General features: G+C 48.5%; 4 protein-coding genes and 2 long non-coding RNA genes across 10 annotated transcripts; 3 read left to right on the top strand and 3 right to left on the bottom strand.

The window, feature by feature from the left end:
• Window positions 1–11,211: 11,211 nt before the first annotated feature.
• On the bottom strand, window positions 11,212–21,078 carry LOC122164480 (ovoinhibitor). Of its 2 annotated transcripts, XM_042826555.1 has the most exons (17): window positions 20,874–21,078; window positions 20,091–20,110; window positions 19,146–19,282; window positions 18,916–18,976; window positions 18,512–18,645; window positions 18,022–18,082; window positions 17,022–17,158; window positions 16,508–16,568; window positions 15,735–15,871; window positions 15,439–15,499; window positions 14,288–14,421; window positions 14,146–14,206; window positions 13,954–14,028; window positions 12,777–12,913; window positions 12,324–12,384; window positions 11,887–12,002; window positions 11,212–11,404 (listed from the first exon to the last, which is right to left on the bottom strand). In XM_042826555.1, the coding sequence occupies exons 1-17, from the start codon at window positions 21,061–21,063 to the stop codon at window positions 11,359–11,361; spliced, it is 1,629 nt and encodes a 542-aa protein (XP_042682489.1). In that variant the 5' UTR covers window positions 21,064–21,078; the 3' UTR covers window positions 11,212–11,358. The 2 variants fall into 2 exon arrangements, with proteins under 2 accessions (XP_042682489.1, XP_042682490.1); XM_042826556.1 differs by lacking the exon at window positions 13,954–14,028.
• A 4,443-nt stretch (window positions 21,079–25,521) lies between these two features.
• LOC122164445 lies at window positions 25,522–28,542 on the top strand. Its single transcript, XR_006170220.1, has 3 exons — window positions 25,522–25,595; window positions 28,119–28,268; window positions 28,388–28,542. It is a non-coding gene; the product is annotated as an uncharacterized LOC122164445 (long non-coding RNA).
• LOC122164444 (serine protease inhibitor Kazal-type 5-like) lies at window positions 25,973–38,020 on the bottom strand. Its single transcript, XM_042826481.1, has 12 exons — window positions 37,851–38,020; window positions 37,453–37,516; window positions 35,815–35,942; window positions 35,666–35,714; window positions 33,931–34,061; window positions 33,327–33,405; window positions 32,913–32,980; window positions 32,101–32,182; window positions 29,719–29,846; window positions 29,293–29,356; window positions 26,569–26,621; window positions 25,973–26,111 (listed from the first exon to the last, which is right to left on the bottom strand). Exons 1-11 carry the CDS (start codon window positions 37,967–37,969, stop codon window positions 26,616–26,618), a joined length of 918 nt encoding a protein of 305 aa, XP_042682415.1. The 5' UTR covers window positions 37,970–38,020; the 3' UTR covers window positions 25,973–26,111; window positions 26,569–26,615.
• Window positions 38,021–42,327: 4,307 nt separating this feature from the next.
• Window positions 42,328–108,852, bottom strand: LOC122164574. The gene is made up of 3 exons (XR_006170254.1): window positions 108,767–108,852; window positions 91,555–91,656; window positions 42,328–42,408 (listed from the first exon to the last, which is right to left on the bottom strand). It is a non-coding gene; the product is annotated as an uncharacterized LOC122164574 (long non-coding RNA).
• Window positions 75,370–79,628, top strand: LOC122164573 (pancreatic secretory trypsin inhibitor-like). 2 transcript variants are annotated; one of them, XM_042826685.1, is made up of 4 exons: window positions 75,370–75,507; window positions 76,958–76,998; window positions 77,605–77,717; window positions 79,471–79,628. In XM_042826685.1, the coding sequence occupies exons 1-4, from the start codon at window positions 75,453–75,455 to the stop codon at window positions 79,544–79,546; spliced, it is 285 nt and encodes a 94-aa protein (XP_042682619.1). In that variant the 5' UTR covers window positions 75,370–75,452; the 3' UTR covers window positions 79,547–79,628. The 2 variants fall into 2 exon arrangements, with proteins under 2 accessions (XP_042682619.1, XP_042682620.1); XM_042826686.1 differs by lacking the exons at window positions 75,370–75,507; window positions 76,958–76,998 and adding an exon at window positions 77,005–77,184.
• On the top strand, window positions 100,277–109,008 carry HRH2 (histamine receptor H2). 3 transcript variants are annotated; one of them, XR_006170252.1, is made up of 4 exons: window positions 100,277–100,343; window positions 103,581–105,085; window positions 107,013–107,156; window positions 108,689–109,008. XR_006170252.1 is itself a non-coding variant. In XM_042826684.1 (3 exons), exons 2-3 carry the CDS (start codon window positions 103,995–103,997, stop codon window positions 107,029–107,031), a joined length of 1,110 nt encoding a protein of 369 aa, XP_042682618.1. In that variant the 5' UTR covers window positions 100,277–100,343; window positions 103,581–103,994; the 3' UTR covers window positions 107,032–107,991. The 3 variants fall into 3 exon arrangements, 1 of the variants encoding a protein (XP_042682618.1); XR_006170253.1 differs by lacking the exon at window positions 108,689–109,008 and adding an exon at window positions 107,357–107,991; XM_042826684.1 differs by lacking the exon at window positions 108,689–109,008 and having other exon boundaries at window positions 107,013–107,991.
• Window positions 109,009–117,464: the final 8,456 nt, after the last annotated feature.

Here is a 117,464-nt window from a genome sequence, read left to right as displayed (position 1 = left end):
CTCTGGCAGGACCCTAAATAGCACAGAATGCTGAAGGCAGTAAGGGACATGTCCTTCGTTCGTTTCTGCATCCTCATCTCTCAGCAGGGAGCAGCTAAGGCTCAGGACCATTGTGCCTGCAGCTCTGCTTTCCATGCAGCTCTGCATTCTTGGATATTCACCTCTAGGTAAGAGCACAGGCTTTGCCACCAGCAGAACTGATTAACCACTGCCAGGTGAAGCTGGCAGCGCCGTATCTAACCTATGAAGTTAATGGTATTCAGCCCTAGTTTGATAAAAGAAAGGGTTTCTTGGTGCTTTCACTGCTTAAGTGTAGAAGAGCTTGGTAGAAGACTTGAAAGCAAGGTAAATTCTGTCAAATACCACTAAAAATGTCACTTGAACCTTATCAGCAGGGAGCACTTATTTACAGACCTAGTCACAGTTAAGCGAATTGACTCAAAGTGTTCTGCCAAAGCATCTCAAGAACAAAGCACACTGAAGTTCGGGGAACTTATTTACATTAGGGCACCAGCTTTGCCTGAAAGTACAGTTGTCCTTTCCTCCCGCAGACATTTCAGAAAATAGAGACAGGAAAACTGGGACAGGCTCTGTCTCTCACCTCCAGCCTTCACACCATCCCTCTCCAAGTGGCTCTTTCCTAGGATGAAGTCTGGAGCTCTGCTGTTTTGGTATGAGTAGTTTTGCAGCCATACCTTTAACCTAATTTTCTTACCATGAATCCTTTCACAGGTCCAACATGGTGAGAATACCTGTAATATTTGGCCATGGGAGATAAGCACTGACACGTTCTGAAGGATGCAGCATGGCTGTGCATATGTAGGTTACATTTCTACATGGAAATACAGGCACTGCTTGGGGAGCACTGATCTCCCTGTGGCTGATCAGCGCAAGCCACAGGACCAGCACCAAGAAATCCCTCCATTCTCTGCACAGGGAGCAGAGTCCCAGCCTCTTCCAGCTCCGGCTCCAGCTGGCCCTGCCTCTGTCAACAGCATGGGAAAACCCTCGGCTGGTTTGGCTCATGCTGTAGGACAGGTTGCTCAACCGTTAGCTACCCCTAGAAAGGATTTCACCTGCAACCCTGCCACTGATCTCCTGCTGCAATCCACTTAATTGCAAACTCTTAATCCTCGAAGTCAGGTGCAGCTTATGGCTAATCGCTGTTTGGCCACAGGGAAATGCTCTTGTGTGCAGAAGTCAGCATGAGGGCAGAGATGTGTGAGTAAGCAAAGGCAGGGTCACGTCTTACAGTGCCACGTTTCATGGTCCTGAACTGCAGAGGGTCAGCAGGCTGACAGCAGGGCAGGACTTGGCCTGGATACAACATCCTTTCTCTCTTACCTAAGGGATTTCTTGGTTTACATTTTCCGTTTTCTGGTAGTGGTGGTGGTGCTTTTTCCTAAACTACTATTGATGTCGTATTCTCTGCAAGACTCCATACTGAAGGTAGGACTTTCTTGGCTAGTAACATACTGACAAATGAATTACAAAACATTTGATTATGCTTTTCCCAAACATTCCTGGGCTTTGTCACATTATTTTGATTAAAACTTCTGTTGTAAAAGGAGAAAACAACAATAAGTAGTCGTAGCTGTTTCATGAAACTGCTTCAAATCACTCCAACATGCCTGCTTAATGTGACTCAAACTGCAATTTCCATCTATCTTTGTCCTTCTGGCCATAGAGGGACCACTATCTGACTTGAGCCACAAGCCCAGAGAAATCACTGCAGAGCCCACAGCAGCCCTGTCCCTCACCTCCTGCCCAAAGGCACTGTTTGAAGTAAGCAACAAAGCAAATAAAAATCACTGATACGATTAAAACGTATCTCTAGGAAAACATATCCATATGTTTATGAACTTATTAAATAAAGCTTGATTCAGGTAGAACTAGTAAATGCTTTTCTGAAACGAAAGGACCCCATGCAGAACTTTGTACCCTGCAGGGGAAGATGACACAGTTCCACATTACTCTGGTGGTGAATTAAATGTTCCAGGCCCCACTGCAAGGACAGGCATTGACACATGAGCACACGTCCTGCAGAGCCCAGCAGGCTGCTCAGGACACAGGGTGGGAAGAGGGGGTGGGGAACACAGCCTTCACCTTAGAGAAGGGGAGAGTATGGGGATCTGCAGCTGCTTTGTGGGGTTAGGGAAGGCTGAGCTAAAGGATGACGTTCTGTCTGAATATGAGAGAATACTCCTCTCCACGAGTGGCACAGGATGCAGAGTGGCCACATATCTCCTCCATTGGTGGTACAGGTGATCAGGAAGGCACACAACATCCTGAGCAATCTTTGAACCTGGCCCTGCTTTGAGCAGTAGTCAGGCTGGAAACCTCCAGAGAGCCTTTTCACCCTGAACTGTTTTATGTGCACAATGCTCGTACAGTGCTCTCTCTTAGGGATAATTTCTGTTAAAGAAGGAACATAGAATTTCTCCATGACCTGGGAAAGCAGCCCCAGAGCTTTCCCACAGCTTTTGCTGAAGGGCCACAGTAAGAGATACAGGCTTCCACAGCACATTTCTACAAGTAATGGCCAGAAACCATCTGCATACTTAAAAGAGCACAGTGCAAGCATTGCAACCCAGGTGTTTGGATGAGGCACTTTGTGCTCCCCGCCATCCAGCAGCATGCAAGTTCCCAGCACCAGCAACAGGGAGGCGGTGGCTGTGCCCCTCAGATTCCAGGCAGCCACTCAAGTCACCCAGAGCAGTTCTGCTGAGAGAAACTTACAGGCAAAATGAAGAAATGCCTATTGACAAACAAGCAGGGCTGGCAGAAACCCATTCAGTACAATTGGGATGAGTAATTGCTACAAACTACTATGCAGCAAAGATGAGTCCTAAAAGCTTTAGGAAAAATCTCTTCATTTCTGGGCAGCTGCATCCAACAGCTTATGGAGGGTGAGGTGTTCAGGGCAGCACTGCGGCGTGAAGGCAATGGGGAGACAGGTTACAGCCTCCCATGAAGCACAAGGATCATCTCTGCACAGCAAGCTGCCAAGTCTCATTAATTCAGCACAGGAACATGCCTTCAGTGCTCACTGCCCTCGGTTCTGTTTTGTAAGATTGACAGAAACATCTATGGACCACAAAGTGTTTTTGACAAGGAGGTAATTAACCTTCGCTGTTTACGTCTCCCTCCACTTGGTGAGGTGTGCATTTTGGGGAGAACTGGCTGCAAACAAGTGGTGCTCCAGATCTGAGGAAGAGAAGGGCTGGAATAACTATTTTTCTGAGTCCTATCTGGACTTTATGTAACAGAGAAAGAATTTCACTGGGTACAGATAAAGCCTTAGACTCCAGACTTCAGGATCAGCGCTGTTCTGTGAACATTTTGCTTCCCTTGCACAAAACACAGATGAGAGGAAGCAACCAGTGGTGCACAGTCATGGCTCTCAGAGGTGCCACAGTGACTCAGAGCCATCCTGCTGCCCAGCAGCCACCCCGAAAAAAGGGGCATTATCTCACCCCCCACGCAAAGTTTCCTCCCTCTGGGAAACCCCAGAAAGAGGTAATACAGAACAGGAGCAACGAGAGCAGAAAGCTGAAACGTGCTCCTGTATCTCAGCCAACACGCTGGCCAAAATTCACCTGGAAAACAGTGTTTAAAAAAAGACAAATGAAGCCAGCTGCTTGTGGAAAGAAAAACAGGAAGATCCGGATTTGCAGTGAATGATGGTTTGCTTTTTAAGAAGGATCTTGTAAATAAAGAAAGCAACAAGGGGATTTTCTTTCCGAGGGAGAAGGTGCGTAGCAGTTTCGTATTGTTCAGAGTGGCTGAGAGTGAAAACACACAGCTCTCCCTGGTGGGAAAGAGAAGAAGGATGGAGTGAGAGGTAGCATGCATCATGGTGCTATAGCCTGGACAGCTTGCCGGAACAGAAGGAACTGAATGGAGAGGGTTTCTGTAGCTGACAATTAGGACTATAACCACTGAACAATTGTTCCTTCGTTATTAACAACAAAAGAAAGTGGAACAATCTAATTTATCCTGCAGAGCTGAGTGCTAATGAGATCATGGGCTGATTCCTTGCAGCTGGGTACAGGCAAAGCACCATTGGTGCTGACAGAGAAAGGCTCATGGCGGAATGAGAAGGTTTTACTATTTATAAGTGACAGTTATAAGATAGAGGTATGCAGCAGGACTCATTTCTGAACCATTGCTTTGGCAAAGTAACACTGTTACTCACTTAATATATTAATACATGCGTGATGACTGCTGTGCTGTATATGATCATATGGTCCCTGCACCTCCTGGCACCATACACCATTTGCAACCTGACAAAAAATCTGCTATCAGGAGAGCTGAACGTGCTGGTATCCACAGAGGCTTTGTGAATTTCCTTTTCTGGTCTCGGAAAAGGTTATGCTGTGCTCTTCTGATGCTGCTGGGGAAGGTTGTTTGTGCATGCTTCCACAGAGAAGAAATACTTCTGCCGCACGTCTCGGATTTTGCATCTTTTTGCCTCCCTTCCCCTCATACATTTGAATGCAGCCTGTGGAGAATAGCAGTACTAGGAAGCTAGCGTTAAATCGCTGCCAAATAAAATGTCAACAGAAGGTGCACGCATCGCTTCTGTCCATCCGTCCGCTGCCTGCTCAGCATCCGCTGACATCATTTGGAATGCTGCCACCGATGGCATCCGCTCCTGCTCCCTGGGGGCAGTGCTGCTGCTCAGCCCCTCCGCATTTCTTGTCACTGCACGTCCCACATGCTCTAAAAGAGGGAAAGTCTTCCATTAGAGATCCAGTGTGCCCGTTTTCTCAGAGGGTGATGGATGCTGGGAATGTAAATAAGGCCCGCCAATGATGCGAGTGAAGGAGAGTTCACCCGTGTTAATCACCGACAGTGAAGTGGTGTTAGCATCTCTGATACACACCTATAGCAACGGCAAACCCATTACAGCTGAATGAGCTGCATCATCTGGGCTTCCACTCCAGCTGATTTGTTTTCTCTTCTAAATCTTCATGATTTCCACCCGAGCACCAACAGCATGGGGAGGAGGAGGAAAGGCTGATGAATTGGAGCAGCACAGGGAGGGGCTGGGGGCTGAGGGGCTGGGACTTGGAAGGCACATTCCTTCCATCAGAGTGACACGTTGCAGGCGTAGACCCCACATCCATTGATTAAGTGAAACCATCTGTGCCACAGGTCTGGTCCAGGGTCCTCAATGCCATCCTCTGCAATGGCCCCCGACTGAGCCTTAAAGGGAAGAAAGAAAAAGAGTTTAAAGCCACCCATTTCCAAAAATTCCTCATTCTTCAAGGGGGGTGAATGAAAGTAAAGTTTTGCTTCTATGAATGAAAACTAGGCAGCAAGAAATAAACCATGAGGACTCCCTTTGTTCACTGACTCACAGCACATGTGAGCTTGTAGGGCTGCACCTCAGCTGGTGGAAATGCAGAGTCCCCTCCTAGGCTGAGCAGCTGGGTGCCAGCTGGGGCAGCCCCTCTCACTGCTGCTTCACTCACATCTACTTTCCAATCAGTGCAGAGCATGCAGCCAGAGCCCAGAGTGTGGCAAAGAACCAAAGAAAACGGTATCAAATGATAACAACAAGAGAATGAATATCTCTGAGTGTGAACATAATGAGGGATGAAGTGGGTGGGTACCAGGATTATATTCCTTTAAATATAGATGTCTGAGGGAATGTTTTTGCCATCCCCAAACTATTTCCTTTGCTAGCAGTTAGAGACCTGTGCAACGGATGCAATGAGTTTGCATAATTATTTCTGGATTTAATTTATCCGAGGAATATATAGTTATAAAAACAATGCCACTAAAACCTTCCTGTGAAATGAAAACAATTTCAGCAATCAGTACATCATTCTTAAGCACCCATCAAGCTCAGCAACAGAGAGTTTAGGCCCATCCACGCACCTCTTACAAATGCAGCATATGGAAGTAGAGCTAAAACAAGGCAAATTATCAGCAGATGTAGTTTTGAAACCTATAGCTTTTTTGGTAAAGAGTCTGAGTGATGTTTAGGTACAGAGACTGTAGATGATAAGGATTTTCTTCACATCAGATGGAGAAGTGCTGATATGTACCATGCTGATAAATGATGAGAAACCTTACAGCTCAATACAAAAAGACAATATTACGTACTGCTTTCTGAATCCTACTATTCAATCAAGAAATCAAATGATTCCCTTCATTCTTCCTCCTCTTTTTGTTGTAAGAAAAATGACTGGAGACTCCAAAAGCATTGATAAGGCTATCAAGATAACTTTGACAAACAAGGAAGGGGAGAAAACATTTATAACTTTAAAATATTGCCTCTGCAATACACATTCACATTCTAGAATCGTAGAATGGCTTAGGTTGGAAGGGACCTTAAAGATCATCAGCTTCCAGTTCGTGCCATGGGCTGGTTAGTCACCACCACATCAGGCTGCTCAGAGCCCCAGCCAACCTGGCCTTGGGTACCTCCAAGGGTGGGGATCCATTCCAGAGATTGGACCATTATCAGTGTAAAAGATATGGAACTTCATGCATCCTAGCACTACTCAGTCCCTAGAGCCAAGGGCTGCACCAGCTGTGAGCACTGCACGGAGCTGGAGCTGCTGTGCTTCAGCAGTGGATGTTAGGTGCACAATGTTGAACATATATCAGAAATTCAGGGCTTTCTCCTTCACTGCATCCTTACCAGAATCTGCATCTGCAACTCTTTGTTCATGAGAGAAGTGTAAAAATAAGAGTTAAAAAAAAAAATAACAGTGCTGAATCCCTGCCTTTGCAACCCATCTTTTAGTGCTTTTTCCCAAGTTACAAAATAAAAAAAACCAAAAATCTTACTTTGACAATTGAACGATCTAGGAGAGCAACCTGTTCAATTTGAAACTGCTCAGGTTTTCGATCCAGGTGAGCAAGAAAATCACCACTGTGCACCCAGGGAGCAATGAGCAGCAGGCTGAACTGTACCAAAGCCCCCAGTGCCTTCCTGCTGGAGAAGGTTACTGGATAGATCTGCGGTCTGTCAAGCACTGAGCTGATGAGATGATCTCCTGCACAGAAATCTTGTCCATCCATCCATCCATCCATTTACAGCCAGCTTCCAGCCGAGTCAACTGTTCTGTAAAACCATCCTTCAGACCTCTCAGTGACACTATAGACCTTATATTGTTCTCTCTGTCTCCCAAGCCACCAAAATTCAATGTTTCCTCTTGAACATGCTCATCTTTCCCTGGCCATTGCTTCTTCACCAACGTGATACAAAGAGAAATCATTCAGCTCTCAGACCCACATTAAGCAACCCTGGATCAGCTGAAAAACAGCACTGCAGCACAGAAAAAAAAAGTTTTGTCTGTGAAAAATTGGCTGCCCTACTTTTATAGAATGATATTACTTCATGAAACACCCCTTAATCCTGGGTGAATATTTAAATTCCAGTATCAGGCTTTTCCCATTTGTAGTGGTTTATTCCATTTTGTAGATTTATATGAAACCTTCTGCCAAATACTGCATGGAAACTGTGTCTAATGGCCACTTTGGGTTTTCCCCTGAATTGCCCAGACAACTTCTTTACTTTCTGCCTCTTTGAGTTCATGTTTGCCTTCAGCATCATCAGACTACGTGTTTCACAGAGCAGCATTTGGCACGCCTGCCCCCAGCTAATGTCATTGAGTAGGATCTTAATAGCTTTACTGAAAAGGCTGCAAAAGCCGATGTGAGAGCTAAGCCCAAGCCAAAGCCTACCAAAGCCACAAAAAGTTTATTCAGATCTTATCCCTAAGAATAATCAAGCAACAGTTAAACTAGATTAAAGCAGCTTGTGTTCTACAAAAACATCTGAAGAGCAAACGTCAAGAAGGTTATATAAACCAAAGGAACGTTTACATTAGGACACAGACTCAAGAAAAGCACAATAAGCCATTGTTAGTTACAAATCATCTTGAAAAGTACATGCCAGCCAGAATCTAATAGCATGGAGGTGCTACGGCCCTGTTCTCTGATACAATACCAACAGTATCTCCAAGTTGGGAACGTTTGCCTTCAGCCTATTAATCTAGCCTCACAATTCAGCGAGTGACTTTCCAAACTGGTCCAAATAATTGTGTTTCTTTGGTAAACCACAATGGCACTGCTGTGGAGCTGGAGGTGGTGACTCTCCCTTTGCTGGCAGAAGGGTGGTCTCCAGGTCACCCTACCTCCCTGTCATCCATACACACACAGTGACAGCTATTGTATCACTGGGTACCCGGCTCTTTGGCTGCAAGAATTAGCTGAAACAACCAACTGTTGAGCAGAACTGCTTTCCTATGATTTGCCATTCAATTAAAGTCAATCACAGGCAATCCCCTGAATCCTTTTCTTTCCCAAATAGCTTCAGAACGTAGTGATTGCAGTGATTTAGCAGGCCTGTCCATGCCACATGGGCAATTCCAGCTCACAAGACACCAGGAATGAAGTTGTTCTGTTGCATTAATAGACTAAGACATAAACTCTATACACAGACACTTGGGCTCTGCAACCCTAAAGGGAGCCTGGCATTCCCCTCCTGTATTTTATATCCTATACAGCATGTGTCACTGAGGTCATTGTCCAGTGGAGACAGGTTGGGATCACCTTTGTGACAGCAGTTGCTGTCCCTTCCATGGGGCAGGCTGCATAGGCAGCGGTGGCAGCAGAACCAGGACAAGGGGAATTCACAAATAGGCAGTGAGTTTTCCTTTCTAGCCAAATGCAAGAAAACTCTCTTTGTGAGAGCAAACCATCCACCTCATCTTGGGAATTACCCTGTGGGTGGGATGGACCATGCTCTTGAGGCAAATGTCTCCCTGCACTGACTACAAAAAGGGAGCCCCTGCTCAGGTCATACCAAGGTTTAGGAGAAGCTAATCCTGCCAACGTGACTGTGAAGATTAAGGAAATGTCTGAGAGCTCTAAGGGGAGCCCAGGCCCCTTTTTGAAGTTAAAACAACAGGGACACATGGCAAGAACTTTACCCATATTGGCTGTCAGAGCCAACATCAACAGAATCACAGAATCACAGAATCACAGAATCACAGAATCACCCGGGTAGGAAGGGACCTCAAGGATCATGTAGTTCCAACCCCCCTGCCTAGCAGGGCCACCTAACATACACATTTAGATCAGGTTGCCCAGGACCCCGTCCAACCTGGCCTTGAACACGTCCAAGGACGGGGCATCCACAACCTCCCTGGGCGGCCCGTTCCAGGGCCTAACCACTCTCCTTGTAAAGAACTTCCCCCTAACATCCAACCTAAATCTTCCCTCCTTCAACTTGGATCCATTTCCCCTAGTCCTGCTGTTGTCAGCCCTTTTGAAGAGTTTACTCCCCTCGTGGGTGTAGGTTCCCTTCAGGTATTGATAGGCTGCAATGAGGTCACCCCGCAGCCTTCTCTTCTCCAGGCTGAACAAGCCCAACTCCCTCAGCCTGTCCTCATAGGGGAGGTGCTCCAGCCCCCTGATCATCTTAGTCGCCCTCCTCTGGACCCTTTCCAAAATCTCAATGTCTTTCTTGTACTGAGGGCCCCACACCTGGACACAGTACTCCAGATGGGGCCTCACAAGAGCCGAGTAGAGAGGGACAATCACCTCCCTGCCCCTGCTGACCACCCCTCTCCTGATGGAGCCCAGGATCCCATTTGCCTTTCGAGCTGCCAGAGCACACTGCTGGCTCATGTTCAGTCTCTCGTCCATCAGGACCCCCAGGTCCTTCTCTGCCGAGCTGCTCTCAAGGACCACCCCTCCCAGCCTGTACGGGTGCCTGGGGTTCTTCTGGCCCAAATGCAAAACCTTGCACTTTGCCGTGTTGAACCTCATTAGGTTCACCCGAGCCCAGCTTTCCATCCTGTCGAGGTCCCTCTGAATGGCATCCCTTCCTTCCACTGTATCAACCGCACCACTCAGCTTGGTGTCGTCAGCAAACTTGCTGAGGGTGCACTCAATTCCCTCATCGATGTCATTAATAAAGATGTTGAAGAGCACCGGTCCCAAGACAGACCCTTGGGGGACACCACTTGTTACCGGCCTCCACCTGGACACAGAGCCATTGACCACCACCCTCTGTCTGCGGCCTTTCAACCAATTGCTTATCCATCGGGTCGTCCACCCATCAAATCCACTTCCCTCCAATTTGGAGATGAGGATGTGGTGGGGGACCATGTCAAAGGCCTTGCTCAGGTCCAGGTAAATGACATTGGTCGCCTTCCCTTCGTCCACCAATGCCGTCACTCCATCATAGAAGGCCACAAGATTAGTTAGGCATGACCTTCCTTTGGTGAAGCCGTGCTGGCTGTCTCGGATCACATGCTCATTCTTTATGTGATTGAGAATGTTGTCCAGGAGGATCTGTTCCATGATCTTCCCAGGCACGGAGGTGAGACTCACCGGCCTGTAGTTCCCCGGGTCCTCCCTGCTCTCCTTCTTGTATATGGGAGTGACGTGACCCTTCCTCCAGTCATCCGGGACCTCACCTGACAGCCATGACTTCTCAAATATGATGGAGAGCGGCTCGGCAACCACCTCAGCCAGCTCCTTCAGGACCCTGGGATGCATGCCATCCGGCCCCATAGACTTGTATTCATTAAGTCTAAGGAGGCACTGTCGGACTTGCTCTGCCCTTACAATGGGAAGGGATTTACCTCCTTGGTCCCCACATAGAGGTTTGGGGATGCAGGGCTCAGGGACGTGAAAAAGACTAGAATCCTGGCCAGTAGTGAAGACCGAGGTGAAGAACTCATTCAGCACCTCAGCTTTCTCTTCATCTGTTGAAGCCAGTTCTCCTTTTAAATTTACTGAAGTAGGTACGCCCGTTTTGGCCTGTCTCTTCTGGCCAATGTACCTGTAGAAGGTTTTCTTATTGTTTTTCACGTCCCTTGCCAAGTTCAGTTCTGCCTGCGCCTTGGCTTCCCTGATCCCACGTCTGCGAGTCCGGATGGCATCCCTGTACTCTTCCCAGGTGACACAGCCTTGTTTCCAGAGCTTGTACACCCCTTTCTTCACCCTCAGTTCTCTCAGCAGGTCCTTGCTGAGCCATGCCTGTTTCCTACCTCGCCTGCCCACTTATTCAGAAGAATGGAGACCTCTTCTGCTTCCAGGAGGGCATCCTTGAAGAGCAGCCAGCTCTCCTCAACAAAGAAGAATCAAAGAAGAATCAGTGTGCACCACTGTGTACCATGTTGAGGAGGAGAAAGGGAAAAAGGCATGAAATGTGACACTAAGGTAAGACAGATAAATGTTGCCAAGTGAGTTTATTCACCAAAAAGGTGTTTGGAGAGCTTAGAACACAAAACAAGCTGAAGGAGAACTGTTGGGGAACATTGGTCCATGAAGACTCATGTGCAAGGCAGGTTGTTTCTCACGCTGGACTCCAGTGCAGAGTTAACATGCGCTCATACTCACGAGGTTGAGAGTCCTATTGCTCTCCCTAGTGAAAAGAGAAGAAAGAATTAGACACAGAATAGACTTTGTGCTGCGGCCTTGTTCCTCTCCTTACTAGCCCAAACGTTGATAACACTGACGGAAGATAAAGAACAGTCTCAAAAGGCCAACTACTTCCTTTCATTATGAACATCAAAGGAAAGATGACAGGTTTCACACATTTGAAACACTCCAGCTAGTTTGGTGAAGTACTCTCCCCATACCCTGATGAGCTTGTGGGACAAAACTGTATGCTGGTGAAAATTAGAAAAATGTCATTGAAGTTAAATAAAACAGGAAGCCACATACAGATTGGCAGAAATGGGTGCTTTGCATTTTCTCTCAAAAAGCAAAAAAAAAACACCTTGCACAAGTCATGGTGCATCAGAAATGTCTAGCACACACCCATAAAGAATTAGTGAAAAACACCTTACAAAATCAACCCTGCATTTGTAGCAGTTACAGGAAGGGTTTCACTCCTATACTTACAGGTACGCATTGCAGAAGGTACACCTGTTGCCATATGTGTTGCCATCAGAGCCACAGTGGGGTATGTATTCCATGGTGCAGATGGGAGAGACTTGCTGGATCCCATGGCAATGTTCCTGCACACACAAGGAAGACATGAGTCTCTGCCTGGGATCAAACAGAATTTCCCCAGCACAAAGAGTGAAACTGGAAAATCACGGCAATAACCAACTCAGTTCCTCCTGGTGAGGAATGAGACCTCACACTATTCCTGTGCACTGCCATGTCCATTCCCAAGGGATGGATGGCAGATATTCTACAACCAGCGTGACGTTCCCAAAGGACCTCCCCAGGGCTGCACACTGCTCCCCCCGTTTTTGACGTGGAACAGAGGACAGTCCCCTGTGATTCTAACAGTCATCCTATCCAGCTCTTTGTTCCCATCCTTTTCCACTCGCCTTTGTTATATCCTCTTCACATCTTCCATTCTTTCTCTTGCCAAGATTGGTCCGCTGCTCCCTGGAGGAAGGAGAGATGGACGTTAGCAGAAACCCTTCCCATTCACAACCATGGTATAAGAGCACAACCTTGTTCCCATGTGGTACATGGGACATTTTCAGATTAATTAGCTAAGCATTACATGAGCAGCATTAGCAAGAACATGCCCTCAAAGACTAGGGATGTGTCTTATGGAATAGTGCTTTCCCAGGCCGTGAACCCCTTTTCTGGGTCTCTGGGGGCAGTGGGCCTTGATAAACACCCATCTCAAACACCAATCATGGCAACAGGGATAAGCAGTCAGGACCCATGCAGCACGAGGTTTTAGACAGAGCCCTCACATGTTACTCAGCACTCAGAGATGTGTCCAATCACAGCCATAGTGGATCCCCTGCAGAAGAACGAGTACTCACAGGTTGTGAGCGCACAGCGTGCATTCGCTGGCATAGGTGACGCCATTGGTAGCACAGACTGGATCGTAGATCATGGTGCAGGCCATCAGCTCCCTGCCATCCTGCATTGTGGAGGTTCTGTACTTGCTGCAGTCAAGCTGGGAGACAAAGGCAGCAAATACTCTGTATAAGGGAACTCAGGCACAACCCCCCTGCTTACGCCTCTGCCTTTCAAGATCTGCCACAGGATGGGTTATGGTTATGTATTGACTCATTCTTCATTGAAAACTATCAATTTTCTGTCACAGCCTCATGCTGGAGAAGACTGAATCAAAGCTTGAAGGCGCGTATCACTCATTCAGCTCTGCATTTATCATGATGCCCTTAGAGCTTGCTGAACAACTGGGACACTGCAAAATGCAGCTCGTAAATAATCTGCAAAACAAACTGCTATGATTTATGCACTTCCTGCAAGAGAAGCTCAATGTGACCAAGGAGTATGTCATGGCCCACAGGAATTGAGGAGATGTGCTGACATGCCTTTTGTTGCAAGGGGCTGGTTCTGTGTGTTGCAACCAGCCAGAAGGACAGACAGCAGTTCAAAATGATTTATGCCATTTGAAGAACCGGCCTTGAGTTTTAGCTATCCCAGTTTCTCCAGTGTGAGCTCTTCCTCAATGATTTATGCATCTTGGTCTGAGCACAGAGCATATCCAGGAAACAAAGCAATGACATTTCATAGTCTGTTTGTATAGAAATGAAATATCTGACTCACAACGTTGACTCTTTCAAACACATGATAATGAGATGGCTTTGTTTTTCTATTCCCCAGTGAGCGTAAATAGTTTAGAGCAAGCCACATATAGCTTATCTGGTATTTTTTACAAGATTCATTGTTGGTATACATTACAGTATATCACATTTACAATAAAAAGTAAGAGGGGCTTGAATCCTCTGATACATTAGGTATAAGCATCCAAAATGCAGGTAGTTTTCTAATCTTTGTAGAACATCCCTTTGCACAGCACAGGTATCCAGAAGGCACCAAGTACCTGGAGGTGCTCTATGTCCCTTTCCATACTGCCAGAACAGATAGCTACACTCCCATGGCAGGTATGATAGGCTGCTGTGGGAAAGACATTTCTTCCTGTAATGCCTTAAATCATATAAGCTACCTGTCTCATAACTCATTCCTCACCTGTCTTCTTCTCTTTCTTTCCCTGACTGCATGCAGAAAATGCACAGCGTTCCTGCTGCCAGGGTTGATGTTAACCTGCAGGAAGGATGGCAGCAGGAGGGCACAACACAGCATCACCAAAACCAGCCAGCATTGTGCATGTTAGGCAATAAAGCATCACCTCAAGATCCTGTTTTCCTATCTATCACTTACCTCAGGAACTTCCTCTCTGCACCTCCCATCATGCTTTTTGGCAATGCTGGTTCCTAATTCACTGGAAGAGAGAGAAAACAGAGTTGGCAAAGCTCGACACGCAGCCATGGTGATACATGAGCGGATGACCTGCAGGGCTTACATGTTGTGGGCACACAGAGCACAGTCGTTGCTGTAGGTGACACCGTCAGTGCCACAGATCTCCTGCAGGATGAAGGGGCAGGCGGCAATGGCTTCACCATTCTTACTATTGCCCAGGTACTGGGTGCAGTCAAGCTGGGGAGAAAACAGTAATGATGCTGAGTCAGCTGCTGGGAGACAGACTGCTTCTCGAGCCACAGGAAAATCAGGGTTGATATCAGTTTAGTCTCCCATTATAAATGAATTAATTGTAGTTGGGTTTGGTACTGTTTGCTAACAAAGGGAATGCAAAGAAATAGCAGACCAGAAAGATAATCTTCCTTATGTAGTGTATGCCCCAAAACAAGCATTATTCGAAGGAATTTGATATGAGGAGTTCGGCATTACGTCTGGTTTGACATTAGGTCATGCCTGACTTAACTAAGCCTTAGATTTTGTTTCTGCATTTTCAAAACAGCAACAGGAAACTGTCCCACCAGCCTCTGCTGCAAAAATCTTCACAGTGTTTAAAAACAGTTCCAATACTTGAGGATAAATAAGCAAGTATCTACTGACAGCACTGGAAGTCAGTCTACACTAGAGAAACTTCTGACACTTCACAATTGTTTTGCATACCTTCCCCTGTGTAGTATCTCTTATTACCCACATTCCCCACACATCCAAGAGCAAATTATAGCAAAGACAGCATTATAACAGCGTGTCTTTACTATAGAAAAGGTACAGCATTCCCTTGAGATGCACGAAGTTATTTTCAGTGTTTTAGAGCTGCTCTGCATAAGCAGAATAAATGTGCTGAGATATTATCAGCACATATTGTTACCGTGCATGTTTATAGAGCTATTTCTGCATGCATTCTGTGAGCAGCCTTTTCTTGGCTGACCACAGTATGAAAATTTTTTAACCTGTCTGCTGCAATGGGAATCCCAGCACTGAATGAGTACACAGGCATCTAACACAGCTTCTGCTCTTCCTCTCCTACTGTGCTAAAATGGGCTCTGACATTTCCCTCCAGAGACCTGCAGTATTGGGACACTTCGTCACCCAAGTCCTGGCCCATTCCCCTTCTCTGTGGCCTGAATGGACAGACCCTGGTTAGCAACCTCTGCACCCACAAGGCAGGAATACAGGAGACAGCACTCATCTGACACTTACCGGGGTGCTACGCTCCTTGCATCTTCCATCATGGCTTTTCTTAACCTCAGTCCCATGTTGTCTGAAAGGGAGAGGCTGTCATTAAGGAGTGTGATTTCTAAGCAGGAACAGCCTTCTCAGGTCTACTTGTAGCAGACCCATTCTCTTTTTCCTCTGCACAAATGCCACAGCCCTCATAGGATGCTCAGCTGTTAGCTGGCTCTCCCACAGCTCCCTGAGGATCACATCAGGGGGAAGCCATCTGAAGTACTAACATGACTAGTTGTTCCAAAGTAAGTCTTGTATGCTGCACTTACACATTATGGGCACAAATGCCACACTCATTGTCATAAGTAAATCCGTCTGTGCCACAGACTGGGAGCAGAATCCTTGGGCAGCGCACCAGGAGTTTGTCACCACCGATTCTTCTTGTTGGGTATTGATCACAGTCAATCTGCAAGAAGTAGAAGTGTCAGCCCTGGAAAAGTCCTTTTTTCAAAGACAAAACTTAGCATTGCCTCCTGCTGCTCTCCGTGTCTTTTATGCTGGGATGCTGAAACAACACTTGTGCTACACTTCAGTTCTCTCAAAGTCAGTCTGAGTCAGCTCTGCAGAAACTCTCTTATGCCCAGGAGGAGGTATATGGCACTGTATAATCTGTCAGATGCCAAATCACCAGGGCAAACAGCTCAAGCAATCCCAAATGCCAGTGAGCTTCACTTCTGATCTAAAGGGGTCACAACCTACTGAAACAGTTTGCAAGATATGGCAAAAAAGAAAAAAAAGAAAAAAAAAAAAAGATATATCATCTCCTTTTCATTCTGCACTACAGAATCAAACAAAAGAAGGCAAGAAAATAGTAAAGGACTTTTCTGGCAACACATTTAGAGATGATCCTTAAAAGAAGACCTAAGTTCTTCCTGACCAACTTCCACATTGTTTGCATGTTGGATACATGTTGGCACATCCCAGAAGACACGTGCAGAGAGACAGGCTTCAAGCCAGCTCATTTGCAGAGTAGATGTGGCCTCAGAAAATAGTTCAGTGGGTTGAGGCAAGGGGAGAAATACACCTTATGTTGTATACTCACATCAGGAATCTCCTGCCTGCATTTTCCATTGTGCTTCTTGCTGACATGGGTCCTCTGCTCTCTGAAAGAGGGAGATAAAGTTAAGTAAGCAGACACTTTAGCTCTTGGTTTAAGCACTTGCATGCAGAATGAACCAGACATAGCCTAAAGCAGATACCTAACAGAGGGCTTCGGCCTCTCCGGGTGATTGTATTGATACAGCTACATTACTCTGCTCGTTAACAAGCTCATCACGTCTTCTCATGTTATTTAAAGCAACATTCTGAACTATTCCTTTCTCTGCTCAGTCACTGCCCAGCCCACAGACTAATCCAAGGAGCTGTGTTCTGAATCTTGCAGATTTCCCCTCACGATCACGAAGAAGGCATCAGAACAAAACGGTAAAAACAACAACAAAATCCAGTTCTTAAGAGACTTGAAGAAACAGGCATAAGCAGCAACGTAGAAGGAAGCCTACCAGCATGGCAAAGTATTGCTGGCTACTTTGGAGGTGTGGGATATGAGCAGCACTTACGCATTGTGGGCGCAGATCCCGCATTCATTGTCATAGGTGAAACCATCTGTGCCGCAAACCGGGCTCAGGATCCTTGGACAGGCTACCAATGTTCTGCCATCCTCAGAGACTGTGGATGGGTACTTACTGCAGTCAACCTGTTGAAATAAGGAGAATAAGCCCTCCCAGAGCCTGTGCTATGCGGGAAAAGTCAGTGTAACACTTTTCCGTTCTGTATTCCAGGCTTCCTAGTTTTTGTGACAGGGAAAGCCCTAATACATTAACTAAATTATCTATCAGAAATGGCTTTCGGAATGCTACCCTAATTCTCTGGGAGACAAGAAATAGCACCTCTCTTAGAGAACAAAGCCTTCAGGCAGAGGATCATTACAGACTTTTCAGTCCTTTTCTCATCAACACAACAGTCTTGAATTAGGTGGGAAATATTTTTCAACAGCTGGAAATCTGATTAATACTGTTTTGGTTTGTGTTGGTTTTTCTCCTTCCTTCTCCAGTGCTGTGATTACTTAATAATTCAGATTCCCTGCAGTTAAGCATGGCAGCTGAAGTGATAAAGGAGGAATCTGTTAGAAAACGGGCTCCCTGCATCCCAGAATTTTTGTGCTGCAATGTACAAGCTTTTCTTCCTGAGGCACTGGACTCTTACTCCAGTATAAATATACAATAAGCTATGCCCTATAAATATGTATGCTTGGCTCTCTTATGAATCTCACTTTATCTAACAAAGCTACCAGCACTGGAATTTTGAATGCTTGTTACAAAGGGTGGAAATGCTTGTCACCTCCAGAGAGAAACCTGCCAATCTGCACAGCACAACTCACAGAAAATCTGGGGCCTCTTCCTTTGCTGCTTTGTTTCAAAAGCCACCCTCACCAGGCAGGAAGCAAGAGCGTGTACCAGAACCCCTGGCCAGCCCTGTCATACATTTTCTTAGGTAAATCAATGGGATTCTCTCTGTTAACAGCCCTAGGAGATGGATTTGTATTTCTATTACACTTACTGAGCCAATCTCCAGCTTGCATTCTCCATCATGCAGTTTGGAAATGTTGGTGCGATGTTCTCTGAAAGAAAGAGCTGTTTTGGTTAGGAAGCCCTGAGAAAAAGCTAAGATACTCAGGCAAGAAAGCAAAGTTGCACCCATCATGTGAGGCATGGCTGAGAGGTCTGGATGCAGCCCACAGGTGGTAGCAACCACTCATGAGCAGAAAATGCATGGTATTTCCATATCATACAGCACTGAGCAACACTTTGATCTATTCATGCCTCTGCTGTGGGTTGTCCTCTGTCTTTTTCATGATTCCCTTCATGGGCACAGACTGAGAATGGGGAAGAAATTTGCAGCTGGCTGGAGAATTACAAGTAGCCAGCTTCAAAGAGTCTCACAGTAACGTCTACCCTAAAAAAGACTTAGAAAGTGTTTTACATAAGTGTTTCCAAGAGACTTAGCTATTTCTAATTACCCAGAAAGATGTTCTACAGAAAAGACTTACGCATTATAGGCGCAAATCCCACATTCATTGTCATAAGTGAAGCTATCTGAGCCACAGACTGGTTTCAGAATCCTTGGGCAGGCTACCATGACGTTGCCATCTCTTACAACTCGGTGGTACTGAGTGCAATCAACCTGTAAGAACAGCAGGAATGGAAATAAATAAGTAAACAAGTAACAGGCTGAGCAGAGAGCTGTGGGTGCCCCATCCCTGGACGTGCCCGATGCTGATTTGATTGGAGCCCAGGCAGCCTGATCTGGTGGGGCGCAGCCAGCCCAGGGCAGGGGGGTTAGAGCCCAATGATTTGTAAGGTCCCTTCCAACCCCATCTGTTCCTTGATTCTATGAAATAAAATTCTTTGCGGGCACCAACAGAGCAAGACCTTGTCTTCCCGTTGGACTTACTGTAATGTGCCTTGGCCTGCACTCTCCATCATATTCCTTCTCCACGTTTGCGCTGTGTTGCCTAGAAGGAAGCAGACCTGTGTCAGAGATTGCAGAGAACAGCCACCACCCCCGGCTGGAGGTCAGCACCCTGGTGCTAACTCGCATACTCCTCCACACAGCCCACATTTTGGGGACAGAGCCCTCAGTTCTCCTGCCCCGCAGCTCCCCTGGGCTTCCACAAAGCTCACCTGTTGTAGAGGCAGATCCCACACTCGTTGCTGTATGTGGAGCCATCTGTGCCACAGACAGGCTTCAAGTTCCTCGGGCAGGCTATCCAGCTCGTCCCATCCTTGCCAATGCCGCCGGCATACAGACTGCAATCAACCTGTGGAAGCAGCACAACGTCAGCCCTAGGGTCAGCGCCCACAATGAAAGGCAGCCTGGCAACCTCCTGCCACCCACAGCTCCAGCCAGGACAAACACCTGAGGCATCATTTGGAATCTGTTCAGGCAGTCAGGAGATAGGAATCTTCTGATCACGCTTTCCTGCAGAGGACTGGGGGAGGCATGACATGAAGGAAGGAGAGCTGTGGGTAAGACAGTGCCTAACGAAGGCAGCTGGTAATTGGGAGCCTGGCCATGCTCCGCAGCCGCTCAACTCAAAATCTGATCTTTTCCAATCACACTGCAGTCTCTGGTGATTTGCAGGAATCTCATAACTGCGTAGGAAGAACCTGCAGACAAATGCACCACACAGACCCTGCTGCTTTCCTCGCTTTGATATGGGTATAGGCAGGAACACTATACTGTATGTCTTACTGTATAGAAAAAGATACCAGCATCATGTCTTTGATGCTTTCAAGCTTATCATCTTAAGACAGCTTTCCTCTCAAGGAGGTAACTACTGCTCCTTGACTTGGACTAACTCAATTATATGCAAAAGTTAACATAATAGGATCACATAATTCTTTCTTTCTTCATTTTAGTTCATGAACAGAAAATAGTATAAATGGGTGTGTTTTACTTTTTCGTGACTTGGCAATATCATTCAATCATGCACTGGCAAGTATTATTTGAGCAACCAGGCTTTCGTTAGATTAATCCACTTGCGCATCAGGTAATTATATACTGTTCTTGTTTGACCAGAAGCCTGGAATAGAAAAGAATAAATGGAAAAAAAATCTGTAACTCACCTCAATTCCAAAGGTAATATCTAAAAGAAAAGCGGAGACAGAAAACAAACACATATTACTAATATGCAGAGATGTCATATGCAAATCTTTTCATGAAACAGTTACATGTAGAGACTGTCGTTGATTGGCTTATTGGGTTTAAGAAAATGCAATTTTGCATTATGCCAGTGGTGTACATTCATAACATGAATCAGAGGTTATTAAATGAAGTTCCATTGCACTTTCAGTAGGAGGCCACGTGTGTTAGCCAGTTCTTAAGATGCTTCAGGGAAGAAATGCAGGTATTTTCAAGCCTGCACTGAGTTTAAACTCTTCTGCAAGACTTTGTATTTGACTTCCAAGAGCTCAGACATGCACATTTCAGGTGACTGTTGACCACTAGCACTGTCCTTCCCACAACAAACTTCTCAGTTACAAGGAACAACACAGAAAATTTACAGATGATACAAAATGCAGTGTTTGTGTTGCTTACATGGACACAGATGCCATTTCACACAGCTTTGCTTCGCTGTTGTACTCAGTGCTTCCACGTGCAAACTCCTGCCCTGCACTTAGCACTGCTCCCTCAGCAATTTGCTCCTATAAGCCATGATGAAAACAGTCGCCTGTATAAGGTTTGCTGAAGCCTGGATCTTGAAGTCTAGTGTTTTGTTGTGCTCTCAGAAAGAACATTCCTTCATGGAACAAGTTCTCTAACACATTACTACACCCAAATACTCTCACAGATAGCCTAGTCTCTCATCTAGCTATAGTCACCTATGTGGTATAGTAGGAAACACTCACCTGCAAAGCAGCAGAGGGCCAGAGCCACTTGTACAAAATGCTTGGCAGTCCTCATGGCAGAGCGACTCGATGCCCACACAGCTTGCTTGCTCTCAAAGTGGGAGAGGAAGGGCAGAGGTAACAGCAGGAATATATAGCGTGTTGTCATATCAAATGGTCCCACCTTGTGATGTAACACCCAATCTGTCATCAAGACGGGAAGCCAAAAACGTATTTACCCAGCTCAGGGTTTCTAGCTAATGATTGACGTGGGCACAATTGCCAGGAAGGGGCCTTTTGTGTGTCTTAAGGGGAGCCAGGGAACAAGGAACATCCCATGGCCCCTCTGCTCCCGGATCTGCCCCGGTGTGCCGCAGCTCTCATTTGCCCTATGGCTGGCTACACACAGTCAAGTCTTCCTCTTCCTCTGCCATTTTAACTGAGCTCTGAACGGATAGCAGAAGCCCTCATTATTTAACCTCAGAGCGTGGTTTTGTGCTCCTCATCACTGCATTTCATCTCAGCTTGAGCCCAGGCAATCACAGCCTAGAAGGTCACCCCATTCTCTGTGGGAGAAATCCTGCTCTTCTGCTGTTTAAAAAAAAAACAAAAAAAAACAACAGCAGCAATCTGCTCTGTGTGTCTGCTTTTTATGCATTAATGCAAGGAACAAAAATGTGAAGTTTGGTCCTCAGATCCACTTTTCTGTCTGCTCACTGCTAACTCCTGTGGGTACCCCACCTGCTCCTCTGCGGTACACTTCCACATCCCCCATAACCTCACCCTGACCTCCTTCACCAAGCCTAGGTGACACCACCCCACAGGGCAACAGGTCAAATGTTTTTGCTGCCTGGGTAGACTAGATCTACTGTACTTCCTTTATCTAGGAAGTCTGCCAACTTTGTGAAGATTGATATTAGCCCATGCGTGATTACCTTCCAAGCAAGTTTACTGTGCACATTAATCATTCCTTTATACTTCACGTCTTCAGTTTTCTTCAAACATCTCCTGAAGGTTTGCCCAGTACTAAAGTAGCATAGCTTGGATGGGTTCTAAATGAGTTTTTCTCCTTAAGTAGATTTTTATAAACTGTAAAGGTTGAACACAAAAACAAAACAGTTTTCTCAACCAGAATCCTAGCTTTGCCAAGTTTTAATCTTTCATATTTTGTACTCACTAATCAAAATCTCTATTTGCAGATCTACTTTCAGTGTGATTTAAACAGAGCGGGCTCAGGTTGAATCATCAGGTTTATTTTCTAAGGGAAGTACATCTCCAACACCCCTCGCACTTGAAAAGCAAACCAACAATAACATGATTTTTGGGATTACTTAGTGGAAAACTCTATTTGCTCTCACATCCAGTAGCTCTGCTAATATTAGTACTTTGCAGTATGCATCCACAGAGTTAAAACCTCCCCAGATATCAACATTTCCAGCCAGAACATAACCATTTCCAGGTCTGTCTATTCTCATACCGTATCTGATATTCAGCTCTGATATCTCCTGCCTTGTTCCTTATCTCAGTATCACCAAATGTCAAGGACTCCAAACCTTTGGACCAATGTAGCTCTCAACTAGAAGGACCTCTATTCATTCTGATTACAATATCCATCTCTCTGTGCCTATTGCAGCCAAGACTATCATCAATTAGTGCTTCCTGGCAGAGGAAAATGTGTCTTGACAGCTTAATTGCCAAACTCTGTAAAGCCTGTCACGGTCAAGAAAATTCCTGCCAATGTCCACAAAGATGACACCTGAATCTTATCGGCAAGGAGACAGTATTTGCAAACTAAATTTGCAGTTAAAATAGATTGACTCAGCATGTTCTATCAAGATCACAGCAATTGTCTTCCAGCTAAGTTATTAAATTCAAGGAATGTTTGCTATAGGATACAGATTAAAGGGACAGAACAGCAAACACCTGTCAGTAATGTAGGGAAGGAACTGACATCTAGAAAATATCGCTGCAGCTGTAGCTATGCCTTTGCTAAGGCAAACAGCACCGGTCTTGGGGTCTCTGCATAATGCACAAGCAGCCCCATGCTGCAGCCCTGCAGGCAAGCTAGCTGCTCTGTGGAGCAATTAGGAAGAGCTTTTTCCATCAGCTATCCGTCCATCTCATCCTCTTTGCTCATTTTCACTTTGCCAGCAGCGTGCCTGTGCTAACAGCAAGGTGTTTCTTTTCAGCCCTTCAGCATCAAGGTAAACTGTGAATTTTCATGTGGTTTTGTATTTTGCAGTTGGTTGTATTGACATCTTACTGCCTTCAGTGACCTACTCAAAAAGAGCGCTCATACCTTCATGCTGGGGAAGTACTGTAGACCTCTTCCAGCTCTTTGTCATGTACTGCAGACCTGGTTGGAGGGCTGCTTAGCAAGAAGTCTCCTGCAGAAGGCTGAAGTAGGGCAGGTGCCAAATGTTGGACAAGAGCTCTGTGTAGAAGGGAGACTTGTAGTGCAGGGAAATGTACCAAAAGGGGCTAAATAGGAGCCCTAAAGACCTGAGAGAAAAGCCTGTTCATCAGACCCCAAGTATAAATCAGATGGACCACAGAGCTGAACCTGTGATAATCCAGGGAGACAAGGCTGAAACCCTCAGGAATCCGTATGCTGTGGTTGCTTGGAAGGGTTCAGCATCCTAGGGACGTACGGACAGCCACGAGACAGCTCTGCAGCAGACACACGGGGTCCTCCTACGCAAACAGTGTCAGGCTCCTGCAGAGGCCGTACCACAGCATCACACTTTCATGCAATCATCGCTTTCCACATCGCGCTGCAGCATGCACAGACTGCTGCTCTGTTGGCCATGGGAGTTGGTGGGCAGAGCTGCTAGACTGCAGGGATTGGGAAATAGCAAGGGAGTACAAGGTCTGCAAAGGGTTTTGCCAGAATCAACAGTCCTCAGAGCAGCATTTGCATGCCCTTAAGGATTGCATAAGTACCTGACACCTTTTATGCAAAAAAGCAGGAGGCTCAAGCCCCTGCAGGGAGCAGTTGAGCTCAAAACCCAGCTGTGCCTGGGAGAAGTTGAAACGCTGTGAGAAGCAGGAGATTCGTGAGAGGCCTGGAGGCTGCCAATTCATAACACCAGTCCTACAAAGCCTTAGAAAACACTGTGAGCCACATGGGGTCAGTGGGTCTTGGCAGAAGAAACATCTGTAATAAAGTGCAATTTACAGCAAACTGAAGACTTCCCAGAGTGCTGATACCTTTCCAGGTTCATAGAGGACTGCTACGGTCTCTTTACAGTGTTAAAGGGCGCCACAAAGAGTAACCAAGAGCAAAACAGAGGACAGGATAATATATTTGGAGCACCTCTTGATCTTTTTGCCTCCTCCTTCTTAGGAACCCTGTGGAAATGACACATTGCATCGCTCACCTGGAGCCCTTCCTGGAGGTCAGCTGCTTAGAGCACTGCTGGGGACAGACATCGCCTGCAAGCCACCGGATCAAAGTGCAAAAGCAGGCCCTACAAGAGGAAGGAATGATGGAAGAAGGAGCAGTGGGTAAACCTGCTAAAAGGAAGGAGTTAGCATTGCTACCTATGGTAGGCTCACTAACTACAGCACAGGCAGCTTTAGCACACACTGCTGTGTGCCTTCTTAGCAGTTTTGTAATCTGATTAATAAACCCTTATACCAGCTGTGATTTCTGTGCATAATTTCTGCTGGTAGCAGGAGAAATTCAGAAGGTGCTCAAATCCAGCAGAAGAGGCTACTAGGGCACCCTCCTCATCAGCTCATTGGTTTTGGAGGACAATTAATGCAGGTTTTATGGATGATTATTTCAAAATCTAAATGCTTGAAATCACTGCAAGTTATAATAGCGCTCTCAAGTGCGCCGATTTTCATTTGCAAGAACCTATTTTAAGCCTCAAATCGTGTACTGCTTTTACAAAAATCACATAGAGGTCCCTGCACACGATTTTAGCTGGAATCAGTGAGCAGACATCGTTAGTGCACATTTTTACCATCTCATATTCATTCTTCTCAGAAGGTATAAATAACATTCAAGGATTCACCCGCTCAAAGGCAGAGGAATCTTGCATCCCTAGAAACAGCTAAATTGGATCCAACTGGTGACTTCTGCCATGCATAACTGTGAGGTGGGATTTTCCCACGTAGAAATAAGTAGCAATAACATATTTCTAAACCACAGTGTTTGCATACATTAAAAAAAAAAATAAAAATTGGCACACAAAATATTAATCTTGTGTCAAAGCCTGCTGATAATCAAGCTATAGACAGATAAATGTGATACATGCGGAAGTACTTTATGAGAGTAAAAAAATCGATTTTCATTAGCTGCATTAAGAAAAAAGAGATTGTGATAACTTAATTGAAAAAAAAAAAAAAAAAAAAATCAATATCTGTGGAGGGAGCCAAATTAATTGGCATTGAGTGAAATTCTGCCAAAACCTCAAAGTCACTCCGGCCTTATCTACAACAGAGAGTATTTGCAGATCAGGTCACAGCTAAAGTGGACTCAAACACTGTACGTTCACTCAAGGTCTTCTGGAAATGTCCTGCAATAAAGTTTACACAAATAAGAACATATTTGCTTTAAGTAACAGCTATAAACGAAAGAACAGGAAATACACACGGCCCATCGGGTGTTGGCTGGAAGAGGCATGACTGCAACAGTTAAAGGTCCTGCACTCCAGGATTGGTGCGTAGGAATAGAGTTCCATCTGTGGAACTCTCTAATGCAAACCAATTAAAATCTCCAAACAACCCTCTGAGGTAGGTAAGCATCTTTTAATGTCCATTTTTACAGGCAAGAGAAAAGGGCTGAAGGGAGACAAAGAGATACACCCAAGGCCCTACAGCGAGCCAGAGAACCCAACTGCTGGTCCCTACTAACAGAACACAGACCACATTCTTCTTCTCTGTGTCTGACATCTTCACTTGGGTTTTGGTGCTTAGTGCTCAAGGGACACGTGGCGAGCAGCCGGACCGGGGACTCACGCGTCCCTCCTGTGAGGCTCAGTGAAGAAAAGCAACAGGACGCTGTGGAGTTATCTTTATTGTAGAAACATGCTAAGACACAGCGAGGCGGCAGAGCCCGAGCCGAGCAGCGACTACAACAACATGCGTGGGGCCAACGTGGGAAGCCACCACTGGGTCCCCACAGCCCTTCACCCTCCACCTGAGCAAGGACAGGCCTGTTGGCTGCAGAAGGGGATGAAGGTGGATCCAACAGCACTGGGAACTCAGCAGCTTCCCTGGTGCTTGACATCAGATCTTCCTTTACTTGTCCTAGAGAAACAGGGGGCAGATGGTTTATTACTATAGTTCCAAAAGGCAAGGGACATAGAAGAACCACAAGGAAAGCTCAAAGCTAGGTTGCTTTGGGCCACCTCCACCTCCTTGTGATAGGGAACTGCAGTACTCTGCTCTGCCAGCATCCTTTCCCTCTGCAGGGATACCTGAGGGGAAAAGGAACAGGCAAGGCCCAGCCCAGTAGAGATGAAGTCTTCATGATATTTGCATATCCCAATGGGTTCAGCCCCCTCAGCAGGGGCTTCCCTTCACCCTGCTACTTCTGCAGAAGACACACACCCCATCGTCGTGCTGTGGCAATAGGGAAGGGTGTGTTGCAGAGCCCTTTGCCCCAGACATACCCCACAGTCTGCCCAGGCAAGGTTTGACACCCAAACCCTTGTGAAATGTGGACAAGTTGTCCAAGAGGGAGCAAATCACCGCACCACTGTACCTTTGGTCACAGCTGATCCCTGGTATTTGCTGGCAGTCTGAACTTCATTATTTCTGGAAAGAAAGAGCAAAATAAGTCCATCCACAAGCACAACTACTGTTTTACGCTGGCAGAGCATTAGGACCAAGACGACAGCCCCTTCAGACAGCTCAGTGGCCACAGGAACCAGCTGGGATGCAGAGTGGCACTGGGGCAGTGGATGGGTCACTGCTAGCCTCAGAAAACAGACAAATTTCAGCCTGGATCTACGTGCTTTCCAAAACCAATATCTAGCTGGAAAAGGTCCTGGTTTGTTGTTTGTTTGGGTTTTTTTCTTTTCTTCTCCCCTTCTTCTACATTCTTAAGAAAGGCATGACAAAAAGAGCACTGTAAGAAAATGGCCTTGCCCATTAGAAATCTGGGAGTTCTCTATTCTTCAGAAAACAGATTAAAAAGGAGAAACTGGATATCCTTTTTTCTGCCTGATCTGTTAACTAACATGGACAGACTGGTGTCTATCGCATGGGAGATCTGTGAAAAAGCAGCTGAACAAAAAGAGAAACTGCAAGAAAAAAAAATACAGCACTGAAAGCTAAACATTCTGGAAAGACCCACCATTAATACAGATGTCACAGCATGGAGAACACAGTGGCCAGCTGCCTTGTTAAAAATAAAAATAAAAATCGAAACCCTGGACTCTGCTACATTCATCTGCAGTAAAGCAGAACAGGATCAGAGTTGGCTGCTGATGGCTCAGACCTCACACATGCAGCAGGGGCCCTGCTGCCAGCCAGCCCCAGGGCTCTCTCTGCAGGAAGGTTTTCCACCACATCAGTGCATGCTGTCCAGTCACACCCTTTAACGTCAGATCTCTGTCCAGCCAGACTTCTCCTGTCCCTTCCTACAGCCATCCCTCCCTGATGGCAATCCAGCCGCTGTTAGGGAAGGACTGCCACAAACCTGGAAATCCAGGAGGAGCTTTGCTAGAAGGAATGGCTGCAGGCTCTGAGCTTGGACACACGTTTTCTCAGGCAGCACAGCATTACCGTGGCTAATTTCAAAACACAACTCAAGGACAAACTACACTTTTGGGCAGCAACATTTTTCCAAGACTCAAGTCTTTGGGCCTTCACATCTTTATTCTGCACATTGCAACAGCCTAAAACCATTTCTGATGCCAAAGGCACTGTGATCTCCTCCACACACAGTGAGTGCCTGGGCCTTCAGAAGGATGCATTAAGCTGAATGTTAGCATGAATTTCAAGTGGCAGAAAATAACACTGATCAGTACATTGTCCATAAGCTTCCAACTGAGAAAAAAGGGAAGTCTTTGATGGACACAAGGGGTTTGCTAAGGAAATGGGCTTCCAGATATTTCCAATCTGACTCTTCAGGTGACACAATATACATAAAGAAAGAAATAATAAGTCTTTGTTTGGAGGGGTGTTTTTGTGGAAGATTTTCCCCAGTGGAAAAATCTTATCACTTCCACTTTAATTGCTTCCAGCTCTCCTTGGAATAGCTACAAATTGTCTGACTTCTGGCATTATGGCATATTCCTCTGATTGCAGAGACCCAAGAGCTGTAACATCTTGGTAAAACACAGAATGGCGAGGAATCGCAGCCCAGGCACAACTCTGAGGAAATCCTGTCTGGTTTTCAGTTGCCATGGTACACCCAATCTTGTCTGTCTCCAGCAGCAAAAGCACAGCCACCAACAGGTATGCGTAGTGTCTCCACTCCAAGCATACATGAACCAGCAATGGCTTCATCACACCAAAGAACAAGACAGACAGACATGATCACAAGCAAAACTGTTTTTCTCTCACTTTTTCTTCAGCTTTAAACAGTGTTGAGAGCACTCTGGTACCTCACAGAAGAGAGGAAGAGGAATGGGAATGCCTCATTTCTAAAGTTTTGGGTATGGCTGGATATCTTGGCAATGAGCAAAGTAAAAGCCTTATGACGGTAATTTTGTTCTAAAGCTTTTCAACAGGCAATGCTGTTCTACCTACAAACACTGTCAGCAAATTCATATTCAGACGCCATCTCTCTCATTGAAAAAAATATAAATAAATAAATAAGTAAGTAAGTAAATAAATAAGTCTTGCACAACTTCTCCATTTAGCTGATTTGATATTTTGATCCATTCCAGGTATGGAATTGGAGTAAACGTTAATGTTTCCCTGGGGATGAATATTCAGTTTCTCAGCAGTCCATGCCAACACTGAGGTCAGTCCCATACACCCAAAACACACAAATTAGGACAGGCTCCAAATCAAAGCTCTGGATGCTGCTGAGCTGCCATGTGTAGGAAGACAAAGCACCACTGACAAATCTTTGACTCATCTACTATAGGAGAATCACACAAGATTCAAGACCTTTCCCGAAAGAATACCACTTAGGGAATACATTTCCTTCCCAACCAAATCCCTGGATATCATTTGGGAAATTAGATCCTTATGATTTATACAATTGCAGTCTTTTTTGGCCTCACCAAAATCCCAGGAGAAAAGCCACATGTTTTCCCAGACATGTCACTTTCCTACCATACAGTCTGGATAAAACATGGAAATTATGCCTCAAAATGACTTAAATCTGAATCTGAAGTATGTTTACACATGTGGACTACATGCACCCTGCTAACAGGGCTCTGATGATCCCACCATAAATACAGGATCCAGGCTGGGACTCCAGCACACACCCAGAACAGAAAACAGGATGCCATAGCAGGGAGGCACTTACCATTTCAGGGACAGTCTTTCGGCATTCACCTCGATAGTTTACCGTGATGTAAACTGATGCTCTCCTGCAAAGGGAGGACAAGACATTGCTTATTCTCTTCCAGTGCCACAGCTCTCTGACATCGTCACAGCAGTCCTCTGTGGGCTCCTTAAAGCTTTGATGCTACTTCCAATTTGATGGCATTTATTACTCCCCAAACAATCCTATGATTGGGCAGAAAGGGAATAAGGGACTCTGGAAAGTTGTGTATCTTAATTAGCTGTCATCAGATTAATCTCAGACATTTGATCTATGTTTGCTTAACAGCGAGGCACCAAGGACACACTTGATAGTGAGTCATGATATATCAAAACAAACTGTGTGCTGCAAAAGACACTCGGGAACGGTGGATGGCCCTGTATTACTGAAGTCTCTCCGCCTACTCACATGGCAGCTGAACACAAGTCACATTCATTTTTGTATGTTTTCCCATCAGTGCCACAGACAGGTTGTGAGGATTCGCTGCAGAAAATCCTTCCACCCTTTACCCCGTGCAGAATTCGATCACAGTCCAGCTGAAGAGAGAAAGAAATCACATTTGGTGCTGGTTCTTTTGCAAGACCCTCCTAGGCACAACTTAAAGGGCTCACAAACCAGGCATTGCCCTGAGCCCCTCTGCCCTGCAGCATATCCATCACACCTTCAGCAAAGAAATAACAACTCCTGCTGGGCCAAGCAGCTACGATTTGGGGACAAAGCCACCCTGACCCCACTTCCAGGCACAGACCCACTCATCTGATCCACCCTGACATCTCAGTCCAGGGCACATTTATCTCTCCCTGCAAATCCACAAGAATACAAGAAACGTCTGCTACCTGTCCCTAGTCCTTTATCAGGGCTTTCACGCTTGTTGCTTCTGCAAGACACTTGGCAGAAACAAAGAGAAAACCTCGACAATCAAGTCCAGCCGCCCAAGGGCAGCCCGACACGCAGCACGACTTGACACCCACAGAACGAAGAGATGCAAACATGTATGAATAGCTCTGACTAATTAAGCGTGCCCTCTCGTTTCTTCTCGAGCATGACAGCAGGAGCATCTAGGCACTGATTTTCCTACAAAGCAGACGTGGCACAGCTAGAAGGAGCTCAGAGCAGGAGAAACAAGACTCCTCATGATTAGATTGTCACCCCACAAGCACACTGGCACACAGGTGCCTGTGGAGTCATGGCAAGTTTCAGACAGCAGAGGTTGGAGATCCTACAGCCCTCTCTCTTCCTCAGCCTCACTGCCCACCTCTGCTGAAGGTGGGCACCAGAGGCTAAAAAAAAAAAAAAAAAAAAAAAAAAAAAAAAAAAAGATGCAGGGGCAAAAGGAGTGAATTCTATGTTCCCATCCCCTTCTCCAGGTCCTATAAAAGGTGTTGCAATGACTGCAAATGGTGCAATCGGAGAAGAGCTGCAGGCAGGACATTTTGCCTCCTGTCCCACCTGGAGAAACACCATTTCGCACAGAGCAATGGCTCATTGCTTTGCTGGGGTCAGCAGCACTATGGGGTTGAAAGCACTGTGGAGAACAAAGGTTTCCCAGCTGGGCAACGCAGGGGGTTCGGTGGCACGGGGTGCTGCAGTAACACCCTCTGTTTAAACATCACTTGCTAATTTCATTAATGTGCTGCTTCCTCCCTCATCTGGGTAATTAATGATGACACGAAGACACACAGTGCTGACCTTTGCAGTTCCCTGCCAGATGCCTTCCCACACACCAGACACTGCTGCCCACAGTGTAACCCACACGTGTACAACCACGGCCACACCAGCAGTCCCCCACAGTGACTGCTGCCTCTCCTTCAGGACAGCATTGCCCTGGGACAAAGCTCACGGGTGGCCCTGGAGTGAGGAGAGGGGCAGGTTTGCTCTCTGAATCACTCCTTGTCAGTCAGGCTGATCAGCATCCACTCCTTCACCAGACCTATCAGGAAATACCACTAAGCCCTGAAGCAGACTGGCATTATTATGCCTAATGCTTCCTCTGGAATGCATTAAAACTGCCCTATCTGAACCGCCTCCCAGCTTTTTCTATTCTAATATCATTTTTCTAAGAGCAGTCAGTGACAGACACTTCAGAGAGAGTTAAGGCAGTCCGCAGTCAGTCCCTCCAGCCCCACAGAAAGGCATTTCCTATCCCTTCCAAAATGGTACTAAATTGCTGTATGGACTATAAGTGGCAAGTCATTTTTTTTAATCATTGTAGCTCTTGGCAACACCCTGTGACAGCAAGATCCACAGGTTAGTCATCCTTTTTATAGTAACTTATTTTCTCCTATTAGTTTCATAATTTCTAGTTTAGCTTCGTTAAAAATAACAAATTTTCTTCTTGTGGAGATGGAGAGAGCATACGCCCTCTTCTCCCTCCCACATGATTCCACATACAGTCTATTGCTCAGTGTGTCCTCCTCCACTACTCCCTCTCCCCTCCTCTTGTCAGCCCCCCAGTCAGCCTCAGCACCCTGCTCTGGCCATGGTCTTTAACCCAACATCTCAGCATTCAAGAAGGGCCACCACCATCACCTCCTGGAGGACGCTCTCCCATACCTGACTTACTTCTACAGCGAGCCAACTCCAGCAGCAGCACTGGCTTCAGAGACTCCCATTTGGACACATCCAGCCTCACTCCTTTTTGATGCCAGGGGACAGCATCAGGGTATAGACTCTACCACCCACTTAAACCCCTCCAAGGACACAAGTCTCAGTGTGAGGCTAGATATTGACAACAGAAACTGGGGCAGCTGCTGGGAAAGGCTGTGCCTGACCCGTGGGAGCTGGGCATACCGGCTGGTAGGTGTTGGTGCCTCCGCTCTGTCCCTGGCGGCCAGATGCCGGGCTGCAGTCCTGAGCCAAGTTTCCTTGTGGGCTGGCAGGGAGAGAAAGCGCAGAGCTCATGGCACAGCCACAGGTGTGCAGATGCACTCAGCCACATCATCACCCCAGGGAGGAATTAAACTGCACTAAGGTGCACTGCCATTATTTTGCACCTTGTTTTTCAACAGGGCATTTGGCTTGCCGTGGGATGGAGGGAATCCCTGCAACAGGACCTTTGAGTCCTTAGGGGTGGTCAGCAACAGATGCCCATCATAGCGATGATCCCAGAAACCTGGTCCCTGAATGTGCTACAGCCATTTCTGCTATGGAGATCTTTGCACTCTGTCTGCTGGCAGTGCTGGCTGGGGGCAGATGAATGGGCTGCACCAGCAAAAAGCAGGAAGATTAACAGAATTCCTCAAGGCTTAGACAACACAGCAACTGAGCCCTGCCAGAGTCTTGCAGGCCTAAAATCCCAGAAGGGTTGCTCAGTGCCCAGACAGCACATGGTGCACACAGCACTGCCTCAGGTCAGCAGATGGGGATGCACTGCGCCAGGCAACAAGACAGGAGTGTGCCTGCCAGGAGGCAGGATTCAGGGGGCAAGGCTAGGGAGGGATTTTGAGCACAGCAGTCACCACTGCTTTGTGTGCAGGGGAAGCAAGAATGCCTTTGAAAAGGAAAGAGGGTCGTGCATATGCTCTATTCTATATGTTTCCTCCCAGTGTCAAGACCCCAGGAGTTGCAGGGCCAGACCGGGATCCCAGTGCTGCTGTACTCACCCTCTGTTTGTGGAGAATGGCCGTCTCTCATTCATACCCTGCTGTAACCCTGAGCCACTGCAGCTCCTCTGGAAAATGGACAGGATCGTGTTTTAAAACCAAGCAGCAAAGCAGTGAGATTAAAGCAGCTCCTGTCCCCCCTTCTCATCCCCCTAGACCCTAGGAACCATGGGGCTCTGTATGAAGAAGCAGCTCTGATGCTTGCACTATAGAGGAGTCCAGAACTGCCCACTACATATGCTCATACACAATCCCACTAACTAGCAGGGTTTGTAATGCAACCTGCCTCTCTGCCTTCACCAGCAGGCTCCTGCACCTCAAGCACCAGGACCACAGGTAACCTTTGACCATCAGGGTCCCCAGACCCACTGACCCCTTTTCCCAAGCCTGGTGATGCCTTGAGCTCAGTCTCACCTGGTTTGCACACTCTGCAGCAGACTGTTTGTTGCGCTGGGCAGTTCCAGACTGACCTCCTCTTTGAGCTTCTTTTTTGCTGGAAAAAGAGGAGAGGAGAAAGAAAGGAGCACTGTGGTGGTGCAAATGCTGCCAGGACCTTGGGCTGCCCTGCAAGCCAGCATCATGTCATTAGGCACCAGCCTCCCCATCCCTGGTGGCCCTGCACCTAATTCCCACCCCTAAGCCTTTTCCCTTCTCCTCACCATTCCCACTGTACGCTACATCCCGGCTCCAGGTGGCTGCTTTCATATCAGGGCTGCTTCTGCATATGCCCTATGGGAGTAGAGAGAGAGCATCTGGAAGGCAAAGTACATGCGTGGGAAACCCCCTGGGAGCTGCCCCAAGGAAAGGGCTGCTCTCTTATCAACCCTGCTTCTCCTCTGCTCCCTGAGGGGTTAAGGGGGAGGGTGGGAAGAGGGGCAATAGCCACGGCCCTACTGCAGGAGCAGCTCCTGGGGGGCTGCTGGGATTCGGGACTTGCCCAGGTGCAGCCACACAGGCAGAAGCTGCAGTTTTGCAGCATGAGCTTTCCCTCTTTGCTGTTGCCAGGAACTGTACTCACAGCTTCTCGGCACACATGAGGCACTTGTTGGTGTGCTGCTTGCCAGAGGAATCCCGGACAGGGTCGTTCTCCCGTGTGCAGGACAGCCGCCCGCCAGCCTCAAACTGGGAACGGTACTCACTGCAGTCATCCTACGGAAGGAGCAGCAGTTAGGGCACCCTGTCACATCCCTCTCATCTTCAGAGACTTCCCAAACGCACCACAGGAGAGCCCGGGTGTGAGAGATAGAAGAGGGTGTGTGGCACAGCCACATGGCTGCAAACAGTGAGTCAGAAAAGCGACAGGTGCCTCTGTCTGCACGGCACGTGTTAGGAGCTCTCTGCCATGCTCTAATTGTCATGCTCCACGTGGGGCTATCCAGAGCATGCTAGTGATGTGGTAATGGGGTCCCTCCCACTTCTCCCACTGCCCTTAATACAGCTCTTTCTGAAGTTGAAAAATTCACATTGGAAGCAAGAAGTCCCCCCCACAACCAACAGCACTTTGAGGACCAAGCAGCAATATCTAAAGCATGACAGCACAATACAAACATGCTTTAAAGTCCCCATTTTTAAGCCAGCTACTTGAGGCCCTGCAAGTAAGCCAACTCCAAATAGCAGATACAGGAGGTGCATAACCAGATCTTAACCATAAGCATCATAACTTAACCATTACTTTTTACCCACACCTTCCCAGTGCGACACTGGCAGGGTGAAGGAGGGACGCAGTGAGGCAATGAGCCAAACCCCAGGTGAACCCCAGACCTACTGTGGCAGAATTGCTTCTCCCTAATAGTATCTCTCAAGCCCTCTCCCTTTAAAGCAGTATTTCTGGAGATTTGCTGTCAGCCCAACCTCTGCTGCACAAACCTTGCTGAGATGTGCATTTGCCTCCTTCGCAGGCCTGCCGCATCCGTGACCCACTAATAAATGCAGAGCTTTCTTATCCTTTGTCATTTCTAATTGATGAGCAGGAATTCTCGTTAATCACTGCCTGTGTGATCTTGCACTCTCTGTTATTACATTTTATCTTGTTTCTATTACTCCAGGCCTCAGTGCTATCCAATTAGTCCTGAGTGATCTGCTGATCCTCCCTCCCAGCTTTGCCATCAGCAAGTTTCATTAATACTTCCATTTTTTTTTTGTGCCACTGTTATTAGGAAAAGCACTGAAACAGGATTATCCCCAAGAATGAGGCTTAAGGGGACCGTACCAGTTCCTAGCAAGACAGAAATGGCAAGATTTACTTAGTGCTTTTTTTTTTTCCCACACTGCTGAATTGCTCTCACCAGAGAAGTATCAGTGCACAAGGTCACAGTGGCTGCGTCATGAGAGTGAGGTTTCCAATCAGGGAAAGCTGAAACCGAGCCACCCTAGGGACAGCACAGGACTGAACTCTCCTCCCACTACATAACGAACTTTTGAGCATCTCAGAGCTCACATTTAAAGCTTTCCACCCAGATTTTCTTTTCAACCTCATTAGTGCTCTCAGCAGCAGTGCCTGCTCTGCCCTCGTGCCAGATGTCAGGGCAGCTCTGCTCAGCTTCTTATTGTGATGGGGTTTGTCCCCATGTCACTGCAGTCAGTGGGATAGACCACAGCATTCAAACAAACTATTCACTCAGGGCATGAAAGGGCATCAGTGAGAAACAGGCAGGGAAAGCCACGTGGATCTCCAAAGTAACAAAGAAATTGAGTGTGGTAATACTGGGTGAGAATCCTTAGATTTGTATATTGACCCAATACTTTAATCTCACCTTTTGTTTCCCCCTGGTTGAAGTTGCCTTCTGCTCATTCTCCCTTTTGCTGAAAGCGAAGGATGAGAAAGTGAAGAGAACACTGCTGCAGGAGCCCAACCCGGCCCCATTACCACTCTCAATAACAAACAGTGGTTTCCTCTACTCACAACTTCTCTGCACACATGATGCACTTGTTGCTGTGCTGCTTCCCCGAGGAATCCCGGACAGGATCGTTCTCTCTTGTGCAGGAAAGCTTCCCATTCTTGAACAGATCCCGGAACTCCCGGCACTCATCCTGCAGCAGCACCAGAAATGTGGTTTCACACAGATATGCTGACCAAGATGCATCTCCCATGAATCCACACAGCGTCACCGCCCAATCAATTACATCTCTAGCAGTTGTGTTTCCTTCAGGCATAACTCAGTGGCAAACCATAAATTGTTTGCCTGGTGCGTTTTTCTTAAACTATAGCACGCAATGTAAAGCAAATAAATCTGTGTTCTTGGCTGAGCACATTTGTCTTCCTATCCAGGGGAGTTTTATTTCTAATAGAGGAGGCACACAAGAGCCTGCCTGAAGAACTTAGATTCTACTCTAAGTATAAAAGCAACACCTTCTTGTTTAATTTTGCATGAAGATGTTGGTTTCTCAAACTGCTGAGGGAGCACACTGCCCAGAATCTTAAAAAGCAGAGGGCAGCAAAGAGGCTGCAGACAACAAAAAACCCTTCCATAGCTCAGGCTTCCAAGTATGCAGGCATAGGAGGGGGCATTTGTACCTTCTGCCCAACGTGACATTGTGTTAACATCACAAGACTTTTGCAGTAAAACATTCTTAAGCATTTCTGTCTCTTCTGTGCAGTTTTCCTATGACCTTCTGGACCTACAAACAGGTCTGGGGCATCAGCATCACCCATGCTATACTGAGTCTTAAGGCTCCTTTATTCAGCACGTTTAAGGTTTCTTTTCCTCTCCCCTCACAGGAGATGGTTTGATAGCTTATCCCTGCTCTGCAGGTAGGGAAAAGTCAAGTCCAGAGCATTCATTGCCAAAAGCCACACTGAATGGGTGGCTGAACAATGAAGTCCAAAGTAGGTCTCTGCCTGACACTCTGGAACAGTCCTTCTGCCTTTAGGACCACACATAGGCAAGTCAGATGTTTAAAAAAGATTTCCCTAGAACAGCTATGCTTTATAAATCATTTAAATTGCCTGGACACAGCAGAGCCAGAAAGTTATCCTGCTTAGCCAGGAGGTGTAAAAGTATAAATCACAACAGCCGATGCTATCTAATGGAAAGCAGCTCACTCCAATTCTGAATGAAAACCCAAGACTGGAAAAGACAAGTCCCTCTCCATAAAGGTATGTTGTCTAGAGAGACAGCTGCGGGTGAAAGAAACCAGCCATGTGCATCAACAAGATAAACAGGGCACAATTAGATCCAGCCTGTCCCACACCCTGCCCTAGTCAGAGCTCTCATGCGCCATCGCTAATTACTTGCCAGATGCCAACCGTGTGCTTTATAAACAGGAGGAACCTTCCTTAGCCTATGCTCTGGCCAAACACTGACCATTGGTGCTGTAATTGCCCGAGACTGGGTGAACAGTTTAGGTTTCTATTACTCTGGCAGATAGCACAAAGCTTGCTACTGCTCCAGCTGCTCTGCCCTGAGCATCACCAGACCTATGCATATTGGCTAAGCTGGCGTTCCCCACACTGCGGGCAGGGAACAGGCCAGAAAGCTGAAGGGCCACCCCACAGCATCACCCTGCTGCTGGCCAGCTGAGTGGCGACGTTTCACCTCACCTCTCCAGAGTTCACGTTCCTGTTTGCTTCTTCACCACTCCCTTTGTTTCTGGAGTATCTTTCCCTACAAGAAAGGGAGGTGTGAGCAACAGAGTGGCGCGCAGTGCTCAGACGTAAAGCCAAAATAACCGGTGATTAAAAGCAGCCCTGCCAACCCCACCTCTTTGTTGTGCAATGCAGTGGGACAGAACAGGACTCCAGCCCCATGAGACATGCTCAGGGTATTCAGCATCTCCTCACTGGTGGCATTTTGCCATCATTTCTCACTGCCTAGCATCCAGTTGTTCCCATCCTATTCAACATCCTCTAGAGAAACAAAACACTGCTGGGTCCACTGGTTTGCTGGGCAACTGCAAACTGCACTAGCTGGCCCAGGGCTACGAGGGGCCGATACTCACAGCAGCCGCTGGCACATCAGGCACTTGTTGAGGTCCCTCCTGCCATCGGGTCCTCTGATGGGCTGCCTGTTAGTGTGACAGGAGAACTTCCCACTGCGAAGGAGGGACCAGATTTTCATGCACTCATTCTGAAATGCACGGAGGAGGACAGTCAACGGAGGGCTCTCTCGGAGGCCATCAAGGTCCTGCAAACAGTTCATTCACATTTGATTGTCTGGTAGCTGGGGCTCTCACACTCTCCCCCCCATCCCTTGCTGCACTCAGAGATCTGCTCATGGCTCCCAAGGCAAGAAGAAAGTTCAAAACTCACTGCAAAGGCCATTATTCATGAGAAAAGAAATACGCACTTAATTTGCATACAGCTGCAAATTGCAGCCCGCTGCAGGGGAAGACTCTATATTATGCTCTTGAATATAACATACAGCCCTAGAAGTGCCAGCAGGAGGTGAAAGCAATTGGCCAGAGTGGAGTAACTGAGGAGTGATTTGGGTGCAAGGGACGAACCACAAAAGCACACTCCTCAGGGATGGCAGCAATAATGTCTAACGCTGCATCGGCCAATCGCTTCTTCTGCGGGGAACTGGGAATGCGGGCTGTAGAGAATTAATGAAGCATTTAGTTATTTTTGGCTACTATGTTTTCCAAAAGGGTCTTTACTAAGGAGAGAGAAGCTTATTTGATTAAACATGAACGAAGCTGACTTCTCAGCCACTGAATCAAATCATTTTTCTGAGTCTCAAAGGACTTGGCTTGATTATTATAATTATCAAACTCAGAAGTTACCAGAAATGGGAGTTTCTTCTGGATCAGAAGCACATTTTTGAAATATCACTAGAAATACAGCTCACGCCATTTCTAACCTCATTCCAGAGCAGTTTGGATGTTTGTTCAGCATCACACACCAAGCACACAGCTAGAGCCATTGCTGGCTGTCTCTACACGCAGAAAATAACTCCTCTCTTTCAGCCACAGGAAAAGCACGATGATCTTTCAGTACGGTTTGTCTGTATGACTTTGCTTAGAGCATGCATTAAGCAGTGCAGTTGGCAATACAAAAGGAAAGACAGAATAGAAAAGGTTGGACTCGCCTTAATTGAAGCTTGGCTGGCAACATCTGCAGCAGAAAATAAACAACAATGAAACCATACAAAGTCTTTGAAAGGAAGTTTTAAATCAAAAGCATTTAATTAAAATATTTGATGCAGTTTCCTAATCCACCCAAATACCTCTAGATAAAAGCTAATCCAATACATTATTGTACATTGACAGAAAGGACTAAGCATTAGAGACTTTCTAGAACACTGCTGCTTTTTGTCATTCAAATGACAAAAATCACCGTTTTTTCTTGTTTGCATCTTCGTGCCCTCCTTTAATGTGTCACTTTCCTCAGTCTTAAAATCCCAATTTCAAGGTTGCGTTAATAACTGTTTATTTTTCTACTCCCACTGCAGCGGCAGTCGTATCAACCTCATCCAAATATTGGCTTTCATCTTCATCTTAAATGGGGATACCAAAGCCAGCCCATAATATCGTTGTTTGTCCAAAGCTTCAAATTCCTTTTCAAGACCCATTCCATTTGCAGTACTTCATACAAATTACAGAATTAATGACTCAGTAGATGAGTGGCTGATATCTGTTCCTTTCTACTAAGCCATTTAGAGCATGTATAATACATGTTTCATCCTTTTCTCTTGCATCATCTGTGGCATCACATGGAACTATCGAGAAATCTTTCATTACATCTTTTTCAGCATAAACAGTAAAGTGAAAGACCACTGCATCAAACCTGAGCTCCTGCTCAAGTTTCCCTATTGCAGCCATATGAAAATGCATTCACTAACGAGAAAATCGACTAGAAATTCCCATTTTTCTGAACACACCAGAAGGTGTAGTATATTTTTGTTCAAAATTAGACTTTTATGCAAAAATTCAGTCTGGCTGGAAATTTTTATTCTTCCACATAAGCAGTTGGGAGGTTTAGTTTCAGGATTTTTTTTTAACTGTTAACTCCACTAAATATAGATAGTTGCACTTGAATATGGAGGAAATTCACCATTGTCACATGCAAAACAAAAAAACATTATAAAATGTGTTAAAATCAGTCTCATGAGTAGTACAGTAAAAAAAAAGTGGTCTTCTGGTTACATCACTGCTGATTTTAAACAGCACTGCCTCTCTAATCCTCTATTTCACTGTCTTTAAGTGCTGTTCCACTGCCAGATTCCAGTACAGAGAGCAGAGGTTACTAACCTGAGAAGAAGCAGAAAAAAGCCAGAGCAAGGACCACCGAAGCACCTTCTATTTTCATGGTGAGGGTGGCAGCTGTTCACCTACGTTGCCTCTATTGGCGCATTGCTCAATGAGACCCAAAGAAAAGACTCAGGTCAGATCACATATATATAGATGACCAGGTTCTCCGCCTTCATTATGACATAATCTTCCCAAGAACCATCATTAGCCACAAAAACCAGTCTGATGACAGTAGCTTTAAATTCTAATCATCCCATTAACACAATTAATTTCCATAAGGATGGGACATATTTGAGTCACTCCCTGCATTCTGTCAAGGTAAGAAAATTACAAACGGATCGTTTCATTTTCCCTTACACATAGAGAGGGGAATTCTTCCCATATTTAGAATGGTTTGTAAGACAGAGGTATCACTCTGGCATACCATAAATACCATTTCCTATCTCAAAATAAGCTGGAAGGATTTTGTTTGAGCTATTTTGTCCCAGTAGACAATGGAAAGACTGGGTCAGTCAAGATCTCTGGAAGGTGGACAGTTCTTATTAAAGCAATCCTGTTTGAACCTAAATAGTAAGCATTCAGACAAGCTTGAAAAACTTGCTTGAGGTCCTGATGAAAGATTTCAAATTTGCTCTTACAGGTCACGTAGAAAAAGCTTACTGCAGAATCCTCATCCCTTCCCCATCTCTCCCAGTTATCTTCAGAACGAAGAGCAGTGTTATTGATGAAAAACCTTTTCTCAGCCCACCTGGCACTTGGGAGACCAATCAGCCCTGCTTAGGCCTCTCTCAAAGAAATGATGAAATATGAAGGTTACTGTTCCATAGGACAGAGATTCTCAGTAGATGCATGAAAAGAAAAAGATGACATCAAAGAATCAGAATGTGAATACATGGGAAGGAGCCAGGTGTATTGTTATCTAGAAAAAGCAAATAAAATGTGAGAGAAAAGTCATTTACAAGGTTTGAACGACGCAGATAAACGGCAGCCCAGCAGACCAAAGCCACAAGAGTCCTGAGCATGGGTAAGCAGGCAGAGGCTGCACAGGAGAGGCAGGTCAGCGCTATCTGAAGGAGGAAAAAAAGAAAAAAAAACATACTTTTGCATGATATATGCATTTGGCCAGAGGCACCAACACAGCTCAGCTCAAGTATAAATCCTCATAATAAATTGCTGCCACATTTCCCAAATCAGAATATTTGCTAGTGTTTAAAACTGAAGCCAATGCCAAGTGAGTAGAAAGACCTAATTTGGTGTGTGGTCATCCTTAACGTTTCTTTTCAAATAAAAAAATTAGATCACATGCAGATTCACAGCAGTGAATTCGAAAAAGAAAACTGCCTGAGGTCATACAGATGGTTAATGGAAGATCTAAAGAGCTGTGTGCTGACTTGAATCATGGTATGGTTTCTGTAAGCATATTCACGCATGGAATTAGAGGGGAGGACAAAGGGAAGAAAAGACAACTAGCCTGATATGGTACGTCTCAGTAAATTCTTGAGAGAAATTGAAAAAGAACGACAATGAAAAGAGCAAACAAGGCTATGGTTTAAAAGTGCATAGAATCCTATTTGGAGAACAAAAGCAAAGGGCATTCTTGGTTACTGAGGTGTCCTCCCATGAATCAGCCACAGAGTGGTAGAGAAGGCGCATCTTTAGACGGGTTTTGTTTTTAAGATCATCTTTCCACTAAAAGCTCTATTCTTCTAAAGAAGTAAAACAGCGTGTTGATTTAAGACAACTGGCTGACCACCCTGATCCAGAAGGAAGTACTCTGTGTACCAGCCACAGTTGGACTGACCAAGCAAGAGCAAATCCTGGCCCTGGCAGCAAAAGGAGGATGGAAGCAGTCAAGGAAGGCGGAAGAGATCCAGATCCTGACCCTGGAACAACCCCATGATCGCTGCCTCTCATTCCATCCTCCCACCCCTTGCACCCTGTCCACCATTCAAATCCACACCAACATCAGAAGTTCCAAAACCAGAATAAAATTTCCAAAAAAAGAGATGATCTTCTTCCCAATTACAACCACCTGAAAACAAATCAGTAGTACAAAACGTGATGTAAGGGGACAGGGAGAATTCCTCAAACCCATAGAGTTTAAACGATTTGTTCTGGTGTACTTGAATTGCAAGAAGCAGCCCAAGCAGAAGAAAGAGGCATGACAGCAAGAGTGCATTAAACAAACCTTGCATTATGTACTTGATTACCTTTATTGATGGATTTACCCAATACAGTCTCAGTCCTGCACTGAAATCCAGTCAGCCCATTCATTTCCTTGGGATTTTGCACTGCAGGATCAGATGTGCTGTAGGAGAGAAGATCCTGATGCTTTAGCAATAGATTTGCTATGGCATCTCAGTAATCTTGATTTAAAGCTGAAGAGTGCTGAGCCATCAAGGAAAGCAGCCTGGAGAAAGAGATGCTGCAAAAACACTTTTGTTTATTTCTCAGCTTCAATTCCAGAAGAAAAGTAAAGAGTTTATAAATGATGCCATCCCAGGTAGATCAGCTCTCATTAAGTCTGTTATCTTACATCCCCAGTTAGGAAAAAAAAAAAAAAAAGGGAAATGGTATAAAAATAATCATGGAGGAGCAACTGGGAAAACACAAGAGAGGAAAAAAGGCTGAGCAACATGAAATTTAGGCAAACTCTTGTGAGATGGAAACCCAGTAGGTTATGTATCACCTGGGGATGTTTTAGTTGAGGGAAAGCTTCCTGGCAGCATACCTACTTAAATTCTCTGCCTTGGTATTTGCTCACCAGAAGGGTGCCAGTGTCCATCCAAGCAGCTCTGAGGGTGCGCTCCATGCCCAAGAGTGGGAGCTGTGCAGCACCATTCTCACCCCAGAATAACATTGTGTTTTGGCTGAAATCTCCAAAATCACTACTGAGGGTGTAAACTGAGCCCTAATAAGAACAAAGCCATGTTTCACCTCCTAGTTTGGAATTTCTCCCATGTTCCTCTTGCAGTGCTAAAACTTACCTTTTTTTTTTTTTTCTTTTTTTTTTTTGCACTGCAAACCCCTCATCCCTACAAAAAGTGCTGTGGCTTCAGCACCACTATCATGGCTCTCAATGAGTAAAGGAGAATTCACCTAATGTCACTGCTGAGTCCTTAGATGAGACTAGAAATGCAACACATGCCTGCATGCTGCCAGCCCTGCTCACCTGCAGGGCCCAGAGCTCCTCCCCTCTCTTGCTGAGTCCCAGCCAAGCTCACCCCAGCACAGCCTCAATGGTCCCAGAGCTCTCTGTCAAGCAGCTCCTGCTCCATCACTGCTCCTCCATCACCACTCCCCACCAGTTCAGACACCCTGTGAGATCAGCTCCCACTGCTCTGCTTCTGTTCCAGGGAAATGAACTTCATGTCTAATGAGAAATAATGCGAGTAGGGAAACTGACATATTTAATACAACTACACGTTATTCCCATCAGAGCTGTGCTTTTCTGTCCTAATTTGCATGATTTTTACCTCCCTACCATCTCTTTTCCCCTCTCAGAGGGGTTGTATCCACACCAGCACTAGACACTTATTTCCCTAAAATATTGAAACTTCTCTTTCCCAGCCCAACACTACATCTCTTTCTCAAGCCAGAAGCCCTCAGGGCTAAAAGAGAAGAGACATAGCTCTTCGGCATATTTAACAAACCAAATGTAGAGCAGATTATATTTTGCTTTCCAGCCAAAGCAGAGTCCAGAGCTCTCAGCTCCAGCACTGCAGTATGAGCTGCACCTCCAGAGCAAGGTATTTCAAAGCCCAAGGACTCCAAAGACACTGTCCCATTTTTAATCAGCCTCTCAGCACTGTTAACACTTAAGATTGAGAACAAAAGGTTTCTTGTAGCTTCTTTGGGCTCATCAGAAGCTCTCAATTAGTGAACATCAAGGGTAGAGCATTGTGCTGTCACATGTAACACTGCAAGGCAGAACAGCATTTTGAGCTGCATCTCTGCATGTTGACTATCCCCATTCTGTGCTCCTAGGTGCCTCGCTTAGAGCCTCGGAGGACATACTTCTGCTGTCACCACATTAGGATGGCTTCCTCCCCTCCAGAGATACTCAGTTATGCACCCACCTCACGTTACAAGAGATGTGAGTCTCATCCATCTCTTCAGCACAATTTGGGATGCACCAGATCTGCACACATCCCATGCAAGAACAAAATTTAAGACACTGGACATTCTTTGGCTTGCACCCACTTCTACAGTCAAAACCCAGGAAGTGGTCAGCCAACAAGACAGTCAACCCCAAGCTAATGGAAACGTGTTTGAGTTTCCAGACTGCAACATAATGCCTCAGAGCTCCCCTGTTTGTACCTAATGCTACAACAGGTCTCATATAAGCTTTGCCCAGACCTCCAAAGCAGCAAGCCCTGAAATCCCACAAACACCACAATTACCCAGGGTCTACATCATGATCCTCTCCCTTCGCCAGCATGAACTATCTGAACAAAAATGAAGCTCCACCGCTCTGATCCAGTGAAGTGTCCTTCCCAAGTGGCTGCTCATTTCCAACCCTTGTGCTGGGTATGCAGCTCAACTCAGCATCCCAGCAGCTGACTCTGCACGCCACCTGGCTGCATTGCTGTAAATGCAACAGCTGTCGTGTTAACTCTCAGCATCGTGGGGCACTATTCCTTCTCTGCCAGTTCACAAAGGAGAGCTGGAAGCCAGAAAAATGGTGGGAGTTTCCTGACTTTGTCAGCCTCTGAGAACTTCAGTTGCATAGCAAGTCCTGCGCATTACAGTGCATAGAGAGGCAGCAAGAAGTTTCAGAAACATGCCCACAGTATGGCAGCAAGCTTCTCCAAGAAGAATCTGTCACGACTTGCTGCTTCAAAAGGACAGGATGTGGAAAAGTTTAATCTGAATATGTTTTATACACCCCAATGCATGGAAAGCATCTAACAGCTTTGCCTCAACCCAGCATGCACTGCATCCTCCTCCGGACCCAGCATCCCATGGATCATGACCTTCCCTGTCACCACATGCCCTTTCATGCCAAAGATCTCTTTACTGTGATTAGCTCTAAACCCATAAAAAACACTACAGATTATAGACTGTATTGTGTGTCAGCCGCACAAACTCCAGCGTGAAATGCTGGTGACACGCACAGCAGGTCTCCTTGCCACATCTGCAGTACAATCACAGCAAATCCAGGCTTGAACAAGAGCATAGGTTTGCCTTTGCACCTTCCCAGGTCGTGAGCCACCACAGCATGGTGCTGACTGTTCTGGACAGGCCTTTGCCACTGCTGACTTAGCTTGAAGATGCTGGGGAGGAGGGGGAAGTGAATCAGGAAGTGAGCAACCACGAGTGGTGCACATCCGAAAGGCAGGGACAAGGCTAACTTTGGAAGATCACAGGAATAGCACGTAACGCATGCCATCTTCAAAGCACTAATGAATCCCTACAGGGTTCCCCTGTTATTATTTGCATTTCACAGGTGGGTATATTAAGATGCAGAAGGCCACATTATCCTCTGGGTCACACCTATTTCAGTCTCTTCATCCTTGGTCTTCCACTGGCATTCATCCCAGTGGTGTGAGAGATCTTCCTGCAAGTCACAACAACAGTGTATCTCTCAGGCAGGCTTGGTACAGGAATCACAAGTATGATCTGTGGTCTGATTTGCACAGCACACTGGACTGACCAGGCTTATTGATCTCAGCTAGCTTCAAAAACCTACCAGCTAATCAATCCCTCCCTCCTGCTAGGCTGAAGGGTACAAGGAATTCTGGCTCAAATTGGATCTTTTCTTATGCTCTTTTTCCGGATATGAAATGTAGGACAGAAAATCAAAGGAAAGACACATCTGTGAGCATCCAGCACACCACCCGGTCTTGTTTCATGCAGCATTCCCAGCCTGGCCCAGGGAAGGGTCCCACCTTCCCGCCAGGAGCCTCCCTGCAGCTTGACAGTTTTTGTTCACAGAAGAATGGAGCTGCCCTGGGAAGTGTGCTCAATGGGAGAGCAAAACTGCTCCCCAAGCTATAACACATACCATATGGGGCTGGGGCAACAGGATGCTGGAACCAGTCTCTGCATCGAAGCAGCAAGCTCTTCCCACCAACCCAGAGGAAGCAGCCTGCCGATCCCAGTGTCAACACTTTCCAGGGCAGTATTTGCTCATTAAAAACTGCTGTGCTGGAGGTGGTTGGGTTTTGATCTACAGGGCCTCAGCAAATAACATCTGCATAGTGATGGGATTTCCCACGGCACAGCACCATGACATCCCATGGAGCTGCAAAGGACTTGCAGGCTCAGAAAGCCACCAAGATCTGTGCTTTGATGGGCCTTAACAGAGCTAGCTGATTTCATGGCCATTAACAGTATTTGTAGCTTAGATAAGGGTAATCAAAATCTCATCATTCAGGGTGTAAACTGATTGCCTGCAGGGGTTAGAAAGGAATTTTACTTCATGTGCAGAGTTGCATAACTGCCTAGATTCATTGTGGGTATTTTCTAGTGTCTACTGAGCACCAGTCATGGGCCATGGTTAGAAGCAGAGCATGGCACACCAGCTACAAGCCGGAATCGTCATGCAAAAATCACAGTCCCATTGTTCAGAAACAAAGTAGAATGTTTCTGGGTCTGGCTTCAACTCACACATGGAAACAGAAGACAATGACTGTCACTGGGCTGCTGAAGCAGCAGAATTTCAACAGAGGATGAAAAATCTGTCCTGAGATTAGTTTCCCGTGGACAGTGAGAAGAGCAGCGGCAAGCCCACAGGCACAGCGCACAAAGGATTACACAATGCAAAATGACCCATTTGAACAAGGCTGCCCCATCTCATGCCGCCAGCTGGACCCTGTAAGCGCTGCCACAATGGGGGTACCAACAACCTGCCTTCCAGCAAGGCCCGTCCGTGCCATCCACCAACCCTTATCACCAGCCTGAACAAGGAGGGACAAGAACACGCTGTTTTTATCTCCACAAAACTATTATTTATGTTTTATCAGTGGCAAAGGCATTATAATGTCAGAATTGGCCGCAGGGCGTGGTGGCCCAAGCACCAGTACCCATCAGTGCACTAAGAGCAGGTGGCCAAAACATGCCCTGCATGGGTGTTGGTTGCTCTTAGATTATAGTATCACCACACCCCACTCAGCTAATTGCACCATGAAACTCAGATCTCCACCATATCCCAATGCCAGCCTGATGGCAAGTACCTTTATCCGTGCACGTGATCCATCACAGCGTTAGCTGATCCTCTGGGGAAAGCTGTGGGAAAAACCCCCATTGCAGAGGGTATAGAGGGTAATTGAGAATAAAGCATTTCTGCGCATATATGTCACTATTGACTTTCCACCTGAGTCTTTCACATGACTCGTTATCTGATGCTGTGGTTTGTGACTGGAACTGCTGGAAAGTGCTCCACAGAAAACCAACAATTTTTCACTAAAAGCGTAGCCACAACTGAAAATGAAATATGTTTGCATGAGAATTTCCATAATCTCTTTCCATTCTATGCTTCCCAATTTTAGGTTAGAGCACACAACTTGCAAGTTTTTAGGATTTGCATTTGGTGGAAAACCGTACCTTAGAATGAGAAGCTGTGGAATATCTTCCCGGCACCCATAACTGTTAAATTTCAGATACTACAACATTTCCCCAACCTGCTGTGGCAACTCCTGGGTAAGATGAGATTTGTCCCTTTGCACAAAGGCTTAGACACATCTGGAAAGACAGGCACAGTGTTAAATACCATCATTAGGTTCAATCATATCTGGTTGCTAAAGAGTTCAGCCTTCTCAAAGCTATTGGCACAGTCCATGGTGCTTCAGAGAGGAGAGGAATCACAAACCGAACTAGGATTTTCAAGAATCACTTTAGATATAACACATAAAGAAACTGTCTATACTCAGTCCTCACTGCTCAGCTATCTACTCTCATGCCAAAATATGAGTTTCATATGTATACCCAAAGTGTAGTCCTGGAGTCTGCTCTCCACTCTGGACCACAGTGAGTTTGCAGCCCGTACTCCTTGCAGATATACACCTGTTTCCTAGTTAATTTTGCTTGCTATTAAATGAACAACCTCTATTTTCTGTTAGAGGTATATAACAGGTCCTTTCTGTCAACAATACCAGGGCTTATTACCAATTCCAGCTACACATACACAAAAAAAAACAATACTTCTGGCATCAGAATCCCACAGCAAAGCCTTCTTTCAGGTCTGCGCTTGTCTACGCAATACCTACTAGCTGGACATCAGCATTCTACTCATGCTGAGTCAAGTATTTGCTCTGGTCCTGTTCTGAGTCGCACAAAGACATCCCATCAAGCCCCCATTCAAGTGCCAGCAAGCAAGGGCACACCATGCCCAGGACACACACCAGATCCTGCCCACCCCACAGCTCCAGCACAGATTGCCTCTGGGCTTCCATGTGCACAGATCACACTTCCCAACATAAATGCTCAGCGCACCAATTGGTGATTTGCTGTGCTAAAGGGCACCTCTCAGCATCTCCAGGACACCTCCAGCAGAGATGGCAGATTGCCACGGTAGCCTTGTTCTTTTTTCAGCTTTTCTTCTGGAGGACAGAAAAGGGCTATGAGTCATCTTTCTTTCTCCACTACAACCTATGCTGTTGTCTTTTTTGTTTGTTTGGGGTTTTTTTGTTTTGTTTTGTTTTTAAACATCATGCTTCTCTGGCTTCCCATTTATTCCAAAGAGAGAGAGAGGAAAAAAAACTTTGCTAAAGAGTTTGCAGGCCATTCACTTTTGCTGTTGTTTTTTTTCCCTTCCATCTTATTTAGCAATCTGAAGCACTCTCCCAACACTGGAAAAAATATCCTTAGTGCCCTTTTGTCAACTTTCACCTTCATGGCAGCTCAGCACATATTTAACCCAAGCACTTTCCCTGAGTACTGTCATAAACCATTCTTTCCCATAGGCACTCATCTACATGCAGTTCTGTTATACCTGTAGCAGGAATGCAGTCACCACGGGAAGCCCTGAGGTTTACCTGATTACCTTTAACTACCTGTGGCTTTTTGCTTGTTTAATAACATTGTTCCACACGACACTCTAGCCTGTGTGCCCATATTCAGCTTAATAAGCATCCCAGTGCAACCAGGTCACCAGTCCGGTGGTGGAGCAGATAGGTTAACAAACACCTAATGATGGCATTGAAAAGTAGCATGTTCACCAGCACTGATTAACAAATTAGCTACAGGGAGCAGAAAGTAGCAAACTCTGACAGCGTCTCAGAGCTGAAACAATGCCATGGAAATACCCAAATCAATATTATTTCAACGTTTTCTAGGAACATCTGGAATACGACCTGCCCTTTTCTCCTCTTCTGCCAGTCTGTGCCTGGTGCTTCACATGGGCAGTATCTGACAAGGGAGCCAAGTTTCCATGGGTACTCACTTGTGTTCTAAAACATACGTCTCAGCTGACCATATTCCAAGTGTTTGATCATAATAACGTATGAGCAACAGCAACACTGTCTTTCTGGTGGATTGCTGGAATGTCTGAGCCTGTGATCCCTTCCAGGGTTGGCTTGCATTTGCCCTTTGTTTACAATTTGGAAAAAAAATTATAGAATCGTAGATCGGCTTAGATTGGAAAGGACCTTAAAGATCATCCACCTCCAACACCGTGCCACAGGCAGAGTTGCTCCCCACCAGATCAGGCTGGTATTTCACCACATAAAAAGTCATTCTCCCTTCTGCTTATCAACTTCCCTCGAGTACAAGAATGCCACTATGAGGACTCCCAGAGCCTTCTCTTCTCCAAGCTAAACAGGTCCAGCTCCTTCAACTTCCCTTCATAGCAGATGTGCTCCACATCTGCAAGCATCTTTGTAGCCTCCTCTGGACCCACTCCAACAGCTCTGCACCATCTTGTGCTGATGGCTCCAGGCCTAGAAACTCCAGATGGGGCCTCAAAGGGTAGAGCAGAGGGGGACAATCCCCTCCTCCCTTCCCACTGCCACCCCTCTGTTGATGCAGCCCAGACACTGTTGACCTACTGGGCTGCAAGCACGCACTCAAGTCCAAATTTTTTGTCCACCAAAAGCCCTCAAATCCTCTCCTCAGAATTCAGAGCTCTAAATGAGTTCTCTCCCAGCCTAAATATATATCTCGGATTGCTCTGACCCAGCTGCAACACCTTGCACTCTCCCTTGTTGGACCTCATTATCTTCACACGGTTCCACTTTTCAAGTCCCTAGGATGATGTCTCTTTCTTCTGTTTTGTCAACTGTTCCACTCAGTTTGGTGTCATCAGTAAACTGCAAGGTGTACTCAATCCTACCGCCTTTGTCATCAATAAAATTGAAGAACTCCAATCCCAAGACAGACCCCTAGGGGACACAATTCATGACCAGCCTCCACCTGGACATAGAGCTGTTGCCCACAGTCTTCCAGCTGTGACCATCCAACCAATTCCTTATCACTGAATAATCCAGCCATTAAATCCATCACCCTCCAATTTAGAGAGGTGCAGGACCATGTCAATGGCCTTGCACAAGTTCACACAAATATTGCATTCGCACCTTCTGTGGTAACAGGGCATGGAACAGAGTATGTCACATACCAGCTGCCACACGACTACATCCATATATACCTAACTATGCTTCACACACTGTGTGAGCCAAAAAGACGACATCCCCACTGAAGAACTGAAACAGGAATCAGAGACCGAGCTGCTTCTTCAGGGATTCTCCCTTCATTTTGATAAGTTTCTACTCATACAAGGTTAGTCTACTGTATTTGTAGTGCCCTTCTCCTTTCCTTTCCTCTGAACCTGTTATTTCTGCCCAGTTTCTGCTTCTTCTTGTCCTTCTACAGCCCTGGTACATCCAGCTGCTGCAGAGGTCCATTCTTGTGGAAATTACTCCCTCCCCACAAAGTCTGTCCATCCTTCATTGGTACAGATTGACTCAGTACCAGATGTAGCACACAGCTATCAGTGTCTAAGGCCTGTATTGTTGTACTCATTACCCTTCTTGTTTGGCCCCATGGGCTGTTTTGCCTGATGCACTGACTTAAGGGAACACACTGTGCCTTGTTAATCGCCATATTGGAGATGCCACAGAGCCCGCTTCCAAAGATGTAGGACAGATATACTATGATTCACTCCCACATTAACACTGCACTACCTGCATGGAGCACAGCAGTGCACAGAGCTCCTGGGTCATCAAGTTCATCTGCCTGTTGTCACTAGTAACCACATCACTAGATCAATTAGGGAGAGTCTGACTGGCCTGTCACAGCTAATGGGATCCTCAGCCTGACAGGAATAAAGGACCCAAAGACCAGAAGCTGCAACTAGGCAAAATCAGGCTGGAAACTAGGAGTTTCCATTCAGCAGCGCTGGGTTTGTGCAGCAGAGCAGGGCATTCCACATCACCAGTGATTTTTCAGTCTAGTTTAAGTATTTTGCCAATGCAATCTTATCCAGCAGCTTTCTGCCTAAAACCCATTAGCCAATACAATAGCAGTACAGAGTTTGTGAAAGCACAAGAGCAGTGGTTCCCATCAGCAGAACAGCAGTAAAACTCAAGGGGAACTTTCTGAAGGAATTTCACCTTCCCTGGAGAGGTCCATAGGAATCCATCAAGCTGAAAGAAATGGCTGGAAAAACACTGCCCTAGTTGAAACAAGAGGTAACTCACAGCAAATCTCTGGCTGGTTAACTGCTCTTCTGACTGATTAACTGGTTTAAATTCCACCCTAATCTAAGAGCTACATCCCATCCCCAGGCTCACAAAAGCAAGCAGTTAAATAGAATTTATTATTTGTTTTCAAGGTAAAGCGTGAAATGAAACAGAGGCACCACATCCACATGCCCCAGGCTTTTTTCCACATGCTTTTGAAGATGCTCTCCTAGAGATTAGACTGACATCTAAGATAATTAGCATATCTTCAGGCTGAAGATTTAATTAATAAACAAATAAGTCTCATTTAGTTAGAGAGCCGGGGAATTTATGTCATGATATTTTCTCCTAACTAAACAGGTGCACATTGCATCATGGCTATAATGATGTTTATAATGATGTTAGCACTCACTATTTCCCCCCCCTCCCCCCTCCCCATCACTGTCAGTTCTGAGGGAGGAGAAAAACTTGAGGGGGTAAAATAATTTCAGAGCAAATACAGTGTTTTTCTTCATGCTATACTCTACAGCACACACAAAATCATAACATCCCAGCTTGAAATGTAGCATAGACAGCAAATCACTAACATCCAAAGAGCATTCAGAACTAATGCTGGCATTGCATTGAGGTACTTCACAACCTTATGAGGGATGATGAGACTACGATACAGCACAACTGCCCAGAATTCATAGTGCGAATTCATCTTGCCTCTGAGCAACAGGACAAAGGGTGATTTTTTGTTTTGTTTTGTTTTTCCCAAGGATGAAGAATATTCCTATACCTTCATGTCAGGTATTTGCTAACTCCGAAGTGCAGCAATGTTGAGGAAAGTACCAAAACCTTACCAAAAGGAGAAAAAGAAGTCTAAGAATTCACATGGGATTATGAAACTACTCATGTAAATAATTTATTCCATCTTGCACAGTATAAAAGATTTCTGAAGCCCCTTTTCAGACATTCATTCCCTGCAGTCCCTCTTAAGGGTATCACAAGAGCTAAGCAGAGGATCCAGGCTGGGGAGCAGAGCTTCTGGACTTGATGCAGGTGTGCAAAGGCTGGCCACAGGCAGGACACACATCATTCTTGCTACGTTATGAAGGACCTCAAAGACAAATTTCCGTACCCTGTAGCAGGAGTGGCCCAACTGGAGGCTTGCTGGAACCAGAGATGCAGCAGTGATGCTTCCAAGGACACTATGGAGAGCTCAGTGTCCTTCCAAAACTGCTGGAGTAGGGAGAAGTATTCTGTCATGCTAAGAATATCCCTCTGAAGATGGGGAATTCAGTGAATAGCAGGAGGAAGGCTATTGCAATAGAAGCAGCTGAGCAGCAGAACGTTGCTCCCCTGCTAAACACTAAGAGGGTGGTCTCACATCTGGACTGCCCCCTGCCCAGTGAGCTGAGGACAAACTCATGGTGTGGTCCACATGGTCACCACCAACGCAGGATGGAGGAGGAGAACAAATTGAAGGCAAAATTTAGCTGGTGGCTGGCAGGCTAAAGACCAGGAACTACTCTCAGAAACATTCCCTTCAGTGCACTGTAGAAAAGTTGAGGCACTGCAGAGGTCAGAAAATTGTACCTTGAGAATAGGCTGAAACAGCTAGAGATCACACAGTAAAGGTCGAAATATAAATCCAAGTGAAAATGAATCAAAGCTTCTGGCACATAAAGGAGGTCTTTTAAACTAAGTACTGCAGGAAAGCCAAGAGTTTGACAAGACATGTGGTTTGGGGAAATGCAGTCTCCAGTGGAGAAGTCATGAAAATTTTCTATCCTTGAATAAAAGGATAGGAGAGTTGCCAAGAACAGTCAGGGAGGATACAGCAGACTGCAGCCCCAGCAGACAACATCTCTCTCAGGCATGCAGAGAGAGAACAGAATAAGACAACACCACGTACACAGTTCTATCCCAGCGCCAAGGGTCTGAAAGAGAGATGAGGGAACGGCAGTGCCCTGGTTTCAGATGGGGCTATTAACATAACCTACACCTTGGAAATCTGGTGGAAGGCAGATAAGCAGTGGGACGTGGTAATGAGTGGCAACAAATTATACAGGAATGGGAATAGGCTGGGCAGGTGGAGGAGTGGAGCTGTACATTAAAGAGTTGATCAAAGAGCACAACCAAGCTACCTGTATCAAGTGCCACAGAATCCCTAGGATTAAAGTCCTGTGCCCAGGCACTGTAATACTAGCTTTACTTCATCCATCCAGAACAGGGCAATGACCACAAACCTAAGGAAGGTAAATGAGGCTGTGATGGAAACATCAGGATGCAAGCACAAACAGAAGACGTCCATCTCCCCATATACGTGTAATAAATGACAGGATGGAAAGATGTCTAAATGTAAGATGAGAAGCTACTGCTTCTCCAGCAGCAATTAGTGACCTCTGAAGCAGAAAGCCATTCCTTCAGTACGGCCCAAGTAACACCTAGGAACAATGGTGGGTTGAATTTTAAGATGCAAAGAACCACTGGTAATAAACTTAAAACCAACAGCCCCAAAAAAGAAATTTTACAAACCTGCTACTCTAAGTTTAACTTGAAAAGAAGGAGCTGCTAAAAACACTTGATCACAGAGAGTTACAGGAAAAGCTGGTAGGGAAAAAGCACACCTAAGAGGCCAGAAGAACATTTGAAGAAACCATTGAACATGCATCTCCATAGGGAAAAAACTTCAGAAAAGTTGGTGTGCATTACATCAAATGGGTCAACCAGCAATAAGACAGGGCTAAGTCAAGGTACTGGACAAATTGCAAAAATATAGAAACACTCAAACACACAAAACCTTCAGCTCACCCCAAAAAATACACTGAAGATACTACGAGCAAACTTTTTTCAAGTCATAAAACAAGTTTGGATGTTCACCACAGGGCTAAGGGAGCCTCCAAGGACAATAACATTATTTAGCAGAAAAGCTAAAATAACTTTTTTCCCCCACAATAAATGGACAAATCCCAGTAACGCTGGGTCACAAACAGACTAAAACACCCAGCAGGGCTGAAGGAGCTCAAACACTGTCATCCAGCCCAAACTGCACCGCATTTTTGAGGCAAAGAGAGCAAAGCTCATCCAGAGTAATGATGCAAGGACAGAGAGAAGGGACAGACCAGGGAGGACTCATGCCAGGTTTGGGGAATAGAAGTACTTCCTTGCCACCCAACAGAGCTCCACCAGCAGTGGAAAAGCAGTGGCATTGCTTGACATCATAAGCTTTTACCTCCAATAGGACAATACTGAGATTCCCTCCTCTGAGCTTCTAAGCAAATTAAGGTAAGAACTAAAGGAAAATGTTGAGCTTTAAAAATGATTAAAAAAACAGCAGTAAGAGGTCAACTGTCACAGCAAAGGCGAGACCCAACAGAAATCTCTGCAGCTCAAGTTATTATAAATTACTCGTAAAAGGAGATTAGCAAAGGAACAAATTGAATGATTCAGAGGAGTTCAAAGCCTCAAACCATTTGAGAGAAAAACATAAGTCACTTGTGACACAGCTGCTGGACAAGAAAATGGCAGATTAATTTCAGTGTTAAAAATGTAGATGGAGAAAAATAGCTATTTATTGTCTACCTGCGCATTACAGCTCTATCTGTGCTCAGTCAATTAGTGCTGAGGGCTGTATCATGGGGACATCATAAGGTCACACATAAATGTCAGGCTGCAAAGAGGATATGGGTTTGACTGTCTAAAGTCAGGAGTGCCCAGAGAAAACCGATTTTTAAATGACAGCACTCAAATCAAAGGTTGCTACAGGAAATTATCATACAGTAAGCTTGAACAAAAGGAAGTTGGTTTTTTGTTATTGGTTTTTTTTCCTCCCTTTCCATAGGATCTAACTGCCTTGTGGAACTCATCGCCCCAGGTTGTTGTGGATGTCAAACACATCAAGGGAGTCTAAAGCCAATTAAACTCATGGACTGGTCCATCATTAAACGCGATGATGGAGGTGCAGCCTCTGGCTGGTGAATCCCCAAAGCCACAGGAAGCTTTATCACAGGAGGAACTGCTCTGTGCTTGTCCTGTTTATTCCCCTCAGCAGCCACAGCTGACCACGGTCAGAGCCAGCACCCAATGTGGGTGACGTTGTCTCAAGGAGTTGGCATTCCCCGGGTCAAAGCTGGCATGTACCAAGACCTGGGATCCGGACTGCTCCTTAGTTCCTGTCCTGAAGTGACACTAAACCTTCTGAAAACAGAAAAGATAGCCAACATTTCAGGCTGAAATTTTGGGCTTAAATCTCAGGAGATTCCCAGCACATGAAATCCAGAATCACGCCCAGATGTCAGCCCTTTGTTTGGATGTCGTGATTTACATGCTGAGTGACACTTCCTCTTCTGTCTCCCTAACAATGACAAAACAAAGAGGTATAAACAAAACTTGGCTCCAGATGTTCTGCCCTCATTAGCGACCAGCTTGGCTAATGCTATTTCATCAGTCCTTTGTTTCAGGGTGGTAAGCCAACATCAGCAAGTCAGGGACACTTTGATGGGCTCTCCCCCCCTCCTTGGGATGTGACAAATTCCCAGGACACTCCTGCCCAACACTCACTGCAATAACAAGCACGGAGCTGAATGACTGCCCTCGACAATGTTTGGTACGTGGAAAAACTTGTGCTCACTAATTACCATGATTGCTCCATTAAATGCCCCTCGGGCAGCCGCGTGAGCACAACACAGAGGTGCCCTGCCCCTCAGCAACCCACAGCTGCATCCAGGTGTGGACAGATGCCCCCACTCCCGGGGAACCTGCCCTGGCCAGCACTAGAGGTGTCCCTCCCACCTCCCAGCTCTATTCCTAGACATATCAGCTGCTATTTATTTTCCCCACTCTTTCACCGGTGAAAAAAGGCAAGGTTAAGAATCAGCAAGACTAGGCACAGGCTACAAAACAAAGATTTTCCTCCTCCTTTGAAGCCCACTCGCTATTATTTTTGACGAGAGATGCAGCAGATTAATTTCCCTGGTTTGAGCATTCCTAAGCCTCTTTACTAAGCCTGGCAGCAAGAGCCTCAAAGCAGATGCCAAACCCTGCAATCCTTTTATGCGCTGTAGAAGTAATCCCTTTGCCTGGTGCCTGGGAGAGCTGAGCCATGCAGGATGCTGCTGGACCGGTGCTGAGAGCCAGGGCAGAGCCCACAGCTGGGGCCCAGCACCTTCTCTCTGCCACCAGCCAGCACCACTGCTCTGCTTCCACTGGAGCTCCAGCCACTGCCTGGTGCCAAAGATTGGAAAGAGACACAGCGGTCCAGCCCCAGAACCTGTCCGATCTGCCATGGGAGCTGTCTGCTGGGAGATGCAGCATCCTCTGCTCAAGGACTCTTTGCTCTCCATTGTACCTGCTTTTCAGGTGGAAAGGAGAGCCCAAAAGCACCCTTCTCAGAGTGCAGCACAGCTCCAGAAACAGCCCCTTCCTCCTGACTCTGAGATAACGACGTCCCTTTCGCTAGCCAGCTGCCTTGAGCTGAATGCCCAAGGTTGAACCCTTTGAGTCACAGCTCCATTGCCAAGACCCCAGCACTATGGTAACCACAGACATTTTGAACCAGAAAATGCTGCAGGGGCAGAGGGAAGCTAATTTGAAAATCAATAAATCAAAAGGAAATATTTGGCTCTTCTCTTCTGGCAGGGAGGGGCTCATCAACTTCTACTGCAGAGGAACAAGGAGAGAAAGTGGCTCTTTCCTCTCCGTGCTCCCAGGATGCCCAAGGACTTTCACATCCTTGCACAGAGAACAGCTGCTGTAAGTCCTTGCATCTCAATGATAGATTCCTTGTTTAAAAATAAGTCAGTGCAGCCTGGGATGCATGCCAACACTTTTCCCCCGGTTTTCCCACGTCCTACATTTTAAAAGCAGCTGATAAAGACTCCATCCTTGCTTATCCTTCATCCTTCCTTTAATAACTCCCTGTGTTCCTTTTAAAACCAACACTTTGCTCTCTTCACCTTTGCATTTTCCCAGAGCTACAGCCTCTTGCCTTGGCTACTCTTGTTTAATTTTGCATTGTATACTGCTCTACTTCAGCAACACAAGCAGCCTTGGCAGCTTCTCCTACAGACAATCACCCCTGAACTCCTTGTGCCCCACTTCTAAATGTCCCCCTCTGCTCAACTTCATATAAAAAAAAAAAAAAAAAAAAAAAAAAAAAAAAGTTAATAATTGGGGCCAGTTGGAACCAAAACACTTTTCCTCCTTATGTATTACTCTTGACCTTCAGGTTGGTGTAATTCCCTAAAACTTACAAAGAAGCATCCGAGGTTTGCAAACAAAGCACTCAAACATACCATGTTGTGCAATACACAAACTATCAGACCTGGGATCTCATTACACCCTCTGCCTCCAACTTCAGAGTGTGCTCCCTTGTTACATCTTGTTCAAATTAGACTGAAGTCTCTGCATGCCAGTGGCAGAAGCTCCCCATGGCACCACTGCAGCAAACAGAATTAATAAGCATAACTAAAGACAGCTCTCAAAAGCATAAAAATACAAAGAGGAAACCAAAGAGATGAGGGAGAGTCAGTGTCCCAGCTCTGAACAAAGCACAGCTCTCCAGATGCTAGAATAACTTCAGAGCAGCCAGTGAACTTGACTTGTTTATCATGAGTTTCATTTCTCACTTCTAACCTCACCATTTCCCAAATAAATTGAACCTGAGTGAAAAGATCTGCTGCATAGTCTGAGATTCTCATGCTGTCTTTCATCAGCACCACATAAAGTTGCAACTCGTCCACTCAAATTGGGTCATTTGTGCTGTAAATGACAGGGCACGCTCAACAAGCACAGGATACAAGAAAATTAGTGACAAGAAAATAACCTGTTCCTTGTCAGCAGACTATGTCCTAGCCCATGTTCTTCCCCCACAAGCATGGTTTGACAGTGCCTGATTACATGGATGCCTGTGTTAGGACCTAGCTTTGGTACTAAGCTGTTCCTCCCATAGAAACTGCTGGCTGGGGAAGGCATTATCTCATCAGCATCCCACCTCTGACTTAAATCCCACCCAGATCCCCAGGTGCTGCACTTCCATTAGGGAATACCTGCTATTTATAGAACAGTTTGGCCAACGCCGAGGGTCTTCACACTAATTTTTTCAAAAGCCTGGAGATGCTGATGTAAGAGCAGCACACTTTCTTTATCAGCTGAACCACGAAGAAAGCCAAGATTTGACATTGGCCATGAGGGTTTGCTTCACCTTCCCTGGAGCTGATCCTTGGATTCATTTAGCTATCCTCCACCATCTTCCCAGGCTCAACAATAGCACAACAATAGAACAATAGACAACAATAGCACTGGAGCCCAGGAGATGAGAGAGGGCTTGCATGGCACAGCTATTTCACCCTGCTACAGAAGGGATGATTTTATCCCTCCTCACTAGGAGGAGTTTCTGTAACAAGGAGCTTTCAGTGACGGGTATTACCAGCCCAGAAAGTATAATGCTAATATTCCAGGTACACAACAGCTGATTAGCTGCCACAGCTTCCCAGGAGCCATTAACTTCTTCCTTTGCCTGCCTGCCTATCCTCTCTATGTATCATCCCTGCAGGTACACTTCTCCCAGGCCCATCTCACTTGAACTTCATTTTGCTTCTGCAGGACCTGCTGGTATCAAAAGTCAAGGCCAACTGGCAACAAGGCAACTTTGGTGATCTTCTCTAAGGAGGCACAGTGGGACTGCCCGAATGGTACTGCTGGTTTCACAGCATAACCTGGTGGCATTGCTGTCATCAGCACTGCTGGCCTCCAGCAAAGATGGATCTCTGAGGGAGAGCACGCTGTGCCCACACAGATGAGCACACACTTATTCACAGAAGACAACAGCACTGCACAGCACAGCAGTCATTCCTCAGTCAATCCCCAGTTTCAAACAAGGTGAGCTTTACTCTTTCATTCATCCCCCATCCAACTAGCTCTCAGGACAAGACTTGCAGGCAAAACTTTAAATTCTCCTGCTGTTATCCTCTGCTCACAGCAGTACATACAAAGACATGTAAGCACCATGAGACCACCACATCTGCACAACATTTCACTTGATACTACAGTTTTCCTGCTGAGAGGAGTTTTCCTGCCTCCTCCCAGAACTTTAGAGTGAAGGCACTAATGGCAACAGCAAACAAGTACTCAGCAGCACTGCAGTGATGTGATTTAAGGAAAAATCTTGGAGCGAAGCAGCCCCCAGGCAGTAATGGGTACATGATGAATAACAAACCCATCCAAAGCACCAAGCATGAGTCAACCCAGATGAAGAGCTCCTCAGTCCCCCTTCTCCCCCCACACCCCCACCAACACTTTGGTTGTTCCTTGGGAAACCCATCTGCATTATGAGGGTGTCCATAAAACAAACAACATTTGGCTGATTCTTAGAAGAAACCTCAGAGAGCCCAAAACTGGCTGTGTGGGCTGAGTCCTCAGCAGGGTACAGTAACCAATGCAAAAAGCAGCCTCCTCCGGGGCTGCTACAGCCTTTGGGATGAGGGAAGTGGAGCAGAAATCTTCACGGAAAAGCTATTTACATCTGTTTGACCCTTGTAAAACATGTCCCTAGGCTCTTCCCCATTTAGAGGCATTTGCTGTTACAAACTGTCATCAGCTGGATCCTTCCTGAGGGGAAGGAATGGTGCATAGCAGGCACGGTACCCACCAAGCAGAACACACATCCCATACAAGACGGGTCAGATGGAGCAGTCCCACCTGCTCTGGCAGCATGGACCCTGCAAGAACCTGGTGCCAACTGCCACCTCTTGGCTTGGGTTTGCAGGAGAAGCCAATGAAAGTGAAAGATGCCTGCACCCTCCTCCCAGCTCCACCTGGCCACCAGCCTCCCTGCAGTCTGGCTGCTCCTCCCCAGGAGGCTGCTGCGCTTCTCCCACACAAACCCCTTTGATCTGTTTGCCAGCACCCAGCCCACTCCAGGAAGGCCTCACTGCCCAAATATCGATGATTGATGCAGTACTGCAGCTCAGCTCCAGGCTGCCTCAGGGCCAGGTGGCTCTAGGTCTGGTTCTCCCTTGATTTGTCCCCAGTGCCCGCTGGAGGTCTGTCCCAGCACCAGTCCATCCCCATGTGCTGCCCCCCAGAACCAGTACAGCTGCTCTGTGAAGCACAAAAGAGTGTCTCGTGCACTAAGCCCAAGAGACAAACCTTCCTGCTGAAATCAGTGCTGATACACACGGTGAACAGCCATCCAGAAGCCGGGCATCGGTCTGAGCAGATCCCAGCCTGTAGCCCACAGCCCACTGCCACAGCCTGGCCCAGTGTTTTCTATGCAGACCCTCCTCACAGGCTTGAACCATCTTCAGTCCTCCCTATTTTATGAAGGGACAAATCCACGAGGACTGAGCACCACGAACCACAGAGTCCACAAGCACTAGCAGATGAATGCTGCCCCATGGCCACATGCTCCACTCTTCCAGAAGATCAAGCCTTTAACCTCACTTGGTACAGCACAGGTACCAACAGTTAGCCCTGATGCTGGCTTCTGTCTCTGCTCCCACCCTATGGGAAAAAGCCTTGCCCTGTTTTCTCCAGTTAGCTACAGAGGGGAAAAGCATTCTTTGATCCCACTTTGAGCAGTGCAGATGCTCTGTGTACGTGATGCCACACCACACGCGGCACGCAGACAGCTCACCCCCAAGAACAGGTCCACACAACCCAGGAGGGCTCTGCCTCCAAACCAGAGCCCCAGCCACACCACCCGGGAATGGGACATCCCGCTGTGCCTGGAGCTCGTGGCCAGGCTCAGCCCAAGCAAACATCCCGCTTCCTCCTGCAGCCAGTTGAGCAAGCACCAGTGGGTGGCACACACCCAGGCTAAGCACTCCAGCACCTCCACCCGCACCCGCCAGGGCTTACTCAGGCCTCCAAACACATTCTTGCTTCAGGTGCACTGGTTCTCACGCTCCTCCCCCGGGAGGGAGCCCACGTTGCTCAACCCCTGCCCCACTCCATCTTCAGCTTCCCCTGCACTGAACCCGGAACTCCATTTCACTCATCACAAAACGTGCCGCCCCTTCGTGCCCACGCAGCCCTGGTCCAAGCACGGGGAGGATCGGGTGCTGTCACCACGGCAGCCAGAGCCAGGCTGTCCTTGAAATGGGGCTGTGACACCACAGCCCTCCATGAAAGCCAGGTCAGCCAGGTACTTAATGGGAAGGGAAAGGTCTCTGTTGCAATTGCCACTCTCAAATCCCTCTAATCCCTTTGTTTGACTGCTTTTGAACATGGGAAGCACCTGACATCTGAACAACAGAAGGTTTAAGGCTCACAATGCCTTCTCAGCACAGCCTTTACCTCCACATGACACATCCAGCTTTTGCAATCTTGGTTAGCACTCATCTGTCCTATTTCAACTTCAAAGGACTTCACAAACATTAACCAATTAATCCTCTCACCACCCTCAGAGGGAGGCGAGCATCTTTATTTTTATCCATTTCCCCATCTGGGAGGAGAATTCAGTGCCTGTCACAAGGCCACTCCAGCTGGCTCCCAGCACTGATGCTCAGCTCCCAGCCCCTGGCCATGGCATGAACGCACACACCTGGACTGCCAGAAGTGCTGCAGCACCGTCACAGCTGGCCAACCAGGGCTGTCCTGAGCACCTTTGTTTTCCTCCATGTCACATACGAGCTGGCTTCCTGAGCACCTTCTGTTCATCATCAGTCAATGACCTGAAAGGAAACCGATCCAAGATATGCAGTATAGAGCTGGCCTCTGCTGCAGAGAGTCCAGAATCAGTCAACAAGCCAAGAGCATGTACAAAATAAGTGCGTTTAGCAGGCTGATGATAAATGTTGCATTTTGTAACGGAAAGCATAGGCCAATGGGTCTGGATCTGGTACAAGGACAAATTTTGACATGACTGAAGCTACATACACTGACAAAGCATGACATGAGCTACTGGCAGTACTTAGAATTTGTTAAGAACTGGGGCAGAACATTCCAGCTCATTCTGCACTCATTTTGTCCCAAATGATTTTCTCCCACTCAGGCAAAGCTTGGCTTAGGGCACCTCACATCCCTTGGAATTATCGGTAAGGGGGGACAGTCAGCTGCCACTTGGGAGACTGCAGGAAAGCAGCACACATCACACAGCACAGCACCAGCTCTCCCAGGGTGGGATGTGTGCCACAGGAGCAGCACTCCCCCTCAGAGCCATCATCTACATCAGTTAGGATGCGATCAGCAAGCAGCATCCACATCCACCAGGTCCACCACATACCTCCGAGGTGTTAAGAGACAAAAAAACCACCTTCACTGAAATGAGCATTTCTGTGTCGAAGCCTACAGGAAATCCTTAGCATGGGCAGCACTCCATCACCCAGCAGGTGGGGGGCAGAACTTCCATGCAAAGACACCCACTGCTCCCATGCTTCCTTGTAAGGACACTCAGGTGTGCTTTCACACTCAGGATTTACCCAAGCTCCAGCAGTGCTCCCACTCAGTGCCATTGGCTCAGGCAGGGCTGGGAGCTGCTCCCAACTCCCTTTCTCTCCAGCAGCAATCACCATCCCCAGGGCTCCCTGCAGCACACCAGTGAAAGTCACTCTGTTTTGCAACATTGCTGACCCGGAACGGGATTCTGGCTCCTCTGCTGCTCTGCCAGCAATGAGAGCCTACAATTGTAGGGCTTACAAGGAAGCATCAGTTCATTTTTCTCATTGCTTCCAATAGCCCGATGCTGACTGCAGACAATTATCCATTACCATTCATCCTAAGGTCTCAAATTACTCATGAAATCTTCCGAAGATGTAAGGATCCTAAAGCCTTTTGGATGGAAAGGAGCAGACTTTAAGCAATGCTCAGCAGTGCCAGATCAATACCCTAAATCATTCCAGTGTCTCACTGAAGCAGCAGGAGAATTTCAGGCTGATGAAACAATTTTCCAACTACAGTTCTTAGAGGAAATGGGGGTAGAAACCTTTCTTCTATTACAGATACAATGCCATCCCAAGGGAACGCTTTGTGTCAAGAACCATTCTGAAAAACTCGTTAGCACACCACTACACATAATGTGCTTTGAATTTATCACTAAGCACAGACCTGAAGTCACAGCAACATCTCACAGCCCCATTCTCCCGCCTCCACAGGGGTGACACATCTGCACCAGTGCTCCCCAGGTCCTGCAGGAGCACCCCGAGGTGCAGTACACAGTGCCACCTGCTGACACCCTGTCCCCATTCCTCCCAGCAGGACAGCTGCAGTGTTTGCAGCCCAGAATTGGGAGCCCTTGCCATGCCCCTGGACTTCATGCTCCATCCAAGCTACTGCTGTCACTTGCACCTTGCAAGCCAATAGGCTCTCGGCAGTATCACCCCATGATAACCAACCCACATCGTCCTTTTATTTCCTAGAAACCTATTTCAGCTCACATAGGTGACAGAGGCACAGCCTCACTTCAGCCATTACTTCCTTCCATGAACACGTGCAGGACAGATACAGATGCTGAACCATGCACTACCTGACCAAGGCCATCAGCATAACATGGGATTTGATGCTGAATCATAGAATCAGTTGAGTTAGACCAGATGACCTTTAAAGGTTCCTTCCAATTCCTCTGCAATGAACAGGAACACCCACAGCTCCATCAGGTGCTCAGAGCCCTGATGTGATACAATGTCCAGAGGGATGCTCTCATCAGTCCCATTCACCCTGACCTTGGGTGTCTCCACGGATGGCACACCACCACATCTCTGGGCAGCCTGTGCCAGTGCCTCACCAACTTTATTGTAAATAACTTCTATATCCACTCTGAATCTCCCGTTTTAATTTGAAACCATTTCCTTGTCCTATCACAACAGATCCTCCTGAGGAGTCTGCCCCCTTCTTTCTTACAGCCCCCCAAGACTACTAATACATATCAAGACTGTTCTTCAGGGAAGGAAGAAAAAGCAAGGAACTATTTCATTCCTCTTCTTCCTCTGGATGTTTCCTCATCTGTAAACCTTTTTTTTATTAGCTATCTCTTTTGAGTATTGCCATCATCTATTTGTCTTTCAACACACTCCCCTTATTTTGGGCATGGAGAGGAGCCCAAGCTGCTCAAGAACAGCTTGGGAACAAGCGAAGAGAACCCCACTCCATTTATGCATCCTTGATTAGATTGCGTATTTGCAAAAGTTCAGCATGCCCAAACACAAAGTGTCTTTGATAATGGTTAATAGGTTTGACTTAACCCTACAGTGATGCAACATCCTCACAAACTCCCTGTGATCCCTGCAGGCAGTATCTGCATCACAGCTCAAACAGAATCAAATCCCCAGGCAAAGCCAAGAGCAAGGCTCCAGGGCTCTCAGGGACTGGGACTCTTAGCATTCACTGCCATTAGCTTCTCAATGGTTGAGAATGCAATTAAGGATCCACCAACTTCTTAACCTTCCCCCTGCTCTTCTCAGTTAGATGTGGTCCCTCCAAAAGATTCATTTCTTAAGCCATTCCCAAACTTGATTTGTTTCCTGATAGGCCAGTAAGATCCTTGGGTCACATCTTACCTTGTTCCTTGACCAAAATATATTGACATTTGCTTTAGGAAGTGGAAGAGGCCAGACGATTCACTAGGATACTTAGAGCTGGTTTACAATAAAAGAAAATCTCCAGAAATGTGTTGTCACATTTTTTTGTATATGAGCTAACATTACTGCTGATTATTTACACCTCAGCAGTCACCACAAGCCCCTTTGCCATTGTGTCAGGTACTAGATAATATGCACATGCTGAAAGGCAATATTCTTTTCTGCAGAAACTATAAAGAGAGAAAAGACAAAAGGCAAGAAAACATCGTTCACTCGGGAAGCAAAACCAGAAATTAATTGACTAGACTAAGTTATACAGCAAATGGCAATACCGAGCTGTGCATACTAATTTGTGCTCAAAACATGCTTATTAAATATATTAAAGCCCACAGGGACACTGCTATCAGTCTACACAAACAGCTCCAGCCTATACTCCTCAACTCTCACTGGCAATTACACCCCTAAATCTTCCTCCTCCTGCCCTGCCTTCCCCTTACAGAAACTCCGTTCTAATTTTAGAACTAATTAAATTAAACCTCTGACTCACCTCAGATCTCCAATTTAAGCTTACACGATCTTTGCTACAAGATCTTCCTGTGCTGTTATTTGGCAGCACTCCCCCAAACACACCCCACTGCCTGTTTCACAGCCCAGCGATGCTCAGCAGCTCTGGGAACACACAGAGGGCGCAAGCTAGGACCAGGGGCCTCCAAATCCTATTCTCACAGGATACGCTCCAAGCACAAAAGAAGGAACGGAGCAACCTGTTTGTAAAGAGGTCACGCTGCCCCTAGCACTGTAGGAGCCATGGGCAGGCACAGATGCCAGCACAGATGCCAGCACAGCAGGGCTCCCCCAAGACCTGGCATGCAGAGAACCTGCCTGGCTGCGAGCACAGGCAGCTGCAGGCACACCTCCAACAGCACAGCCATCTGCAAGAGGTCTACCTGGAAAGAACCACCGCTTCAAAAACCAGCTTTTCTGCTCCCCAGAATGTTTGGTTTTGAAACAGAAAGTACTACCAGAGATCTCACAGCAGCTTCCAAACTGAGCTCTGTACAGCTAGGGCACAGGCAGTCCCCCAAATCTCATCAGAACCTGGAATTTACCTTAATTACAGAGCTAGCACATAGCTTACAGACTCCTCAAAGCCCAGGAGCCATCTCTTCCAAATGAGCCCAAGCCCACCTCACCCACCCAGCTCAGGGGCCCATATGCTTCTGTGCTTCTCAACAACTGCACCCCTTAAGTCAGGTGAGCTTGTTTCCCAGATTTCACCATTTTTTTCTTTCCTGTTTCCCTCCTTCAGTCAGTGCTAAGTGTCACAGGAGAGCTCAATTCAATTAACAGGATTGATAGCAATTAAGCTGCAATTGGAGTCAGGGTTGTGCTCTTTAGGCCTGGAAAGAAACGACGTGTCACTGCAGTGAGATAAGCAGCAGGTGATGTCAGAGGCTTTTTATTTCCAAGGTGAAAAATTGGTTGTCTCTGTGTAATTAAAAAAAAAAAAAAAAAAGTTTCATAGCATCTATGGGAAAACAGAGCAGAGCATTTGAATGTGAAGCCAAATTCCCCTTATTTTACTATGCCTACAGGACTCTCCTGACAGCCTGACCAGGGGTCCATCTCTGGGCAGGAAGGGGTGGCACCCCTTGTCACAGCACCTCGCAGTAGTTCTTTCAGCTATTTCTGGCTTCCTGTGCTGTCCCTCAGCATTCCTCCTAATTGAGGGCTTTTAACGCTAACAGTGTTGAGCAGCTGTTCTCCTTCTGGTATGGGAGAAGCACCAACCAGATCTTTTATTTCAGCTTCCTCTGTATCGAGTGGAAACGTGACCTGCACCCTGAGCAGTGCCCCTCCAGCGAGAAGCCTTCCTGCCAGCACTCCTTTTGCCCACCCATCCCACCCCGTTTATCCCATCCCATCTCATCCCATGTGGAAGCCAGAGATTGCAGTTGGATTTGTCCTCCCAAGACCAAGCTCCATACATGTGGAAGGGGTTGAAGGCTCCCAAGTCCACAGCAGGGAGAGGACACTGATATCCCAATGGTTGTGTGATACAGTGTCCAGAGGGATGCTCTCATCAGTGCAAGAATCATAGAATTGTTAAGGTTGGAAAAGACTTCTGAGATCACCTTGTCCAATAATCAACCTATCCCCTCCACGCCCTCAAACCATGTCCCTCAGTGCCACACCTCCACATTTCTTGAACACCTCTCCAGGCAGCTTGTTCTGATGCATTATCACTCCTTCTGAGAATAAATTTTTCCTAATACCCAATCTGAACCTCCCTTGGCCAGTGTGTGGCACAAAGGGCACAACATGCTCCATTTGGAACTGCTAGAAGCAGAGGCTGCTGGTCCTCACACCGCTTGCAGACAATATATCTTCCATGTCTTGTCTCAGTCCCTCCTGTGACGTTGCACTGACACAGGGCAGCTCATGCCTGATGTATGTGTGCCATTGGTGCTCGCTGTGCATGAGCATCCCATCCTACATAGGAAAGGACACAGCTGTGACATGAGGTGATGCTGCCCTGTGGCAGTGGCTCGCCACATCTGAGATCGAGGGACATACTGCGTTGCAAGCACCAAGGCTCCTGGGCAGCATGGCAGGACTTGCCATGTGTTATAGCCCATCTAATGCCTGCTCACCAGCAGCAGGAAGAGGAGACTAGACTAGGAGTAGTCCCTCATACAGACTTGGAAAGGGTGAGTGTTGGGTACAACAGACATACAGTACATCCACTGAGCAAACTGGAGAGCTGGTCAGGCTGAGGGGCATGGGCAGCTGTGCATCCTCCCTGCTGCTCCACAGCCCCTTGCTTGTGGTGTCCAACCCCCCCCCAGGTGACACTCTGGGTGCTCAGCTCCGCAGCTCTGTTCAGCTGCATCGGAAGAGTGGAGCACAATGCTCAGGGTTACCTCAGATAAACGCATGCAGGACAGTGTGCCCAGCATCACTGCCTCAGCATCACTGAAGGAGAGCTGCCCCAAGCAGCAGTGGGGCTGCCTTCAGCTCAGAAAAGGGATGGGTTTCTTCTCCAGCTTCTCCAAGTATTTACTCTGGAAGCATAGCATGGGAAACTCAGCTGGCTTTGCACAGGGAAACCAAGTTTCTTGCTAAGGGAGGTGTGAAGCTATGAGCCAAGGGCGTCCAGAAGCTGAAGAAACAGAAAGAAATGAAGAGGATCCTGGCAGAGATAAATAAGGAGAAGAAGGGAAAGCAGGCAGCAGCCACAGGCTTTGGCAGCCTCTTCCTTGTGTAGAGGAAAAAAACCCAAGTTGAAAGCTGCTTGGGAAAGGAGGTTCAGCAGTGGGTTAGTTCATCTCCTCTACCAGAGCTAAAGGAGTGTTCTGCATATCCCTGATGCTCCCAAGGCTGGGCTGCAAACATGCTGGGCATCAAATGTAATGTCACATTTATTAGGAAGTGATTCAAGTGGAAAGCTCACCAAGGGACACAGGGAGCTGACTACATGCAGAAATCAAAGGGAAGCCCTTGATTGAAAGGAAATGTTTAGGCACTATGTTCAAAGGCTGCCTAAATCAAAGACAAAATCCTTCTTTAATCAAGGCCGTTGACCAGAGCTGAAAGCACACTGAGCCATGACGTCGCTTTCATGGCCAGGCTGCTCTCAAACCCCAGCACCCCATCGCCAAGCCCTTCCACTGCCAGCTGGGACCCCAAACTGGGTCTCGTGGCACTCCAAACAAAGCATGCTTTTGGAGGGACAATAAGCAAAAGCCATCAGCAAAAGCCCAGAGCACCTCATTTTAACTGCCTTCATCTTTCAACTTCTGTCTTCGAGCTTAAGCAGTCATTAAGAAGTGCAGCAAGCATTAATTGGGCCTTACCAAACCTCAGCCCAACCCAAGGGTCAGCAGCGGGTTGCTGAGGTTTATCGGTGTTTAACCAACGTTTATCGGCTTTGGGGAGGTTTCACTCCTGTGTGTGGCACTGCAGGGATCCGGGAGCATTGCTTACCCTCACCAGATAGCAGATAGGAACAATCAATACGATGATAAATGCAGATTTATTGCCGCAACGGCAACCTGAGATAGCACTAGATGCTGGCAGGGTAAAAGCTTGTCATGAATTTGATCCAAATTTATAAATGAACTCCTGAAATAACACGCCATGTGTCTCATGGTGCTTCATAGCAGTGAGGTTTCGAGGAAAAGCCAACTCTGGAAACAGGAGCAGCATTTCCAACTTCCGCCAAGGTCTCCTCTCCCTTTTTTGACATGTTCAAGATCAGAGTCCAGCAACAGAAACAGCATCACCAGCTCGAATCCACATCCATTACTTTTTCCTTTTCCTCCAAAAATTTCATTTATATCAGACTGCAGAAAAACTGTTCTTCTCATTTTAAAATCTCTCCAGGGCTCACAAGAAGAAATGCTGCCAGAAATGAAAGCCACGTTTCATAGTCTGAATTACTTTTCCCTTCCTTTCTGCATCCTTCTATTTTTCAATAGCATCCTTCTATTTTTCAATAGCTAGTTTTCCCCATATTTCTCAGAGGCTGAGAGCTCTCTGCTGGAAAACCTTGGCCTCTCTAATTGTCCAAAACAGTGCCAAAACAGACCTAAGAGCTTCAGCCTCTTTGAGCCCCATATTTCATGGAGATCAGAAGTACAATCGTGTTTTCCTGAGTCCTGGGCTGGGGAGCAATAGCTGTGTGCTCTGCCAATGGAACCCACAGGAATAATCAGAAATGCCAAATAATTCTGGGGCTCTGATGAATGTCATTTGCAATTTTTTGTTCATTTGTTTATCAGTTGGATTCCAAAGTAACAGAAAGGAGTCTAAAAACTGAACAAGAACTTGGACATAATGTTTTCATGAAATTAAAAAAAAAAAAAGTAAGAAATGTGAAAATGTTCTGCATTTCAGACCTCCACTGAGAGCAGCCTAAAAAAAAACACTGGACTTGGCAACATCAGGTTAATTAAGGACCACAGAAGGAACGGCTTTGCCTCTCTGCTGCCTTTTGAAACATTCCATAGAAAGCGTTTCTTCCTTCAGTTGGGTTATGAACCTCTCAAAGGATGGGGAGTAGGGTTGGGGTGACCCTTGTTGTGATTTGTCTCCATCACCATGTGCCCTTCTGCTGTACAGCTCCTGGAGGGCTCTGGTTCCATCTTATCCCCATGACCTGACCACTTCTTCACCCACCACTGAGCAAGATCCAGCCCTGGATAATGCACATGTGGTGCTGGGTCAGATCAGTCCTGGGGTCAGAGCAGGACAGATCATCCTCCAGGAGTCCATAACCTTTAGAGGAAGGTGCCAAACCCTCACATCTCCTTCAGCTGTGAGAAAGAAGGAGTGGGCAGGGAACTGCTCTTAGTTCAGAGAAAAGTGGAGTCTCTTTCTGGAGGAGATTGAAAACTGCGTTCATCCAATTACTGAGCACAGCACTTAATGGCTCTGCCCTGGATTGCCCTGGCAGTCATAGGGGCAGTTGAATGTGGAGGCGGGAGGCAGAAAGGGTTTAATAAAAAAGCAATTTTATAAAGGAATTCTTTGCTTTTGGCATTTTCTGTAAGAGTGGGAAAATTGTGCCATTTCCTCAAAATTGCCAAGGAAAGTGAGAAGAGCAGAACTCCGTGGTGCAGCTGCTGGGGGTCTGACCCCACACACTCCCACTGCCCATAGGCCAGGAGTCAAGCTGAGGAGCACCAGCAACTAGTGCTGCCCTCTGCCCAGGATCACTGCAGGGATGAGCAGGGACCATGTCTGCAAGGGGCAGTGCCCTGAAGCCACTGCTGTGAGAAGGAGTGACTGTAGCTCAGAGCTATTCCTCCAGCCACGTGCCCTCAACCAGTAAAGCCACAGCAGCTGAGGGGAAAGGTTCTGGGGACTGAGTGCTGTTTGGTATCACTGCAGCTGTGGGAGAACACAGGCAAATGGGCCAGGAGCTGGGCTGGGGGCTTGCCACCACACCAGGGAGTTGTGCAACTGCAACCCAGGCAATTTCAGCTCAGTAATCCTCACTAACACATCGCCTGTCCCCGTCACATCCATCCTCCTCAGGAAGCATTTGATTGGCATTCAGGCACGGCCTCTTCTGAACAACCCAAGCTATGATTTATGCGATGCCTTTGTTTTCAGACACTGTTGTCAGCAATACCCATCCGCAGGCGAAACCGCCGATGCCTGCAGATTTCCAAAGGTTGTTATCATGGCTGCGCTGCCCTTGCTGAAGGGTAACAAACAGAAGCTTTGGTAAAAGTAGAAATGATCATTTGCTAATTCTTGCCTGTGGCTATGTTCAGCCTCCTCCCCCGAAATCAAAAGCCCCAGGGACAGCACTTCAATTCAGGAAAAAGGAGAAAACAAATTGATGTACTGTTCTGGGCTCCAAAGAGTCTCCTACGGCTGGAGAAAATAAGCAATATTTTCACACCAGCCAGTCACAGGATCCTGCTTCCCAAACTGTCAGAGTGCTCAATATCAGAGCAACAAAACAGTTTTCTGGTTTTTTTCTGTTGAGCTTTAAATGGCAAAGAATCCAAGACAGAATCGCTATGGATTAAAAAATAGCCAAATTATGATATTGGTTATTATGTTTGCTTTTGTTTGTGGTGTGTTTTTTTTTCCAGGAAAAGTCATGTTTGAGCAGCATCCTCAGGATACAAGAGCAGCTGATCACTGCACAGCAGCTAACCCTCACCTTGCTGATGCAAAGTGATTTACTTCTTTCCTTTGTGCCCAATGGCAACCAGTCACACCCTCAGTTTTCCTCCAGGCATCTTCCACACTTCTCCATGTGCACCACGTCCTTCTCCCCTCCACGGGCATGCCCCAAGGGTTGCTCACCTGCCCTGTGTTCACCAGCTGCTTCCAAACCCAAACTGTATATCACAGGCAAGATCTCTGTGCTGCAAAGCTTAGGCCTGCAAGCTCCAGTCCTGGCAAACTGGTCAGATAACAGAGCTTTAGGGAACTGGATCCATGAGAGCTTTGGCCATCTTGGGAAGTTTCTCTTGTCACACCTCTTGGGTTCCCATCTGCACCAGCCTTTCTCCAGCCTCCACTCATCTCACATCAAGCTCTGCCATCATAACCTTTTACCTCCCTGTTCCCAGGCACCCGCACTGCAAGAGCAGCTCTGCTTTTGCTTCAGCCCATTCCCTCTGTCAGCTTCAGAGGAAGTCTGGAAAATGTGAGCCACCCCGAATGAGTCTGTTAGTAAATGCTTTTCTTTTCAAGGGGGTAAAAACCATTTGCAGTTTCTAAACTCTGATTCATAATCATCCGGACCTGGTTTGTGATCTTGGAAAGCTTTTGACTCATGACTCTGTTGCAATTCCCCAGGGCACTGGTGGTTTTTCTCAGTAGATCAAACCTTTATCAACAGGACATTTCCAGCTCTGATGAAACAAGTTCTCCTCCAGCTTGTCATGGATGGGCCATCCCAAGGAGGTAGGTGGGCTCCCAAATTTTTGTTCCTCTTCAAAGTAATTTTTCATTCATTTGCAACATTATATTGCATTAAAAAAAAAAAAACAAAAAAAAAAAAAAAAACCACTTGAAAATTGCTTTGATTTGGCCAAAAGGTGGTGCAGATATCCCACCTGCAAAAGGGGGATGATCTCTTCCTGCTGATTTACCCACAGGCAGACCTGATGGCTCAGAGTATCCATCACTACTTCCCCAGCTGTCCCTAGAAGAGCTTTCAGGAAGCCTGGACATTCCAGCAAAAGGGTTTGCAGAGCTCCTCTGTTCCACAGTGCCTATGGTAGCCAGCATCCAACATGGTGACTGCCCCACTCCAGCCCCTCCTTGGAGCTTGCCTGTCCTCCCCATTTCCCCATGCTGGGGGCTGTGCTCAGCAAGTCACACCGCATGCCTGACTCATTTTTCTCTACTCCTCCAGCTGATGTGTTTGGAGGAACACACTGCTCTGACAAGGTGACACATCCCAAGAAAGCCCACACTGCTGAAGACACCTCCCTGCTCCCTCTACCAGGAGCACCCAGCGCCATAGCAGCTAACAGCTCTTTTTCATCCCTCCCTGCTCAAATCAGCCCTGAGCAATTCTGTTTGGTTTTCCAGAGAGATGTAGAATATATGTCAATCAGACAAGCCCTGAAATCCCACATTTTGAAGGCATCTTACAAACATACAGGTGTCAGTAGAGGCGTTTGGGAAAGAAGGGCAATTGCTAACAGAGAAATTGCATTAAAAACCTCGTGCTTGAGTGCAGCAGCATTAGCAGCCTATGTTGTCCTCCATTTGACAGAGGCTGCTGCCCCTGAATCAGTTGGTTTGGCTCCGTTTGTTGTAGAATAACCAAGTTCAGCTCGTTGTCTTGCATGATGTGGAGTTTGTTCTACACATTTCAGTAGCAAAACACTTAATCTCAAACAGCTCTGGGAAGGGTCATTAACATGAAGTTAAGTCACTGCAAATCCAACATGAGCTTAAGCAATCAGAGGATGAGAAGCGTCCAGGAGGCAGATGGTCCCTGCTTTGATGCATCTGCCTTGCAGAGGAAGGAAAGATGAAAACTACAGCATCATACATACCTGCAGTGTTCCAGGAACCAACAGTTCTCATTTGCAGATCAACTTTTGTAAACACCGAGGATTTACCCACCAAACTCAAGTTTGGAAATGTGCCTGAATGTTTCCAAGGAATCTGAGGAAAGATATTTCTTTTTCTGGACAATCAAAACTATCACATTTCCTGGCTACAGTGAGATTCTCTAAACTGGAAAATGTGCAAACATGTTTTACTGTGAGTGGGCACATCCCAAACAAGGATAATCAGAGAAACTCTTTTCAGCACTGCTCTATTTACATATGTTAAAGACTGAAGAGGAAAATTTTATCCCCAGTTGGCCTGCCATAACCATAAACACCCTTAGTAAGTCTTTTTCCAGCTTTGGGAAGTGACACCAAAGCACCTATTGGCACTGTCTGCTTTACTGGAGGAACAAAAGAGACAGTGCTGGACTGAAATGAATGTCTTTCATCTCCAACAAATGGCCATATCTCACTCCTCAGAGAGTAATACTTTATCCCAGCACCCAAAGGGCTTCTGCCTGCTCGCAGAGATTCACCAAGCACCCAACCTGGCTGCTCACAGAAGCTGAGGGGGTCACAGCCAACGCCAGCTTTAAGTAATCCATTAATGAAATGCAAAATGCCATCCAGAGTAGTTCTTACAGAAAATGGTCCTTGGGAGAGCAGAGGGAAACCTAAGTGAGAGCAGGAAAAGTCTCCATCTCTGTGTAAGCACTCTCACAGGGCACGTTTTTGGCAAGTGAAGCATCCTCCAGGGCTGCATTTGGATTGGGGTCTCCCTTGGACAGCAGGGCAGCAGCCTGAGCCGAGATTTCTGTCTCACAAACAGCTCCTTGAATTGCTCTTGGCATTGACTTTTTCTGCTCAGCTAATTAAAAATCTGTCTTTGAGTCATAAGCCCCCATTAGTAATAATTTGCTTTGCACTTCTCCAGTGATTTATGGCTGAGATATCAAAGTGCTTTAGAAACATTAATTAATCCTTTTAATACCCTAGGGACTGATCCACTGTATGCAGCGCACCACTGCAGGAGTAAATGCAGGAGATCCCCAGGGCTCACTGGAGCCCGCAGCCAGGAAGAGGGGCAGGGAGCAGCACCCGACCCGGCCAGCTCAGTTCAGCCTGCGACCAGAGAGAGGGGCAGGCAGAATCACAGCTCTACACGTGCAGCCGCAGGAAGCCTGAGGCACATGCGGGCTCTCTGCCCTCCAGCAGCGGTTCCTGCTGCCGCCTCCATCTGTCCAGGCAGAACCCGTTACTGTGACGGCTGTGAGCCCTGCGAGTGGCAGAGCTGGTCAGCAAAGCTGCACACTCGTGGAAAGGGGAGTCCGGTTCATGTGGGTGTTCCCTTGCTTTTCTGACCATTTCTCCAGCCTGGCTCTTGTACAGCGTCATTTCTTCCCTGCAGCCCCATGCACAGGATGTGGCTCCAGCCCTTGTTATTGATAAGGATTGTGACCACCACTGGCTCTGGGAGGCTCTGATCCTTGTGCCATTTGCCACCTGTTGTTGTCCCTGTACTTTCACAGTCGCCGTCATGACACTGTGGGGTGGAGCTGGCCATGGAGGGTGGTGCCAGCGATGGGAAAGTATAAAGGTCTCTGCACAGGTGGCTGGAGATGGCATCTCAGTGATCCAGAGCAGTGTCCTCTGTTTCCTCTTTGCTGTCTCCAGTCGAGCATCACCTTGACCATGAAAACAAGTGCTGTTTTCCTGCTCCTCTTCCTAGCAATTGGTTTCACCCAAGGTGAGTGCAACATTTTGCTTAGGAGCCATTTCATTTCCTCTCCCTGCTCCAGCTCCAAGCCTGCTGCGTGGGAAGGCAAGCCTGGGAACAGGCCAGCTGTGCTGCGGCCTTGCTGCTGGGCAGTGAGCAGCAGTGCTCCCCAGAGAGTGCTGCAATGTCAGCAGGCACTAAAGCAGTGTCTGCAAGCAAGCCTAGAGAAGTTTTAAAGGTGCTTGACTCCCAGTGAGCAGAGCTGCTGGGCTGACACTCTTCCCATGGGGTTGGAATTTGGTGGGAGCTGGTGATTCCTAGGATGGTGCAATTGTTTTAGAATAAATAGGTGTTATTCTAGTTGTAAAGAAGTAAAACCAGGAAGACAGGAAACAAGTCTATAGAAGGGAAAATGCAGTTCTTGTTTCCAAAGTCAATGTTTAAGCCAACTGTGTTTTCAAAATTCCATATGGTGCAGAGGGATGAGAACACGAGTTGTTGCTGCTCTCCAGGTCCCGCTCACCAGGGATTTCTGCATTAGCAAGTTCATTCCCAATGCTTCTGAAGCCAGCCCATCATCCTATTTTTTTGTGCTGTGGTTGCCATTGCAGAACAGTTTGAGCACAAAACATGGCCTCCTTTTATATGAACCAAGCATGTACAGATCCACAGCTCCTGGGACTGCACTGGTGCTCATTCAGAGTAAAACCCCTCAAGCACAGAAGTGTGACTTACCAGATCCTCAGCAACAAACCACTTCACCCTACAGACCCACTGCTATTGGGCCACACTGACTGGTGATGATGATGCAGTCTAAATGCTTTGAGTAGATGAGTTCTGGATCTATAGGCAACCCAAAGCCATCTGCCCAGTACTCCTTTCTGCCAGATAGATTCAGGCTGTTTTTCAAAACAACCCACTGTGTCGTTCCACCCACAGCATCCCAGCCATCAGCTCAGGGCCAGCTTCTCCATGGAAAAGGCCAACAAAATCACAGCTTGCTCCCACCAGCTTTAGTGCAAGACCTCAGGGTCTAGCATTTCTCCTCCTAGTAGAGACCAAGTTGCCTTTTGCTCTGTTTCCTTGTGGTTCAAAACCACTGACACCAGAAAATTCACCCCGGATTTACTCCAGGAGCAGTCCAGCACCAACAGAAGTTTCTCATTTATCCATGAACGTGTTATAAGAGATAACAAAAGCTACCTTTGCTCCCTGACAGCTGGAACAAACAGCATGGAAAGTCACAGGGTACACATCTGGCCTTGAAAGCAATTGCACCATTGTGCGCTTTCTGCTGAGGGAAAGAAGTAAAATGGGACAGATGCAAAGGAGGGAATTATTTGTTGGGCCTTTGAAAGGCCAGAGCTCTCAGAGTGAAGACACACAGTCCTCAGGCTGAAGCATTTTGTTGGGACCCCTAGAAGCTAACTTGAGTGAGGAAGATGCTAAGGTGTCTTTTCTCTCTTCACACTTTCTCTAGGCAATACTGAGCCTGGCGGAACTGCTGGCCAAGGAACAGAGGTGAAGGCTCCTGTTTCTTTGTAGCACCAGGATATGGACAACTTTGGGGAGTGAGCACTAATCCGTGCACTGAGGCTCTACTCTTGCTACATACAGCGAAGTAACATGAGCAGCTGGGCTGGGAGCGCATGCTGGTGCCTAAAAACCTCCTTCCACCTGCTGCACCACAGCCAAATCCCAGGGATGGTACTGGTCTTCCTTTGCATTTTCCCACAGTCAGCAAAGGGAAACTGTTAACAAAGAGCTGAATGTTGCTGTTACCTGCCAAGAGAAGACCAAAGCTCCCATTATTCTTCAGCTTCTAAGTGTGAGGGCAGGTATTCTTGTGGCCATAGAAAGTAAAAACTGGGGATAACATGATCAGACACTGCCCATGGAGCATTATTTGCTCTGTGTTGGCACTGCCGTAGGTGTGCAGGAGTGCCAGGTGGAGTTCAACTGCCAAGGGATGATGACACAGTTCCTGTCAGCTCATAGCAGAGTGCTAAGCAAGCTGGGATGGGTTATCAAGACATACAAAACATGCACATTGCTGGGAACGCAGAGCATCTGTGGTAAAGTGAAAGCATGTTTTACATTCTCAGAATTTCTCTTTCCTGTCTCCAGGCAGCATGTGGCAATTACGACATAGGGAAAGGTTGCACAAAGAACTTTGACCCCATCTGTGGCACAGATGATGTCCTGTATGGCAACGAGTGCTTGCTGTGCGTTCAGAACATGTGAGTATCCAGGCCTGCTCAAAGCCTAAATACCACACAGATGATGACACCGGGATTTCCTAGACAGCAGGCTGTCTGCATGCAGCTGGGTGGAGCATGGGCAGCGAGCCCAGCACATCTGGCACACATCTGGCCTCCCGCCGACGCTGCTCAGAGCATGTGGGCTCCTGCTGTGAAATAGGGCTGCAGGCTGTGCCCATCTGCCCACACACCGCGATCAAATGGCCAACATCTCCCCACACCTGCAGCTGCTGAGCTGTGCCGTGGCCCAGGCTGTGCTGGAGGCTGTCCAGAAGCTCAGACAAATGGCAAAACCTGCAAAGCCTGCCCGGATTTCACATGCAGGCAGAGAAGCATTTGTTGGGGTGGAGGAAATACTCCGCTTTTCACACCAGCACTTTACAGCTGAGCTCTGCTTTCTGTCTTCTCTGCATCTGAAAGGTTACAATTTGCTGTGGATATTTTTAAGAATAAGCCTTTATTTAATCTGTGCTGGTGCCAGATTGCAGAAGGCCGGGACCAAAAGCCAGTGAAGTGTCTGGCAAGACTTGATTCATTTCATCTATCTTGGGCCCTAGGTAATTCTGAGTATATTTATATATTGCAAGTGCTCCATAGCAGACAAGTGAGGGAATTACTTCCAACTCAATGCTATTAAGTACTTGAAAATCTCTGTTGGGAAGAGCGAGCCTGTTCCATAAGCAAGTGCTGCAGTCTGCGAGGCTAAGGGAGCTTCACACTAGCTTTCCCTGCTGGGTTTGGGGTGACCACACTCACTTGCCATCAGCAAAGACATCTCCAACAGGAGCTCAGATTCCAGTCCCTTGATAAATGGAGCTGTGGAGCTGAATTCTGGTTTTTTTTTAGAGCACTGTCAGCTGCAATAACAAGGAACAGAATCCAGATCAGCAAAGAGCCTGGATGAGAACTGTCGGTCTGGCTGGCCCCTGTCCTTCATTAACTCAGGCTCCAGCTCCATATTCTGTTCTTTTACACTTAAAGAAAATGCAGTAGGGCAGAGAGGTGCCGAGCAGGATCTCCAAATGAAGGCACTGCAGTTAATGACACGGCACGGCCATAATGACCATGCTGGAAGCCAGCAGCCCAGCACCAGCTGCCGGCTGCATTGTGCAGCAGATGGGGGTGGGAGGTTCGTCAGACACAACATCGTTAAGGCCTTGGCCAGAAACCAGGAGAGTGAGGAAGGCTTCGAAGCCATGTGAGCAGGGAGCAATGCAACATCAAGGGCTCCACGTCTCCTTGGTGCAGAGCACAGCTTTGGTGGGGATGGGGATCTCCATGGTCACGGGGGGGAAAGTGAGGGGTACCAAAAATATTTTCCTTATTTTTGATACAGAAGCAGGCACATGGGAGGCTGGGAGCAGGCCCAATCCAAGCAAAGTGGCAGACATTTGTCTGCAAAAAATTCACACAAATAGAGTTACGACCTTCAGCATCTCCAGCCAGGCATTGGAAGGCATTGGAAGTGACTGACATTAGTCCTGCAGCAAGGAGGTGAACTGTTCTGCCCGGAGGCAGTGGGAAGTGCCAGCTCTCTGCTTATTGGTTAATTAGTATTAGCCTATGCCCCTGATAACCCTGAACTCTCTGTCAAGAGTATGTGGGCTTACTTAAATGTAATGCTTAAAGGAAGAATTAAGCAGTATTTTTACTTCTATCCTCATCCCCTGAGCCAGGCTTTTTGAGTCAGGGACTTAAAGGCATCCTCTGGCACTTTTAACCTCTCTTCCAGGCAAAGGCACACTAACGTGCGCATAAAGAACAGGGGAAAGTGCCAAGAGCCCTCTCCACGCTCCAGAACTGCTTGAAATTAAAGGCACAGCTGTGATAGAGAAGATGGCATGAAGGTATTCATCACCTCTACAAACTCCAAATAAACTGGAAGCATGACAACTGCTCACTCTGGGATTTCTCTTACACACAACACACCCTTTTCCCCAGCACTTAAAAATACCTTCCTGAAAAACGTGGGGAACTTTGGTAACACCCACACAGAGTACTGATGGAGCCCCAGGGGGAAAGTCCAGGTCATTCCTAAGAACAAGGAGTCTCCCTATAGCATAAAGAATCCCATTTTCCTAAACTTCCCATAGGGGATATTTTAAGCATCCTCATAACTTTGAGTGACGTTTGCTAAAAGCAAGGCATCAAAGCCCTCACTCCAGGGCTCTGCCAGGACAAGAGGACCAATAGGTCCCCTCGGTGGTCGCAGATCTGCCTTCTCCATGCAGCGCAATGGAGCACTGGCCCTGAGGGCCACGGCCACTCGGTGCCCGAGAAAGACGATCAGTCCGCAATTTTTCCAGGGGGTTAAAGAGAAAGAAAGAAAAAAGGCTTTTTCTACCGTGGCCCCGCTGCTGCCCCCAGGGCTGGCACCCCGTGAGCAGGAGCTGCTGCGAGGACGGGGCCGGGATGCGGAGGTAGGAGGTTTGGGCGCTGGAGGCCGCTGTTGCTCCGCGGAGCCGGACCGGGGCCGCAGCTGGAGGTCGGGGCAGCCCCGGGAGCGGGCACGGCGAACCGGCACAGCCCGGCGGGTCCCGCAGCCCGGCGGGGATCCGGTCCGGTGCGCGTCCTCCGGCCCGGCGGCCACAGAGTACCGGCAGGGCTCGTTATGGGCTGGAGCATCTTGGCGTTCCTCGCGAATCATAGCCCTTGAACAGATGTCTGGTTGTCTTTTGAGCAAATCAAATGCTTTGTTCTTCGCAAATCTTGAAATTCAGTTTGGTTAGAAACAGCTGCTTAAGTCCTCTTTACGTCCTTACGAGTTCTCTTCTTTGAAGCGGTGGCTGATGCATTAAAAAAAAAGTGCATGATCAGGCTGAGAAGAAAGCTCCAGCACTCACTTGAAATGACAGCTGCAGCCAGATGCAGCCGGGGGGTGGGGGGACAGCAAACCACGTCTTCCCAGGTCTGCCAGCAAGTCTGCGGTCAAGGGAGAGATGAAAAACGGCTCACTTTGCACCTATGTAAAATTAATGCACTGAAGGAGGAAGCCTCAAATGCACTCAGGAGTGCATACTGCATCTATGCCTTTGCTCAAAGGGGATACTGGAAGTGTACCTCCCTGAACTGGGATATTTCTAATTCTGCTGCATCATGAGGGTTGGAGCACAGCATTTACCTTAGAGCTCTGCAGCCGGGGGGTAGGAAGGCAGCCTGGGCCCCATGTTGCTCACTCACTGCACCTGGACTTTGTGGCATGGTCAAATCCAGCTTAGTGGTCCAGATTGGTTCCTTCCACCCAGACAGCACCACTGAGGCTGCGCTGAGGCCAACTAATGCTGAGAAAAATATCTTTCCTGTTCATGTCTGTTCTGGGAAGCACCACCCAGTATTAGCCAAGAGCATTTGTTGATGGAGCGAGGTGCTGTCCGAGCTCACAAAATAGGGGTGATATTGGCCAGATGGCTGAGCAGCGTTGCATCTCCCCAGGCGCTGTTCTGACAAGGACCAGGATTTCTGTGAAATGTCAGTCACGTCCATTTCACAGCAAGATCCATTTCAGGCTTGAGATCAACGAGCAGTAACAGAGGACCAAAGGGCCACCCTGCACAACGGGCAGACCTGGTGGCAGGCTCCCAGAAGGGACCACCTTCAGCCCACATCCCAGTTTTGGTGTAAACAAACCTCCATCAGGCCTTGATATTGGGGTGGGAGTCCTTCAATACAGTGTCATAGACTGGTCAGTACCTCCAAAGCAGGCTTGGGAGCAGCCTCAGGGAGGTGACAGTGACAATGACCAGGCAGCCAGGGACAGACAGCCCTGGGCAGCATTTGCTGATTGGTTTCTTACAACTTAGACTTTTCTGCCAGCAGAAATTTTGGAGAAATCCAGCTAAGGAAACCCTCCCCACATCGACTCTGATAATGCTCCACAGGGAAATACTTATTCCTATCATTGATGGCATTTGACTTTATAATGTCAAGATAACAAACTGCTAAGTCAAGATTAGAACAGCAATGAGGAATTTTAAAGACACAACGCTTCAGCTGAGCAGAAACCCTGGAATTTTGGTAGCTTCCAAATATTTCTGTTGGAAAGAGGCAGCATAGGCACAGTCTTCACGCACTGCAGCCTTCCCCCATATAAAGACTTCTATTTTAACAAGTTTCCAACATCAGTTTGCTTTTCTGTTCTGAAAACACCCCTCTTGTCCCTGCTGCAGCTGCCAGGGGCACTCTGCAGGATGTGTGCCACTCCAGGAGATGTTTTCTTTCAGGGAGCCGCATTGAACCCATTTTGGAAAGCTGGCGAGAGGAGGTTCCTCTTTGCAGAGGTTGAGAAGGAAGTGGGCTGGAGTACAGGTCTTTTCCAAAAACGTAAGCACGTGACTAGTTGTGTGAAGGAATACCACCACCAGAAAACCAGAAGTCATGTCCTTCCCTGCACATTCTGGTGTGATGATGCTCACATCGCTGGTGGGTGCTGGAAGCTCTCTTTTTCTGGCAGATGGTGCTAATGCAGCCCAAAGCCACAAAGACTTCAGGCTAGTGCAAGTGTCCAGCTTGCAGGCTGCAAATGTCACTCTCAGGAACCAAGAAGTGATACATGAATCAGAGATCCCTAGCAGCCCTCTTTCCTGAAATCAGCATCCATGCTGGGGAAGGGGAACAACAGCCTGCCCTGCAGAAGGAGGGTGCTCCCTATGTCCCCTACCAATGTCCTCACAGGCACAGATGGTGCTGAAGCCCAGGAGTATGATCCCAAGGGCCAGGTACTGGCTGGAATGCAGGGGACAAGCAGTAGTAAGATGACACAAACACCTGATGTAAAACAAGATAGAATGAGCTGCCCCAGACCCAGCCAGACACTAAACAGCCACGGCTTCACTGCAGTTTCTATTAAGCTGAAAGCATTTCTGAATGCCCCAGTGCTCAGACAGGATTGGAATGTTGCACCATGGAGTAGAACAGCTGCACCAGCAGCTCCCCCCTGGCTGCAGACCTTAACCCTACTACCCTATTCCACAGCCATTGCCCAGAAGTTTCAGTGCTCAGCGGCAGCCACCAACATGCCTGAGAGTTTTGCCTATGGGATGCACAAAAGAGATGAGCACAGCAGGTAAACTACAACAGAGTTCAAGGGCAAGGTCTTTCCCTGAAAAGATTGTTTGAAAGATTAAAGATAACGTGGCTCAGTCAGGAAACGTCCCATTATTCCTGCTGTTCCTTCCTAATCTGGATTGATAAAAAGCTCCCAGCACTGGGAAAGCAAAGCACTACTACTACTACTTCCCCAAAAGTCATTAGGAAAAGTCATTCACATCTGCATATACAGAAGCAAACAAGCATTTTCTGGTCCCACTTCTGGCACAAGCTTTCCACCCCAACTCAACTCCTTTTAAAGATAATTCCTGCCTCAGAGGCAGCTAATTATCCACAATGGTAAGTCTATACTTTCCAGCTCTCTTGAAGCCAAAGCACAAGCTTTGACCTAAATAGGACATCAGGACCAGGAAACATATATTTAGAGCTGCATAGCAGAGCTGTCACTCTCAGAAATAAAGCTCATGAGAGCAAGGCCTCCTGCCGTAACCAGTCCTGACAGTGGAAATTTCCCATGAAAACAAATTCTCATCACTGGGGGTTTTGGGTGGGCCATGCAGCTCCCTGGTGCGGCACAGCGCACAGCTTTCAGGTTTTTGGGTCTCATCTATGTCTGCAGTTCTCACCTGTTCCTGGAAAACCCAGTCCATAGGACACGAGGCAATGGCCTTAAGTCGCACCAGGGAAGGTTCAACCAGGTTGGATATTAGGAAGCATTTCTTCTTGGAAAGAGTAGTGAAGGTATTGGAAGAACAGGCTGCCCAGGGAAGTGGTGGAGTCACTGCTTCTGGAGGTGTTCAAGAAGAGGGTATATGGGGCACTGAGTGACATTGTCTGTGGTGGCCATGATCAGGGGTTGATGGTGGAACTGGTTCATCTTGGTGGTCTTCACAATTCTACGAAAGCATTGCCTGAATGACACACCAAAATGCAAGCACAGGAACGAGCTCCAGAACCAGGTCATCAGGGACTGCACATGCTGGAAACAGCAGGATTGTCATCCTGAAACCTTTGAAGGCTTCCTCATCTGAAACCCCTACACACACATAATGGCCAGCAAAGTGGAAGCAAGAGATGCTCAGCACAATGCTCAGGTGGCCCCTCCAGCCTGCCACGGTACACCAGCTTCCACAGAGGGAGCCTGAAGTCTGTTCTCTGTTGTTGCTGAAAGCATTTAAGTTTGAAGAGTCCTCCCAGAAGCTCCTTGACTCCCTGACCCCGAGAAATGAGCCAGAAACCAGCCTGGGACACACAGAGCCTTCACAAAACTGTTTCAATTCAGCCAAGAGGCGGAAAGGAACCTCGGAGGACGACTAAAAATATCCCTGCCAACTCGTACTCTGGCACTGTGCCTAATTGGGCACTGCCCACATCGGGAGCAGTGTGAAAACCCGGCGCTGTGCGGCTTCGCTGGGCAGGCTGCAGGTGGGAGCTGACAGCAACGCCTGCCCCTGGATAGCTGGGATGGGAAACGTAAGGAGAGCGGCAGGAGGTGCGTAAATGTAATTTTCTCTTCCTCTGATCGAGCGTGCTGAAGAATAGCTTGCCCATGTTAAGACAGTGTGAATCCACTTCGTCAATATATAAAAGTCACGAGGCTGTTGCGCCAGTCAGGGCAAGAGGTTTTATTTCTAGACTGTCAAGGGAGACAGAATTCTTTAGAAAAATCAATGAAATTTAAATGAGGACATTGGAATGGCTGCTCAGCCCCAGAGGCCCACCTAGGCAGGTACTGCGCTTCCAGCACAACATGTCCTCCACCAGGAGAACACGGCTGCACAGTTCCCTGTGGCACCACGGACATGAGAGACACGCAGTGATGTGAACAGCACAGGTCACTGCCATCCTCCCTCTTACTCCCTCCAACCTCCAATCAGGCAGCCTGGGAAGTTTGGGTGGACCTGAGAGCCTTGCAACCTCAACTGGAGGGCTTGGCCAACGTCTTGTCTAGCATGACTGAGGGGACCTTGGTTCCATTGGCAAAACCAGACCTTGGAATTGCAGCCCCATTGCTGGCTCAGACCTTATCTGATGGTAGCCCTGGCATTGAGTCCTTCCAAAATACAATCAACAGCCACTCCATCGCTCTAATACCATGATAATAGCCATAAATTAATGCAGTGTTAGAAAATAAACCTTGAAGGAGCCTAAGGAAGTCACAGCACAGCTAACTGTAGCAGATAAATTCTTTTCAAAGGCTTCCAGTAATGGAATTTCTACTGCACCTAAAAACCATTTCCCAGCACCTGTGTCTTTCTGGTTTGGCTTATATTCATGACATCTTCTCCTGGACATGAGAGACAGAGGAAGAAACATTTTCTTCCTCTTTGCAGTAGCTTTTTACACATTTGATGACCTTCGCACTCCTCCTGTTTTACCTGTCTTCAGTAAGCAATTTTCTTTCTTTCCATCTCTTCTTCTAGGCTGGATTTTCTCTCCTTCCTATGGCTCTCACCCTAATCCAAACCTGAAATCTGTTGCTGATTCTTGGGGCTGGCTCCATCGAGCCATTTCCGCTGGCATTCTATAGGAGGCCTCTGATCTGGAAGTACCACACATTACACAGAGTGCTTCTTTGGCATTTCTGCTTCACTGATGCACCACACCAATCATTTCACCTTTACAGCTCCCAAACTCCATCAAACTTTGTTCTTGCTCACACTGCTCCTTTCGCATCCCAAAAGCCCACAGGGCTCCCAAACCCTCATAGCGAGCCCTGGTGATACCTGGCCCTTCCAGCTCTATCAGCACACATCTCCACTAACAGACAACATCTCTGCCAGGTCTCTGCTCGCCCTCCTGCACTCTATTTGCTGTCCCTGCCTCGCTGCAGGCCTGAGCAATCATTAGCTGCAATACGAGCCTTCATTTCTAGTATTTGTAAATATTTTCTGAACTTTTTTTCTCCCCTTCTTAAGAATCTTAAAACTAGGTCACAAAGAACAACTGGGATATTTATGAATCAGATTTGCCTTTGGCTTTTTTTGATCAAGAATGCTATTAATGGGCTCAGCTGTCAACATCAGGACTAACTTAATAAATGCCTGACATTTCAGTCATTAATCTCCAGAATGCATACTTCTCCTCCTTCCAGTGCTGGCCTGTTTACATAAAGATTCTCTAACCTTGGTGCTTCCATGCTGGTCCCAGACTACAGGAGGGGAATTCAACTCTTTGTCCATAGCCATCAGCCTCCTGCAGCTCCAGCCCCAGGGTGGCAGTGGGGCAGAGTTGGGGTCAGCACTGCTCAGCAGCAGGCAGCAGTTTTGCTCAGAGACAACGGCTGCCTTCCCTTCTGCAGCCTAATGCCACTGCAGGGCTGTATATTTTGCTGTTACTTTTGGACAAACCTACTCTGCAGAGAAATTCCAGCTACAGGAGTCAGCAGTTGGGTTATAGCAGTACGCGCTGAGGCTCAGAGATGGTGGACAGCAGGAAAGGACAGCCACAGCCTTGCACACTGCAGGTCACAACAGCGAGCTGGTCCTTGGCCATCTCTGTGCAGGGACACACTCAGTTGTCTAAACTTTACTCTCACCCTGGCTTGATGTGCTCTGTGTTTGGGGTTCTTTTTCTCTTTTTTTTTGTACCATGTGGCAGCCTAATTACAGTCATTACATTGCCTCAAACTATTTCAAAGAAGTTACTACATATAATTACGTGCATGTAAGTGAGAATAACACCATGGCAAGCCCCACGGCACACACATATGCCAGAGAGAGCTGTGCGTACTCCCAACAGAGGCAAAAGGCAACAATTGCAACACACTACCAGCCCAAAATACTTCCCAGCACTATGTTGGGTCCATCACCTTCATCCCACAGTCACAGAATGGCTTGATTTGGGAGGGTAATCCTTAAAGATTACCAAATTCCAACTCTCTGCAGTGGGTTGGCTGCTCAGGGCCCATCCAATCTGGCCTTGGGCACCTGCAGGAATGGGGCACCCACAGCTTCTCCAGGCAGACACAACGCACATCAGGACCTGTGCACTGCTTGCTACATGAGCAGAACTGGAACAACTCCTCCCGCAGTGTCATTTTAGCAGGTAGCCATCCCCCCCCCAAAACCACGGCAGACTGATTTCCAGCAGACCCATGGTGTACACATCATTTATCCACTGAAGAGAAACAAAGGAGCTAAATTCCTGGATGTGTTTATTGTGATTGGCCACTCTCACGCAGCCCAACAGGCTCCCACCATTCCTAATGAGAACAACATTCAGTCACACGTTGGCACAGCTCACAGCGGGTTGCTCCCTGGGGAGCCCAGGCGTCGGCAGCACATGGCAGAGCAGAACAGGTTTTCCTGGGTCAGCCTGTCCCAGTCAGATCACCATAACATACTGGGCTGCTCCAGATGGAAAACCAGCAGAGAAGGATCTGCGTGCCACACAGTTGTGCACGCAAGGTAGATGAGGGCCCTTGGGAGCACCGTGTGTTCAGCCCAACATAACCCATGAAAACTCCATCCTCTTAGCTCCAGTTCCAAGATTTATTTATCCATTAGAGAGACCTCGGGGCCAAGCTCAGATCCTGTTTTCACAGCCACCAGCACTGTCCCGTTGCTTTCCCACTCCTCCATCTACTCAGCAAACCCTCAGCAGGGTCCCCTGCCTCCGCAGCCGCCTCGCCGCTGCATGTCCTGCTATGGAGCACGCCGCTTTGTAATGCAAAGGAGTACAAAGAGTCCCTTCTGCGCAGCGGCAAGCAACACAAACACTTCCTAAATGAGACCAGCCAAACCCAAAGGCAGATTCCAATTCAATCTCTCCATTCGGGAGACCGAAATTATTCCACCACATGCTTAGCTGCCAGAAGTTGTGCAAATGCTTTAATCAAGTCTGGACTGCACCAAGGCGAGGACATCAAATTAATTCCCAACGATCTTTGGTACAAAAGGAGTCCTTCATCTATCTCTCCATTCAAGTTTCTTGTTCTGGTTCCTTTCTCTTTTGGAATTAAGCAATTACAGGGTAAGAAGTAAAACCAGCAAAAAGAGCGTGAGAGAAAACCCCTCCAGCAGAGCAGTGGGAGCACGGGCAAGAGGTGGATGTACAGAGGCTGCTGCCCAGCACAGCTGAGTCAATTAGAGTTCCACCAGTAGCAGAAGCATATAAACCAGCTGGCTCTGAAACCAGCTTTGCGTGTCTCCCCTTCACAAACACCAGATAGCCTTGGGAGCGCACACACACTGCAGTCATCATGCAATTAGGGCTTCCTCTGAATGTCACACAGAGGCCATAGCTGGAGACGAGAAAGTGCCCTCTGTTCCCAGACGGACAACCAGGCACGTGGCACGTGCATGGAAGATAGCCATGTCTCAACACTGTCAGTCTGCTTCACTGGGGCTGCTGTCCCCACAGCCACGTGTCCTCTCACTGGGGATGACATCTCTCCTCTTGCAGCACTGCTGGTTTATCACAAAATGGGTAGAATCTTCCCTGCAACGAGTGACTCAAATGAGCTGCGCCTAATAGACCATCCATCTCATTGACATTTGTTTTGGCATCTTTGACTGTTTCAAATCCCACTTATATCTGTGTAACAACCAAGATTACACCAGTCACAACCGCCATACAAACATCTCTATTACTGTCTGTACACTGGAAACACAACTTTTTTTTTTTTTTCTTTTTTTAATTTCCCCTCTTTTCCTGTTTCTAATGCAACCCTGGCAGCACATTACACCAAGGCAGGAGGTTGTAGTGTGCTGATAATTATGTTGTCCAAACCCGAGATACAACACCAATATTGCCTGCTGGTACGAGGCACTGTGCAAACCTGTGTGGGCTTGCAGAGCTCAGGCACACTGTGCAGGATCCACAGGTGCCTGCTTTAATAACTAGCACTCAGCACTGTTCTCCTTTTCTCCCCTGAGTAATCAGACAGGCTTGGCTGGTGCCAGGCACAGCGTGCATCACCTCTAATGCCAGACCCAGCTCAGAGCAGCCTGGGACACGTGCAGCCTTCCCATGGGCACAGGGTCTGGGCAGGGAAGCAAAATGTCCAAAGGGATTTTGACAAGGTGACATCTGAATAATGGTTGAAAAACCCATCTGCATCACCCTGCCTGCTCGCTGCCAGGCTCTGGCAGTTTCCAGTCCCTGGAATGCAGCTATCTCCAAAAAAAAGGCACGGAAGGTTTTTAGGATGTGAAACTCGGGACAGTGATTTATGTTGATTTATATCTGTTTGGTTGACACGGCAGTGAAGGCTTCTCCTTCCCTACGTCCTCCTGCCTGCTTTGCACACCCCTGCCCAGGAGTTCCCCACCACACCTCTCTCCCCAGGAGAAGTTTTTTGATGAAATGGAAGCTTCCTATAGAAATGCTTCAAGTCTGCTGGATTTTTTTCCTCCTGACATTCCTGGTTTTTTTTCCACTGGCAGTTTGTAAAAATGGACTTTCCCCATCATTTCTCCATTTCAGAGTTGTTCTCTTATATTTCACCAAACCTATAAATTAAAAGATGGACTCAGTGACCTTCATGGGTTCCTTCCAACACGGGATGTTCTACAATTCCATCTCTTTTAAAGAAAGCAGTTCCCTTGAGTCAAACAGGAGCATCAAGGATTTCCTTTTCCACAATTTCCTCGGAACTTCTGAATTGCAACATTTCCTGCCCTTTTTCACATGGAATGTGCTGATATTCCTGACCACAACACAGTCCTCAGCTGCTCTGTTTCTGCACACCCCAGGGCACTGCTCTGAACATGCAGGGCAGGTTTTGAGGAACTCTGAGAACAGCATTTCCCCCCTTCATGGCTCACACTGAAGACTGAATGGGAAAGCTGGAGTTCCTCAGGATCTCTCTGTTCTGTGAGGAATCAGATGCAGGACAATTTCTAATGCCATCAAAACCCATATTTCCTAAAGCAGAAGACAGAATCACAGAATCATTCAGGTTGGAAAAGACCTCTAAGGTCATCTAGTCCAACCATCACCTCATCCCCACCATGCTCACTACTACCGTGCTGCATCTCCACACTTCTTGAACACCTACAGGGATGAGGATGCCACCATTTCCATGGGCAGCTTGTTAAAATCTCAAAGACCTGCAAAATCAGGGCAGAAGGTGCCAGAACACCCATACATCCACCAAGGTTTGAGCACGCAGATAGCTCTGCCTTTGCCAACAGCACAGATCCAGATCTCAGGAACCAACATATGCTTCCAGCACACCCAGGGCTTCTTTTTTTCCCCTCATATTCACTCTAAAAGTTTCCATCCTTTTCACGTACCAACTTGCTTACTTTGATCTGTATCTTTTTTTCACCCGCAGTCAGTACAGCAATTCTACCAGCTGTGCTCCCAATAGATTGTTTGGTACAAAATACCAAAGGAAGCATTTGCTTCTCCAGCCTCCCGCAGCACTGAGCACCTTCTTGGTTCCACAGCAGTGGGGTGATTCAGACCCCTGCAGGCTCCAAATGTCACAAAGCCCCCACATCCCAGCCATCAGGAAGCAGCTGCTGGAACACCTCAGCCAGCACCGTGCACTCATCATCAGCATGGGTAGGGGTTGGGACAGAGCAAACCCACAGCCAGCTCCATGCCTCCTCACAGCCCCTTTGGGCAGCAGAGCTCCCAGAAGCACAGGAAGCCCTCAGGAAGCTCTCAAGTAAATCCCATCTCTTCCAGGTATCAGATACCCTATCAGTTATATTTGATGCTACTTTGGCAGCGGTGCAGCCATCCTCGAGCAGCCAGGAAGGGATGCCAGGAGCTATGAGCACTCAGATCTGTGAGGTCAGCAGCGCCGTCACCAGGAAAAAAAGATGTGCCAGGTCCTTAGTCAGATTTCAAGGAATGCTTTTCCCTCGAGTCCCAAATACCGTACATGACAAATTCAACTTTTCTTTCAGAGCTCAACTAACCCCGATGCTTTGAGCCCTGTGGCTGGAAAAAAAACCTTGTCCCTTACTAGTCCCAGATCTGGCCGGTCCTTTTCCCAAATGAATAGGCAGACCTCCTATTCCTCTTTGCAAACCTCACTTGCACCTTGAGAAACACGCACACGACTTGAGATTACTGCCACCCCAAGGAGATGCTGAAGCTGAAATAATGCAGTGCTCTCACAGCAGCCCAACTGTGGGGAAAGAACACTTGCCCTGCATGGAACCATCACCGCCTGCCCTCACGTGCACAGGTACAGCTCATTGTGCTTCCCTCTGCTTTCCACACTGGTTTCCTCCCATGTGTTATTCATGGGAAAATAGGGTCCCTCAGCTCAAGCCACACACACAAGTCCAGGTTCTGCAAACACTGCCCAGGGCTGTGGGAGGAACAGTACTTATTTCCTTTCCCATCAGAAGCTTGTATTTATTTTCCTTTTTTTCTTCCATAAGAGGTTTCAATGACAGCATCACTCAAAAAGCCATCACTGCCACAAGAATCCAACCTGCTCCTTGCTTTGATCTCTGTAAGAAGGAAAGATCGACTCATGCTATTGCTGTGTTTTCTTACTTTTAAGGACACAGAAGCTGGGGACACCTGCCTGCACACAATGACAGCACTATGCAAGAGCCACTTCCAAGTCAGCTGCATGGCTGCTTTTTTCCAAAGTATGTTTGGTTTGATTTCTGTGGGGGCTTGAAGTAAAGATGCTTTCAAAATAGGCTTATACATCCCCATGGGATGTTCACACATGTTATAAGAACCATACTCAAAAGCTTAAGAGAAAAGAGCCAGAATTAGGATCCTTGAGCCAAAGAGCAGCAGAACCCCTCAGCTTTGCAGCCTTGGTTGCCACAAAGGTTCCACAACCCACCTCACTCTGTGATGTGGTGATCAGTGCTTTCCATGATGCTGCAGCAGGAGCCCACAGCGTCCTACAGCTCAGGCGTGCTCACACATAGAAGGAAGCCAGCATCTGTAAGCAGAGCATCTAGGTGAGAAACACAGCACATGATATTCTGAGTCAGGGGCTGCTGGGGGTGTATTTAGCGACCTACAGCTTCTGTGCAGAGATGATGGGCACGAAAGGTGGTGGGTGGTGATGGGCTCTGAGGACCTGTGTGGCCTTGTACCTTCAAAGCCAGGATCGTCGGCATTGAAGCTGCTTACAAGCCCTGTGTGCCACAAGGCAGCTTCATGCCTCAATGTGTAAGTCACTGCTGTTGCAGGAAACCCTCAAGGTTAAAAAAGAAAAAAAAAAAAAAAAAAAAGAAAATGAATTACAGCAACAACAAAAGTTTTCACTTTAAGGTGAACTCTTTCTTCAAACCCCTTTATCACAGTTTCTTTCATCCAAGGTGGGACAAAGATTACATGATTTGAAGGACACAGCTTGCAGGTTCTGACAGCCAGGAAGGGTTGCAGCAATGAAGGTAAATTGCTCTTCAAAGCTACGTTTTTATTCTATCTCTGGTTTGTTAAACCCCCACACTATGCCCATTCCCATTCAGCAAGGTGAATATCCCACCTGCACCTCAGCCAGCCCAGGCAGAAGCTGTAGGATGCTATAAGAGATCCCTACAAAACATAAAAGCCACCCAAAAAATGTTATCTCACAGCTGTGTCTTCCCAAAAAGCATTAATGCACCTCACCTTCCTTGAGCTCCACCAGGAAATAGCTGTAAGGAAGGGGTGGAGGAGGAAAAAGAACCACTTATGAAGCATCAGCTGCAGCCTAATTAAAGCTATTAGCAAGCTTTTAGTAGTGTTTATTAGCCGTTCCCAACATTGCTGAATGAAGCAATCCTGACATCAGCCTTCTGGCTTGTAAAGCTGTGCTACAGCCTAAGCTGAAGGAAGAGACAGGCTTAGAAAAGTCACATTGGCTACAATTACTGCTCTTGTGGCCATCCCTGAGTTTGAGTTTATAGAAATCAGTCCTAGATGGGGGGAGCATGGGAGAGGAAGCAGACCCTGCAGTCAGAACATCTATAGTTACGGGCTGTGTCCTCAGTTGCAGCTTTTGGGTCATTGACTCATTTTCAGCTGATGGCTTCACACTGCCTTCAGTTTTCTGAGAGCCAGAGGCTGCAGACAGGATGGAGTTTTGTTCCCAATGCTATGGAGGAATCCATGCTGTGATGCTCAGTGTGGGTCCCACAGCCGCCCATTGCCCACCTGCACTTCTCCATGCACACAGAGCAGTGACTGCTGCCCAGCAGCTGGGATGATATGTGCTCAGGGGACACAGCACTGAGCCTGGAGTGGCTGGGAACAAGCTGGCCACAGGGCAGGCAGGATTAAGGGAAGATTTACATCTTCTGGTGCATGAAGCACTCATCGCTCATTGCTGTTGGATGGCTTCAGCCTGCAAACAGTTTGCCTAACATGACATGTTTCTTAAATAGCCTTTCAAAGGATGTGCAGCCAAAAGCTGCAGCCAAAGGCTCCAATGGGGCCAATCTCTGCAGAGTCACTTACAGGGCGACATTTCCAAGGTATTTATCATACAGAAGAGACATTTCAAAATAAACAAGTGTCTTTTATAAATCACGGCCTGCACCCATGGGAGGAGAAGCTGCTGCCACTCTCCTGAGTATACACAGAGCCTGAGCTACCTCTGCATTCACCTGGAGAGGATGTAGTGCAGAGTAACTCATTGAGCTGTGCCTCGTGCAGGGGATGCCATCCTTCATGCCAATTTACAGCCAATTCAGGAATTCAACAACCATTATTTATCACTGGGGCTCCCTGCTGACCGTTACCACGTCTGTGAGCAGTTAGGCAAAATGAGTTTCCAAATTAGTGCCTCTGCTTTCATTCCTTTCATGTCTGCCTCTGTTTATCAAGAATGTCAGCAAATCAGAGGATCCCACTCTGGGTAAATTACCTGGGAATTTTCCACATGAGAATGCTGCTGAGCCGGTGGTGGTGATCTCATCATTCTGCTTGCAGTGCCTAAGGCACCAGGAAAGGATCATCACGTTGGAAAGATGCTTAAAACACCCGGTGAGCATGGATGAGATTTCCACATGCAGCACAGCCAGGCTGCCAGCCCCTGCAAGGTGATCCCCCCACTTATCAGTTACTAAATGAGTGGAAAACAGAGGTTGCTCTCTTTCTGATTTTATTCTTGGAGACAAGAGCTCTTCTCACCAGAGGTAAAGCAAACTGGGGTGAGTTTTCTTTAGAAGTAGAGAAGTGCCAGGTCCTGACTCGGTAGATTTCTGGCAACAGTTATGCCTTGGAAAAACAAGTTGTGTTGGCAGCAAAGTGAAGGACTTCTGTTTGCTGGGTATGTGGATGTTTCTCCTAATCCTGAGCAGATGGAGCACATCTCCCACCCCGCGGTGCTCCAGTGATGTCTGCTCCAGCATTCCTGCACCATCAGAGCACCCTCAGCATCAGGGCTGGGCTCAGGCTGCAGCCCTGGAGCTGCCAAAGGACGTCAGTCCTCCCTGCAGAGCAAGAGCAGCGGGAGGGTCATCGCATCGTGGTGGCAGCCATTACATCTATCTGTGGCAGCTGGGCTAGGAAGGAGGGCTGCATAGGAACTGAGGCACTGCCCCTCAGCCTGCTGTTCCTCTGGGTGATGGGGGCCCTCAGCCCCTCAGCGCAACGCTGCTGGAGGACAAAGGATGAATGTTTCCTCCCACAGCCGGACCCATGGATGTCACTGCAGAACAGGATGCTGCAGTCTCACTGCTGCTCCCAGCCACACTTCCAGCCCAGCTTTTGGGCTTTTAGAGGGGACCTTGTTCTCTCTGGGTATTAACAGGAAACTGTCCTCACTAATTAGCAACTCAGTAATGAACTGGGTAGGAAACAGTTCCAAATCCCAGAGCTGGGCTGTCCAAAACTCTGCTAGTGTTTGAACAGAATCTTTGGGCTTTGGCCTTGCTTTTTCTTCTTCCTTTTTCTTCCTTTTTCTTTTGCTGTTTTACATGTGGCCAAAGAAAACAGTGCTCTCCCGCTGCCCTTAGCCTTGTGTTACCATTCCTTCTTTAATGATTCTTCTGGGATCCACATGCCCCAAATCCCACACAGCTCCCATGCTCTCTCCTTGCCCTCCAGCATGGCCATGGTTGATTTTCATGCTGCTTGCCCTGCTTGGAAACCAGGCAGCAAGAGGAGGGGCAGGTGGTGCTTCCTTCTGTGTCCCCCTTCTGTGTAACAGCAGGACAAAGCTCACAGAGGGAGCAGAGCAGGACAGTGGCTGAACATCACTCTGTAATGGTGGCTCCCCAGAATAAGAAGAAAACAGGACAAAAATAGACCACTGGGAGCAGCTCCCATCCTGATCCTTGGGAACTTTCTTCCCTGCAGTGCTGCTGCTGCCCTTGTGGTTCTGCACAGCCCCTATGCAGCGCTGTGCTTGGGGAACTTGTTACTAAGCTGGGCAGCAGCTCTGGAGCATGCACACAGAGCTCCTTTAGGCACCTTTGGGCATCCAACGTTTTGGTTTGACTGGGCTGCACTGAGTGAAGAGGAATTGCCTAGGTCCACATCTATGTAGGTTCCTCCCAAAATAATGCCTCCTAATTGTTTCCATGGAAATTACAACTGCATGGTGGCACTACTTACTAGAGCAAATTCTCAGCTACAAAACACTCTTTTTCAACACAGACACTGCCATTAGTGATGCATTTTCACCAGTGATAAACAAGAGCCACATTCCTATCAACCTGCACCCACTGTCACTGTCCCCACTGCTGAAATGTACCCACAGCCTCACTGCACTACATCCACTGTTTGGTCTCCATAGATGTTCAGAAACGAATGTCAATAGGTGCCATTTTTTTTCTCACTGAGGAATTCATTTACCCATCTTTGTTTCATCTGTACATTCATGTCAGACGCCATGGTGTCAGACTGCCCCTTGCTGCCACCTGTCACATGGCAACAACATGCAGTGGCACATTGGTAGGAAGGTTCAGCCTCCACTGCCATCCCACCAACATCTCTGCCTTTGATATCATGGGCTAATATAGTAAAATAGGAGGTATTGCTTTCACAGCAGCACTTAAAACAAATAAAAAAGGGAGCAGCAACACCATGAAACTAGTGGGATATGTGACCTTGTTATTGTGAAACCAGCACATCAGGTTGGTTCAATGGCAGTGCTTTCCATTCCCATTCAGTTCTCAAAAGTGGACATGCCCAATCTTTGAGACATGTATTTCAAGCCCTGGAAAGGCTTTTGTGCTGGCTAAGGAAATAGCTACATGAAAAGATGGAGAGAGCTGATAAGGAAGAGGGTAAAGAGATCGTGCTGCAAAGGAAGAAGGGCAGCCTACCCCCATGTCTTGAAACGCCCAAAGCATAAAGGGAGAACTGGCAGAGGTCAGGCTGAATTGGCTCTTGCAGAGGATGCGAAGAAAAACAGCGAGAGAAGTTTTAGCCTTACACATCAGAGGAAAAGAAGGAAAGAAAAAATGGAGCTGCTGTACAGGAAGGATGGGGCATGGATTAAAGCTAGGCTTAGCTCAATCCAAAACAAAAGCACACTATTTCTAATGTCCTGTGGGTGTGCAGAGCATGAGAAGACAAGAGGTGGAAGTAGGAAGCATCACATCCTCTGCCACTAGGAGTCAGGAGGCAGCAAGCTCTGGCCATGGGTCATGGTGTGGGGCAGGTTGTCACGAATGATGCCTTTGTCATACGTGTGAGTGCTACCCTCTCCTACCCAGAACTGCAGTTTTTGCCATCTGCCATCTGGTTTCTCAATATTTCTAGGAAAATCCTTATCTCTGCTAAGCAGAAATTCGCGCCTGCGACATGCCTCATCTGCAACAGAACGGTCCCCCTCAGCAGCTCACAGCCCCAGCTGCTTGCACATGGGCTCCTGCTGCACAGCCCAGTGGTGCTTTGCTGATCTGCAGCGATTTACCCTTGAATTTCTCCCCCTCCTGCACCCCAACAGGAACGGCCCCATCAGCCCAGTTTCCCTCCAGCCAGGAAGGGGCCACAGGCGACTGCTGGAACCAGCACAAACCTAATTCAATTTCTACCCTCTTTCCCTTTTGCCTTCACTTCATTACAGATTATTATTCTTTTCACAGTTGATTCTGTTTCCAATTGAACTGCCTGGGGGCTGGCTCCTCTCCTCCAGCCGCTGTGCAACTTCTGCAGCAAGGCTCCTTCCCACGGACCCATAGCCTGAGGCACAATGCTCATTTTGGAGAGACAAAGCAGCATCTCATTTCCAGTTAGTGGCTATTTCATGCGGCACTTAAACTAGACAAGAAATGACTTCTGCGCATGGAGTTACCAAAACTCCCATTGAATTGGGAAAATGAGTTGGGATGTTTGTAGGTGATGCATTCAGAACCATGGCAGGAAAGGTTATTGCTTCCATTCCCAGCCTAATCTACTGCACACATAACAAGCATACATTTCTAAATAAGTTGTTTCAAAGAAAAAAAAAAAAGAAGAAGAAAAAAAACATTCCTTTGAAAAGCTCCACTGTACAACTTCACAAAGGTTTCTAAATATAGCTATTTTCAATGAACAAGTGCAAGGAGACCGGGCAGATGGCTTTGCATCTCTCTTGAAATCCTGATAAGGTTGAAGGGACCTCAAAGCCCCCCCAGATCCAGGTTCTGCCGTGGGCTGGCAGCCACTTCAGGCTGCCCAGGGCCCATCCATAGCGTTGGGCACCTCCAGGGATGGGGCACCCACAACCCATCCCACCCTCCTTCACCACCACGTCACATTACAGAGCTGCCACGTACTTTGCGCTGCAGCTCAGTGCTGTGCAAAGGAAAGATGAGGGCTCACCCCACAGATCCGAGGATCGTCCTTTTCTGAGCAAGTCCAGCTGCGTTTCGCTAAAAGATTTTTCAAGCACATTCCTAATGATCTGAATTGTTCCTGAGCACTCCCTGCAGGCTCCAGCCGGGTTTTGGGGGGAGCATGCTCTTCTGAGAACGCCGCTTCTTATTTTTGTCAGCACATTGAACATAGCCTCTAAATTAAAATCTTCTATTCCCAGCCTATTTTGATCAACTCTGCTTCCTTCAGCTTAAAAGATACAATAAGAATAGATGAGCTCTTGCAAATTAAAAGCCTCTCTTGCTTAACAAATTGTCTCTCCACAATAATTAATTGTCTGGAGAGAGATTCCAGCCCTAGGTTTTTGGCCTCATTCCAGGCTGTGTAAGAGAAAAATATATATATTTGGATATGTGCTTCCTGCGAGCCTTCGTTGTGCCCTTCCTGTGCAGTGCAATGGCCCCAACCCATCTACCTGGTGCTGTCATGGCAGTGTCCCCAGAGCTGCCCCTCAGCCCCCCTTTAGTGACCCCATCCAGGCAGTGGGACCCTCACCCCAAGCTGTTCTCACAACAGTGGCTGCACAGGGGCTATGTGCAGGCAGTGCCAGGTGCTGAGCTCCAGACTGCCTTTGGGACTGAGTCTGACCCCTTAATTTCCTTAAGAAATTCCTTGCAGCATGTGACTTTCACCATGAGTAAATTTAAATTAATCTTCATTTCTGCAGACTAAGCCCTTGGCTGCTTCTCCTCTCAGGGATAGGGAGGTTCCTGCCCTACTTCACGCTTGCAAAACTAGAAAGAAACATAGGATACAGTGCCTGCTCCTGCAGAATCCTACAGGCTTTCCTCTGAGGTCACATTCCCCAGGCCTCTTCCTCATCCATGGAGCTCTGCAGCCTCCACCAGGGTCACAGCTGGCTTTGCCATCCCAATAGATGCCTGCCCCAGGTGTCATCTGTGGACAGCTGCACTAGGGTGGGTTGAGGGCTTGCCTCAATCAACATGAAACATGTAGCCCTTAGCCAGCTGCAGGATGCTTAATATCAGCAATCCAGCACCCTTCAGTCCTCATCAGAGCTGGACAGCTTAGGATCAGCAAACTGGAAATAAACCTCTAACATCCTCTCCCTGCACTATGAGAACATACAGGAATATGTCACAGGCTGTGCCTTCAGTCTGACACTGCAGCACAGCAGATGGGATCCTGCTGGGTCTGACTGGGATCGGCACTGCGGCATCCGGGAGGGCGGAAAAGGCTCGAGCAACATTTTCTTCCCTGGTCTCGGTATTGCAGAGGTGCCTGGGGACAAAGGTATTCCTGGAACAGCAAGCACTAGTGGCACTCCAAATGTATATAACCACTTGAACACATCTGGGAGATCCTCATCTTTTAGCTGTGCTGTGCGTCCTGATGATCAAAGTGAGCCATCAGTCTCTCCCATCCATAGAGGAAGCAGCCCATCTGCACAAGTCCCATTTGCACAGTGCTGGCCTACCCAGCCATGGCTGGAGCCCAGCAGGACCCCTGGCCCCATGCTACTCTATTAGTCCTCAGGCACAGCTTCGCATCAGAGCTTCCCAAAGCCCCCACGTTTGCCAAACCTCACGTTTCTATTCCTGGAGTCCCAAATTTTCCCTGACTTCACTTGCAATTTCCCAACACACAGTTCCCAGCATTGCCTTGGCCTTTAATAAACTGCTCATTAGAGACGCAGGGGAGGCCCATGTGGGGAATATCCCAGTCCATGAGTTTCTCTGGCAAGCCCTGGTGTCAGCTGTGATACAGCAGCGGCTCAGCCACCAGCTGCCATGTCCCTGCCCGTGGGGCTGCTGGATCCTCACAGAGCTCTGATTCCTATGAGCTCTCCAAGGGAAGATGGAGCTTGCTCAGCTCTGAGCCTGTGGGGTTTTCTTGCCCCCAGGCAGCAAGAATGTTACATTGGAAGAGATTAGGGCAATGCGACTGGAGGGGGGTTCTGCCCCCATAATCAGAGTTCCATATTCCTACAGGGCACCTCTCATCCTAAGACAGATTCTAGACCAAAAGATCCCTACTTGAGCAGAGTCGAAGGGAAGAAGGAGTCAACACCCCAGTGATTTCAGCTGGTGAACATTCCTGAGCAGATTTGAGCCTTGTTTTGCAGAGCATTCCCGCCGTGCACACCACCTTGCTGCTGCCCAGCAGTAACATTCTGAAGCTCCAGCAGACCCCCAGGTTGTGAAACACAAAGCTGGGTTTGGGTCTGTGGAGACGAACACACCAAGGCCATTCTGCTTTGTGCACCAGGGCTGCTGGGGTCTCTGCTTGGCTGGGATGGAGGTGAGGATTGCAACCCAACTCCATCCAGCATGGGGAACCCAGGGTGCACATGGTGAGCAGCGTGACACATCAGTCCCTTGGTTGCTAGCTGGGGAGGCATGGAAATGGTCAGCATTACTTTCTCCAGCAGCACGGAGCTCTCAGCCCAGCACGAGAGGGAGAGCAGAAAGGGGGAGCAGCTCCCGACACAGCTGGCGCAGCAGTTAGCATTCGTGGAAACCCACAAATGAAAGACACCAGAAGCACAGAGAGCCACCCGTGCTGTTCGTCACTTGGCTTGGCTCCCTGCGACTCCGCACGTGCAGAGGATGCTTCCGGCAGAGCTCACACGCGGTTCAGGGCAGCCCTGCATTTCGACTTCGACTGGATAGTAATCTCGGAGCCTGAGTTCAGGGCTCTGATCCCACCCACCGGCGCTGTGACTCACGGCGCAGTCAGCGAGCTGCCTGGATATTGGTGGGCAAGGAGGAGGGAGGGAGCTGGCGGCCGCCGCTCGCACTCGAGTTGCTCCGGCGTGCGGTGATCGGCGCTCCCACCTGCTGCAGGGCTACAGAACGCCGCTCCCAGGTAAAGCTTTTGCCTTTTTTATTCCTCTTGGTTGTTCCACTGCTGAAGGCATTTCTAAGCGAGAGCTCAGAGGGGTCGGTGGGTGGGAGCGCGCCCCGCTCTGCGTTCTATGGTCTGTGCTATCTTTGTCACGCCCTGCCCGGAATGCAGGGCAGCCTGGGGGCTTCTGCTGGTGGGAGCGGACAGAGGGGGAGCAGCAGGGTCAGAGAGGGGGCACGGGGCAGCAGCACTGCCCTGCCTCGGCACTCGCGCTCGCCTCTCCCCAGCAGCATCCCCACGAGGTTTGCTCCTAAGTAAACTTTTTTCCCCGAGCTGCCTGAGCCCTTCCTCCGAGCATACCAACCCTGGCCCAGCTGCTCTGCTCCTCTGGACTGATACCCGAGCACAGGAGGGGATGTTGCCCCCAGGACCAGAGGGATGCTGTGCCCCAACCCAGCTGTGGGCTTTGGGTAGAAAGCTGAATCCAAGTTTCTCTGCTCTGACTTCTGCAGCTAAAAATCATGTCCGCCAGCTTCTATTTTCAGTTTCACCTCTCATGCAGTCACTGAAGAGCAAACTTTTGAAATGCTGGAGGCTCTCTGCCCATTTCTGGATCACTCTTTGGGCTGTCTGCATTCAGGGTTCCCTTGAACACTTCTATACACGAGCCCCTGCTCTCCCAGGGCTGGCAGCCCTGATGGGATCAGCTCCTGCCTCCCAGCCCCTCTGCTTACCCCACAGGAAGCAACTGCTGCTGTACATCATCAGCGAGGCACGCTGACAGCACCAGATGGGAACAGCCCTTTGCTGGGGTCCCCGTGCCCTCCAAGCCCTGCCTGCTCCCCACCACCAAACCTCAGACATCCTCTTCAGGGGCAGCAGAAATCCCCTCCCTGCTGCACTGTGCTGTCACAGGCACCTCTTGGTGAACCCATGCGTTTAATCTCTTGATTAAACACTTGAGCACAGTTTTGGAAAAAGCCGTGACACCTTGCTGTGAGCTCTATGAGGTCAGGAAATCAGCTTTGCCCATAAGTGATGTGTCCCAGCACCTTGCTCCATTCTAATGCAGGAGAGGGAGATTTCTCAGATCCGGGGACCTGGAAATGCTCCCTGAACCCACTGCCATGTCCAGGCACACGCCAAGTGTTCTCTCCTGTCCGTCTGCTTTTAATAAATTTGCCACAAACCTATGAAGCCAGAAGAGGGAATACATTAATGGAGAGCAGCAAACGTTACTGGCTCTGCAGAACCAGGTGCAACATCCCATCCCCTCCATGCAAAAGTGTTCAAAGTGCCCAAACGTGCAGTGCCAGAAGAAATTATGCCAATAGGCGAGGGATGAGGAAGAAGAAAGGAGAGTGAATGAGAATTTCCCATAGACAAACCACAGCCCCAACCCTAGAGAAGATAATCAGCATTTTAGATGGGAACAAAACCGATCAAATGTCCACGGGCTTCCACAGAACAGAAAACATCCATTCATGCAGGAATTACTGCAGGAACTGTAAGGTTAAGGGACGAGCTGATGGGGAAGATCGTAATGTGCTGCAGTAGGAGAAGCTAATGCACTCATGGCTATTAATAGAATTCCTTAAAGATCAGACTGAAGACACATTTTTGTTTAATAGCTTTCATTAGTGATCTTGATTCAGAACACGGAAATTCCCTAAGAAAATGTGCTGTTGAGAATCTTGGGAGAATTGTTGAACCAGACAAGGGACTTCAGTGCTATGGGAGATGAACCAAAGGTTCTAAAATTCAAAAGAAACCTGTCACAAGTTCACATGCTTAGCGACCAAAGGCAAAGGTCCAGGCCAGGATGCATTGCCATGCAGTGCCACTCCTCCTGCAGAGCAGTGTGCCAGTGGGGAATGTTTCCATGTATAGAATATGGGACAGTCTCCCACCAGAGTTTAGGTTTTGCCTTTGCAAGCACCATGCCTGGAACCAGCCCAAGGTGCAGCATCCTACATCCAACCCTACGAGTCCTGCCCCATCCCTTCTCAGCACAGATGGGTGCTCCATCCCCATGGATAGCAGCTCCATATCACACTTGGAAATGTTCCTTCTCCCTGCCTAAGAAATACAGAGGTCCTACTCCTCACTCTCAGCTAATGGGAGAAGCAAGAAGCAGCAGAACTCTTCCTGACCCAGCCTGTAGGATCAGCTGCCCCACAGCACAGCCTGCACAGAGGGCTTTGAATACAGCAGAAGGAGCAGACCTTGCCAGGAGGGTCCAACCCAGCACCACTGGGCATGGGCACCATGACCAGGTTCCTTGCTGTGAATGTGGCACCAGGAAGGCAGCAGAGTCCCTGCCCTGCAGCAGTGCTGGGCCAGGAGCACAGCCTCAGCTGAGCTCACATGAGCTGGGACAGGAGCGGCTGTTGGTGGGTGGCAGAGCAGCCACACGGGAGGCTGTGATCCACCCACTGCATTTTTCTAAGCCTGCTACTCCCCCTATAATTTACCCTGCCATTTCCAGCGCGTTAGGAGCAATAGGAAAAACATTCTTTTCACTTGGAAATACCCTTCTCTGAGAACAACCTGTTCTCCTGGCTGCTGTCAGCAGGCAGGCAGCACTCAGCTTGTGCCACGATCCTTTTGTGCCTGAACAAAAAGCTTTCCATGGCAAGAGCCTGCACTGCAGCAGGAGGCAAGGAGCCACTCTGCCAGCTCCCCATGCCCCTCATCCCAGTGCCCCAGTGTGGGCCACAGGTCATTGCTCCAAATTCCCCTCGGAGCATCCGGCACCTCTCTGGATCTTGCTCTGGTCAGGAGAGCGGGAGCCTCTGAGCAATGGGAAGTCTCTCTGAGCTGGTTGAGCCATGTGATTGCTAACATCAGGGATCAGCACAAGGCATGGGGCTGCTCAAAGTGCTGTTACAGGCACAAAGTTTAAGAAGTTCAGCTGCGAAGCCTCATGAATCACACAGGGCTGATTAATTTTACTAGATTGTATAAATGGAGTGCACTGCTCCCTCTGGAAAGCTCTTTCCTCACTTCAATCCAGCCCTTTTTTTTAAAATCACAAGCCTGTGGGAACTTCTTTCCTCTGAAACCACCCTTACACCACATGGGCATTCCAAAGTGACAGGCACCAAGCAGGGTCTGCTGTCCCCAGCTGCCAAAGAACTCTCCAGTCCAGGTCTAAGTGATCCAGGGCACCCAGAGAGGTGCAGAAACCCCATTTCTGGAGGGGCTGCCCAAGGGACTGTTGCCCGCTATGGCCCTGACTTGGTGCTCTCTTTGCAGGCTGTCCTCAGATAAAGCAGCTCTGTCCCTGACAAGTACTGCTGGCCATCATCTCTGACCCAAGCACACAGAACAAGGCAGGCATGAGACCCCATGGGACCTGACCCCATAGCATCTGACCCTGCTGGGCTTTGCAGGAGAAAAGGGAACAGCTGACACCCACCAGCAGTGCCACAGGACTCAGCTCCAGCCCCAGATGGACTGGGTCACACAAGAAATTTGCAGGGGCACATCATTTCTAGGTCACATCACCTCAGCAGACTGAATGCGTGAAGGGGACTCTACTGTGATCTCCAAGACCATTGTAGGCCCAAATTTGGTTTGGAAGGAACTCCAGGGCTGCGTGGTAGAGGCTCACTCCAAGCATCTATAGAACCACTGACAGCAGAACCGTTCCACCCATGCAACTGCACTATGGATCCATGTGGCAACCTCACAAACCCTTCAAGAAACATGGACTTCCCTCTGCAGCTGCTGGTCGGGTCCTGCCTGGCCCTGCTCATCGTGTTCACTCTCTGTGGTAACATCATTGTGTGCCTGGCAGTCACTCTGGACCGCCGGCTCCGCAGCCTGACCAACTGCATCATCGTCTCGTTGGCCATCACTGACCTGCTGCTGGCCCTGCTGGTGCTGCCCTTCTCCGCCTTCTATGAGGTCACCAGCGAGTGGCCCTTTGGCAGCACGTTGTGCAACATCTACCTCAGCCTGGATGTCATGCTGTGCACGGCCTCCATCCTCAACCTCTTCATTATCAGCCTGGACCGCTACTTTGCCGTCACCACCCCGCTGCGCTACCAGCAGCTGGTCACCCCATCCCGCGTGGCTGTGGCCCTGATTGTTATTTGGACAGTTTCACTGATGGTCTCCTTCCTCCCCATCCACCTGGGGTGGAATACCAATGGGACAACGGTTCAGAACACTACACCCAACTGCACCAGGGAGTGCAAGCTGGAGGTGAATTCTGTGTACGGACTGGTGGACTCCTTGCTCACCTTCTATATCCCTCTGGTCATCATGTGCGTCACCTACTACCGGATATTCAAGATAGCGAGGGAGCAAGCCAAGAGGATAAACCACACGTGGTGCTGCAGCAGCAACAGCCCCATGCCACCCATGGTGAAGGAGCACAAAGCCACTGTGACTCTGGCAGTGGTGATGGGAGCCTTCATCATTTGCTGGTTCCCCTATTTCACAGTGTTCACATACAGAGGGGTGTGGGGGGACAGCAGTGTGAAAGGCACACCCATGTCCATCGTCCTCTGGCTGGGCTATGCCAACTCAGCACTGAACCCCATCCTCTACGGGACATTCAACAGAGATTTTCGGGTGGCATACCAACACTTGTTGCACTGCTGCAGGACAGGGGACCCCAAGAACTCCCTACAGAAGGGTCAGCCCCGGGGCAGGAGCTGCGGGGAGAGCCTGGATGGACAGGAGGGGAAATGCCTGAAGCTGGAGATGAGGAATGGGAAGGGCATCTTGCTGACAGATGGAGCCCTGCAGAGGTAAGAGCCTCTCCACAGTCACGCTGCTGGTCCCCAGGACCCCGTCAGCTCAGACACCCAGCACTGCCCCAACAGCAAGTTCCATTCCCATTTCTGGAGCAAAAATAGCTAAAATTAGGTTGGCAAACTTTTCTAAGAACACAGACAACCACACATAGAGCCCCCCCAGCAGTACCCCAAGCACCGCCTGGGGCAGGACCCTGGAAGGGGTGCAGCAGTGGGGAGGACAGATAGGATGCAAGCACTGTGCCCAGGAACTCCCATCTCATGGAACCAGCCTACACCTCCTTGGCCCACCTGAGCATAAGGAGAACACAGACACATGCTGTGCCACAATGTGAGCTGCTGCTCCCACACCCTAATCTAACCTCCAGGCAGCAGCAACTGATAACCCCCTGATAGCCCAGAAACTTTCCATCCCACCGATAAGCTGTTCTTTCAATCCCTGCTGCATGTGCCCTTGGTGCTGTCTCCAAAGCACAGTGTGAAGCCTTAGGAAGGAGAAAGCAGGGAGGTGAAGCAGAGGGCAGAGCGGTGCGAAAGGCTCAGCCTGTATCACACTCAGGCATGTGCCTGGAACAGTAAAGATGCTTCTGCAGACACAGACGGGGCTGGAAGGAAACCTGCGCTGCTCCTGTAGAGCAGCACGTGGGATTTTATTTAACTAAATTGTTTGTGCAATGCAAAACACCAGCTGGTTCCTGCACAGCATTACAGCCCATACCCAGGGGAGGCCAGAGAACACTGGGGGATGGCCCAGCAATAGGCTGGATCGGGTGCTGGGGCTCAGTCAGTTAGGCAGGTTTGGCTCCTTCCTAACACTTGAGTGCATTTGAATGAGACCAGTAAAAAGGTGAGCATCTCTCACCTCCTTCCAGCAGGAGAAATAAATGTTTCCTCTCTGGATTTGTGCCCAAATGAAGCAGAACACTGGAGGGAAGAGGCTGAATAGCAAGCAGTGCTGCAGTGGGGCACATATCATGCACTACTGGAAGCAGAGGGGAAGACACAAGAACAGGGATGTTTCTTGACTTTTCTAAATCCAGATAACTCTTTCCCATACCAGACAGCATCACTGCTGTGGTTTCTGCTTGTGATCAGATAAAAGTGAATGTGAGGGCTGAAGGTTGAGTTTTTGGTTTTACTTTCCCTGTTTATCTGCCTACTCACTTGCCTGGAAATGATGCACCAAGGATGGCATGGGCCTCTCTCACTTCTCCCCTTCCCCATCAGGGATGCACACATTGGGTGTCTGAGACCCCAACACCATGCAGGAGTCACCCAAACCCCAACTGCCAATGGCACCCTGAGCTCAGAGAGACATGGTCCCTCTCTTCCAGCCACATTAGCAGAACAGAGCAGCACATATCACTCACAAACCCATATCTCCCTCCAAATAAGACTGGAGCCTAGCAGAGCTCTGCCCAGAGCAGTCCCATGGGGTTGTTCAGGGGAAAGCATTTTGAGATGTTGCCCATTATGTTTTTTCCTATTACGAAGCACAGGGAAAGACCAGCAAACATACCAGAGAAACATGAATGGTCTCAGGAGATGTCAAGCACAGGAACAGGAGTCAGCCCCATCACTTCTATGGAAAAAACATGCACCACAGCCATTGTGACACAGGCAGCAATTCTCTGGGTGGTGGGGAGCATGCAGGATTGCAATGGAGGGCAGCAACTCCTCACCCCCTGCCACACATTAAACAGGGAAAGAACTCACTAAAGAAGCAGAAATGGAAAGCAGAGTCCTACTCCTGTCCCAGGATGTAGGCTCCTGTCCCAGCCACCACATCCTGTTCCTTCCCAGGGGCTCAACCCCATGCAGGCAGCAACTGGTGCGTGCAGAGCAAAGCCTGAAGGCTCACCCACACTGGCACCAACCTATCTCCTCTTTACATCTCCGTGTGCAATTTCACTCTTTCCAGTGACGGAGCTTTCCCGTGAGCCTCAGCCACCCCATCTCCTGGCCTCCTCTCCCAACTGCCCTCTTCCAGCACTCTGCAAGGCTGAAAGGACACACACAGACTTCCCTTGGGGAGAAACCTGAGAGCAGAGGCAAGGGCTGCAGGGTGAGTACAGGGCTGGGGTTTCAGGGTGCTGCTGTGTTTAATGAATGGGGACATCCACTGCATTTTTCTGGGTCCAGCCATCCCATCCCAGAAGTCAGCAGTACGGGGAGCAAAGGCACCAGAGGTACACCCTCCCTCTGGGAGCATTTGCTCTCCAAACCCACGGCAACTGCCCAGAGCTGTCCCTTCTCTTTCCCCAGCTGCTCTTGAAGTGTGAGAGTACAGAAAACACTTCATGATTCTCTGGAAGACACTGCCAGCTCCCCTTGCCATTATGGGAGCAGCCATTATGCACTGCAGAGGCAGCTGTGCCAGATCGCAGCTTTCCAGCACACTGTTTTTTTGCAAGCCTACATCAGTGCTGTGAGTCACCACCTGACTGGACTCCCAGGTTGGGAGACTGACAATGGGCATCTCCACCATCCCCAGCAGCACTGGGCAGAGGATATGGCCATTTGCCCCTGTGCAATGGGTTGCCTCTGGGCTCCCGAGAGCCACTCTGTACAGCCCTCCTCTTCAAGGACTGGGCAAGGTCATCCCGACCTCCACACACACTCTCTTAAACACTGCATGCTGATAACCTGGGCTCTCCTGTATTGATTGTACCCAGGGGGTGAAAAATGAGGTCACCCACACACTGCGGCTGGAGGAGCACATCCCAGCCAAGGTCATGCTGACAGCCCCATATATGGGGCCCCACTGGGGTATGGGTCCCTGGGTGTGACGTACAGAGGTGACAGCATGGGGAGAGCACAGCACAGAGGCTGCTCCCGGGGGGGACAAATTACCCCGAACCCAAGCAGGGGGTGTCTCGAGCCTCCTAGCCAGCAGGACAGCCAATGCCAGTTGTGCTCTTTGTGCCTTCCCTCTTTGATGCACACATCTTCTGAACAACACTGAGTTTCCGCAAGGCAGAGACAAGATGCCAATCTCCCTCAGGAGATTTCTAATCTAATCGGCACGGCAAAGCACGGTTGATCTATGCAGAGGTTTGCAGATCTGAGGTCCTGCTGCGGCCACAGATTTCCTCTCTGTGACATGGAAGTGAGGACAGGAAACATCACCTCATGTGAGGACCCATCTGAATGCGCCCCAGCAGGAGCCAAGCAAAGCCCCGCAGCACCCACCTGCAAAGGAGGGAGAGGAAGCACTCTGAGGCAGAGCACTGCTGACCCCAGCACGCCCACAACTGTCACTTTGACTCAGTTATTTGCAGATGTGACAAACAGGCACTGCTGCTGGCCCACAGAGAGGGGAAGAGCGAGCAGAGAAAGCCACAAAGCAACATACAGCTCCTCTGAGGGAGCATCAGAAGATGAGCTCTGGGTGACACTGCTGAGCTCTGCCCCTCAGCAGCTCTCAGAACACAACTGCACTCTGCTGAGAACATCCTCACAGCATTGCACCACAGACCCTCCCAGCCATAGCAGATGCTTAATGCAGAATCCCTCGTGCTGCAGGGAGAGGAATGTGGGGCAAGTGAATACCTGCACCCCGCACATCCTTTGAACGCTCTCCCTGTTTCCCTGTAGGATCCCTGTGCCGGTACGTGGCACTTGCTGTCTCCCCAGATGATGCTGGAGAAGCCTATGCCTGCCCACGTTTCTTACCAGGAGCACAGAAGAACCTGCACCATCAGGGCCCGCGACACCTCCAGCACTGAGACCTACGTTAGTGGGTTGAGAGCCAGGGTGCACCCCAGCAGGTCTGGGGTTCAGGCACAGCGGGAAAAAGGAGATGCAGCCACAGCCTCGGTGCCAGACAGCCCAACCCAGGACCGGCACTACGTCCCGCGGTGCTCCATCAAAGGGAAACATCCACCGCCCAGGGAGCCCGGCAGAGGGGGTGAGGTGACAGGAGAGCTATCGACGGCCAGATCACAATACGTGCAGCCGTGCAGCATCCTCATGGGCCAAAAAAGAGCCCCACCTCGGGGATGCTGGGGCGTCCCCTGCTCTTTGTGGGCTTCACACGCTCAGCCCCATGGCAAGGAGAGAGGACCCGGAGCCACGGGAGCCGCCGAGCAGTGTGGCTGCCCCCAGGCTCTTTCCCCAGCAGCAGCTCAACGCCAAGTCTGCAAAAACAGGATGTCTGCGAGCGAGCCTGGGCAGAACTCAGCCATACAAAATCCCGTTTAACACAGAGGCAGAACAGCACGATTGATTTCTCCCAGCACACTCTACCTCGAGAAGAGCTCCCCGTAGCCCCCCATTCCCCTGTACCTCACCCCTTCCTCTCAGCCGCGCTCACGCACAGCACAACCGCAGGGATGCGGCTGGAGCCGAGCGCGCCGCTCCCAGAGCCGGGGGGCAGCAGAGCGGCTCCGGCGCCCCCCGGGCCGGGCAGCGTTACGGGCTCTGAGCTCCCCCTGCTTGCGGCTCCCGGCCCAGCCCCCCTCTGTTCCGGAGCACCCCCAGCCTGGGCCGGGCCAGAAACACCCACAGCATCCACGCTTCCCTCTAAAACTCGGGGAGGAGGATCTGACAAACGCACCCCACCCAAAGCTGTGCCACCTATGATAACAATTAGAGACTGATCTAATTGCAAAAATAATTGCAATTGAAGTGTTTAATTACCATAGTAAGCAGGAAGAGCCGCTCCCGACTGTTTCGGTAGCACTCTCGATCCATCAAACAAGGTTTGGGGCTTGTTTGGGGTTGGTGTGTGTTTTCTTTTTTATTATTATTAGATTGCAGCCCTGGGGGGATGAAGAGATTTACTAATTAGGGTCCTGGAGAACAGCCACCAACTTGCAAGCACTTGTTTTTAATTTCAATACTAACAAGGCTGGAAGGGGGAGAAATCCAAAATGCATAACAGCTGTGTGGTTGCAGCCCTGCAGCCCCTCACCACGCTGGCAGAGCCCTGGTGCTGCTTGGTGTGATGTTGTGAGGCTGGTTTTGTGCTGTGCCAGCACCTGTCACCCTCTGATCCCATCCACTGCAGTGACAGCTCATCCAGATCCTGGTGCCAAGCCCTGCAGAACAACAGCAGGAAACTTCTCCAGGTGGCATTTGGTTTTGTTTTCCCCTATATGTGCAACAAAAGGGGATTAAATTCTTTCTCCAAGCAGCAATTCTGAGAGGGAGGAGAAACCGCTTAGAAAGCTCCTAAGCAACATCTGCTTTCTCAGATAGGAATATCCCCCTGCCAGCCAAGTGCCCAGGGACAGCTCTATCCTTTGGGCCGTGTAGGGATGCAGCCACAGCTCTGGGTAGGACCCAAAAGCACAGAAAAGGCTGTGGGGAGGGGATGTAGGAGCTGCTGCAGGGTACTCTGGTGTGTCCCCCTCCCAGAAGTGTAGCAAAGGACTGTTGCATTCCTTTTAGATAAAAGAGAAACATCAGTAGAAGAAGGAAAAAAAAAACGTGTTGGGTTTTTTTTTTGAGCTCTCGTGATTGAACACAGGAGATGGAAAGGTAGCAAGCAGCTCCAAGCAGACAAAAAAAAAAAAAAAATAGGAGAGAGAGAAGAAACTTTGTTTTAGAAATCCCGAGATTTGGTTTTCTTCAATAAAATGCATTTGAGGTCACCTACCAAACAGTTCTGGCTCTGAGGTCTCAGGTCTCCATACCGTGGGACCACCAGGCGTGTGGCCGTGGGACAGGAGAGGGGACAGAGCCACTAGAGGGCACAAGTAGGACAGAAACATGTCCCCATTCGGGTCACTTGCCGCCCCACAGGCAGTGGCGGTCCCCAAAGTCCCATATCATCCCCCATCCCAAAGCACCTCCCAGAAATCTGCCATTAGCCCAGGTCCCGAGGGTTTGGTGTCCCCATGCACCAAGATGACACCACTGCTGCATGACGGGGACGTGTCCATTCATCCAGCCACTGACACCCCATGTCCTCAGTGGGGATGACACAGCCGTCCCCTGGAAGCCCAGGACCCTGCAGACCCTGGCACTGGCTGCCCTCATGCTGAGGACCACCAGCCCCACACCGTGTGCCCATCAGCAACCCAGCAAACGCTGGATGCATGCAGGGTGATGCCGCACAGGCAGAGTGACGTGATGGCACAGCCGTGGGGTGGTGATGGAGCAGGACGTGGCACACGGTGTGTGTGCTGCTGCTCCCTGCAGGCATTGGTGTGAGGATGGGTGGATGCAAACCCAGCGCCCGCAGCCCCTGCAGCAGCACCATTACGCAGGGCTCTCCATCCTTTTTGCTTAATGGGAGGCATTTTTCTGTCTCATTTCCCTTACCCTCAGCACTGAAACCGCCTTTCTGCAGCAAAACAAGCCAAGCCAGAAAAATCCTTCTCCCTCAGCAGCTCACAAAGTCCCCTCCCTCCGTGGCAGCAGCAATGCCCATCGCGCAGGGCTCCCTTTCCTTGCATATCGCACTGCAGAGCAATAAATGATCCCCATCTCCTGCATGTTCCCGGGCTGTGCCGACCCCAGGCTGCATTTGTGTCTTTTGTCCTCATTCCTGGGAGAGAGGCAGGCTCTGTGCATGGCCCCATTGCACCGCCATGCTCACCATGCAGCTTCAGCGGGAGGGGGGACCCCATAGAGCCCACATGCCCTGGCCAGCAGACCCCCCCCGCCCTGGTTTTAACGGTCATCATGGAGCCCTCTGTGAGCGGGAGGATGGGACTCGCACAGGGGATGGCAGCGAGGGCACACGGGGACACCTCGGGGACAACGGGGACAGGCGTTCCGGCGGAGCTGCGGGGTTTTGTTCTCGCCGTTGATAGATCTGCAAATAGCTCAAAAGGAAAAAGGTCCCCTCGGCCCCCCTCCACCATCCCTCCCCGAGGGCTGTGCGCCCTCTCCGCTCGCTCAGCCTGCTTCGAGGTTGAGCTAAGTCCGCTGCTCTTTCCTGGGTGATTAGGCCCTTCATTAAGGGGCTGGTTTCCCCCCAGGGCACTCCTGGTGCTCAGCTCAGATGGGGCTGCAGAAATCCAGGTGTCCCCAGGGCCCAGGCAGGAGTGAAGGGCACACAGGGCCAGGGAGGGAGAGGTGAGTTTGGTAACAGGATGATGTTTCATTGAGGTTTTATCTCTGCGACTGGCAATGTGCTCCTCCAGGAGATTTAGTGGGAAGTTGCCTGGTCCCTGCCAAGAAGGCTGTTTTTTGAGGGAAAGCACATTATGCATCAAAGTTGAAATTCAAATCCTTTTTCCTCCTCTCCTGGCATTTATCTGTGAGGCTTCGGATGTTCCTCAGAGCATCTTTGTTTGCAGAGTGCCCCCAACCTGCCCCAATATCCGTGGTGCAGGGGCTCAGGGAAAGCTCTGGAGATCTCGCACAGCACTGAACTTCTCGCTGTTGTTATTCTCCCCGTTGGTGAAACTGTTGCTGGGCAGGCAAAGGGCCGGCATTCCTCTGCAGCCCTCGTGTGCTGGGGGTGCCTTTAACCCATGCACAGTTCCAGAAATCCCCCACAGCTGCAAGCTTTCCCCCCTGAGAGATTCTCCTGCCGTATCCAGGTTGCTTTGAGCACCTCTGCCTCCCCGCCCACCCCCCAAACCCTTCCATCCCCAAAACCAGACGTGCTCTGCATGTTGCATCTTGGATGGGGCTGGCAGAGATCAGATTTTTTAATTTTTTTTCCCTAGAGATGCTCTCGTTTGCCTATTTAAGGGGGAAGTTAGCAGCTCCTGGAGCAGCCCCCATCCTTTCCCCCCCCCCAGCCCATCCCAAAGCATCAGGACAGGCCCCATGTCGGCAGCCACTGGAAAATCACACTCCATTTCAGAAAGGGAAAGCAAAGTGTAAATCTCTCTCTCACACACACTGCAGTGAGAAAAGTGGTGAAAGCTTTAATTTCAGAGCTGGGAGAGAGAGAGACAATAATATATCAGCAGCACCCCGATCGCCGGGGAGGGAAACATCAATTCTGGGCTTATAGAAACAGCCACCATGATTCCCCCCTCCCTGCCTGGCACCCAGAAAGCAGCAGGATTTCCTGCCGACCCCACAGCCCTTACCTCACTGCTCTCCAGCTGTGGTTGGGGGAAATTGAGCAGCCTCCCGTTCCTGGTGACAGTGATGTTGATCTCACAAGTGTTGGCCCAGGAGCGTGGGGACCGGAGGGAGGAAGAGGCAGCAGGAATGAAAGGCAGTGATTTCCCTCCCCCTCCAGCAGAGGTCTGCGTTCAGCACGGGCCGGCTGCTGTGCTCAGCTCTCCCCAGAGGTTCCCTTCATAAGAAGGAGCAAATTCCACGATTTATCAAGGGGAAATTTGCATTTGAAATATTCCCCAACTCCAAATGTCACCTGGCTTGATCCCCCTCCCCCCCCCGCTTGAACAAATGCAACTGAGCGGGGAGGGGATCAGACCAGTGGGGAGAGAGGAAAAGCCCAGGGTTAAAAGCATCCATGGATACTTGATCCAGGATATGAGTGAGCATGGCCACAGCCTTCCCCTCTTCCACCCTCTGTCAGGCAGGACATGCAGGAACGGGTATCGGAGGCTCAGCCATCAAGGATTAAGGATTTCGTGTTTGAGATTTTATTTACACAATAAGACTTAAGTGATTGCTGCATGAAGTGTAGGTGGATTCTCTCCGATGCCTGCAGAGGGATTAGTGCCTATAAGGCAGCCAGAATGAGCTGAAAATTGGAGAGATCAAAGTGCAGGAAGAGGAATCCCACGTTCTCAATGATTCTGAAGGGAATGGAGAGGGATGACAGCGGTCAAGGATGGGAAGATTGCAACTGGTGGCCCAGGAGAGATGCAGGCAGTGATTCCCCCTTCCCCATGATGCTGCAGACGCCGGGCACATCCTGGGGACAAGCAGCACCCAGGTATTTCCCATCCTGAGGCTGAAGAAGTTCCATAGGCAGCCGCAGGCTCCTGGGACCCCTGTGCCAACCTGAGCTCTTCCCCAGACTTGCTCCTACTTGTGGCTCAGGCTGACAGCGCACAGCGACACTGCAAGAGGGAGACACATGTCCCCATCCCCACAGCACCCAGCCCGCAACCAGGCTGCACACATCAGCCTTCTCCTCTTGACCTTATTAAAGCTGCCGGGCTGCCATGGGCTGATTCAATTAAACAGGGCACAGAGCGCCATCCCCGACGGGCAGGAGGGATGGATGGTAAAAAAACAGAGTGCTTTCACCCCCGCTGCCTCATTAGCTGCAACTGCTCCAGCTCCAGCCACGCTGTGCTCTGCTTTGCACAGGGGCAGCCGTGAGCCCCAGGGGACCCCACAGCACGGCCCCGGGGGGGGGCACATAGGCTGAGAGCTGCGGTGCAGGTAGGTAGGGGTCTGGCAGCAGCAGCCCACGGACAGCAGCAGGGCTGCGCAGCTGCAGGCAGCTCCTTTCCTCCTCTGCATCTGCAGTGACCGACTTTGTTCCATCACCCGTGTTGTGCAGGGCTGTGCGCCCCCCCACGCATCCCCCAGCCCTGCACTCGGTGTGGGACAGAAGTTTCATCCCATCTCTTCCCAAGATCCGCAGGCGGGCGGGTGTTCCTTCGCCGCAAATGAACCCGCAACGCTTTGGAGAAGGGCTAATTCCCTCCCTCCTTAATGCATGGAAGCTTCTTACGCTAAATCTATACAGGCACAATTAGCATTATTCATATTCCATATGCTCCGCTCCCTGGTGATGAATATTAATCCGTTCCCCGCTCCCAGGCATTGGAGATAACGGCGCTGCTCTGCGCCGCAGCAGCGGGGACAGAGGGAACATTGCTGCAGGTGGAGGGAGTTTCCTTCCCGTGTCGAGAAGGGGGGACTCTGCAGTTCTGAGGGGGGCTGCAGGACTCCTGCAGTGGGCTAATGCAGAGCAGCCTTTCTGGATGGCTCAGGTCTGAGATTTCAGGACTCACAACAGCTTTCAAAACCTGTGGTGCTGTGCTGCAACCCCACACAACCCAGAGCATCCCATCTGCCTGCCCTTCATCTTCACTCAGGCCAGGGGTCCAAGTATCACAGGAATGGTGGGGATGAAAGGGGGGAGGCCAAGATGCACCGTGATGCCATACATCCATCCGCATGCTTAATCCATATAGCATCAGGGCCCCCATCTGCTGCATCACGCATCATTAGCTGGCTGGTTTCTGAGGCGGCTCCCAGCAGAGGTGGAAATTGTCTTGGGGGTGATTGGTCCCCCACTGGGAGAGTCATATTTCGGCTCAGCTGAGGCTTAGGGGTGTGGGATGGAGGGGACTCCAAGTCCCTGTGGGTGCTGCACAGCCCCACAGCCTGCAGCCCATGTGCAGAGCAGAGCTCAGCTCCATGGCACAGATCCATCCACCCCAGTCATCCCCGCTGCCCCAGCCCGGAGCACTGTCACCAGGGCTCAGCTCCTTTAAATCCCCGTGATTGCAGAATACACTGGGACACCCTACCCAGAAAAATAAGGGAAAGAAATGATTTTCTTCTTGCTGGAAAGCTTGGAGAGCTGCCTGCTCCTTGCCAGCCCTCCCACGCACTGCACAGTGGAGGACTGCAGGGCCAGCATGGGCTGGGGGGGCTGGGGCGCAGTGGGGTGCCCCTCCGTGCTGGGGTCTCTTCCCTCCACTCCCCACTCCATCTGTCTCTTTCCTGTCTGTTTCTCCTCTCTGCCATCTCTGGGCTGAGATCTGCTCCCGAGGGAGCTCACTGCTCCAAAGAAGCCAAAACTCACCCCAAATCCCTGCTGGAAGCCCCAGGGAATGAGCCACCCCAACCGGCTGAGCTGAGCCAACGTGGGGTTCTAAGTGAGCAGCAGTAAAGGTGCAGTGGGAGAGAAGCAGGCTCTGGGGTGCAGGGAGGGAGCCCTGAGTCAAGGTCACTCTCCCATTCTGCTTTCATGCCAGGATGGGTTTTCTCATTACTTACCCAAGCTGTAAATTGTCTAATTTGGAGCACACCATTTATCCCCGATGTGCACTTGAGCAGGCAGATTTTGTTTTCAGGTGTGTGATTAATTTTCTTTTTTTTTTTTTTTTTTTTTTTTTTCCTAAATGTGATTTCTCTCCTAGGAAACTGCAAACAAACAGCTCTGACCCTTGTGGCCGTTCGGGTGCACATCGGGGCAGGGCACAGCAGCCGGGTCCTGCAGGATGAGAGGACTGGGAGCTCTGTAACAGAGCTGTACAAACCCCCGGGCCATGCTGGATAACCCCAAAATCCAGCGCTGTGCCACACTGATGCCCGTCATCCCCAGCACCACCTCCAACCCCCCGGGCAGCAGCGATGGGAAGCAAGCAGCACTCTCCCTGCTCCCAAATCAATCTGCAGGGAATTACCATTTTTATTAAGACCTAACATGTCCTTGGCTGCTGGGAATGTGATTTGCTCCCAGAATGAGATTACTGCGGTTCCCAAGGAGCCACCATCGGTCTCGGTGACTTCTGCCCTCGTGGCACATCCCCACACGGCTGCACGGAGCAGTGCTGTGTGCCAGGTTCCTCGTCCCCGCGCCGAGCTGTAAGAGCTGGGACACCTGCTGGGAGCGTGCACCCCCCCCTTCTCTGCTGGGGAGTTGTTCTCTGTTCTCCCGGATGGTTTTTCAGATGAAAGGAGGTGAAAATCACTTCCATTCACTCTGCAGGAGGCCCTGCAGGGCTGCCTTGGTGCGTGATGCGGTTTGTGGCTCTCCCAGCACGGGGTTGAGGGAGGAGACTGAGCACCGCACTGCCCTTTGTGCTGGGGGACATCCTCCCAAGGAGCTGCTTAGCATTCGGAGCAGGCGCGCGCGTTGTTTCCGGGTAAAAACTCTGAGTTTCACTTCAAAAACACATCGATCTTCTGCAGCGTGCCATGAAGGGCAGCATCTCCTCACCCACTTTCTGAAACTGGATCACAGCAGCACCAGGACCCTGTACCATGGGGCTGGACCTGACGCTCCGCAGCGTCAGGACACGCAGCCACCTTCTCCCTGGCACCGCTCTGCAATGCCGTGCGACTGCTGCTGCTCATCTGCCCAGCGGGAACGCTGATGGACCTGCCTTGCCTCTCTCTATAAGGGCCCAGCTGCACGCTCCCAGTTTGAGGAGAGAACACTACAACAGCTTCTTTACTTACGTGTCACACGAGGATTGAGGTGTCTGTCCTGAGTCCTTCCTCTGCTGCAGAATCCATGGCAGAGCAATGCCTCCCCAGGGCTGAGCATCCATCCTGCCCCCACACCCACTGAGGGTGGCACCTTCCCACAGGAACACATTTCCTGCAGCTACAGGACCTCTGCTCCAAAGTGTTTGCTTATGGCTAAGTGCAGCTGCCCCAGCACCTGGACCATGAGTGTGATGTGAGAGCCCCCAGCACCTGAGTGAGAAATAATAAGGGCATCTGTTCCCATTAGCAGTGTGAAGACTGGGGAGAGAAACGACTATTGATTGCCCTGTGAGCTCAGCATCAGGCA

This window comes from Centrocercus urophasianus, unplaced genomic scaffold (genome assembly GCF_019232065.1).
Source record: "Centrocercus urophasianus isolate 14NV4802_14NV808 unplaced genomic scaffold, USGS_Curo_1.0 seq_26, whole genome shotgun sequence".
NCBI classification, from domain to species: domain Eukaryota; kingdom Metazoa; phylum Chordata; class Aves; order Galliformes; family Phasianidae; genus Centrocercus; species Centrocercus urophasianus.
The sequence above is the reverse complement of the archived record's forward strand: the minus strand, read 5'-3'. Positions and strand labels throughout refer to the sequence as shown.

Excerpts from the sequence above, each read along its gene's own strand:
- LOC122164480 (XM_042826555.1), bottom strand. The coding sequence starts at position 21,063 with ATGACAGATTGGGTGTTACATCACAAGGTGGGACCATTTGATATGACA. Across the intron at positions 20,111-20,873 it reads GGCCCTCTGCTGCTTTGCAG|ATATTACCTTTGGAATTGAG; the intron begins GTGAGTGTTTCC and ends CTTTTCTTTTAG. Across the intron at positions 12,003-12,323 it reads GTGAAGAGGATATAACAAAG|GAACATTGCCATGGGATCCA; the intron begins GCGAGTGGAAAA and ends TTGTGTGTGCAG.
- LOC122164573 (XM_042826685.1), top strand. The coding sequence starts at position 75,453 with ATGAAAACAAGTGCTGTTTTCCTGCTCCTCTTCCTAGCAATTGGTTTC. Across the intron at positions 75,508-76,957 it reads AGCAATTGGTTTCACCCAAG|GCAATACTGAGCCTGGCGGA; the intron begins GTGAGTGCAACA and ends CACTTTCTCTAG. Across the intron at positions 77,718-79,470 it reads TTGCTGTGCGTTCAGAACAT|GCAAAGGCACACTAACGTGC; the intron begins GTGAGTATCCAG and ends CCTCTCTTCCAG.
- HRH2 (XM_042826684.1), top strand. The coding sequence starts at position 103,995 with ATGGATCCATGTGGCAACCTCACAAACCCTTCAAGAAACATGGACTTC.
- LOC122164444 (XM_042826481.1), bottom strand. The coding sequence starts at position 37,969 with ATGAAAATCTGGTCCCTCCTTCGCAGTGGGAAGTTCTCCTGTCACACT. Across the intron at positions 35,943-37,452 it reads GGAACGTGAACTCTGGAGAG|GATGAGTGCCGGGAGTTCCG; the intron begins GTGAGGTGAAAC and ends GTGCTGCTGCAG. Across the intron at positions 32,981-33,326 it reads CTGCAGAGTGTGCAAACCAG|AGGAGCTGCAGTGGCTCAGG; the intron begins GTGAGACTGAGC and ends TCCATTTTCCAG.